At 42.3% G+C, this 123,327-nt stretch overlaps 4 protein-coding genes and 1 long non-coding RNA gene across 12 annotated transcripts; 3 read left to right on the forward strand and 2 right to left on the reverse strand.

Annotated features, from left to right (window-relative positions):
* The first annotated feature begins 11,448 nt into the window (after positions 1 to 11,448).
* LOC117458116 (cell adhesion molecule DSCAML1-like) lies at positions 11,449 to 68,301 on the forward strand. 3 transcript variants are annotated; one of them, XM_034098380.1, is made up of 33 exons: positions 11,449 to 11,671; positions 21,656 to 21,976; positions 25,043 to 25,189; positions 43,155 to 43,301; positions 43,382 to 43,660; positions 45,123 to 45,398; positions 45,697 to 45,993; positions 47,285 to 47,557; positions 48,734 to 49,018; positions 49,176 to 49,295; positions 49,380 to 49,556; positions 50,083 to 50,282; positions 51,020 to 51,116; positions 51,255 to 51,383; positions 51,467 to 51,634; positions 51,759 to 51,829; positions 52,548 to 52,788; positions 53,934 to 54,119; positions 55,209 to 55,364; positions 57,023 to 57,162; positions 59,672 to 59,825; positions 60,432 to 60,549; positions 60,654 to 60,817; positions 60,919 to 61,017; positions 61,568 to 61,756; positions 62,407 to 62,694; positions 62,775 to 62,930; positions 63,041 to 63,071; positions 63,188 to 63,306; positions 63,400 to 63,552; positions 64,270 to 64,470; positions 65,139 to 65,450; positions 66,473 to 68,301. In XM_034098380.1, the coding sequence occupies exons 1-33, from the start codon at positions 11,449 to 11,451 to the stop codon at positions 66,895 to 66,897; spliced, it is 6,342 nt and encodes a 2,113-aa protein (XP_033954271.1). In that variant the 3' UTR covers positions 66,898 to 68,301. The 3 variants fall into 3 exon arrangements, with proteins under 3 accessions (XP_033954271.1, XP_033954273.1, XP_033954272.1); XM_034098382.1 differs by having other exon boundaries at positions 11,560 to 11,671; positions 53,934 to 54,080; XM_034098381.1 differs by having other exon boundaries at positions 11,560 to 11,671; positions 49,176 to 49,556; positions 53,934 to 54,080.
* An 8,055-nt stretch (positions 68,302 to 76,356) lies between these two features.
* arhgap35b (Rho GTPase activating protein 35b) lies at positions 76,357 to 86,792 on the reverse strand. Of its 2 annotated transcripts, XM_034098826.2 has the most exons (8): positions 86,285 to 86,792; positions 86,106 to 86,169; positions 80,435 to 84,342; positions 79,961 to 80,102; positions 79,568 to 79,645; positions 79,269 to 79,400; positions 78,938 to 79,043; positions 76,357 to 78,824 (listed from the first exon to the last, which is right to left on the reverse strand). In XM_034098826.2, the coding sequence occupies exons 3-8, from the start codon at positions 84,149 to 84,151 to the stop codon at positions 78,419 to 78,421; spliced, it is 4,581 nt and encodes a 1,526-aa protein (XP_033954717.1). In that variant the 5' UTR covers positions 84,152 to 84,342; positions 86,106 to 86,169; positions 86,285 to 86,792; the 3' UTR covers positions 76,357 to 78,418. The 2 variants fall into 2 exon arrangements, with proteins under 2 accessions (XP_033954717.1, XP_033954718.1); XM_034098827.2 differs by lacking the exon at positions 86,106 to 86,169.
* Positions 86,793 to 102,233: 15,441 nt separating this feature from the next.
* myo1ca (myosin Ic, paralog a) lies at positions 102,234 to 116,662 on the forward strand. 5 transcript variants are annotated; one of them, XM_071205420.1, is made up of 33 exons: positions 102,234 to 102,252; positions 102,591 to 102,795; positions 106,168 to 106,326; positions 106,417 to 106,532; positions 107,472 to 107,670; positions 107,860 to 107,940; positions 108,086 to 108,265; positions 108,359 to 108,457; positions 109,132 to 109,245; positions 109,338 to 109,409; positions 109,508 to 109,627; positions 110,053 to 110,135; positions 110,270 to 110,375; positions 110,465 to 110,545; positions 110,629 to 110,720; positions 110,839 to 110,933; positions 111,055 to 111,101; positions 111,240 to 111,320; positions 111,482 to 111,587; positions 112,204 to 112,321; positions 112,425 to 112,538; positions 112,676 to 112,752; positions 113,324 to 113,392; positions 113,784 to 113,868; positions 113,967 to 114,126; positions 114,213 to 114,296; positions 114,398 to 114,491; positions 114,906 to 114,961; positions 115,059 to 115,194; positions 115,721 to 115,791; positions 115,865 to 115,962; positions 116,054 to 116,153; positions 116,258 to 116,662. In XM_071205420.1, the coding sequence occupies exons 2-33, from the start codon at positions 102,778 to 102,780 to the stop codon at positions 116,282 to 116,284; spliced, it is 3,138 nt and encodes a 1,045-aa protein (XP_071061521.1). In that variant the 5' UTR covers positions 102,234 to 102,252; positions 102,591 to 102,777; the 3' UTR covers positions 116,285 to 116,662. The 5 variants fall into 5 exon arrangements, with proteins under 5 accessions (XP_071061521.1, XP_033954721.1, XP_033954720.1 ...); XM_034098830.1 differs by lacking the exon at positions 102,234 to 102,252 and adding an exon at positions 102,289 to 102,418; XM_034098829.2 differs by lacking the exon at positions 102,234 to 102,252 and adding an exon at positions 102,409 to 102,498.
* A 91-nt stretch (positions 116,663 to 116,753) lies between these two features.
* LOC117458390 (uncharacterized) lies at positions 116,754 to 119,002 on the reverse strand. Its single transcript, XM_034098833.2, has 5 exons — positions 118,834 to 119,002; positions 117,869 to 118,024; positions 117,673 to 117,774; positions 117,256 to 117,447; positions 116,754 to 117,147 (listed from the first exon to the last, which is right to left on the reverse strand). The coding sequence occupies exons 2-5, from the start codon at positions 118,022 to 118,024 to the stop codon at positions 116,968 to 116,970; spliced, it is 630 nt and encodes a 209-aa protein (XP_033954724.1). The 5' UTR covers positions 118,834 to 119,002; the 3' UTR covers positions 116,754 to 116,967.
* Positions 118,031 to 119,606, forward strand: LOC117458391 (uncharacterized). Its single transcript, XR_004553432.2, has 3 exons — positions 118,031 to 118,420; positions 119,011 to 119,040; positions 119,320 to 119,606. It is a non-coding gene; the product is annotated as an uncharacterized lncRNA (long non-coding RNA).
* The last annotated feature ends 3,721 nt before the right edge of the window (positions 119,607 to 123,327 follow it).

A 123,327-nucleotide genomic window follows, 5' to 3' on the forward strand; every position in this document is an offset into this window, starting at 1 on the left:
CACGTCTGCGTCCACCTTCAGTTAGCTTGATGCTCCAAGCAGATCAGTCATGTTTTAATTTGCCCTCCATCAGTTCTGGTATATTTTCTAGTTAGCCCTAAAGTAATCTATATTATTTTATTTCGTAATGGTAATGTTAATGAACCCTCCGTTTAGCTTCTTTCTGTAAGTAACTTGTAGTTCTGATGTTAAAACCGAACTTTTCAGGAATAGTAGCTAACTAGCTGTGGGCTAGCTGGTTTCAGTTGTTAGCCAGGGTTTGGCGGGCTAGTGTCAGCTATGTGGAAAATGACGGTGTCGTTTTGGATGTAATCCAATAGATATTTATTCATGTGGATTATTTCTATTTTATTTTGTAATTTGTAGCGTGTGGAAAGATTTAAAACTGTGATGTGAGACAACTATGGAATACCAAAGGTGCCAGAATTAATTAAATAATAAATATTCTACAATTATTATGAAATAGTATTTCATAATCGTCAGAAGCATTTAAAAGATACTCACACGCAGGAGGTTTGCAGTGTGCATCATAGCTTGTGCTGGGTTTAGAACGCTCAGAATTGCTAATAAACATGTTTAATGATCTTATATCCAGCGCTGCTGACCCGTATTCATCACATCAGCAACTGCAGATCGCCGAGGTCAAGCTGTAAGCATGAGCAAGAGGAAGGGTGGCAGTGACATTAGACAGTTTTTTGGGCAGCCTCAGAAAAGAAAAAAAGTAAGTTAAGAGCAGTGAGAAAGTGAGTATTGTTTCCAGTCAGATAGCTTGTTTACTGATAATATTTCTTCCATGTTCACTCTGGTGTGTTCAGAGTAAAGAGAGAGAGGGAGAGAGAGAATGTGAGCATGGCGACCAGACAGGGAGAGTGTGCGCTGGTGACATGGAGGTAAGTCAGAAAGGAGCTATATTGATGGTTAAGACAGAATAATGACAACATAGCAGTCTAATGTTAAAGGGGACCTATCATGCAAAATGCACCTTTGTACGTCTTTTAAACATGAATATGTGTCCCCGGTGCGTCAGGGAACTCACCAAGAGTCAGAAAACACAACCTTCTCTATTTTCCTCTGTGCCCAAATCTCTAAAAAAGGGGTTGCAACAACGGATCTGAAAAAAACGGATCCAGATTGAGCACTGTCCTGATGTCAGGACGGTGGCGCTACGGCTATTGGGCCAACTCCACCAATCAGGAGGAGACAGCCACGTGCTTTGCCGTTCTAAAGCGCTGGAGAAGCTGTAGAAGCTGTAGTACATTTAAAAGGCCAAAAGATGGTGCTGTTCTCACTGAATCCAAAATGTCAGGCTCAGTGTTAATTTGAGCGAAATGAGGAATGGCTAAAATGCATGATCTGTTTGGTATTTTGAGAAAAAAAAAGTATAAATATGCCTTATATAGGTATGGTCCTACACTATATTATTCAAATATAGCATGATAGGTCCACTTTAATGTACAGACTCCTGTGTCCCCCCATATGTATAATGTGTATCAACAGTCTTTCTAGTCAATAGTTTACTGATATTTCTTCCATGTTCACTCTGGTGTGTTCAGAGTAAAGAGAGAGAGGGAGAGAGAGAATGTGAGCATGGCGACCAGACAGGGAGAGTGTGCGCTGGTGACATGGAGGTAAGTCAGAAAGGAGCTATATTGATGGTTAAGACAGAATAATGACAACATAGCAGTCTAATGTTAATGTTAATTTAAGATGAGATCATCCTCATATGTATTTCAGATAATACCATCAAGCAGGGAGAGTGAGTTTGACAATGAGAGAGAGAGCAGCCAGGCAGGCGAAAATGAAGGTACAGGAAAGGAAGGGGAGGAGCTTGGACTTTGCCCAAATCATCCAAATGTGAAAGTCATACCCAGTCAAACCCTATCAAATAGAATACTCTACTTTCAGGAGAAGTGGTTTGAAGATCATACATGGCTCCATTACAGCCCCTCTGTAAAAGGGGTCCTCTGTTTCTATTGTGCTAAATACTTTGCAGCACAAAAGTCTAAGCTTGCGTCAAAAGCAGATTCAGCGTTTGTCAAGACTGGTTTTAACAATTGGAAGAAGGCACTGGAGAAATGTAGTGTGCATAAACACAGCCAGTGTCACAAATTAGCTGTGATGACTAGGATTCAGGAGCCAGAGCCTGTTAATGTGCAACTTTCACGTGAGCTTGAAAGACGGCAGCAACAAGCAAGAAGAAATCTGATGAAGATTGTTGAGGGTGTGAGGTACTTGGCGCGGCAAGGTCTAGCTTTTCGAGGTGATCAGAAGGAGAGTGGGAATCTAAGCCAGCTTCTAAAGTACAAGGCAACGGGCGATGCAGAGCTGACCTCCTGGCTAAAAGGTCCCCTCGATTTCACCAGTCCGGAATTGCATAACGAACTGTTGAAGGTGATGGCCAATACAATCGTCAAAGAAATTGTGTCGGAAATAACATCAATGCCAGTGGTCCAGTTCGCAATTATCATTGATGGCACCCAAGATATATCAGGAGTTGAGCAGGAGTCAATATGTGTGCGCTCTGTAGATGCAGATCTACAACCAAAGGAAGAATTCCTGGGAATCTACCAAGTGTCATCAACAACAGGGCAAAATATAGCCAAGATGGCATGTGATGTGATGACGCGCCTACAGCTTCCTCTGTCTCAACTCCGAGGACAAACTTATGATGGTGCCGCAAACATGGCTGGACGATTGCAGGGAGTACAAGCCATTTTAAGGAAAGAACAACCGCTGGCTGTGTATTGTCACTGTGGTCCCCACTGCGTGAACTTAATTACGCAGGCTGCCTGTGGAGCCTCTCCACTAGTAAGAGATGCAATGGGTCTGGTCCATGAATTGGGGGGCTTCTTTAATCAATCTGGCAAGTTCAAGTTGATTTTCCAGAATATCGCAAAATCAGAGCATGGTTCAACTTTCACCCCATTGAAGCCTCTCTGTCCCACCAGGTGGACTGTACGTACCCCTGCCATCCGCTCAGTTCTCAAGCAGTATGAGTCAGTGCTGATGGCCCTTGAAGAAATGGCATCATGCAGCTCACCTGAAACTTCAGCCAAGGCCAATGGTCTTCATGGAACATTTCTTAAAGGGAACACTGTGCTCGGCCTTTTAATGGCTGAAGACCTGATGGGGGATTTGGAGTGCCTGAACACCTCCCTGCAGCTTAGGAAACAGACCGTTTCAGGCATGTTGGAGGCTGTAGACCATGTCAAAACAAGCATGCAGGTCAAACGAACGGAGGAGCATTTTGATGTATTGTTCTCGAAAGCAACTGCTGTGTCAACAAAGTTGGACCTACAACCAATTCAGATCCCTCATGTCCGCAAACCTACAAAGCGTTACACGGGTCAGGCTGCAGCCCATATCCATCCCGATGCCCAGTCCTTGTACAGAGTCCAATTCTACAATGCCTTGGACACAGTGAATACTCAATTCATAGAGAGGTTTGAACAAGCTGGATTCCACAAGCTGCAGCAGCTTGAAAATGTGCTGCTACACGGAGACATGGACAAGGTGGTAGAAGAGTATCCTGAATTGAATTCAAGACTACTGCAGGTGCAGCTGGCCATGTTTGAGGCTAATTACACCTATGAAACAAGCTCAGATGTTGCTAGCATTATTCGGGAAATGGTGCCAGAGGTGAGAGGTCTCTTCGGTCAGGTGGAAGCTTTAGTAAGGCTTCTGTTGGTCGTCCCTGCCTCTTCTGCAGAGGCTGAGAGGAGTTTTAGTGCCCTGAGGAGGCTTAAGACATGGCTTAGATCATCGATGAGTCAAACAAGGCTGAATAATGTGGCCATATGTCATGTGCACCAGAAGAAACTGGACAGACTGGACCTTGAAGGAATATGCCAGTCTTTTATCAGTGCCAACGATAAGCGCAAAAAGGCTTTTGGGTCCTTTACTTGAGGGTTGGGCTTTTTGGGCGGGTGTCTGGGAGGAAGTTGGGGGTCTTTTTGATTTTGAATGAGCGGCAAGCAGCTAGTGCGAGTCGTGGCTGTAAAACAAAAGGGCAATAAAGTGTTCCTGTTTCTATTGAAATTGCGTGGCACAGACCTTTCTATGGATTGAAATGCTTTAATGTGATTATGGTTATAGTTGTACTTTATTCATCCCTAATCTCTGCCATTACAAACAACAAAACAAGAAAAGCTAAACTAGATAAAATAGGGCGATGTAATACAATGCACAATTAGACATTATGGTAAAACATTTTAACCAGTTAAGCCCCAAGCCTGTTTTTCAGGTCTCAGGTTTGAAAATGACATTCCCAGAACAATTGACTATATCTTCACTTCTAAAATGGTTAAACTAATAATCTTTTTTCTCAAAGCAATGATAAACCTGTGAGTTGGATGTAGAACAAGTCAGAATCAATATAGATGTTTTTAAAGTAAATTCAGATTGAAAATAGTAAAAAAATGTAAATGATAGTGTCCGTGCAAAAAATAAACCATTACTTATTGTGAAAACCACTCTTGAATGATGGGATAGTAGACTAAAAGCTTTAGGAATCCAAAGTACAACATATAATAAGTACCCTGTATCAAGATTGATGCAAAACAAGTATTTACAAGGCACACCTTTATATGATCATTATAGTTATACAAAATAAGAGAATAACAGAATAACGAAATCATTCCAACTCATACTACAGTTTAAAAAGGGAGTGATTTGTAAAATATGCATAAAGAAAAAGTAAATCTGTTCAGTTCTGTTTCAAATGGGTGTTGTTGAGATGTATCCATAGATTTAGTCCCTAATGTTGCTCTCAAAGTGCACCAGATTGATGCTTTTAACTTCAACATTTAAAAAAAAAATCTTACCGGGGGAGCATGCCCCCAGACCCCCCTAGAGGAGGTTAGGCTACTTGTAGTTTGTTTAAATCTTTTTCAGCAGCACTAGACCATATAACCAAACAATAATCAAGCTGCGACAGAACCAAAGCATCCAAAACTTGTCTACTGACATCCATAGGCAAATATTTTACAATTATTTTTACAAGTGACACACCCCTTCCCATTTTACATACAACATTATCAATTTGTTTAGACCAAGATAATTTATGATCCAGGGTTATACCTAGCAATTTTGTCTCCTTGACCTGTTCAATTTCAATATGGTTTAAATGTAGTTGCAATTTTGGTTCACCTTTTAACTGATGATTTGATCCTATTAATAACGATTTTGTTTTTCCGGCATTAAGTACCAACTTATTATTTATGACCCACTCTGATATCAGTAGTAGATCTTTATTCATAACATTTGTCAACTCTCTTGTAGTTGATGCTGCATAATATATTGTTGAGTCATCTGCATACATTACAATTTTAGCTTTTTCTAACACTAATGGTAGGTCATTTGTAAAAATAGAAAATAAAAGTGGTCCCAAACAACTACCCTGAGGTACTCCACAGGTGACTGTTTTCATCTTTGAGAGACTTCCATTAAAAAAAACAGTTTGACTTCGATTTGTCAGGTAACTTTCTAACCACTTCAGCGTTTCCAAATGAAAACCATATTGTTCCAGCTTGTGTAACAACAAAGAATGGTCAATGACATCAAAAGCAGAACTAAAATCGAGTAGTACTGCACCCACTAACTTCCTATTATCTAGTTCACCCTTCCAGTCATCTGTCATTTGTGTTAAAGCGGTGCATGTGGAATGGCCAGGTCTATAAGCATGTTGATACACAGTATTAAGGTTGTTACCTTCAAAGTATTTTTGTATTTGATTGAAAATTATTCTCTCCATTATCTTTGCTAATGCTGGTAATAAACTTATTGGACGGCTATTTGTACCAGAAAATGGTCCAGCTGGATTTTTTGCAAGTGTAATCATTTTTGCTATTTTCCATGCCTGTGGGCAAATACATTTATCAATACTCAAATTTATAATATGACAGATAGGCTCTGCAACAAAATTAGCAACATATCTAAGAAATGTACCAACTAAATTATCCACTCCTGGTGGTTTATCATTACATTTACCTAGTAGACATTCAACATCTGTAATTGTCACTTTTTCTATTTTAAATGTACACTTCTTATTTTTCATAATTAAATCCTGTATTAGAAATGTGGAGTTACTATTTATAGTTTGATTCATATTTCTCCTCAAATGTTTTACTTTATCAAGAAAATAATCATTCAGATGATTAGCAATTTGTACTGGTTTTGTCAAAAATGTCCCATCCACCTCAAGATATGTTGAGGTGGATTTCGGCTTACGGCCCATCATGCCATTCAATAAGCTCCACAGTTTTTTCTTGTCATCCTTTATCTCTTTAATTTTATTTCCATAATACAACTGTTTTTTCTTTTTATTTAATGCTGTAACATAATTCCTTAACCTTCTATAAATTTGCCCATCTGACTCATAACTTGATGAGAGAGCTACATTTTTTTGCATCATCTCTTTGTTTCATTAGATCCCTTAATTCCTCATCTAACCAGGGTGCTCTAAAGTTCCTTACAGTCTGTTTTCTAAGTGGAGCATGTTTATCAATCACCTGCATGAATAACAAATTAAAGACATCAAGAGCATCATCTGGATCGACTTTCTCAAAAACATGTTTCCAACATATCATTTGAACATCCTGGATAAATGACTCTTCACTAAAATATTTCATTGATCTCCTCACAATGACTTTTGGTCCAGCTTTTGGCACCTTTGTCTTTCTCACGATAATTATTCAATTATGATCAGAACACCCTACTGGAATTGATATTGCCTGAGAACATACATGGCTAAAATTAGTAAATATATGATCAATACAAGTTGCACTTTTTGACCCATCTTTCTTTATGCATATCCTAGTAGGTTTAGTCACCATTTGTACCAAGTTCCATGTATTAATTATTGTCTGCGGCTTGTTTTTAAGGGCACAGTGCAACATATTCCAGTCAATATTTAAATCTCTGATAAAATAAATCTCTCTGTCAAGATCACAAACTTTGTCTAACATTTCACATAATTTGTCTAAATAAATTAAGTTTGCATTTGGAGGTCTGTAACAACATCCTACCAACAAAGGTTTCAAGTGAGGTAAGTTAATTTGCAACCAAAGTACTTCAATATCAGCAGACATCAAATCATATCTCACTTTAGCTGGTATTTGCTTTTGAATGTATACTGCCACCCCACCTCCATATGCATTCCTGTCCTTTCTAAATATTCTATATCCATCAATATCCACAGCGGCGTCATTAAATGTGTCATCTAAGTGAGTTTCAGATATTGCTAACAAATGAATACCACATGATAATATTTCCTCTATCTCAGACACTTTATTTCTTAAACTACATATATTTATGTGAGCCAATTTAAACCCTTTACTTGGTAACTTATTCAACATTAAGATGGCAATTTAAATGTTATCTCTTTTTCACTTCCTATCAAAATGAGAGCTGAACTAAAACATACATGTAACACAATTTCAACCACACACACCATCACATACATAACCCAACATTTATCTGCACATAGATTGCTATAAATGTGCATACTCACTCGCTCAATTAGACGAGCTTCACGGTAGCTCCCAAACATTTTTAAATAATAGTATGAAATATATTCATGGTAATGTCTCGCAACACTAGATCTAATCAATACATCACAATTACATTTTAGGAAGAATAAACAACAATAGAGACAAGTTGAAATTTGTCTCTATTCAAAATCTAATAAACATAAATTCATACTCGTAGATGATGAAGTAAATAACTTCAAATAAATGAGTAGATAACTCATAGACCAGTGAATATTGGCCCACAAGAAAAATACAACAATTGTGGAGATCACCAAAACTGCAACAATTTTCATTTTCATAATACAATTAATTTCTTCTCTTATATGTATAATCATACCATCTATCTGGTCATGTCAATCAGTCATTTCCCACCTTCATTTCTGGTTTGAATTGAAACCGGGCTTATCACTGTTTTATAGAAATGCTCAGCTTCACTACAGTCCCGATAAAGTTTGGTTTGTCCATTGAAGGTTACGATGAGCGTTGCGGGGAACAATAGTCCATGCCTCACCTCAGCCTTGCGCAGCTTCATCCTGACGTCATTGAATAGGGCTCTCTTCCTGGCAACATCCGGAGTAATATCAGGAAATATCTTCACTCGCATGTCACGGAAAAGAATCTCTCCCTTGCTTCTTGCCAGCTTCAAGATAGCTTCCTTAGCTTGATATCTCTGCATAGTGACAATCATAGGTCTGGGTCTCAAATCAGTCCCCTGCCCAATCCTGTATGCAATCTCGACTGCCGGTTCACATGAGAGCTCACTTCCGAACACCTCCTTTAAAAAGTTTGTCACAAAGGCAATGGGATCGCTCTTCTCAATGTCCGTTTTCAGTCCAATCACACGTAGATTAAACTTTCTGCTTTGAATCTCCATCCTCTCTATTTTGTCTTTGAACTCTTTGCTTTCCTTCATTAGATTGCCATTTGCGGTTTCGAGTATAGCAACCCTACAATCCATGTCGGTTATCCCCTCCTTGGCCATTTCGGGCCACGGGATGTCTAGCCTGGACGCAGCGCGCTGACACGCGGCCTGCAGGTCCATGCACAGACAGGGCGAAGCTGGTGTGCTATCGCCCGGGAGAGCAGCCATCGCTCCTGGCTTTGCCGTTTGAGCCGATGACATGAAGATATCTTCTTCTTGCTCATCCGAATCAGACAGGAGGGACTCAGAGGTGTCCTCTTCGTCCTCCATGTAGTCTAATTCCAGGACATCCTCCGCGGACGAGACCATGGTGAGGTCTCGCCGGGAGCTCCCGCCTGGTGAGGGGTGGGGCTCCATTCCCGCGTCTCTTGCCGCCACCGGGTCCCGGCCTGACACGGTGTGGGATCTGCTGTTAGTGAGCCCCAGACCGACACAGTGAGGGGCTCAGTCTCTGCGGCGGACGCCCCCGTCCGTGTCTTGATTGCCAAACGGCGAATCAGTGGACATGAGGGAGTCCTGTTCCAACAAGCTAGCTTGGTGTGCTAGCCGTCGGTGGAGGCTCTTTCGAGTGAAACGGGCACAATGCCCGCACGAGCTGGGGTTGTAGATAGCCTCCTGGGCGTGTTCCAGGCCGAGGCAGGACGAGCAGACCTGGTGTGAGTCTGTGCCTGCTATCTTCAACCCGCAGCCGCATGACCGAGCCTCCGAGTCCCTGACTCCTCTGGTGTGAGGGGGAGAGGCGTCCATCTTGTTCGCCTCGTGGCGTGGAGAGGACCCGCTCGTAACAGGTACGTCGTTAAAAGAAAAGTGTTACCAACCCGTCCTTAATCCGGAGAAAAAGGGACGGTGTGGGTCCTTTGTTCTCAAAGAATATTGACTGGTGTGTCAATATACTTCTAATCCTTTTCTCCTCCGTGAGAGAGAAAAAGAAAAGCGTCCTCGCTACCGTGGTGACGGTAGTAAGGGGAAGCTAGCTAGCAACAGGTGTGTTGCTAGCTTGAAAAAATCGGGCCTACCTTACTTTCCGGGGAAGAGAAGGGCGAGGTCGATTTCAATACTAACTGGCGTTAGTATTACCGTCTTCCTGCAAAGCAGAAGGAGTAGCCGGCGAGCGCCCGTCGACCGAAATGGTTATATTTGGGTTCAGTCTGTGGACCGTTAAGCTTGTCCGGCTACTATAGAGATGTGCTCTGAAGCGAGAAGAGGTGTTTGAATGACGCATGCGTCGTGGCACAAGCTACTTATAGGGGGTGATTCCCTGACGTTGACGTCAAGATCACCATGCCAATCAGGATTGGCGTAATGAGATTGATGCTTCTGTTTGCTCCGCGATGCGCATCCCATAGTGAGACATCGAACGGAGTGTTATGAATGAGAATTGATCTTTCAATCCCGTTTGAATTGTGCCATGAATTCTAAGCTCCAAAAGTTCTTAGCTCCAAAAGTAGTGACTTTTCTATAGCTTTCCTACACTCTGGTAGCCTACTTCTACTTGTACCTAAGTACTGCTTTCACCTCTGGTACAAATTTCCCCCAAGTTACTGAAAGTGCCACAATCATAATCATATCTGAAGGTAATTTCAAACTAGATAATTGTGCAGATTGTGGGCCCATGCACTTGCAAGTGTATCCAGCAGGTGTCAGCAGAGACTCGCATTAATTTGGAGACAGAGGCTTGAATCTCAGGTCAGATCATCAGAACGCAGCGCCGAGAGAAAGTGATGCTGACCTTTTCTTGAAGTTGTTTAAATCTGTAGACAACCACGTTTACAATGAGAGACGTCATACACACAGGCGTCAAATACACATGGGTAGATGTTATTGATTGCTATACAGACTTATGTTGTTATTTACACAATCTGTACAAAAGAGTCTGATATTTGATCTGTGAACAAAAACGTTATTTAAATGATCTTCATTAGAGGATTAAGGCTATTTCACAGATTCACAGATTTTAATGTGTGATATAGTTGAGTGAAACATTTGAATTACACACATATTTTATTATCTTTTAAACCCTCTCCAAACCATCTGATTCAGATCCTGTTGCGTGGAGAAGTGAAATGTCTGTGCGTTTGTGTAGGCCCACTAAAATGTCAATAGGGCCTACTGCATAATGCCAAATACTTTTTATTGAAGACGCAGCAACATGTTCAGTCAATCCTCTGTAAAGTGAGCTACCAGACAAGCTTCCGCCCCAAATCACACTGAATTAACCTTAAGTTCTCTTTAAAAAACATTTCACTGTTCTTTCCATGCCTATGCTGTCTGTTGCAGCAGGCGATCACTTCTCAGATCCAGCACTGGCGCTCACATTGACTTTAAATATTATATGAACTGGGAGTGTCCTGCAATTGATGCCATCCTAATTTATGGTGATGCAGTTCACATGTGGCGCAACAGAGAGCAGGGGAACATGGGAAAATGGCAATGTGGAAAGTTGCTCGCTATGCTTTAAGGATTCGCTGAAGCCTTTGATAATTGTTTACCTGCTGTGTTATTCACCTGCTGTGTGTGGAAGTGTCATGCCCCACACCCCGCTATACTCTCTCTCTCTCTCTCTTTCTCTCTCTCTCCCTCCTCTCTATCTGCAGTGCATATCTGTGCGCAAATGTCTACGCACGTTTCATGGCTCCGAAAGACAAAGAAAAACAGTCATTAGTCTGTCGTGTAGCTCCACGTCCTTGTGATTAAGGCCCAATCTGCAGAGAAAAAGGCGTTTACGCATTTTAAGATTCTTTGCAGCAGCCTTAGCGGCTTTTTTAGATCCATATTGCGCCAATCACCGCGGTCATCAGGGGCGCACAGGTGGCTCTCCAAGGTGCCGACACATCTGTCTGCGCAGCTCAAACTAACTGGACATTTGGACACAACTGGACCCCAAAAAAAACCTCACAACAACCCTGGGCTTTGCTGAGCCTCTTCGCTCCGCGGTGTTTGATTAGTGTAGGGAGGATGGATTTGCATGCACAGTAGTGTTGGGAGGAGAGGAGGGACATGGGCGGGGCCGAGGCGCCTCTCATTTCCCCTCCATGCTTAGCGGGGCAGCAGGGCTGGAGAGACCTCCGGGGAGCACAGTCGCCAGTCCAGCACGGAGACCCGCCTGGCCAAAAGACCGCGCCTCACACTTGCCAGGATTGCCAAATATTCCTGAAAAATATACCTGCTATTTATGGCATGTGGCTTGTAACTTTACTCCTGCTGTACTCTCTCCAAGAAGGTAAGAGGGGAAAAAAGGAATGCTCGAAATATTTCAAATCGTGTGCACAAGGAGTGTTGGGAGTGTTTAAGTTGAATGAAAAGTGAAAATGAATGGAAAGCTTAATTGAATTGCGGTGTGTTGAATGATGTGTGTGGCTTGTGCTTTGATGTCGGAAGCCTTGTGCATGAGGAATTGATTTAAAATGATTCTTTAAATCCAAATGTTTAAACTGCTGGTGCTGAACTACATTTTGAGAAAGTAAAATGCGTGAAGTTATTTGTTTTACCTGGCTGTTTTGGTGTTTTTACGTAGCGGCCTCAGGTGGTGCTGATAGCACGGATTGTTTTCGCATTACCAACTCCAGTTATGAATATGTAAAATGGCTGAATAGGGAGAATGAGGTGCGAATTCAGAGGGAGGGTGAGAGGCAAATGAAAACATGTATCGGCCTGCAATTATAGCAATTGATTACCAATTTTAGAACAAATTCGCTCAAAATGTGCCAGTCCTGTAAAGTTTTGATGGGAATTCTTGAGATTTGTGTTAACTGGATGCTCTCATTGTGTAGCCCTTGCTAATTGCAGCTGTTTTCGTGGACTATATTTGGCACAAGCGCTCCATTGCACAGAGATGCTCTTGTTTTTAGGATGACATTTATTTTAGGCTTTTAAATATTTTTTCTCTGTGATAACAAATTATTGCCGTTTTTAAATTGGATGACTAATAAAAGGCTCGCCCCCCCCCCCCCCCCCCCCCCCCCAAAGGCCTTATAGTTTAATAGATGTTCTCACACATAAAGGCCACTACTTGGTGCATTAAGATTGGTCCGCCTTATCAAATTAATTTGGACTACTCAGTTTCTTTTGTTTAATTTTCTATGCATATAAAAGGCATGCTATTTGTTTAAACAGATTTTTTCTTGCTCGGTGCATGCAGTAAATCCCTGACCCTACTGCAAAGTTGATCTTCTGCATTATAATAATCCTGCACAAATCTGCGTCGAAAATAACAGAAATTCAACACCATCTCCACATGAGAGCATTTGCTTAGGCCTTTGTGTAGCCTGTTTGTTTGGATACATGTTTACATATTGTTTCGTCCTATAGGGTGTACAATAATTTAGCATAAAGTCTTGTAGGAGGATTGGCTGGAAGGAGGCATATGGCTGTTAAAATGGGCCATTTTAAATCTTGGCATTTTCCCCATTTTATTTTATTTTTGAAATATCTGCTAATGAATTAGCAATTGGTCACATATGTGCTATGTTTGTTGTCCATGTTGTGTTTTCCTCAACTCGCTTAAATTCACTACAATTTCCTCAAAACAACTATTGCAAGTATTCAACTTGAAAGATGTGGTTTCAGAGCTTTGCAGAATCATATTAATATGCGCAAATGTATTTCCCCAAATGAGAAACTCCAGGGGCGTGGGTGCAGATTATAGACTTGCCCGGTCATGTTCCTCACTAATAGCGCACCTGGACCCCGCGGACGTGTTCGCGCGTGTGCCAGCGCGTGCGTCACGGTTCGTGTGTGAGTGTGAGTGTGAGTGTGAGTGTTGGCGGGCACGCGGAGGAGGGGAGGTGACGGGGACACCCCTCTTTGGTTTTGTTGATAAATGTTGGACACTTTGGATTGGATTTTATTTCTGCCTTGAGCTTGACTGGAAGTTTACTTATTTATTTATGAGGTGTTTGAAATATATGTACAAAAAAATCACACCGCTATTGATACAAAATGGTGCTAAATTATGTCAGAGACATAAAGTGGCAATCAGGTTGCAGGGTAATTAACGGATTTTTGAAAAAAGAGCTTGAAGGGCCTATTAGAGCACAATGCCTATAATTTTTCTTCAGTGATTTTAAATATCATACCTAATTAAAGTGATTGTATTTGTTCTTTAAACAATCAGTGAAAATGAAATTCAAAGACTGAATTTACTGTAATTGTAAATTAATTAGCAGTGAATATAATCCACCTTAACATATTCTTTAACATACAGGCCTACTGAAGGCCTATTCTGAACCTTGAATTGAAAATCCAATTTATTAAACAAAATAAAAAAAGGATTTGTTTGACATTTAAACTTAATTTGAGATGTGTCAAGCAATAAGGTGATCCCTCACCCTGGCACACTTCGTCCTCTCCACTGCTCACCCACTACGAATAGAAATATGCAAACCCCCCCCCCCTCCCCCCCCCTACCCAGTCCAATTGCCTGTGCTTCCTTTGCAAGGCTGCACAATTAAAGCTGCAATCTGAGCTATAGGCAGCACTCTATGACAAAGCTGTGTGGTCGACACAGGGGTGCCAATCATTACTCAGGCAGGGCACAGGCCTACATTTTTACCAGCTGAAACATGGCATTATTTAATTTTTCAAAAACACCCATCTTAAAGAGGGTTAAAGGAGTAATAGTGAGTTCTCGGTGTGATTTTTGTTGCAATTTGCTTTTTTCAGGGGTCATACACAACTCTGATTTATTTTAAAATGAGTGAACTATGCTCCAACCAATAAACACAAATATCTTATAAAGAGGCTTTTTTGGCTATTTCCTTTTAAAGAAAATAATTTATAAAAATCTATTTTAATGAGTACTCCAACAACTTGCCTTGCATCTTTTATACTTTCACCCGAAAAACCAGCAATTAAATTGAAAGAAAATGTAAGTTATTCTTCTCAAATTAACACGGATAAAATATCCGCACACACATCTCCATCAATGTTGTTGCCTAACGGTGGGCAAAGTGTGCTGGTGTAAGACCGTCAGCAGAGGAACGGAGCTCATTGCACTTCCCAGCTCTCCAATAGGATGCCACAGCTCTGTCACTGGCATCCCTGCTCTCCCATTCGTCCTCAAGTCTATCATAAATCCCAACGAGATTATGAATAAGAACTAATCATTTAAAACGACGACAACAAAAAGACATAAATGAACACCGTCAACGGTTAAAAAAAAATGTTTTTCCCAACCAGAACTGCTAAATTGAACCAAACCCCCTCCAAATTGTATTGGATGCTTGGGCTGCACATTTTCAGAAGGAGGGCTTGTTCAGCAAATGTCAAATCTCTGAAGCAAGTAGTTGTTTTTGTTGGATATCTCTCCCTCTATCTCCATCTCTCTCTCCATCTCTCCCTCCCTCCATCGCTTCCTCTCGCAGTAACTCCCCTCCCTCTCTCTCCCTCATCACTAGGCAGAATTAAAGGCTGGGGGAGGGGCAGTTTATGCAGACTGTGCTGGGACTTGTGATCCACAGATTTGATATTCACATTAAGAGAGAAACTGGCTGCTTTGATGTGAGGGGGAGCAGGTCCCAGGGGATTGCTGAAGTAGCACACTTTTTTTTTTTTACTGACACAGCACAGGCCGGGGGGGTGTTGGTGGGTGGGGTGGGGAGCAGATTGTTGGGGACAGGGTGTACAGAAAGACAGTAGGTGGGGAGCGGCGATACCCCTTCGTTGATTAGATGTAACCCTGACAACCTTCCCCCCTACTCACCACCTACTTATGCCAGACCCCTGAGGATTATCCATAAGCTTACACCTATCTTCAGCCCCTTGCATCCAACCAATATTCAATTTACACCCCTCCTCCCACTTCCTCCTCCTCTGCTGCTGTACGTTTCCACAATCATCTTATCAGAAACGCAACTTTCTGTCCCAGAAACACCTGAAGAGTGAACAGGAGTTACAGACTTGGTGGAACTGAATAGCAAGGGCTCGAGGAGAGAAGGCAGAGACTATTCTCATGTGCTTATGGCCAGAAGTTGAATCCCACTTGTGACCTTTACCACACTTACTGCACTGAATCCAATACAGATGAAATGCTGTTAAGGTTTTATTTTACCGTGGAAAAGAATTAGATGGACTGAGAGAGGTGAGAGAAGAAGAGCAGGAACATGTGGAGGTATTGTGCCTCTGGGTGAGAATGTGTGTATGTGAAACAGTGAGGGGCTTATGGTGTTTGTTTACCTCCTCATCACAATACAGTTGTGAGCGTCAAGGGTTTGTGTGTGTGTGTGTGTGTGTGTGTGTGTGTGTGTGTGTGTGTGTGTGTGTGTGTGTGTGTGTGTGTGTGTGTGTGTGTGTGTGTGTGTGTGTGTGTGTGTGTGTGTGTGTGTGTGTGTGTGTGTGTGTGTGTGTGTGTGTGTGTGTGTGTGTGTGTGTGTGTGTGTGTGTGTGCGTGTGTGTGTGCACTCCTGGGCGTAGATCAGCTGCATTATGCATGATGAAACCTTGCATAGGTTATGACTTCTGCCTCGCCGACATACATATTCATGCGCGGCTCTCTGGCAGGATGTATAAAATAGTGGCTGCGAATCTGACAGCCTAAGCAGCGCCGTCAGGGCTCCAACACCCTTTTCTCTCCGGGGCTGTGTCTGAAAGAAAAAGAAAAGCCCACTGGGTGCAGGTGATCTGCTGCATCAGCAATATCAACGCAGGGGCCCTCATGACTTTGGTCAATACTGCCATCAGGGCCCCGACCGTCCAACCGCTGCTGGTGTTCGATCTTTATGAATATGAGAAAGGTGACACCATGGGTTTGGGATGTTGTTGCTGAAATAGTTTAAACCTACTTGCATATTGTGTTGTAAATAAGTCAATCAGCTGAGATCAAAGTGGACCTGGAACGATCTGTTAATTATTAATCGCCTATTAATAACTGCCGATTTAACGATTGTTTAATTGTTTTTAATCCTCAGTCTCAGTTTCTAAATTCCCCCTCTTGAGAGGATTTGACACTTTTCTTAGCTTTTGAATAATTTTAAACAGAATATCTTTGTATTTTGGACTGTTTATTTGACCAAACAAGACATGAAGATTTAGAGTCTGGGAATTTTCCTTTAGCTTTGCCATTTTGTGAATTGAAAGGAAATTGATGGAACTTAAAGTTGTGGATAATAAGGAAGGGACCATTCAAGAGTGAGTAAGCACTCACTGTATAACTGTCAAGCAATGTCTGTAATATGTTGAATTCCAAGAGGTGTTTAAAAAGGTTACTTGCTGTGTGTTGAGTGTAGTGGCTAGTCTGCAATCATGATTGGTTTGACAGAATGAAAACCTTACAACAGGGTTTTGTGGCATTTCTCTATCAAAACTGTAATCCATTACGCCAAAGATCCCTATCCAGTAAAGGTTCTGTAAAAAAATGGCCCGTGGAAATTAAACTCCATTATGCCACAGTTCAATATAATGGCTGAAAGATTTAGAATCGTTTTAAGATCTATTTGTGTTTAAATTAATCTGTTGGTAAATTGCAAAACTAAACTATTAACTTGACATATAGTTGATTTGTCGATTGGTTAAACCTTACCTAAGCTGGGGAGTACTTCCCTGTTCTGATGCACTTAAGGTCATAATGGCAACATTTGATCATGGTGATGTGTTTAAGGTAACATATCATAGTTAGATAGTTAGATAGATAGTTTCAACCTAATGAAAATGTTGAAAAGCTGTGCATTAGGGTGATGCAACTGGCCCAACTTGAAATCCATTTTTAACGTTTGGATTCAGCCATGACAAAGATGTGTTTACCATGCAGTGTCGGTCGTTTATCTCACTGTTTCTGCATGTGGCCTTTTCATGTCTTGCCACAAAATCCGTCTGTGCAGGTTGGCACAGGCGGCATGTAATGTTTCGACCGTTGGTTTTAAATGGAGTGGAAAGTCTGCAAGTCTGGCACAAACCAGGACGTTGCCAGTTGAGTTTTGGAGCGTGTAACCACACCTAACCTAAACATCAGTTTGTAATCCTCTTGCTGACTGTCTTTGGTATGTCAGGCATTTACACACTATATTCTACCAGTGGTGGACGAAGTACTGACATATGTGACATATTTTACTTTTCTTCAATAAAAGAACACAACCATTAAAATACTCAAGTACAACAAATCCTGTATTCAAAATCCTGCTAAATATAAAGAATATTGGCACAAATACATACCAAAAAGGCTAAAAGTAAAAGTACTTATTTTACGAAACGGCCCATTTTAGAACATAAAAAATGCAATGTTTGTGTTATAATTATCAAAGTATCCTGATTCCATCACTGACTTTAAGCAATCTATTGGTATTTACTCTAAAATAAACACTTTTTGCATAAGTTCATCCAACTTTATGCCATTTAAAACATACCTGCTCACTTTTATCGCAACACAAAATATTTGAGCCACTGACAAAATTTGGTGACTTGAAATGTCTACATTTAGAATGTTCAGTGGGTCAGTGTTGTTGGGTTAAATTGTTGCATTGTTCTTTATCCATTGACAGCTTTCAAGTGCCAGCGCCACCATGGCAACCCGCTTTGTCTCCTCCCAGTGTGAGTGCTTTTGGAGTGTGTATGTGTTTATGTGTGTCTGTATGCGTGTGTGTTCGGGGTGAGTTTCACCTGGTTTTGACAGTAGTGGTTTGCTCTGATCCCTTTTCTATTCTACTTCCCGCTCCATCAGTCCCAGTGCTCCCCAGCCCCCCAGTGCCCGGGCCCCCAGGCCATATAATCTACTGTATGAGAGGTTCTCCTGCTGCCCAGCCCCCCTGGGCGCTCAGGGTGACCCCCTCACTCCTCCACTTTAGTCCTGTCCCCCCATTGGGAGATTATAGATATTGCAATCTTTAATATGGGATTTATGCTCAGGGGCCATTATCAGTAATCTGCAGAGGGGAGGGAGTCTGACCTGGTTTTTGCAGCCCACCACTGGACTGCCAGACACATTTTCATATACCATCTGTAACATTCTGCACAGCTTTATCAATCTCTAGGGAAAGTAGCACTTCTTTGAAAGGAGACTGGAATGATCACCAAACCCTCCTGGATGGGAGAGGTCACTGGGTCTGCTGTGACCTGCTGCTCTGGGACACTGTTGATGGTGGTCATTCATTCTGTTGCGATGTATGCATTTGTCACCCAATGCTATAAGCCACACTTCATTAATGACATGTCCTTAACAAAGATTATATGTTTGGTGACACGATATTTGCTCTCACTCCTGATTACTTGTGTCTGGTGTTAGTGCTCCAGAAGGTCACATCTGCTGGACTTTGTTAAGTTTGGAATATTGATGCAGAATCGCTGCTCTCACTGATTTTTTCGATTTGAACCCCTTCGGATATTCTGCTTTGTGATCTTGTGATATTCTCCTAACATTGTGAAAACAGGGATATTTGATACTTTCTAAATGATGTAAACAAGACCAACAGTTGGCTGGTAAAGCACAAGTACCATCATAAAGAGGATGCTGATAATGACACATATTCTGTTAATCCATCCGAGTATTTACACCTCTACCTGCAGACCTTTCAGATGTCTGACTGACTCCTTACCTCTGAGTAACAGAAGGTTATAATGTTTCTATTTACAGAGCAAACAACTGTGATTGGTGATACTGCTTTGGTGAAGTCGGAAAACAGATCAGCTGGACCATGGGGGGTGAACACCTTGGTGTGAGAAAAACAATTAGTCAATTTTCAATTACTCAATTGACAAAAGTAAAACTACCACCACTTTGATGATCAATTCATCATTTTAAGTAACATTGTTGTTATAGCCTCTTAATTTCATTGAGTGTTGGTCGAACAAAAACAATGATTTGATAGTCTCTCCCTTTGTTCATCTCATAGACCAAAATGATTCATGGATTTATGAAAATGTAAACAAATAATCATATGATGCAACAATTTATTTTTGTAAAAATAATACATTTGGTATTAAGTTATTCAATGTCATATTTCTAGGTAAATATTTCATGAGATTTTAGTGACATTCTGTGCTGAACTGTGACATGTTGGACGTATTATATTTACAAAATGTTTCCAGGATAGAATAAATGATCAGAACTGTTTTGAAACCGCAATAAACTGTTTTCAAAAAGATACAGAGTAAGCCTTAAATATAAAAATCCAAAAGACCACTTTAAAGAACCTATATGTCACCACCACTGAAGTTTGGTCTAAAGCAGGGGTTCCCAAACTTTTTCTGTCAGGCCCCCCCATTGGAGAAAAAAATAAGTCGGGCCCCCCCAACACAAATAGTCAGTCTCAGTGGCGGCGCCAGATATTTATTTTGGGGTGCTGTGGGGTAGCTTGACGTTTCATAGAGGGTGCTCAAACATTTAGGGTCTCCCATTAATGTACCGGGCGCTACAGTGGAATGTTCTACTGCAACAATCCCCACGCAAATACACAGGGAGACAATGAAGGCTCGAGGCATATAGGTATAAGCAGGGGTAAAGTACTATTTTTATAGGTGGTGTGTGGACCTCACATACTGTAGGGGGGTCCGGGGGCAAGCTCCCCCGGGAAGATTTATTTTTAAATATTGAAGTTAAAAGCATCAATCTGGTGCACTTTGAGAGCAACATGAGAGATCTATGGATACATCTCTCAACACCCATTTGAAACAGAACTGGAAACAGATTTACTTTTTCTTTATGGATATTTTACAAATCACCCTTTTAAACTGTATTCTTTTTTTAATGTCATATAGTATTTCATACCTGTTTTTCATGTATATATAATGTGTGCCTCGGAAATAATTGTTTACATTAATGGTGACCAAAAAGTTTGAGACCCACTGAGATAACACTGAGAGAGTCCTTTAGTTCACTGAGTCTCTCAGTCTGACAGGAGAGGACTCTCCTCCACTTTGTTGTTGAAAAAACTCTTTATATCCGTTAGCGTAGCTCGCTAGCACCAGAAGCTAACAACTACGATATCCGGTACCGGTGTGCTCTCTCTCTCTCTCACTCGCGCACACATAATGGCTCGTTCCACACACACACAGAGCCGAGCTTTAATGAAACACAGAGACCCAGACGTAATAGTACTGTACTGTATCATATTATTTATTTTTTTATAACCATTTTTCCTCCTGGTCTCTCGCGCCCCCCCTGTCATGCCTCTGTGCCCCCCAGACCACTGGTCTAAAGTATGTTTTTGCACCATGTCAATGAAAACAATTAAATCATTACATTTAATTAAACTCAATCAGTTAAATATATAATAGCAACATATCCAAACTTGTAGATTCTACTGACATTTTTCATCTATATAAATCTATATATAAATATTGACTTTAAAAACAATTCAGCTCTTTTAACAAACATTATTTAATAGCCAACACAAATATATTTGACCCTTCTTTACAAAAAGAAGAAATAAACACACTCAGTCATGATTTAACCACAGTAAACCGACGGCTAATTTCATCCAATTTGGATCCAAACCATGGCTCCTTCAGTATCTGTGTGTATCCTCCCTGATGTGTCTGACATTCCGGGCTGAACTGAACATTAACAGTGTGACCATGTGTTGCAGTGGTGTTGTATTAGTTATCATTTAGAATCAGTGGTGGTTAACGTCCACATCTGTCCATCAGCAGTGTCCCCCCCACACTTCTTTCTCTTCTAATCTTTTCTAATATGACCCCACATTTGAGAGTGTCTCCCCTCCTCCTTCCCTTTTCTCACTCTCCTTCTCTACTGGAGCTGTATGTGTTTAATCTGAGTGCCAATGAAGAACATTCCTGCATGTGAGTGTGTTCGTGCATGTGTGTGTTTGTGTGTGTGTGTGTTAAATATGTAAGGAGATTAAATAGACTTAAATCTCTGCGTCTGGCATAGAAATTCCAATCACATAACCTATCATGGAGTTGCCTCTCTGTGTCTTTGTTTGTGTACATACACGCTGTACGGAGGTAACAGGCTCCTCCTCCTCCTCCCTCCGATCCATCTAAACCGTCACAGGCTTTAGCCCAAATCCCTGGCCTTCTGGATCACATGACTGATGTTTGCAGCTGGACATTTGACATATATTTGTTATGATTATTTTGCAACACATTTGAAGGACATCCCACTCTGTCTATTTTATTGTCCATTAATGTGATGCCGATCGCTTCAATTGTGAATCCTGTTTGTTGGTGTATATATATGTGTGTGTACAGCACATGCCTCTCACCTTCACCTTGGCCTGTTATTGAGTTGTGTTCTGCTGTCTGTTTGCCCCCACAGTACACAGTGAGGATGTGGGCTCCACCAGGCTGTACTTTGTGAATGCCTCCCTGCAGAGGGTTACCTACTCCAGCTCGGTGGGGGTGTCCCTGCCCTGTCCAGCAGGCGGCACCCCCAGTGCCATACTGCGCTGGTACCTGGCCACCGGCGACGACATCTACGACGTGCCCCACATCCGACACGTGCACGCCAATGGAACCCTGCAGCTGTACCCCTTCTCGCCCTCCGCCTACAACAGCTACATCCACGACAACGACTACTTCTGCACGGCCGAGAACCAAGCCGGCAAGATCCGCAGTCCCAACATCCGCATCAAAGCTGGTGAGTTGGGACTGTGGTCGGGAAGCAGAATGAGCATGGGTTTTCTCACCTTTGTTGTCAAAGTAATCCCATTCACACAAGCACTGTTTTAAAAAGAAAAGTCTCTGTCCAGATGAAAACACAAATGGTTAGGTTGCCCCCACACACACCAGTGGAAGTCTGACCACTTTGCTTTTCATAGGCCAATTAAAAGCAATGGTACAGTTGTGTGTAAACATATAAAAAGTCCATCAGAATACTTTATTCATCCCCGTCGAGAAATTAGACTTTGGAATAGATGCTCAATTTTGTAATAAAATACAAAAATGGACATTGTACTATAATATATAACAACAATGGATATGTATATTATCCATATGTATATTTGCCGTCAACAAATGTTGCTTCGTTTGTGTTGCCTTACAAAAGAGATACGGGTGCACACCCAGATGTTTCAAGCTAAAACCATTTATGCATCAACTCTGACATGTGGGGACTCTGGGATGTCCACCATGGCTTGAGTTTTCCAAAAGATTCCTTTTAGGGATCTTCTATGCTGATTGGGTGTGGACAAAAGACCATCGCGCGTTTTAAAAAAGAAACCTTCACAAAGATACTCATGTACTTGAGGACTAGGTCTAAGTGAGACCTGTTATTGAGATGAAAAAGTGATGTTGAAGATCACAAGGCCAAATTGAGACACAACATGATGAAGAAGTGAGAAAAACAACATAGTTGTGAAAGCATGAGCAGATGTGATTGGCAGCTTCAAAAGAAAGCCCCGCCCACACGGAGTCACCTGGCCTAAAATAGTGCGTCTCCACCTGGACACAGATTGACCCAGAACACAGTCTTCAGAGGAAACATCTGCATCAGATACACCAGGCCTCGACTCCGCTCACACCTTTTTGACTGAGCTGGTGATGAACCGCTGAACTTTATATCAACATAACCCCTTCAGCTCCATCTACAGCATGGCACCATCTGTTAGGACGAAATCCAGAGCACAACCCCTACAGCACTTAGAGTTAAGTGGCAACTTCGATGTGATTTTAGATGATATAATCACATCAGATGAGGAGGGAGAAAGGGTGACAATAAGTTGGATCACATCACCGCATCATCCTCATTAACACACTTCCACTTTTTAAAAGGTCAGTACAAGTAAGTATAACCAGGAACTTGACGGCCACTGGGATATTTTTTTCGAGGAATGTTTTTTAAAGCTTTGAAAGGTGAAAAAAGTAACTCCACAGTCCACACCTAGTGATAAGGAGATGTGTTTTGTGTGAGGGACCCTTTTTACAGCTAATGGAATCTCAATTTGTTAACTCGTAATTTAACTCGTTAACTGTCACCATACATAAACATATATCTCAGACATTTGTTTCTGACATAAAAGAGAAAACAATTATTATTTGAAGGTGTCCTTAGAGAACATAAAGAATCAATTAATTAACACTAGCAGCTATAATAGGTAGGCTATTTTTAGACTTTTTGACCAAAAGCTGCCTCTGTTGCCATCATATTCTCTTTTCTGTCCTCCTCCTTCTCCCTGCTCCATCGTTCTTCAAACTGTCCTCTTGTGCCAGACTAAAAATAGCCACAGCACACTTTAATTATCTCTCATTAACCAACCTAATTGGCGCTTTCCGTTGATTGGACCGCGCGAGGCTGCTTTAATAAGCCAGACCTCATCTAGAGTAAAGCGGTACGTCTGGGGGTCTGGGTTCCTGCAGCAGATACTTCACCAAACAGTTACATCAAACCGCAGCTGGAACAAAAGCTGCAGCTGGATTTTTAGTTACACTGCATCTATTGTCCCGCCCCCTCCTCCATCCCATCATTCGCTCAGGCCGGTCGGTCCCTCCCCCCCTTCCCTCCTGCCATCAACATCTGTTTTCATATTCTGCCTCCCAACACCGACCTGAACTAATACTCATATTCATTCTAATACTAATACAAGCGCCAAGTATAGGATTTGAGCCAGGGCCCTGAGCTGCATGCCAGCCGGTTGCTGCCTTCATTCCCACATGACCCAAAAGCCCGGCCTCGGGAGACGAGGGATTAGCATGAACCAAACATCCTGCAGCCAGCGGCCTCTGTCGGGCCGCGGCAGTGCTGGTGCACAGGTTACAGGCCAGACAGGATGCGGCCGCTCTATCTCGGGGTTCAGTCCCGTGGTCGTGGTGTTGAATAATTGACAGGCGTCTCATTTAAATCCCCTTCACGGCCAACAATCAATTTTCAAACGCATTCATTGGTTGTTTCATTCCATGTTATTCCAGGAGAACCCGACAGATCTGCATTATTCCGCTCATTTGTTCAAAGAAGATGTAAATTTCCGTGCACTTGCATGTGTTTCCCCCTCGCAGCGGGCATGTATGCATGCTGCCATCGTGTCTGTTACCAGGGAAGGGATTCCGAACCAGTTTCTTAGCAACCTTCGGATACGTCCTAGCTTTCATGTGATTTTGCTAATGAGTCCCTGCTCATTCACCAGAGTGTAAAATATTGCATGAACCTGCATAAACTGAGCCCCAAAAAAGCCTTTAGTTTACTTTGAATGTGTGGCTCACTCCGTCGCATCCTTATGAAGTTCTGTGTTAAAAAAACTGAAAAAAGAAAGACAATTGTGTTTTTGAGATGACGCCGTGCCACAGCTAGGAAATCATTTCCATGATTATCCCGCTTAATGGCGGCTTGCACCATTTATGGTGAGAGCGGAGGCAACATTTGAAGAGTTCAAACGACGAAGAGTAGGCCAGTAATTTCCAATGAATAAATGTGGAGTACTGTGGTAATTGATGAAAGCGCGTTTTGTCTCTGGAGTGTTAATGTGTTGTTTTTGATCATGTAAACACGAGTAGATTATTATTTCTGTCAAAACAAAATGGCTTACATTGTCGTCATGATCATCCGTCGCCAATATATCTTCTGGATAGGTGATGGAGAATATTTGTGTAGATATCTTCAAATAGTGACAATATGTTAACAAAAATCCTGGCTGGTAAGAATTAACACCATCATTTACACCTAAAATATTGATCTTGAGATACCTGAATGTGATTTGTGTGTCTTCTGTAGTTTTCAGGGAGCCCTACACGGTGCGGGTGGCGGACCAGCGCTCTATGCGGGGAAACGTAGCCGTGTTCAAGTGCCTCATCCCCGTGGCTGTGCAGGAGTACGTCAGCGTCGTGTCCTGGGAAAGGGACACGGTTTCCATCGTACCAGGTAGGTCATCACATGAGTGACTCTGGATTATCCTGGGGGTGGGCAGATTGATTCATTTCATAGGATTTAGGTGTGTGTGTGTGTGTGTGTGTGTGTGTGTGTGTGTGTGTGTGTGTGTGTGTGTGTGTGTGTGTGTGTGTGTGTGTGTGTGTGTGGTGTGTGTGTGTGTGTGTGTGTGTGTGTGTGTGTGTGTGTGTGTGTGTGTGTGTGTGTGTGTGTGTGTGTGTGTGTGTGTGTGTGTGTGTGTGTGTGTGTGTGTGTGTGTGTGTGTGTGTGTGAGCTTTTGTGTGAGCGGATGCACCACTGTGCTCCATGTTTGACCGAACTCTTAACTCGTGTCTTCTGTCTGCTCACTGTTCTGGATCACTGAACTGGTCCTCCTCCTCCTCCCTCACTATCCTTCGTCTTCCTCCACTTTTCACACACATTTCCCACTGCTTTACATCTCATCACATACATTTCTCCCCCTAATGTCACATCCTGCCTTTAATTGTGATTGACACTGCATTAGATCTCTTCTAAGTCGCATGACTATTCCATAGTTTCTCCTCATCATAGCTATTCCTGTCCTCTTCCTGCTTTTTTCTTAACACCATGTCCTTGAAGAACAGGGCCACAATTATAGAGACATAGGATGTCAATAGGACTGTGCCCCCACATTCATCTTCATTAACCTCATTTGTGTGTGTGTGTGTGTGTGTGTGTGTGTGTGTGTGTGTGTGTGTGTGTGTGTGTGTGTGTGTGTGTGTGTGTGTGTGTGTGTGTGTGTGTGTGTGTGTGTGTGTGTGTGTGTGTGTGTGTGTGTGTGTGTGTGTGTGTGTGTGTGTGTGTGTGTGTGTGTGTGTGTGTGTGTGTGTGTGTGTGTGTGTGTGTGTGTGTGTGTGTGTGTGTGTGTGTGTGTGTGTGTGTTTCAGTCTCATCTGTTTTAGTTGTTTGTGAATCCATTATAAGTGTTTTATAATGTGAGTATATATTGTGTGTAATGTATGTTTGAAATGTTTATTTTCTGCGTAAAGTATGCTCACAATAACAATAGGAGAGAGGGATGAGAGGGATGAGAGGTAGAGGAGGAAATCCACCAAAGGAGGAGAAGCAAGGAGGGTAGTAGGGCAAGAACGGCCTCAGGTCCTGCCAGATGGCGTTTTATATTATATGTATGCAAAACACACCCAGTGTCACACATTCACATGCACCAAGGATGCAGTAGTTTGTTATTGTCAGACATTTGTTCAACCTTTTCAGTTTCACTTACAGAATAGTGTTTTACTGTACTTTTTATCAAATGATGTCTTCAGTTGTCCTGGCAGATCAATAAACACATTTCAACACAAAAAACACCAAAACATTGTATCAAATGAATTACATTTCTGATCAATGTATAACATCAATTTGAGTTTTTTAACACATTCTCCTGTGTTTCCACATATAACAATTTTATTTTAGAAAAACCCAGACACCAACCAGCTACTTTATGTTACAATTAAAATAGATTGTAGTGTTTGTATTCTAATGCCTTTTTAAATATACACATGTTTTATTTATTTTTTGATCTGCTGTTTTCACTTTAAACATCATCAGTAACAGTTCTCTATTCCCTCTGCAGTCACTGTCATGGTTCACAGTGCCCTCCTATACGTTCCCTCAACATAAACACTGCTTTGGATGTGCCAGTCCTGTGTGTGTATATGTATTTTTATGCATGGGGTGTTGCTGTGTGGGCTGTCATGAGGCTGCTGTGTGTAATTAGGGGTATATAGGTCAGTTGATGAGCAGTGAGTGTGAGGATCAGATGTTGAACATGATGAGCTGCTCACTGAACTTTCGTTTCCCTGCGACAGCGGCGCACACAAACGCAACTCGCGATATGGTCATGTTCAACCTTGACCCGCGACCTCCGCGCTAATCAACACAGCAACCTCGTCGTCCTCTCAGCCAATCACTGCAGTTGCTTATCTGCAGCATAACCTCTAAAACACAACACGTCTGCAGAACGGTTCATAATCTGAATAATGTGAGTGCACTCTCACATGGATGCACAGCAACTACACACATACAGTGAATATCAGTGTTCAGTGGGTACATTTGGTTATATAAACATTATTGATGCTGATATCCAACTTCTCAGTTAGCCCTCTCTTCGAGTAGCTCAAACATCAGCCGTCAAACTCTCTTTTCTACCTCGACAATCTACTTGGCCAGCAAAGGACTGTCTGGACAGGTCTAATGAAGATGTCAAAAATTAAAATGGATTTTTTTTTTGAGTGAGAGGGTGTTGGCTTGCTGTCCCTTTTATTTGCTGAAGAAACACAGCGGGAAGAGTTGCAGTTTATTTTGAGTGAGTAAATCCATACATGTTATGGTTGTGCACACCTGTCTTTTCTAATCAAAGACTTTCATTCCATCATTTTCCATACATGCTTGTTCCTTTTCCTGGGCTTTTCCCAGGAGAGAGAGACAATCACATTCACTTCACTGACTTGCATGTCTGTCTCTGTGGTGACAAATACTCTGCCTGGGATATTGCCTGGTTTTGTATTGATAAAAAGGGACATTGTCTGCTGAAATCCACTGCAAACAGCAAGTCAAAGCACTCAACCATCACTGAATGAAATGGGATGGTTTCTATTTTCCAGCTGCAAGTGTGTGCACAAAGGATTAGTGCTGGAGATTTCATTAGTTTCCAAACATAGATTTTGTTTACGGACGTGTTTGTTTACATTTCAGGTGCCTTCTATGAGAGGTATTGATGGCTTAATGTCATCTACCTTTTTAGAGGGACATTCAAACCATCACAGTTCCTTCCTCTGTGTCTCCTCACTGATTCCTCACCCTCAGAATTCAAAAATTAAAAGATCAGAAAAGGGGCTAGGGGTGTAAATCACAAATGTCATCACGATACAGAATAGTTTGACAACGATACAATATTTTACAATATTAAAATATAGCTGCCACAATATGATTTGGTTTTGGTTTAGATCAAGGGTCACTGGTTGGTATCAGAGGATATCTTATGGCCATTTAACAAAATCAATTACAATTAAATCAACACGCAAAACTTGCAACTAAAATATGATTCAACATTTGTATTACTCTGCTTTTCCAGACATTTAAATGAAAGACAACCTATTCCTTTCTCACGTTTAGGCACAGTTTGAATATTTAGTAAGAAGATGTGCTTGGATGTAAATGATGACTCAGACTTGCAGTTTCAAAATAAATGCATCAAGGATTTCGCTTTGCAGATGATAATGGATTGTTGATCTTTAAATCAACGTATCAATCCAAATCTATGTATTGTTACACCCGACTCGTAAAACGTAATTTTCTACGCCACCCTCACCACATACCTGTGCCTTTACACGGAGGAATCGCTGTGTCTCAGCAGCCTGATCACATACCAGAAGGTTGAGTTGATGACATAACATAACGCAGCCATGCCCTCTGAACCCCAACAGGTTCCATTTATTCAAACACACGTCACCCATCTGGAGCCGTGTGTGTGTGTTTTTATATGTGTGTCCCCTTCCCTGTCCCACTTTCCTGTCCAGCCAGGACAGTGAGAGGCTCTAGGAGGGGAGGGGTGCAGGCAGACTGACCTATTTCCCTCTCACTTCCCCGTCCCATACCATCTCTGTAGTTAAGCTTTGTGTGGGTGTGTGACCCTCATGAGACAATGGAAGCCTGCGAGTCTGAGCAGTGATCTGAAGGAGGAGAGCTGGAGCGCAGACAGAGAGATGGAGGGTCTATGGACAGGAATGAAAATCAACAGTGGGACACGGGGAGGGTTCAGCCGGCAGATCGAAGCGTCAGTCTAACCAGCAGAAAGCTTATGAGAGGCTCCGATGAATAAAGACTGGACCAGCAGATGGCTGCGGCCACATGGTGGTCCATAGAAGATGCCCAACCATGCTCCATCTCATCCACCTGCCACACAGTTTGGCCTTGTGTTTGCACAGTCATTTAATAGATGAAAAGGAGTAATAGAAGGAAACAATAGCAATGTATAGATAGTCTGCACAATAAATGAACATTATATCAAAATGTCAATATTGGCTAGTGCAATATTCAAACTGCAGGAAGCAAACTATTTGTTAAAAGGAAACCATGTGTTAAGATACAATATTATTGTGGAGCTGAGGAGATATACCAGCCTATAGATCGCCTTAACAAAACATATTTCCAGGTTTTGTACAGATAGTTTAAAAAAATAAATCACACCATATGATTTAAATACATTGTCAGTGATAATGACAATTATGATGCAAAAATGATCAATCCCGAAATATCCTGAATCAAATTGATATGCACCTATCTTCTCAATTTCTCCCCATACTGCCACTCCATCTTTTTTTGTTCCCTTGAGGTCAAATTACATAATGCACACGAGTGTTTTGCATGCATATAGTCCATTAACAGAATCTGGGAGGGAAGCTGTATTCGATCTACTTAGTCTAGTTAAATCCCTGTTGTATTGAAAGTAAGGCCGGGTGAACCTGTGTTTAACCTGTCAGTGTGTAAGTGCTGAGTTATCAGGCCTTATTGTGAACTTGGATCCTAATGGGCGTCACCGGGTGGTGAGGTCACTTACAGGCTACATTACAGATCAATCTTCTGCCCCTGGGGTCCCTGCTAGAAGTCAAGCGGTTCAACAGACACACACGCATACACACAAATGGCTTTAATTGGAAACACCTGGAGAGTTGAGGTTATATATTTTGTAGGATAGGAACGTTACAATAGCTAAACTGATTAGTTTGCAGTCACTTGAGCCACTCAAGAACATGATGAATTGAGTGGTGCGCCGTCCCTCCACTTTTGGTTTGAAGGACTTCATCACTGTGTAGCTACTTTTTGAATTGATTAATGCTGATTGTTTTCTTGCTTTGGTATTGTCTAAAAGAAATGTCTGCAAAATGTCTGTTAAAATGACCACATTGCGAAAGGGACTCCAGAGAAAAATATAAAATCATCACAAACCAAAAGACGGAACTAGCCAGAAAAAAATCCAAATATGAGGAATAGATTATCAAAAATAGTTGGCAATCTATTTTCTAATGACTGATTTTAGAGAATATATACTTTAGTTATCCCCGTAACGAAATTGCGAAAGTGTCATAGCAGCAAGAGCAATAACGGTTAAACAGAATTGGTCAAGTATTTATGAATTAATTGAATATTTGCATTTCGTAAGCACATTTTTTTAATCAAGGATTAGGACGATTTAGTTTTATTTTTTATCAAGAAAATAGTTGGCCAAATACCTAATTAAAAAAAATATATATGTTGAGATATTCAAAGCTACTGGCAATTGTCTTCTTCTTAATGAAGTGTATAATAAAGTGCTCCCCATAAAACTGGTTTGATAGAAAGACAGCTCAAGTCTACTAGATTTTAGGTAAAAGAACTAGGTTGCTGATTGGGCCTTTTTAATTATACAATATATAAAGATATAAATATAAAATATATTTTATGTTTACATACAAGTTCACCTTGATAAATAGTAAACAAATATATAATTCTGAATGTTTATATACTTATATATTATTTACTTAGACACTCCAATTTGTATATAACGATTCTGACACTATTGTAGATATAACCCGTTCCCACAAGCACTTATACTGCAGCTTTTCCTCTGTGATTAAAAAGTTGCTGCCATCATAAGGCTCCAGCCAGGTGCAGTGAGGAGAGAGGTGACAAAGGCGGAGGGACCTCATGGAGAGCGGCGGTGTGTAAGGACACGACTTCTGTTTGTAAATCTGTGCTTTTGCACTCAGAGCAGGAATACATTAATAGATACACTTGTCTGGGACACAGCAGACTCTTGTAAACACCGGGCTGACACACACACTTACTCCTGCAAAGTACAAATGTACAAGCCTGCCCCTTACACACGCACACACACATCTTCCTCAAAAGGAACACAATAAAGCCATTTTCAGGTTTTGCATGAGGCTGCCTGAATATGGAGCGCTCATTAAACATTAACTCGGGATACATTAAGGCTCCGCGCTGCTGTGGGACGGCTGTGTGTTGTTGTGCAGCAGGACGTGGTGTGACAGCGGAGGACAGCGAGCACGTGGCGTCCCCGGGGCTCATTGAACACAACCCCATCGACTGCTGCCCTCTGTCACCCCCACCCTCCAGTCTCACACAATCCCTCCCTCACCTCTCCCCCCCCCTCTGCTGCTGCCTCTGTCCCACATGGCACACAGCATGGCCATGGGGGTGAGTGGGGGACATTAAAGACTGAATCACGCAGATGACGGTGCCGCCATTACGTTCAGACACATGCAAACATTTGGCGGTAACACCACAACCTAACAATGAGCAGCTCCTTGTAAAATCTTAATGAAAAAACAACATGGAAATGTATTCATTTTTGAATCCAGTTTCCAATGGGACTAGATAAGTCACTTGTTCTGCAGTTTCTTCACCTCTGTCCACTCTTTTTATTTTTTTTACTTTCTCTGAATATTTTTGCCCCTGCCCCAGTGTGCTGACGGCGACTGAGAGCCGGACAGGAACAGATGGGATGCTGGCAGCCATCTTTTACTCAGTTGGTTGAGTAGGCACGTGGGTGGGTGTGTGAATTAGCACAAACAAGAGTGTGTGTGTCTGTGTGTGTGTGTGTGTGTTCAAGGGGCACAATAGGCATAATTATCTCTGCTTGAGAGGCCCAGTTTTGGGGGGGGTGGGGGTGGCCGGCGTGGAGAGGCGGAGTTCAACAATGGCTCAACCACGGGCTTTGTGTGTACAGAGCAGAGGGCTGACAAGTGTCGGCTATTATTGACTATTTACACACTACTACACACGCCTGCTCACGTGCACGTAACACAGGAACGTACACACTCTTATCGCCGCCGTCGCTCTCTCGTGCCTCTTTTTCTCTTTGTGACTCCATCAAACACACTCAGGCTGGCACACACATGCAGCATGAGCATGTTTACAGTGCATCAGTGTATCAGTGTCAATCTGTGTAAGAGGGAGAGATGGGGAAGCCCCTGCGAGCGCATCACTGACAGAAATCTGGCCACTATCTCACCCTTTAAGCTAGCCTGTGTTAGAAATATTCAACTGAGAGAGAAGGAGAGTCTAGGAAGTCTGATGTGGTGCACTTCTTAACGTGTGCCTTACTATGTTATAATAGTTTCATATTTTCAGCTTTTGACATTATTTATGAAAACGTCACTTTTTGGACTTGCAGGGACAAAACTGCTGAAATATGAACGAGTTAAAATAAATGAGGATGAGAAAAGAAAGATTGTTGGGTACGTTTTAATTGACACGGAACTTTACTTTGTATTTCTTTTACGATTCTTGGAAAGCACCTTGTTATTTTGAAAAGAAAGGTGCAATACAAATAGAGTTTATCATTATTATTGCACAAATCAGAATGTCATCAGAAGCTTGACCGTAATTCAAACGTATTATCAACACTACATGTTCAATTGTGAGTATATCATGTTCATTTAATAATAATATCATACACTTATGTACAAAAGTGTATTATCAAGGTATCATGTGTCTTCTTAAAGATCTCTGGTCACATTTCTCTCCCCATATTATTGTGAAATGTTTTAGTATATAATCAGAAGAAAGAAACCAACATATTTCTTACTACTCTGTAAAGGATAGATGTTAATCTGCACCACGTCCTCAGGAAAAGTGAAAGCATGCCGGCTTGTGTCAAGGCTTAGAGTAAAGAGTCGGAGGGTTTATGTGGCCAGGATTGGGTTAAGAAATAGGATTTCACTAAGGAGGTTTTACCACTTTCCTCCCGCTTTCTTCTACTCTTTTGTTTAGGCTAGCGAACGAAGGATTAGCGCAAGGAGATTACAGCAGGCTCTACTAAGAAATAGTATTTAAGGAAATGCTTCTTTACAGCAGCGGTAAGGAGTTGGGTTCTAATTTCCCCTTTAGTTTCCATTTCTCAGTAGGAAAGATTTTCTCTCAAATCCTGTCAGAACTTCTTGTGTGGTTGCACACATTTCCATCCGATTTCATGGGATTATGAAAAATGTTCTTACGTATATCTATATGATTACATTTAGATACCTATAATGGAGATATGGAAAGAAAGGTGTGTCAGAGCCTAATATTTGGCCCAAAATAGATATTTTCTATTGTGAGTCATTATTTTCTAGAGTGATATATTTGCATTTCAGTGACCCTGATGGGCAGATTTCTTTTTACCATGTTTCTGTGAAAGCATCTGGTCGCCGGGGACCATGAGAAGACATGATCAGGGATCAAATGGGATCCCCGGTGGTCATCCAAGTGCCATGTTCCTACATGACCTCTCAATCAGACCTATTGATCCACCTCACTATTAGCTGTCCAAACACACATAAAGGTCAGATCAGCACTGCGGGCCGTGATTGACGGCAGCGGAGCGGAAAGGTGAGGGAGGTTAGCGGCGCTGCGACGCTGCTTTAAGGTTCAGAAAAGTGTAAGGAAGAGGTTGTGATGTTTCTCAGCTGCTTTTCTTTGTGTGTCTGTATGTACATAGTGAATATCATGTGTAAGCAAGTCAATAATTCAGCATGGTCACAGCATGGGAGTTGTTTGCTCTCTCTGTTTCTCTCTTCAGTGGAACTCAGTTAAATTCAGCGTGTTGGATGTACAATAGGGATGACACAGAGCAGATAGCAGGCATTACTTTTTGTGGATCAATAACATAAAAGAACAGGGTCAGTCGCATTTTAAAGCAGGGTCTTTTTCACTCCAAAATGTACGTTTATTATTGGGCAGGAGTGAAATAAGGATGTTTTCCTGCGAATAATTGGTGTGAATATGAATGTACAGTAGTGTGTGGTCAGTAACAAATGTAATGGTACAGTACCAACATGTAAAATATAAACACTTTGCCAGGTTTTTGAAAGTGCTGGAGTCAATTATTATTTTACTCACAGTGAGTGCTGTACATTTCCTCAAACACAATTTTGTTTATTTTAGTATTTTCTTCCTCTATACAGTATACTGGGGCATTCTACCGAATTGATGCAAAGTGCCACAACAAGAAAAACTATTTAACAAAACAATTAAGTATTCAGACATAAATATTTACTAAGAATATGTTATGGTCTATTTAAACATAAGGCATTCAATTAGATAGTGATTATATACAAAAACATCATTTATAGGGTAGGCTACTTTCTATTGGGAAGTAGCTGTCCCCAACCCTGACATCTACATGTCATGTTCTGTAAATAACACTTGAAACATTTTATTTTATTTTGTTCAATGGTGTATTTAGAAGATCTTTATGATTACATTCAAACAGAAGTCAGAATATTTAGATGTATTGTGGGTTTAATATTTTAATAAAAAAACTATACTCAAAAAATCATGTCCCCAGTTTTCATGTCACTACCGAAATACAAGGGGTTTTAGTCCAATGGCTGAGTTTGGTTTTTAGCCACACCCCTGCATTTTTGACTAGGCAGTGACACTGCATGCCTGTCCCTCGTGGCTGAATGGCAAGTAGTTATATCTCATACTTTTGATATACATCTGTTCCAAAATCTGAAAATCGGCGTGTAACCTTAAGAATTGTCACTACCGAACACATATTATCTTCAATTAAGTAAACATTTTCAGTTTTATGCAAAGTATTATGTTTTTATGTGTGTAAACCTCTTCAAAAACGTGTATGCTAGCCATGTAGTTGCTAGCATTCTTTAGTTATGCTCAATTTAAGCTAGAATCGTCACAGTCACTACCGAAACAGTCACTACCGAAACATATGGTTACGTTTCGGTAATTGACATGATCGTTTCGGTAGTGACAAAATGGAATGATAAACTGGTAAATCCCATAGTTTTGAAATAAATGTGTTTTAAAGTCTTAAAATCAGTGTTACTTTAAAGGTCTCCTATTATACTATTTGTTGGCATATATTATAGGTCTCAGATATATATATAAAAACATGTCTATGAAGTGTTTTGCTCAAAATACCCATTCTAGCCTCATCCCCCTCTATTTCAGCCTGTTACTAAAGTGCTGATTCTGAGTCAGTAGCTTCAAACATTCACACTTCAACATAATTGAATGTTATGAGTTAAGATTAAGCAATATGGTTGAGGGAATATGATACAACCTTGAGAACAAAATACTGTGGTCACTAACGGAACACTGGATGTTTTGTAAAAAATAAAGTATATTGACTTATAAATAAAATGATATGATACTGATTGGTTTATGTTCAATTTCAACAATCATCAACTCTGGAATCAATATGATCAGTATTATGCATTTTACAAAGAAAAATTGCATTGTGATTTTTATGAATTGTATAAATTGAACTTTGAAATTTGATTAAAAATTAAATTGCATTGATTTAATTGTGAAAACCCTCAAGAAATATTTGTTAAAATACTATTTAGAGAAGGGAAGGTAAAACAATCTTAACAGGTTCATATAATACTTTTTTACTATTGTGTATGTACTATGTTTCGGTAGTGACCATTTTTGGTAGAGGAAGAACATTCCAATACAGTCTGAAAATACGATATAAAAATGTACGGTTCTTTTACTAGATATGTGTAATTTAGATATGGGGCAAAATATATATGGACAAAGTTTTGAGAAAAAAACATACAACATTTCAAAACTGTTCCAACCTGACTTTGCATCAATTTGGTAGAATGGCCGAATACTCCACCACATTTCAGAAGACAGTATTGTTCCGTTAACTCCACTGCTTTTTTGGACACTTTGCATATTCAGACACATACATTTTACATTATTATTATTATTATTATTATTATTATAGATTAAACTACCCAACAGTGTATATAGTGGTTAAAATGAACTTCCTATTGACTAATCACACTCATGCTGTCTTTATGTTAAGAAATCAGTAGTAATTTTGATACAGTAAATATTGCTGATAAAACATACTTTTTATTAAGTAAGGTTTTTATTACAGGACTTGTGTTTCTTATTTTAGTGTAAATAATTACTTTTTTCACCGCATGTACACACTGTATGTTTGTGTTTGCATAAACTTAAAAAAAAACTACTTTAAATCGGAAGAACTTTGCCCACCACTTTTATTGTGTATGTTACAGTTAATATCTCTGTTGTTGTTATTGGTCGATGACGATCACGTCTGCGCTTGAATTTAAGGCAATGGGAGATTGTGACGTTTGATACTGTTATTCTGAGTGCATTTATAGTCAGTTGGCGTGCTGTGAGGAATTTCAACCGTGGTAAACAATGTAAACGTGTGTGTGTGTGTGTGTGTGTGTGTGTGTGTGTGTGTGTGTGTGTGTGTGTGTGTGTGTGTGTGTGTGTGTGTGTGTGTGTGTGTGTGTGTGTGTGTGTGTGTGTGTGTGTGTGTGTGTGTGTGTGTGTGTGTGTGTGTGTGTGTGTGTGTGTGTGTGTGTGTGTGTGTGTGTGTGTGTGTGTGTGTGTGTGTGTGTGTGTGTGTGTGTGTGTGTGTGTGTGTGTGGCAGCAGTTAAGCTCTCTCTCTCTCTCTATGCTGGACAGTGACAGTCCTCTGCCACCAGCACTCTAATAGGGAGGGACCAGGCCGCTCACTCAGTCCCGCTAATGCAGCTCACTGCCCCGGGCCATGGACTAAGCCTGAGTGTGTACACACACACACACACACACACACACACACACACACACACAGGATGGCAGACACACACCGTATCTCCAACACCGTCTCTTATCTCGAGTTGAATCAAAACAAGGTGGAGGAGGTTTTTGGTGCCGGATGTTGACTTTGACATGTCACCTTTTTAAAAGAACAGTTACTTCTGCCTCATGCTAATAACAGTTCAATAAGAGATTATGGGATATCCAGTTGAAGGTGTTTGGACCATCGGTGGCACACTTATGTTGCGGTGCATTGGGGTGTGTGTGTTTGTGTGTGTGGTTTCTCTCTCCCGGGACTCTCATTATCACTGCTGTCCCAGATGTCACCAAGCACATGAAACACACGTCATGAATAATGGAGTCCTATTTCTACATCTCTCCCCATTTCTCTCCTATCCTCCCACCCTCTTCCCCTCCATCCCTCGTTTCCTCTGATGCTCCTACTGATGCTTAATCTCCTCGGCGCTCCCTCTATCTGAGATGGTCCATTTAGCTTTATGCAGTGTCGTCGGCCTGTCTGCTTAGGACGGCTTTATGGGGGGGAACATGGCGTCTCCGCGGGATTGCGTTGAGTTATATCCACGCAAACGACGTCTTTTGCATACGATCACTTTTTATGTCTGTCCTCCACTGGCCGTTCAGCAGATAGGTCGCCAGCCATTTCCCCCCCCCACCCCCCACCCTCAATGCATCATCCCCTCCCCCCAGTGTTTACTGTTTAAAGTCACACAGGGGCAAATTGGGACAGAGCAGTCAAGTGAAGCAGAAGAGACGTGGTCCCATCACACCGGACTCTGTCTCTCTCCCTCTCTCTCCCCCCCACCTCTACCTCCACCTTTTTCTCTGCTCCTCACCTCTGTCCCATCAACTTTTCCCTCCTCTCGGGGTGAGTGGGTGCACAACAGAGTGGCGAAGAGTGATTGAGGCACGAGGTAAGCAGTCAGAATTGGTTAGGAAAGAGGACAGCAGTTAGGATTAGACAGTGAAGCGTGGCTTTTTAATGAAAACATGACAGAGCTGCGCGGCTCCTTCTCCGTCCTCGTCCCCCCTTCCAGAAACACGAACACGCGGCCAGATAAGAAGCGAGAGTGAATCGAGTGCTGAGATTCAGATATTGCTCATGCAGTGTGAGTCTTAACTGGCAGCGCGTCTCGTGCTCCGTCTGAACCGTTTGGTCGTGTTAACAAAGTCTCTTTTATGGAGGAGATGCAGAGGGGTGGGCTCCCGTTGCACAATTAGTTGTTACACATCAGTTGTGCCAATAAAACCTGCTTTGAATGTGAATTGAAGGGAGTTAAGAGGGCGCCATTCATAGATGTTAAGTAAGTGTGCGGCGGAATAAAAGCCAGGAAAGTGTATATATTTAATTGGCTGACACCTGCTTCTACTTGAGCTTTTTAATGTACACAGCAGCGAGAGGGGAGAGAGCAATGGGAGGGTGGAGTGGGCACGCGCTTTGAATACAGATGCAACACCCCTTTTTTTGCATAAAGGTCTAAAAGGAGGGGAGAACACAGACGTGAACTGTTATGTCCTCCACAGTTTGCCCTCCATCTTTCCCTTTGCCTTCCTCCCATACTGTCTTTTCTTCCCTCTCATTCCTCTCTAAATCCACTCATTCAGCACGACAGCACTGCTTTTCATGCTTTAACACATTCCTCTACTGCAAAACTGGACCACTGCCATTCCCTGACTCCACTGGGCTAATTTTATAACGTAGTTTATTATTTTTCACTCCAGCCGGGGAATATTTGTTGTCCTATTTCGAGCCCGGTAGGTGTTTCTGTGTGTGTTTGTGCCTGGCGTGTCTGCATTTGTGAGCACAATCCAGCCCCGCAGAGAGAGAATATCTCCTGAATATATGCAGCCTTTTTTGTTCTTTTCCTCTTTCTTCTTCTTTCTGTGACAGTCACAAGTCTTTGATCCGCTCCTCCTCCACTGTCTCTGCTCACCTTCGTTCAAATTCCCTGCTACTTGCCGTTGAGAGCAGGGGTGTCAGGCAAAGAATACATAGTTTTTTCAGATTAGTCCGAATATCGCCCACTTTTCACATCACAACGTTCAAAGGATTGTGATTTATATACAACATTATTATGACTTACTTAACTTTGACGTCTCTGTGCCATGTGTTCATTTGTGTTTGTGTGTATCAAAGTTTTGTGGGATTATTTTTTTATAGGAAAGATTTATTTTGTATCATTTAAGTAACATCTTCAAAGCATTTTTGCGATGTATGACTGTTTAGGGTTTATTGCTGAAAGTAAAGTTAAAAAGACTTCATCACAGGAATGTTTTTTGAATCAAAATGTAATGTACCTGCTTTTTTTGGGAACACATTTCAGGAGAGGAAAACACCCTTAATTTTAGAACCACTCTCCAATGATCCCTGTGACTTATGAGTATAAGAACATGTGAGTGTGTTTGTCTCTTTTTAGAGTGAAAATGTAAGCTCACATTTCAGCATAAACAGAGAAAACCCCTCCCTGTCTCTCTTTCGCATCATAATCGTAAAGGTAACAAAGTTATTAAAGTCAATTTCCTTTTTTTCCCTTCTTACCTCTTCTTTAATGGATACAAATGTTGTGCTGCAGGCATCTATCTGAGGATTTGTACTGTTGCTGTTGTGCTGGAGGAGTGGAGCCTCTGACCCTCTGCTGCTACATGTTCTCCTTGTGCTAGCGTATAGTCACCATAATGAGCAGTGAAGATACTTCATTTAACAGGGAAAGCCCTTCAAGGCAAGGAACCGCTGCCTTTGACCGTCAACAGTGTTGGGTAAGACGGAGACTCCAGGGATCAGATGGTAGTGCTCTGCCAGGAGGAGAACAGGGATGTGAGTTCGATAGCTCATTAGCCTTTTCCAAACTGATTAGATATGGGGTCCATACCGGGAAACCCCACCGGAATACCAGTGATTTTACTCAGAGCTGTGAGTGCTGCACAATCTCACACTCCATTTGTTCTTTATTGTTGTTCCTTTATACACAGGAAACTCTGTATTTCAGACGGGTAAGTGTCATTAGATCATTCGTGCTAAGAGACGAAAAATGCTGTCTCTTAAAATAGACTAGTCTAGTTATAATATGGAAGTGTGCCCCTCTGAAGCATGTAGGTCAGATTCACTTCCAAGAGCTAAATTAGTTTCCTGTTGAGAAGTCCATACAGTTTGCATAAGGAACTGCCAAACGAACAGGCCGAAAGACATCTTCTAGCTACATTCTGAGAGTCTGGAGGGTTCCAAAGTTATAAGTTCCTGTTACTATCCTTAATTGAAGGCACAGCATTGAAAGCTGCATTGAAAACCAGCAAACTCTGTGTTGTGTTGTATGTGTTTGGAGAATATTTGTGATTGGTTGCAAAGCTTCTTGCATGTGACGAGCTATATTTAGAAACTTCATACTGAGGCGATTTATTTCCAATTCATTACACTGACTTCTTCCACCGTTCTGATTTTCCCATTTACACAACACAGAGGGTTTCACTGATTCGTCCTCGGTGATTGCAAACACGTTGTGCTTTAATAATTGCTGAAAGTACACCGACATCGTAACAGGATGGCAGTGAGAAGACCCTAGCAACAGGGAGAGGAGGAAGAAAGCGTGAGAGTGGGAGGGAGGGGGAAAGATGCAGAACATCAATAAATAATGGCCCCACTGAGGAGGTGGAAATATGGGCCTCGTTATCTTTGCGCCGACGCCTTCATTTGCATGTGAGAAAATGAGGCTGCTACTAACTCTCACACACACACACGGTGCACTCACACACACATCTTTTGGACCCACACAAGCTACAGTATGTATCCTATTTATAGACTCTATCATTTCCCATTCTCTCTCTCGCACATTTATACTCCATTATTTTCTTTTTCTCCTCTTTGGAATTTGTCATAGCAGCAGGTCGGCCTGTTGTGTGACTGCGAGGTCGCTGGCATGTTGTTGGATTGAGAAAATAAAGCGGAAGAAACCCTTTATTGCACAAAAGGTTCGCTAAGGACATACAGTACGATTCATTTGAGTAATGGCACTGACATTTGATACAAACAAACATGGCGTACAGCTCTACCACTTAGATGTCATAATAGCAGTTTTTCTCATATAAATCCACCTTTATAAAAAGTGGTTGTTCTCGATATAGACTTAAAAAAATACTTTTTTTTTTCTAAAAACATATAAAAAAATAAATGGGAAAATATCTTGATTTTGATAAAAAATAAGTCAATATTAGATTATTTTATATATTTTCTTTAACTGAGAATGACATTTATTTTCCTGTCATGAACATATCTCACCTGACCCAGATATTACAAACTAAGATGATAAAAGTTCCCCTCTGGACCCCATCTGCATCAGGATACACAAACAGCTTTGCACAATTTCCTCCATGAATGCATCTCATTGAGACTCTGACCAAACTCATACAAAATCCAACAATGTTGACATCCTCTAGGCAACACAGCTTCTTTCAGAGAGCTTATTTCTGGCTGAAAGAACTCTTAAAAGAGCCATTTATACTTGATGGAAAATACTTAAACCTCTTTTGGTTTCCATGAGTGAGTCCATTATTTACCCAGTGGGGAAACCTTTATTGTTTCCTAGTTTTTGGTGTTGCAAAAGAAAATGAACCATGATGGATTAGAACAATTGAAAACACATTGTCAATGGATCAACAAAGCTCTGACGTAAAAATCCTGTCATGTGAAGTACAATTACACAGCAACAGGAAAAAGGGTCCAAACCAGGGAGTTTCTGTCTTCAAGTATGTTGGAAAACTTAAATGTGAGGAAAAACTAAGTGTTTGTGTAAAAATGTTTGATACTTGCAAAGAAAACTGCCAGACTCCCTGGAAAAAGTATACAACACGAACAACTGTGACCGTTTTCTCTCGACATCATCTGCATGTTGTGCTGCAGCTGTGCGTCCCTGTCTATAGTATGTGTGTGTAAAATGCACATTGGCTCAGTTTCTCGTTATCTAGTCAAGTCAGCGTGAATAAAAGCTGAGGGAGCACAGTGGTTTAGTAATTAATATTTGACTCTGTCTGCCACTCTGCTTCGAGACTGAGAGAGAGGGAAACGATGAGAGCGTTCACACAAACGGAGATGGAGAGAGTCGACTAAAGAAACACTGATATTCGGATTCCTTGTACGAGCCACGCTCTTAACATGACCAGATAATAATGGAAATAATGTTGTGTGATAGGTTTTAATCAGTGTTGCTTCAGAGGGATGCTGCTGAAGACAGAAAGTGTGGCTTTGTCAGATCCAGCTGACTCTCTCCCTCTCTCCCTCTCTCCCTCTCTCCCCCCTGCCTATGTCAGAGTGTTGTGACAGGCGAGTCGTCGGTGTTGTGGGAATAGCAGTCTTAAAGTGCTCATTATCCTGTAAGGCTTCATTCTAGGGGGGCAAACAAAGGCTGCTGTGAAATTGCAGACTGTGCCTCCCTCTCGGGTCATGCGGTATATTCCATGCAAACACATGCACAGTCCATAACTGCTGCCTTCAGTGTTGCTGCTCAAGCACCTCGGCAAGAGCCCCGACAAACACAGAGCTTGTAGATGAAATATTGATGCTGATAAACACACAGGTGCACCTGAACGAGGCCAGTCCAGCTGCTGGCCTGGAGCTAAGATGCTAAAAGACAGATGCTAAAAAGACACTAGTGATGCTTGCAAACCGAAATGTACCTTATTGTAAACCATGCTGCAACCATTTGAAATATGTCACGTTTACAGTGATCTGGCTGATCGCTCAATGTGTAGGAATACATCAGAAGAGCAGTTGTATGAGGATACAGAGAGCAGTCAAACATATTTCTGCAATATGTTATGTTTGAAATAGTACGTCTTCATTAAAGTGCCTCTGGTTTTCCTCCAATCACTGCACACAGCATAAACATTGGTTTATATGCAAACCTTAGGTTCTCTAAGTAGCATAACATGCTGGAAAGAGAACAAGCAGCTCTCATTGCATAACACACTTAATCTTCCACTTTAGACACCACCACACTTGAAAGACAGAACATTTCAGTTTTTTTATGAAGAGCTTCATTCATTCATTGTGTGTATAGGGTTGCCGTAAATCTGCCTCTGCGCTGTGTATGGGTGGTGCGAGTGACCGCTGTGTGTCCTCCAGGCCTTGAAAGAGTGCCAGGTTTTGGTAGGCAACATTATCAGCCAGGTACTGCCAACTGTTCAGGCAGCTGTTTGTTCTTAGCACAATACGGTTTTGCAATGAGCACAATGCATTTGTAGCAGAGCGATCATCTTGCTGCAGGTTTTTTACTGCGTGTTTCTGTCTGTCAGCACTTTTCCTTTGGGGGTATTAATGTAAGTCTTTAATGGATGTGTCTTCCGCAGGTAACAGGTTCTCGCTGACCTCCTTCGGGGCTCTTTACATCTCCGATGTTCAGAAGGAGGACGCCCTCTCCACATACCGGTGCATCACCAGACATAAGTACAGCGGCGAGACGCGCCAAAGCAACGGAGTCAGGCTCTCTGTAATGGGTGAGCAGCCTGTCAGTTTACTCATGATGGACTCACTCTTTGTCTTGAACCAACACATGACCCCACCTCTTTCCTTCCAGACCCAAACGAGTCCTCCCCTACCATCCTGGACAGTTTCCAAGCAGGCGAGGTGAACGCAGGCCAGAGTATCGAGCTCCCCTGCACAGCAGGAGGGTATCCCACCCCCACGGTGCGCTGGCTAAAAGACGGTCGCCCACTCCCCTCGGACGCCCGCTGGACACGGCGTTTGACGGGGCTGACCATCAGCGACCTGAGGCAGGAGGACAGCGGCAGCTATGCATGCGAGGTCACCAACAGCTTTGGCTCAAAGGAGGTGTCTGGACTGCTTCACGTTATAGGTGTGTGAGCACAACCACACACACACACACATACACACACACACACACACACACACACACACACACACACACACACACACACACACACACACACACACACACTGCTAAAAGACTCCCACGCTGTCTTTTCGGTGAATCAGCCTGGCAGACGGACACATTCTCAAACTCCTCTCCTTTTGGTTGGAGGCACACATACAAGTCGCACCTCGAGTGTGTCTGTAACAAACATGTGTGTGAGCTGTATGATTGCCCCGTCATATCAGCTCTCAAAAAGAGAGGCAGGGCAGTAATTCACTGAGACTGGATCCGTAACACAGCTGCCAGCACCATTCACCATCAGGGAGGAGGGTGAGGAGGAAGGACGGGGATAAATACGAGGGGGTCACGGGAGGGACGATCAGACATCCAGACAGTTCCGGAATGACATTATCCACCATGTAATAACAAGATAATAAGAGAGGCGGAGATAAATGTACATTGTGTGAAGTATACAAAGAAACAAAAGAGCGGGAGAAGGCGAGACAGAGGGGGAGAATAGAGAGGCGGTAGGCTTTGCCAGTGGGCACATCATGGCAGCACACTCTGTGACTCTGACAGGGTAAGGAGGGGGGGGCACAGCAATGCCCCCCAGCACACACCACCAGCTGCCTTATTGCTCACTGACATTTGCACACACACATACATACACTCTCTCTCACACACACACATAAGTGGACAGAGATGTGAAGAGATATCTCCAGCTGCTTTTTTAATGAGTGCGTCCATCTGATTGAGTCACCGCCGCTGATTGTGCTATCTCTCGTCCTCCCCAGCTCTCGTAACACTAACGCCTATAGTATGTATGAGTCCATGTGAAGCACTGTAAATCACGCTGAAAGATTAAAGAGCAATTGGTACTTGACAATAAAACATACTAAATAAAGTATTTAAAATGTTTATGGATCAATTCAATTGTTAATGTTTTGCAAAGGAGGTATAACTTTATATAATGTCTAAATACAGGAAGTTAAATTAGCAGAGTATAACTACACATTTACTCTGAAATATAAAATGTATTTATTGGATGATAACTGGTTTGTGAAGCCTTAATACCCAAGATATTAACAAATGATAAATGAACAATGGACAACTAATACGCTATTTATGTTTATGAAACACTTCACAGGGATACCACAGAATTGTATAACTTTTTTAATTCATCTTTGAACAAAAACAACAATTATTTTATAAAGTTGCCGGTGTAAAAGGTCTAAGTAATACTAAATTGAATATAAAAGGGGAGTCAAGCAAAATGTATACACACTCGTGCTTAACTTAACTTATTTATATAGCTTTTTTACAAACAGTTTTCTGCGAAACACAACATAAAAAATGGAAATCCGAACAATGTAAAAGGTTTTTTATTTGGTTTTTTTGTGTTTTCAATTATTGCTCTAACAAACAATCTGCGTTTTTCTCCCAGATCCCCTACGAGTCACCCTGTCCCCTAAGAACCTGAAGACTGGCATCAGCAGCACGCTGTTCTTCACCTGCACTGTGGAGGGCTCTCCAGAATACACCATCAGCTGGTACAGCAACACGGAGCCCATCGTCCCCGACCAGCACATCTCCATCCAGGGGCAGCACAACGACACCTTGCAGATCACTGCGGCTCAGAAGTTCCACTCCGGGGCCTACCAGTGCTTCGCCTCCCGAAAGGGCCACACCGCTCAGGACTTTTCCATTATTCTGCTAGAGGGTATGTGGACAGAGACTGGCGGGGAAATAAACAAGTGTACATTCTGTTTTGATGGGTCTGTAGGAGTTTAAGGAGAGCAAAATGACAGATGACTTTGATTCCTCTTCTTTTGCAGATTACGTTTATTCTTTATCTAAATACTTGTGCATAAATTGCAAATGTCATTGATAGAGGCATAAATAGGACATCACACAGCAGTGTCATTGAGCAGACACATAAATCAGTTTGCTTTAGACATAAACAGATCTAAATCCTGCTTTCTGACCATTATGTGTCTTGTTTTTCTCTCTTCCCTCAGATGGTACTCCTCGTATTGTGTCTTCCTTCAGCGAGCGCGTGGTGAACCCCGGCGAGCCTTTCTCCCTCATGTGTGGCGCCAAAGGAGCCCCGCCCCCCTCCATCACCTGGACGCTGGATGACGAACCCGTGGTGCTAGACTCCACCTACAAGACCAGCCAGTACACGCTGTCGGACGGCCTGACCGTGTCGCACGTCAACGTCAGCAGCCCGCTCATCCGGAATGGGGGAGTGTATCGTTGCGTCGCACGCAACTCGGCCGGTAGCGCCGAGTACCAAGCGCGCATAAACGTAAGAGGTGCCTGTCTGCTTTTCAATATAACTGCACCCTACACCTGACTGAAAACAAACACACGAGGGCTAGTTAGTGTCAAATATCACTTTGCATTTCACACAGTATGTATGTATCTATCTGTCTATCTATCTATCTTTCTATCTAAAGCTCTATCTATCTATCTATATATATATATATCCATCTCTCTATCTACAGCTCTATCTATCTCTCTATCAATCTATCTACAGATCTATCTATCAATCTATCAATCCATCTATCTATCAACAGATCTATCAATCTATCGGTCTATCTATCTATATATATATCTCTCTATCTATCTATCTATCTATCTATCTATATATATATATCTATATATCTATCTATCTACAGCTCTATCTATCTCTCTATCAATCTATCTACAGATCTATCTATCAATCTATTAATCCATCTATCTATCAACAGATCTATCAATCTATAAATCTATCTGTCTATCTATCTATCTATATATCTCTCTATCTATCTATCTATATATACCTATATATCTATCTCTCTCTCTATATATATATATATATATATATATATCTCTATCTACAGCTCTATCTATCTGTCTATCTCTTTATCTACAGCTCTATCTATCTATCCATCTATCAATCTATCTATCTCTCTATCAATCAATCAATCTATCTATCCATCTATCTATCTCTCTATCAATCAATCTTCCTATCTATCTATCTATCAATCTATCTATCTATCTGTCTATCTATCTATCTATCCATCTATCTATCTCTCTATCAATCAATCTTCCTATCCATCTATCTATCTATCTATCTATCAATCTATCTATCTGTCTATCTATCTATCCATCTATCTATCTATCTATCTATCTATCAATCTATCTATCTGTCTATCTATCCATCTATCTATCTCTCTATCAATCAATCTTCCTATCTATCTATCTATCTATCTATCTGTCTATCTATCTATCTATCTATCTATCTATCTGTCTATCTAGATGAGGGTCAGATAGAAAAATACACAGAATTACTTGGCTACACAGACTATTTAATTAGATTACAATCAACAAATATCCTCAATCCGACTTTAGTAAAGGGAGCATAACTAACCTCCCTCTCCACCTGTCAACTTGCCCCAATCACTCTATCCCTCAAACTTTATCTCCTCACCTCCTCTCGTCTCCGTGGCTGCTCCCTGACTCTGCCATGGCCTCCCTCACCTCATCTGCCCCTCTCCCCGACCTCTGCCTCTCTCTCTGTCTCCTCCCTCCATCCCCTCCCTCTCTTCCCTGTGTCTCCAGGTCCACCCCGAATCAGACCCATGCGGGACATCACCGCTGTGGCGGGCAGGAACACCTACATAACGTGTCGGGTGATTGGCTACCCGTATTACTCAATCAAGTGGCTGAAGGAAGGCATGCAGCTGCCCGATAATCATCGTCAAGTGGTGTTTGAGAACGGCACGCTGAGGCTGACGGACGTGCAGAAGGGCGCGGACGAGGGCACCTACTTGTGTAGCGTTCTGATCCAGCCCCAGGTGTCAATCAACCAGACAGTTCACGTCACTGTCAAAGGTGAGAAGACAAGAATGGACTCAAAGGGATAAAAAACGCACAGGGCAATGTTTTCCGGTCAAATACACCCAATCAGTTCAGATAGAGCGACCCACCAAGGACGTCTTGCTAGGGATTGACTGTAGCTTTGGCCTCTTTCCCCAAAAGAGGTCATCTTGCTTGTTGTGGGCATCACTGTATACGAAACGTCCCTAAAAACAGTAGTGAGGAATAAGCCTGTCACAATAACTTTTACTTTATCAGATTATTGTACTATTTATATATATATGCACAACCTCGAGCCAACATGATGGCAGAATAAACAGCAGGCTTTACCCTACCATCAAGACCATTCAATACAGACATTGCCCCCTTTGTAAGATAGTCCATTTTATTCACAATTTCTCGCTGTTTAGTTTTATTCAATTGTTACCTTAAACAGTAACAATATGTTTAGTACTTGCATTGTTATGCTATTATTTTATCAATATGTCAGTTGAATTAAATAGTCTTAAAACAACTCATATTGTTATCGAGTTAGGTCTGTGTAATTATCGTGACAGACCCAGTGGGAATGAAATCAAAGCCAACACAGTAAACATTAGTTCTCTGCCTTTCCTTTTAAAAATAATAAAAACAGACTGGTCTAATGCAGTTTCCAGATGTTAGTATAGAGGTGTCTGGATATCAGAGTACTTAAACCCTACCACCATGATACAGCAGTGTTCAAAGTTGTTTACAGAGGTAGATGGTGTTTAGGACAGATTTATGTCTCGTGTGCGCCTGCATTTTGTTTAGTCGGCGAGCGGGTGATGATGGTAGCGGGGCAGCTGCAGAGGTGTGTAAGTGTGTGTAAGTGTGCGTGCGTGTGAGTGTGTCTCTGATTTAATTAGATGAATAATAATGAAGCCTAGATTAAATCCCCCAGATGTCTCAGCTGTAGTACCCCCACCCCAACCTCCATTACTATGGCAACGGGATGACTTCCTCCTGCCAATTGGACTCTAACCAGAGCAGCTATTATGGGCTTCAGGAGCTGGGGGCTGAAGAGTGGTGGGGGGGGAGAGGAAGAGGGGCCCACTGGCCAATGACCTTCCCTCTCTCTCAGCATTGCTCCAGATGGCCACACTGCCACTCTTCCTCGTCTATCGCTACCTTCATCTCGCTGACTCTCCGCACTCTTCCTCTCTCCCCCAGTGCCGCCGCTCATCCAGCCCTTCGACATCCCCTCTACCTCAGTGGGGAAGCTCATGTACATCGCCTGTGTGGTGTCATCTGGGGACATGCCCATACGCATCGCCTGGCACAAAGACGGCCAGCTCATCGTGCCAGGCTCCGCCTCTGGCGTCGCTATAGAGACCAAAGAGTTCATGAGCTCCCTGCAAATATCCAAGGTGACACTGAAGCACAACGGAAACTACACCTGCATCGCCAGCAACGCCGCCGCCACCGTCAGCTGGGAGAGGCAGCTGATAGTAACTGGTGAGGGATTGAGCAAGGAGAGAATGATGATGAATTAGGTCAGATCAGATATCTAATGTGCACTGGAAGCTTAGAAATGTCACATCAACACTTACATGTTCTACCTTTTTACTGTAAGACCTTCCATTGAGGTTAATCTCATCTTTTTGTTTCTCAGTGCCTCCACGCTTCACGGTGCAGCCCAACAATCAAGACTGCATCTACGGCAAAGCTGGAGTTCTCAACTGCTCTGTGGAGGGTTACCCACCTCCAAAAGTCATGTGGAAGCATGCAAAAGGTAACATCATCACTGCCTACAACATAACAGAAACAGAAAACAAGAAAAGAACCAGCACTAACACGCGTGTTCTTTGTGGTGCAGGTGTAGGAAACCCTCAGCAGTACCACCCAGTCCCTCTCACTGGCCGAATCCAGATCATGTCAAACGGCTCTCTGCTCATCCGACACGTGCTGGAGGACGACCGAGGCTACTACCTCTGCCAAGCCTCTAACGGCGTGGGCTCAGACATCAGTAAGAGCATGATCCTCACCGTCAAAAGTAAGGGCCAATATACTCTCTTTCACTTTCATAACCACATCTCCTGGATTGCACATATACTGTACACAGAGACAAGGTTTAGCTTTTTGGAGGGAAGGATGCACTTTTGCCCCAGGCTAGTGTGGCCTGCACTGAACCTCACTAAACCCTGTCTCCGTCCTGCGCATCACTAACTGAGGGTATCTTTGCTATCGATTTATGTGTTCCGGCTGCCGGTCTGTGTGCTTCTCAATGTTTTTTGGTGGGGAAAGGGGCTGATGAATTAGTGATGAAAACAAAACCGCAGGAACCCCTTCAATCAATAATCTATGTCTGCGGAAAGGAGAAGAGTAGAAGGAGAAGGCAGGGAGACAGCGAGCAGGGCTTGAAGCGTGAAATGAAAATGGGGAACGCAGCGCAGAAATAGAGATGTCTATACATCTGTAATATATCCTCGCTTTCCAATACCACATCCCCGTGTTTCCTCGTCTCATTACTCCATATAATACCATCCGTCACACTGACATACGTGTGCCATTCTGCTCAGTTCCCGCCATGATCACCAGCCACCCCAACACCACCATGGCGAGGAAGGGCCAGACCAAGGAGCTGAACTGCACGGCGCGCGGAGAGCAACCCATAATCATCCGCTGGGAGAGAGGGGACACAGTCATCGACGCCGAGAGAAACCCCCGCTACTCCATAACCATCAACAAGAAGGGGGACGAAGTCATCTCCACGCTTAAGGTGAACAGACAGTGAACACAACACAGAGCAGACCCTGAACGCAGCTTATTGTAATCACAACATCAGTTATGATACTGTTCAAAAACAATTAAATGATCATTAATAATGATTACTCTCGCTATAAATAATATTATTTTAACTTTGTATTGTTGCACACATTATAAAAACGTAATAGCCATATTACGTTTTTGTTAGTTATTACCAAATGATTTGTATACGATATTTGACACGCTTTGTTAATGGTTCATAATTGGGTTGTTAACCGTTCATAAACATGATTTGAATGGCTTGTCTAAAGCGGCAACTGATGATTATAATACCTTTTGAAAATGGTTAATAAATACTATGTAATCCATGTTTAAAATGTTATTTAGATGTTGTCAATGGTTTATAAATGGCTTCTGGTCCATGGTTTAACAATATCTTAAAGGTGTACACATTTTACAAAAAAAAAAAAAAAAGAATTACAAATGAATAATACGTTTTACAAATAAACTGTAAATAAGCTAATGTAAACTAATGTTATTAAAATAATTATTGCCACACATCAGCTATAATACAGTATATCATTTATGTTATATAACACAAATGTATAATAAAGTTGGAATAACTATAAATGCACCATTCATTAATAGTGGTTATTCTCAGCTCCTAACTTTGGGGGAAATGTGCAGAATTTACCATTATGGTTGGATGATCGATCTGGCACATTGTAACGTTTGTGTTGATGCTCACAGCTGAACCCGGCCGAGCGAGGGGATTCTGTCTTCTTCTCCTGCCACGCCATCAACTCCTATGGAGAGGGTCGAGGGCTCATCCAACTCACTGTGCAAGGTATTTCCACCACATACTCGCCTGAAGACGTACTGAACATTAGGCTCTATAACGCAGTTCATGTATAACATTTTGGAATCAGATCTCCAGTGAAATACTGCAGGTGAAGAGTGCTCACCTCCTCTGTCTCTCACACAGAACCACCAGACCCCCCTGAACTGGAGGTGAGGGAGGTGAAGGACAGGAGCATGAACCTGCGCTGGATCCAAAGGTTCGATGGAAACAGCATCATCACCAGCTATGACATCGAGTACAAGAACAAGTCAGGTTGGTATTCCTAAATCAAATTGTTTGTCAAATGTCTTTAAGATACATTTGCTTACATCTCAAATCTTGTTTGTATTTCATAGACACCTGGGATCACATGTACACAACCAGGAACATCTCCCCCACCAACAACCAGGCCAACATCGTGGAGCTGCACCCGGCCTGCGTTTACAGCATCCGCATGTACTCCTACAACAAGATAGGCCGCAGCCTCCCCAGCAAAGAGCTCACCATCAGTACTGAGGAAGCACGTGAGTGATTGTTTTCGTTCTCTAGAAATAACTCTTTCTCTATGTGTGCCTAACATTTATTTCTGTATGGAGGAGCGATAGGAATATTCATAGTAACACTTTATTTGACATCTTCCATTAACAGCTCCTGATGGGCCGCCGATGGAAGTCATCCTCACACCGATGACATCTCAGAGCATACGTGTTACATGGAGGGTAAAGTCACTGCTATACATGTTATTACACCCAGAGAACCCATACACCTGCCTGCACCTCACTTCATTTCAATGTTAACCCTTGTGCCTTCTGATTTGTAAAGGGTTCTTCTTTGTTCAACCTCAGCTCCTTTAATAGGTAAATTATAAACTGAGTGAACAAAAAGCAAACAATCTTAAGTGTTAACAAGAACCCCTTAAGAAGCCCATAGCATAAAAGCATACATTATTGCATGTTGTATCAGACTTTCTATCTAAAATTTTACTATTTTGCACCAGATTATGCAATTTTTCTCATGTTTGAAAAGTGCAAGCCATTTTCCTTGTTTTCTATAATAATGATAATAATATTTGACATATCTCATACTGTGACATCCCCCCAGCATTTAGTATACTGAATTAATTCGTTTTTCATTTATTTAGTTTGCCTTTTTTTATTTTTTTTAATAAAAAACTAGTGGCATTACATGAACAAACAGACAATAATGACCAGGACTGAACTTGGTGAAAAGATTTAACTCAAAGAAAGTGAAAAAATATATGTAAATCATAGGATATAATTGTTTTCATGCTGACAATTGTACTATTTTAAGACATCAGAACATGTTTTGATGTGTGCTGTTAATACTGGACATCTTACACTCACCAGTGATTTGAATGCAGCTAATCAGGGTTATAGTTTGACATTTCATTGTTAACTTATATTATGTTTGTTTCAGGCTCCAAAGAAGGAGTTGCAGAACGGGGTGATCCGAGGCTACCAGATCGGTTACAGAGAGAACGGTCCGGGCAGCAACGGCCAGTACAGCATCGTGGAGATGAAAGCTACGGGGGACAGTGAAGTGTACACCTTGGACAACCTGAAGAAGTATGCCCAGTATGGGGTAGTGGTCCAGGCCTTCAACAGGGCCGGGACAGGTCCATCCAGTACTGAGATCAACGCCACCACGCTGGAAGATGGTAAGAGGAGGGAGAAGGATGGGGAAAACTACAGTAGATAGAAAGAAGAAGCTAAATTAGACACAACACGAGAGAAAGTGGAAGCATGTAAAACGCCTCAAATGTTAATTTGTCAAAAAGAATGGAAAACAAAGTAAAATGCAGCAACAGGATGACAGACAAATATGATATAGATTGAAATCACTGAAAAAGGGAAAGGTAAAACTGAATTTGCAGCACATCCCCCATTCTCCCTTTGTCTTTAATTAGCACCCTCATTAGGCTGGTAGAGAGCGAGAGAGGAATCAGGAACCCCATTTCTCTCTAAATGTCTGCCCACTCTGCCTCTCTCCTTCTTCCTCCTCATCCTCCCTCTGTCTATTTCACATCTTTTGATTTAATATATTTTTCAAACACTGCAGATAGAAATATATGTACCACTTCCTGTCTGTGTGGACAGTAATGATACACACAGTAGTAATAATAATAGTGTCAGTGATTTTAGACGAACATAGATTCCCTTCAGATTGTATCCTCCACCTCTCAGCTCACCCTCATCTGCATTTAACCCCTTAAGATGTGACTGTTTTTCTTTTCACGTACATTGCTCTCTCTCTTCCTCCCCTTCTCCGACCCCCTCCTCTCTGTGCTCTAAAAGCTAGCGCTGAACAAGGAGCCATTGAGATCTAATTTGAGATTATTTGACTGATTTGTTTCAGCAGAGATTGCCTGTGGGTTGTTGGTGTTGAGTAGTCATTCATTATATGTGCTTCAGCCGCCATGCTGGATCAGTCAGTTCTTCTTAGCAACAGCAAGGATATTTTAGTACAAATAAGTAGAAACAAGTAGAAATGGTTAAAACAGACTCACGACTGTTTTGTATATAAGGTATAAGCTAGTTTTATCCAGAATTCCACACACATGCTGCCATAAGGTCTGTGTGTGTGAAAAAGTTTAAATAAAAAGAAGCTGCAATATTGTATGACTGAAAAATGTGGGAATTCCATTGTTGTTACAACCACAAAAACTGATGCATTACATTACTTAGCACATTCCGGACATAAATTGCTACAAATGTGAACTATTAATAATGAAATGGGGAAGAAAATAAAATGTAATGTACTTTTAAACCCTGTATCTCTAACCCTCTCTCCCTTTCTCTCCAGTTCCCAGCGAGCCTCCTCAGAACGTGCGAGCCATCTCCGTGACGTCGGACGAGGCGGTGATCACGTGGTCAGAGCCTCCACGGCTGACGCTGCACGGTGTGCTGAAAGGCTACCGCGTTGTGTTTTGGTCCCTCTTCCCCGACGGAGGTGGGTGCTGTGGGGGCCAGGCCCAGTGGCCATTGCAGAGTAATTATCACCTATCTCATTCTAAATGTCACCAAAAATAAAAAACCCACCCACCCACCCACCTGCCTCTGTGTCAGTGTCGTGCGTCACAACGTGGTAATGTGTGTCCACACCTTCCGCATAAAGCACTTCCTGTTCCTGTGTGTCGTTGAATTTATTCCCATTGTTTCAGTCCCAGTTGTTTTTAGCATCATCCATATTAAAGGGATGAGATTTCAGTTACAGTAGTGTGTGTGTGTGTGTGTGTGTGTGTGTGTGTGTGTGTGTGTGTGTGTGTGTGTGTGTGTGTGTGTGTGTGTGCGTGCGTGCGTGCGTGCGTGCGTGCGTGCGTGCGTGCGTGCGTGCGTGCGTGCGTGCGTGCGTGCGTGTGTGTCTTTGTCTGTGACATACAGTACCAGTCAAAAGTTTGGACACACCTTCTCATTCGAAGTTTTTTATTTGAATTGACACAAGTGTGTGTGTGTGTGTGTGTGTGTGTGTGTGTGTGTGTGTGTGTGTGTGTGTGTGTGTGTGTGTGTGTGTGTGTGTGTGTGTGTGTGTGTGTGTGTGTGTGTGTGTGTGTGTGTGTGTGTGTGTGTGTGTGTGTGTGTGTGTGTGTGTGTGTGTGTGTGTGTGTGTGTTTGCTCCTTTTGTGTGTTAAACCTTGAGTCCTTAAAAAAGGTTTATATTCAACTAATTTGCAATAGAGAATATGTTTTGGGCATATGACGGTAAAGCGCAACAAAACGCATAACAAATACCTTTCCATGGTTATGTGCAGGCTTCTGAAACACTAAGGTTAGGGAATAATTGTGTGTTGACTTTTTCATTATTGAACCAAAACCTTAATCTTTTCTTAACCACAAACAAATTACGCAACACAGCCTGCAAATCTGACACTTTAATGCTGCTTTAATGTTTTAAACTTTAAACAGCCACTAATCTACCCTTCATATCTTCGCTGAAACTGCTGCTTTGTAATCCAGGCAGTCCTCATATATTCAAAACATATTTAGCAAAGCAAGTTGGTAGAATATAAATACATTTTATAGAAGATGGAGTTAGTTATCGTTCCATCAGATAACCTTCCTGTTCTCATCCCGTCCTCAGAATGGGGGGAGATGCAGAACATCACCACCACACGGGAACAGGTGGAGCTGCGAGGGCTCGAGAAGTTCACCAACTACAGCGTCCAGGTGCTGGCCTACACACAGGCGGGGGACGGGGTCCGCAGCAACGTCCTGTACATCCAGACCAGCGAGGACCGTGAGTACTCACAGAAGTAGAAACTATAAAGAAAATGTCAGCCTTTAACTTGTTTTTAAATATATTTTAGTGTGGAAAAAACGCTGAAGGTATACATGTGCAGAATATGGGGTGAGGGTAAGGGGGGTGGGAGATAGGAGGGGGATATATAAAAAAGAGTGCTGGGCTGTATCTCAAACCCATGACAAAAGCTCATTTATGCTGCGAAGCTCCATTAGTGGTGCTAATGAGAATTAAGAGGCTTTGGGTCTCGGCTCAGGACTGAGGGGGGGCAGGCGGTAGACACTGGGGGTAGAGGGGGGGTGCCCCCTCGGAGCATATACCATGCAGGAGTCAGCCATCAGCCCGGGCCCCGCATCCTCTCCACCAGCCTCTTGCCATAGGCAGAGGGATTAACTCCTCTTGGATTAGAGAGAATTAATGTTCTGCTTACACCATTGGAGGCGGGATTACAGACGGATCCATGTCTCTTTATAAAGGAGGGGGAGGAGGAGGGGCCTCAGGGTGGAAGATGGAAAGATAGAAAGGTGATCACACGGACTGAAAAAAAAAAATGAATAAGCCATCCTCCAAAAAAAAAAAGATAATAGAAATGTCAAAGCCGAGGATTTCATTTTCTCAGCCAATTTAAATTAGACTGCAGCGCTCTCTGGTATTTAGCTGAGCGATTCCTCCCTTTCCTGTGACACACCCTCCTCTGATTGGCCCAGCAGTGAATTATGAATTCATGTAGATGGGGATTTTTGCTCAGCATCGTGCCTCGCTCCCTCGTCATCACCGGGCCGTGCTGGCTGTGTGTCTGTCTGGAGGCCTGGGCAGATTTTGGGCACCAGATGGGACTTAACTCTCCCCCCTCCCACTGCCACTCCTACTTTGACATAGAGGGCCAGATATGATAATGATGACTGCCTACCCTGCCCCTCCCCAACACCACCACGACCGCCATCATCACTCCCCCAGGAGCTGCACCTATCACTCTCGCCATTCTCTCCTCCACGCCTCCCTCTTTTAAAACCTCCCTCACTACATCTTGTCTTTTTTTGTTTTCATCCCTTTTATCTCATGTAAGGTGCAAGATAAAGGAGTCCTGTGTGAATGACCCGGGGCCTCACGTGTAAGAAAAGAGGGATAGGGGGTGGAATTTACAGAGTTTTGACGTCGCTTCTTTAGGCCCCAGATGAGGCCCACTGTCAAGTGAAAGTCATATTTATGGAGGTGGGTGAATAGTCCTCTCACTGAGAACCAAATAGTGTAAAGCCAATGCAACAAAAGCCTCATTGTTCACCTTCAACAGTATCCAGCGTCCCGATGTGTCTTTCTTCATCCGTTTTAAACCCTTCTTACGCCTTTAGACTGCAATGAGAGTATTAAGTGGTGTCCAGTGTCCAGCTTAAGTGGCTAGCGGAGGATCAGGCGCTAAGTGTCTAATCTGTTTGCGAGTTAAGAGAAAGCTGGGTGTCACAGAGTCAGAAGTGCTGACCAGTGTCTGAGCGAACATATGTCACCACCGTCCACCCAAAGGGAGTTCATCCAAGTCCTCCCAGAGCGGCTTAGTGCGGGATAAGACTAGCAATCTGCAAACAAGCCTGCTCACTTTAATGGGCACCCGACACAAAAACAGATGCATTTGCTGATGTTCCCTTATGTGTTCTCTACAGTTCCTGGTCCACCGGCGGGCATCAAGGCGGTCCCCTCCTCTCCGAACAGTGTGGTCGTATCCTGGTTGCCGCCACTCAAACCAAACGGTGTTATCCGCAAGTACACCATCTACTGCTCCAGCCCGGGGTCTCTGCAGCCGGTGAGTCCTTCCTCTGTGGGCGTGTCTTGTAAGGGGCCACTCGGAAAAAAAATGCTCCATGAGATTGAGAGGCTAGCAATCCTTGAACTTGATAAAAATCCACTAGTGGAAATTAATAATTTGTAACCACTTCTGTTAATTGGGCCTGTACGTGTGTGTGTGTGTGTGTGTGTGTGTGTGTGTGTGTGTGTGTGTGTGTGTGTGTGTGTGTGTGTGTGTGTGTGTGTGTGTGTGTGTGTGTGTGTGTGTGTGTGTGTGCGTGCGTGCGTGCGTGCGTGCGTGCGTGCGTGCGTGTGTGTGTGTGTGCGTGCGTGCGTATCTTTACGAATATCTCCTTTTCACTGTGTTTGCACCATCGCTTTATTTCCTGCCCTCCCAGATGAACAGATGAGGTTGTCTTGGCAACGTGATGAGACGTAGATATGCAAATGAAGCGGAGAGCAAGCTCACACATGCACACTGCCGCATCAGAAACACACACACACACACACAGACATCACATTTCAAAATGTTTCTATTTATACACGTGTGTGCGGCATTTCACTTGTGTTGAGATCTCATGCGCACACAAACACCCGCACAAACAAGAAGAGTGAAATCTGATATGAGGATAGAATCTCACTTTCTTATTATTCACAAATACTCCTCCCTCTCTGTGCATGAGTGCCATGTAAATGAGGACAGGCAGGGAGGAGAGCGGAAGGGAGGGAGGAGGGGGGGAGGAAGGAGGTTGAGAGAGGGAAAGAGAAACACCATTAGAGGTAGGGAGAGACTGGGGGGGGGAATGGGAGGAAAACAGGGAGATGAGGGAGAGAGGGAAAGGAGGAGCAGAGGAGGGTATCAGTCACATCGAGATGAGAGTGCTTTTGTCCGTCTTTTCATTATCTCCCTGTATCACTCCCTGGATCACCACAACACCTCCGCTATGCTGGTGGAATGTTCGAACGCACCCCCTACACACACACACACACACACACACATCCTCCCTCCCTCCCTCCTTCCTCCCTCCATCCTCTTCACTGAGCTAGACAGAGGGGGGTCGAGGGAGAGGGGGAAAGCAAATGGTGAAGAAACTGAAGATGAGCACTGAGAGATGAACAGATTAAAGAGATAGAACAGAGGATCGACTTGAGAGAGAACCGTGTTTTTGTGAGCGTGTTGGCATGTGTGTGTTTTCGTGCCTGCAGGTGTGTGTGCGTGCGTGAATGTTTTCTCAAAGATGAGTTTGTAGGGAAAATATCTACAGGAACACATCATTTAATCCAGCACTGAGTCCTAAAATGACGGGGTTTTTTGTGTATGCGAGGGGAAATCATTTCATTTGTTTCCAATTCATTTAGACCAGTGGCGTGATCTGCTCTATTCTGTTTTGTTTAAAAAAAAAAGGGGAAACCCAATAACCCATCTTAACACATTTTGTTATTTGTCAATGTATTTATCCTACAGTTCTTCGTCACAACTGTTACATTTAGATTACCATATGTATAGATACATTGTGGTTTTACATCTAAAACGTTAAAGAACATTGTCACTCACTTAAAACATTTAACTTGGGTGTCGAAGGTAAATAAATTCATCAATGAGTGAATCACTACAATCTAAATGACATTTCCATTTATCATCCTTTTAATCAATAGAGTCCATCGAGAGGTCATTCCAGGCTGAGAGGCCGTCTCCATTCAGAACCTGCAGATACTGTACACGCAGCAGAAATACAAACATTGGACAAATTAAACATCTAAATGCTTAAAATAAATAAAGCAAAAGGGAATTACATACATTTCAGTTACACATAAAGTGTTTACGGTATATCAAAGACGGCTAAATCATTCTTAAACAAATACAAGGCTTTGTTAATCTAAGACTTTAATATTATTTAATATATCTAATTAAACATAAATTAAACACTCAGAGATCTCACAGGCAAGGTAAAACGTCATTTATTTTTGGTTTATTGTGAACTGTAAACTAAAAATATTAAATCTGATTATTTAATTTGTATTTGTTTCATAAAACGTGTTGATCTATAGAATTAAAATGAACCTGAAAGCTGTGAGAAAGACTTATGGGCAGATCTTTCAATTATTTGTCTCTCTGTCTATTGGCGGATCGCAAGCCAATATAAAAAAAAGAAGGACACTGCTGGAACAGATACAGCTACTACACACACACACACACACACACACACACACACACACGCACACACACACAGTAGCCCTTAGACAGGAAAGCACAGTTATTATAATGTGGGAGCATATAATGTACAAAACCAAACACCTTGAACATTGCCAATTCTACTGCTACTACTTGCTATGTTTTCTAATGGGATGACACATTATCACAAAAAGGTTGATATTAAATGTGTCATACCCACTTGAAAAGGTTGAAAGTATAACCTGTAATGCATCTTTAAGCTGCTAGAGTTCCCAGTACAGGAGCTGCCCCCCCGCTGTCCTCTCCCTGTCTCATCATACTTCTCTAACATGATATTGCGTGCCCTCTGTCCCAGGCACCCAGCGAGTACGAGGCCAACCCGGAGATGCTCTTCTACCGCATCACGCACCTTACCCGCGGTAAACAATACCACATCTGGTCTGCAGCCGTGACAACCGCCGGCCGTGGCAACATCAGCTCAAAGGTCACAGTGGAGCCTGCTGGGAAAGGTGAGTCCTCCGGGCGAGCCTGTAGTGGAGGAGAAGGGTAAAGAGATCTCTGTAAAGGTTATGAGGCAGCGCGCTCTTAAGATGGCTATGAAACGGCAACATGATCTCCCGTTAACACAGATCACTTTCATCACTCGCGCTCCTCCTCGCACTCTGTCCCGCTCTCCGTTATTGATTGACAGCCGTATTATTGATTGAGTGGCGGCTGTGTTGCAAGAGACGCTGTTGTTAATTATGTGGTGATGAACAGGGCCTATCCAGTCAAATGACCCTTGGGGAGAGAGATAGCCAGAGAGAATCAATAGAGGGGAGGATCTATGGAGAAAAGATAGACTGACACTGAGAGGTCAGGGGAGGGGCTACGCTAAACCAGCTCTCTATTCCCTCAGCAGTGAGTTAAGGCCTTTAGGCAAACTGGGCCACTCATTCGGCGCTGACTGGCAGATACACATCAGAACGTACAAAGACGAACTTCTTGTTGAGACACTTGCTGAAGCACATTCTTTTAATGTCTTGATTTTATTGTATGTTGATGTATTTTATTAGATCTATCACTTTCTGTGTGTCAAAGATTGATTATTTGTGTGTGTGTGTGTGTGTGTACAGTCCCGGGTAAGATCTTGTCCTTCGGCGGCACGGTGACCACACCCTGGATGAAGGAAGTGCGTCTTCCCTGCGGCTCCGTAGGAGAACCCGCCCCCACAATTAAATGGACCAAAGACAGGTCAGAGATCAACTTCTACCTCTTATATGTCAGCGCCACGACTCACCGAGAACTTTCCTCTGGGATGAGATCAATAACATCTGTATCTATTTTGTCTCCTTCAGTGACGACACTGCCATCCCGGTGACGGCGGACAGTCAGCGGCAGATCCTATCCAACGGCACACTGGTGCTGCGTTCGGTCAAAGCGGAGGATTCTGGGTACTACACCTGCACGGCCACTAACACTCTGGGCTTTGACACCATCATAGTCAACCTGGTGGTGCAAGGTGAGGAGAGAGATGTGTTTAAGGGGAACTCCAGTGGAGGATGTGTTTGTTTCGTGGTGTTTCCGCTCTGTTGCTGAGTCCCTCTCTCTCTTTACTCCCAGTTCCTCCAGATCAGCCTCGCTTGACCGTCTCCACCACCTCCACCTCCTCCATCACCCTTGCTTGGATCCCTGGGGACAACGGGGGAAGCTCCATCAGAGGTGAGATTTTCTGTGAACAGAGGAACACCTGCCCTCCAACGAAAGATCTATCTGATTTTGTGACAGATATTTTTCAATGTGCTTCACCCTCGTTATATCATTTATACAAATGAGATAAAAAATAAGAGTTACTTTATTGATCCAAATTTGGGAAATGTTTTCATCACAGCAGCGTGTTAAAAGTAATACATAAACAACTACAAAATAGAAATATATCAAAATAGAAAAGAAAAGCAGAACTAAGAAGTAAAATAATGTTGACAGTGAAAGATACAAATCTGTCAGAGGCCAAATTACAGCTAACAAAATGTAGGATATTATTTACATTTTAAAAGTAGGATATTGTTTACATAATTACATCAACACATTTATAATGCACATAACAGTGTAAACACTATTTCTAGGCATTAAGTAGACAAACTAAAAGTGATTGTAGCTGATGGTTGCCCCCTGGTGTCCAACAGATGCAGCAGCAGGGAGAATGCTCCACGTTTTAATTCCCTGAATGTGCAGTACTTGTTCTAAATGACTTGTGTTGGTGTTTCTGCAGGATTTGTGCTGCAGTACTCGGTGGACAACACGGAGGAGTGGAGGGACGTGTTCATCAGCTCCAGTGAGCGCTCCTTCAGGCTGGACAACCTGCGCTGTGGAACCTGGTACAAGGTCAAGTTGGCCGCCAAGAACAGCGTGGGCTCAGGACGCATCAGTGAGATCATCGAGGCCAAGACACATGGAAGAGGTGAGGGGGGGTACGGGACGTGTTGAAGACATGCATGAAGCAGGAGACCAGAGATATCAATCTGGGGACATCAAAAGGAATATAGTTGTATATATTGCTGTTCAGTCCTGTTTAGTGTTTTAAAGGGGAACGCCACCTAAAATAGGAATTCCAATATTTTATTTCCATGGCCTAATACAGTCCAATCAAAATGTGTGAACATAAGAACAGAAAATGTGCTCATATACCGAGAAAAATCCCCTTGGATATTATTTTTCCATCTTTCCTAATTCTTTGTAAATTTAGCATTTAGCTCATTTGAGGTTTTAGCACTATAGTTTGTGGATTTGGGTGAGAGTAGTTCATGTTTGCTAATATTTTCCGACAATCCTATACTTAAGAAATAACATATATGAATTATGGAAATGGACTTAGTTCCACTTTAAAGCGTTGTGATTTGCCTTTAAGATGCTTTATGCCGATCATGAGCATATACATCAGTCCAATAATAATCCTGTGGTTGCTCTTTTCCACCTACTTTTTATATACTATTTAAATAAATACAAATAGCTGTATTTTTCCAGGTGTTCATTGAAATATCACAAATAAAATCAGACATATGATGTTGCCAGTTTCATTCTAACATGTGTATTTTCCTCTCTTGTGAACAGAACCGGTATTCAACAAGGACCAGCCGCTGCTCACACACATCAACTCCACCCACGCGGGGATCAACCTGCAGGGCTGGACCAGCGGCGGCTGCCCCATCACCGACATGATGCTGGACTTCAGACCCAAAGGCACCTGGGCGTGGCAGAGCCTCAAAGCCAACTCCACCTCTCAGCTGTTCCTCAGCGAGCTGCGTGAGGCCACCTGGTACGAGCTGAAGATGAAAGCCTGCAACAGCGCCGGCTGCGGAAACCAGAGCTCCCAGTTTGCCACCACCGACTACGACGGCAGTGAGTGTCCGACATATGTTTATTTTTCAGTGCCTCTCTCACTGAATGTTCTGTTCTAAAGGTTGTCTTCCTTTCCGCAGGTACAATCCCTCCCATTAGATCTGCTCGTGGAGAAGGGGATGACGTGAAGAAGCTGTTCTCCATCGGCTCTCCCGTCATCCTGGTCACTCTGGGCGTCGCTTTGCTTTTTATTATCCGCAAGAAACGCAAGGAGAAGAGGCTCAAACGACTTAGAGGTGAGAGGGAGGGAAAAGGAGTAGTTCAGACAGAGATCGGTGTTATTGTGTGTAATGAAGTGTATCTTCACAGCCAAACAATCTCTAACTAATATCTTGTCTTCCTATAGATGCTAAGAGCCTTGCGGAGATGCTTATCAGGTAAGAGAGTTTTTTTTGGTGCTATTGTTAATGCCTGCTGTGAAGAGGAAGTCATATATCTTGTAGGCGCAACCCCAAAAATAATCTGACCAAATGTGTCTTTTCCATGTGTGTAGCAAGAACAATCGCAGTATAGACACTCCGGTGAAGGGCCCTCCTCAAGGGCCGAGGCTCCACATTGACATCCCACGTATCCAGCTACTCATCGAGGACAAGGAAGGAATCAAACAAATAGGCATGTGGCAGCAACACAAACTTCTTCTAGCTTGTGTTAATTGTGTGTTTTTTTTTGTCTTGACTGTTTATCTTCATGTTTTGCCTGCAACAGGAGAGGACAAGGCAGCAGTGCCTGTGACAGACACTGAGTTCAGCCAATCAGTGAATCCGCAGAACTTCTGCACAGGCGTGTCTCTGCACCACCAGGCCCTCATCCAGAACTCAGGGCCTTTGATCGACATGTCCGACATCCGCCCAGGCACGAGTGAGTTTGTATTTCTAAGCAAAAATGTAACAGTACACTAAATAAATAGAGCAGGTAAATCCAAAGAGAGCTTTATCTGCAAATATTGGGAATTGAATATAATGATGTATTCCTGATGCATTAATGCTATTAACTGCATGTAAATACGAAGCAAAATGGCTTTCTTTAACGTGACAAACGCAGCGTCTACAAACCTTTTTTATAAAGTTAGTTTGTAAACCGCCTATTAACACAGAGAAGACGGACACAAAAAACCAGAGTTGCTGCTGTGGATGTTTTTCACAGAGAGACAACACAAGTTTTTTGATGTACTTGAGGAAAAAAAATAGATAAACAAACATGTTCTTTGTTTTTGTTAATTAACGACAATCAGGAAGGTTTGGTTATTTCCGAGCTAAGTAATAATAAATCATCCGTCTTTGCTCGCTGCATCTTAACCTTTCTTACCCTCAGGTGTGCATAAACTACAGGTTATGAAGTCATTTGTTTTATATATTTATGTGATGGAGGTTATCTTATCAGTATCGACCATGACAAAACTGGTAATTAGCGGTTATAGCTTTCAAATGAAATAAATCGATAATCTCTAACTCTAATCTCATATTGAATTCTACTTCATCCACTAGAGTCAGTAAAGTCAGTATCTAGCTTTCTTCTCGCTCCATACATGGATACACAGTGTTTGTAATACCGAGCTGTCCTCTGATCCCCTCTCAGACCCTGTGTCCAGGAAGAGTATAAAGTCCGCCCACAGCTCCAGGAACAGATACTCCAGCCAATGGACGCTGAGCCGGCCGAGTCAGAGCCAATCGACGGCCTCCGCCCGAACTCTGACCTCCGACTGGCGGACCATGGGCTCTCACGGCATCACCGCCACGGAGAGCGACAGCTACAGCGCCAGCCTGTCGCAGGACACAGGTGGGTCATCACAGCCAGGAACCATCGCTCGACGACATTGATAACATTATTTGATACTAATGTCTTTTAAAAATAATGTATAGCAAATGGCAGTTCTTCAATAAAAATCTACTGCAAATATTTTAGTTCTCTATAAGAAAAATGCACTTTTCTAAATATTTTCTATTTAAATCATGCACGGGCAAATCTATTCCACACGTGATGTAATATACACCTATGTAGTATCATAAAAGAATATTTTAGAAAGGGTTTTCAAAGGGTGGTCAAATGTTAATCCATCCATCCAGCATCTTCAAATTACTAAATGAAAGACTGGCGAACATATATTCCATCTTTAACCTCCCTAACTACACTGCACTGAAAAAAGGGGGAATAAATAACAGATAATAAAGTGACTAAATACAAATAGTGTCATTGCAATAAGCATCAAAGTTACACATCAAAATAAATAAGGATATAGTTGCCCACTCACATAAATTCATAAACCATAAATGAACTCAACAGTTTCAGTTTCTCCAAAGGGTCTGTATCTGGTCATCCTACTTTTCTCAACACAAAATATCAAATTACAAAATAATAAGTAATGTTATTTTATCAGTCAAACAGAAATTGTTTCCACTTTAAATTAAATATTTGTTTAATACATTTACAATACGTATGTGTTCCAGATAAGGGTCGGAACAGCATGGTGTCCACAGAGAGCGCCTCCTCCACCTACGAGGAGCTGGCGCGGGCGTACGAGCACGCCAAGCTGGAGGAGCACCTGCAGCACGCCAAGTTCACCATCACCGAGTGCTTCATCTCCGACAGCTCGTCCGACCAGATGACCACCGGCACCAACGACCCTGCGGACAGCATGACCTCGCTCAGCACGCCCTCTGAACCCGGCATCTGTCGCTTCACCGCCTCGCCGCCCAAACCGCAGGACTACGACCGCCGGCAGAATGTGGCGGTGCCCATTCCCCACCGCGCTAATAAAAGTAAGTTCCAAAGGAGGCAGGAAAATCAAACTTTTCCTTGATGAGGCACCGAGGATACTCAATGTGGAGACAGATTCTTGCTTCTACTACGTTTTATTTGGACCAGCCCTACCCTGACACACACGACTGAGAGTAATGGGAAGCAAGAGACTAAATCCAAAGTAGGAAATATATAACTACAAATAATAAATACAATAGGGCTTGAATAGATATTTCTCCAAACAAATACAAATATGAAGTGGGGATTAACTAGAATCTGTGGGGAAAGGTATTACCTGCACACAGTTGACCAGGCCACCTAAAGCTACACAGAGAAGCAAGGAGTAACACTGATATTTAAAGTGTCTCTACTGTAGGCTATTTTTATTATATGTACAGCACTTTGGCTCGACCAAAAATCGTTTATAAATGTGCTATATAAATAAAACTTGATTTGATTTGATTTCATATCACACGCAAAGGCTTGATTTCTTTTCACACATATTAAGAATCTACTTAAAACCAGCGAGACATGTGTTAGTACGATGGTTAGTATATCGGTATAAAAGCATGAATAAAGAAGAAAAGAAGAAACCAGTGATATTGTCCTCTTACGGCAGCTGTGGACAGTCAAAACGCACACGGAAAAAACACATACTAAAATAAAACAAAAATGTGAAAATAGTATATCTATAAACATATATATGCTTTGCACTTATGTATTTATATATGATCATAGATCATTTCACAGATGGTTGTTATAGAAACGACATTGCAATAGAAAAATAAAGAATAAAGTATTAATTCAAATAATTGCATATGATGCAAGCTTTAAAATGTTATAAATATATAAAATTATACAGGATGGTCATGTTGTAGGTGTGGGGTGATGGTGACAGTGTTCATAATGTGACTCTCGTGTTAAACAGTCTGTCTGCTGTTAAGAAGGCCCTGCTGTGTGACACAGGCGCTGTTGCAGTCTGTAACTGCATTAAAACAGGAAACCATGAATGACTTTAATCTTAACCTCTCGCCTCTCTCAGGTGAATTCTGCAACCTCCCCCTCTACATGAAGACAGACCCATTCTTCCGTAAGCAAGGGGAGCTGCACGACCCCTGTCCAGTGGTGCCGCCGCGGGAAGCCTCCATCCGCAGCCTGACGCAGCGGGCGTACCACACCCAGGGCCGCCACAAGACTCTAGACCCCAGCAAGCAGCAGGTCCTGACGCTGGGCCACTCCGGGCTGAGCAGCCTGGGCGCCAGCTCGGGCACCTCCACCCTCCCCCAGAGGACTCTCACCATGCCCAGCTCCAACACCGCGGCCACGGCCTCCACCTCCAGCACGAGCAGCAACTGCAACAAGGTGGGCGGCTCCAGAGACTCGCTGCTGGAGAGCAGCTCCTCCGCTCTGGGGAGACTGCAGAAACAGAGCGCGGGGGCGTACTCCAAGTCGTACACGCTGGTGTAGCCTCCGCCCCGCACAGACTCGCTGCCCCGTTGCTTCAGTCTGGCTCAGAAAGGGCATGCCACCATCTTTCTATAAAACCTGACTAACGGTGAACTGCCCAGCGGTCGCTCTGATTTTCCTCGGGACAGGTTCCTCCCAGACAGAGACCCAGATAACCCTACGTTAATGTTCACCTGGGACTCTTTAAAAGAATTACTAACTCCAACTAACAGATCCAGCCGGCTGGTGCTCGGCTCCGCTCGCAGGAGTAGCACAGCTATAAAAAAAAACAGGACGTGATTCTGTGGTCATTTGGATATATTGACTTTAATTGAGGAGCTGAAGCTCTTTGTTTATGACGATGAAGACTACGATAGCCAGTATGAAGCTGTGTGGCCATCCTGTCTCTCATGCACACACACACATACTCCTCCATAGTTTCAGTATTATTGTCAATTTGCAGGACTTCCAGTTAAGTTCCCTATTCTTACTGTTTCTCTCACCCTCTGTGTGTCTCCTAAAGTCCCATAAAGCTATTGGCATATTTTCTCTTTACGGTGAATCCAAAAGAACAGATTCAGGTTCTCCTCCAGGAAAGATCTATCCCATAAACGCCCTGCACACGTCTCTCTCCAGCTGAACCGTGTCTCACTTTTTAAACAAATCACGACAACCCAAATAAACCCGCCATAAGTTCTCACATCACAAATAGAGAATATTTGGTATTATAAAGAATTTACATATATATTTCTATGTAGGTATATTATTGACATTTAAATGAAATTATGACAAAGTATAAATTGTATGTACTACCATAGTGTAGTAGTATATACAGCAATTTAATGTTAATGTCAAATTTAAGAATGAGACAATCGCTCAATCATGGAATTTAAAGAAGAGACATTTAAAAAAAGGTTGGACTAAAGAAAGGAAATTAAAGTATGTATACGGGGTGCTCTGTATGTTACTGTATGTAGAGCGCCTAAGAGAAGAGTGTTTCCTGTATGGACACAGAGCTGCCCTTTACAAGCCCAATGTTGAGAGGGGAAAATACTTTTTAAATTATATTTTAGTTTCAGTTTCTGAAAGGCAGGCTGGCTGGGTTAACCAAACACAATCCCCCTGGTTTAAACTCTGCTATGTGTTTATGATGGAAACAATCATGTCATATTTAAAAGATCCATGAATGAGGTTTATGTTATTTACAGTATTAATGCTTCGGTGACCACTTCCCGCCTGCCTTGGTGACACTCAGCCGAACATCAGAAAGAATCCCAGTGATGATGTGAATGAAGTCAAAATAATATAATAATGAGCGATGTTATATGTCAGGGAGTTCCGCTTTGAAAAATGATATAATGTTCACACAATTGATATCTTTGTTGTTGCCCTGTCTGAAGTACTGTACATGTCCCGCCTTCTTTATCCCCCCCCCCCCCCTCCATTTTGTACATTCACACGTTACCTATTGGAATGTCTTTTTGAAGCATCTCCATGATAGCGTTTTGTGCTTTATATTTATTTATCCATTTTGCTTTGTTTGTTTGTTTATGGGACGGGGTGTGTGTTGGTTTTCATTCATCATATTTGTTTTTATTTTTATTTTAGTTTTTGGGTTTTTGTCAAATGTTTTGGTTCCAGAGGCCGAACAGTACTAAGGCCGGTGGGTAGATCCAAGTGAAATCAGGGACTCGTAGCTATTCGTCACACAAACTGCTGTTGTGTAAATACTGGACTGGAGTCGGTCCGCAAACCTGAAGCATTCTGACTCCTGTCCCCCCCCCCCCGCTCAGATAAATTAAAGGTTAAAGTTCACCACCCTAAACATACTAGATCCATCATCTCCACCTGTCAGTGTTGTTTATAGATTAAGTCTTGTACATAAAACACAGTTTTGTATGAAGAGCTATTTTCGTCAGAATAAATCAGGGGACACATCAGGGTCGAATGCCCCACTTTCAAAATTGAAATAGTATCAAAAATAAAAATATTTTACTTCTGAAATGGGCACAAAAACAACATTTTTCTTTCCCTTTATGTTTTTGATACTAATTTTTATTCTTTTTTTAAAGGTTGTTTGATGTCGTCATTTGTCCTATTTACTTTTTTTATTCTCATTATTTTGTATTTTGTTCATCCTCAAAAAATCATTGCATGCTTGCTAAAAGGGAAAAATTGAAGGAAAAAACGTATGAAAAACAAAACAAACAAAAAAATAATGGTGAGAGTATCCCAAACATTTGGTTGAGTTGCTTGTTATAGCAATTGCTTGTGTTCAAAAGTACATTTTCTATGAAAAGAAAGCAAAAACTAAAAAGATCATTCTAACACCTTGTGCAATAAAGCTATCTTTCATACGTCACGGCTTCTGTCATTCTCAACAGGTTTGTTTGCATCTGAAATGTTTTTATTGGCATTTGTTTTTAATTAGCAGAGGCCCATGACATGAGATGGGGGAAGTGCTATACATGGAGAATACTATCTGCTGTTGATGCTCAGCTTAATAGTTACATTATATGAACATATAAATAGATATCCAGTATGAAATTGGCCAAAGCATGATGAAAATGTGAATCAAATTAATGCAAATGTAACAATGGATAGTGTACATGTGTCATTTATACTGACTTTAGGGTGCACCAGCAATTTATTATTACAACATTAATGCCTCAATAACTGCCATGTCTTTAAAAACTCCACATCAACACTTTGTAACAAAGGCTTTCTGTTGTGTATTTTAAGTATCCGGCCAAAACTACACTTTCCCTGATGATTATGTTGGTTTGTTCAGACTCTGAAAAAGGCTTCTTCACATACACAGAAGTCCTTATACTGTTGCATTTGTTTTCCTAATGACAGGTAAGTTGGAAAATGCACCTTTAAACAATCTGAAGGTAAGTCCATACACTGTATACAGATTGTGTATTTACTGTGTGTAAGGTCCTGATGTGTACAAGTACAAATGGCTAAAGTGAAACAGCATATTCCCAATTTATAGTGTCACTTGGTGTATCAGTACTTATACACATATTCAGTTACAAGGAGATAATGGGGTAGCAATTTGGGATTACAAAAATAGCATGGGTTACAGTAGCACCATAAATGAGCAACAAAACTGGAAATGTGGGTTTATAAAGGGGGGACGAGTTGCCCGAATGCATCTCTTGTGTTTCAAATAACTGAAATTATTACTTTTTCTTTGTTTTAAAGTGAACTGAATAACTATAGGACACATGGGGAACACATGAAAGAACCACCTGTGGAATAATCAGGTTATAGATTGAACACTATTAATATTAATAAAAATCGTGAACAGCCTCTCTGAAGAACCAGAACCTTACCGTGGTAGAGAGGTTTGTGTGCCCTGATGAACCTGGGGGCTGTGTTGTCTGGAACCTTGTGTTCCTGGTAGGGTCTCCCATGGCAAATTGGTCTCAGGCAAGGGGCCAGACTAAGATTGGTTCAAAAGACCTCATGAAAGACGACACAGGAAGTGAGGATACCCGGCCCGGAGGAAGCCCGGGGTCCCCTTCTGGAGCCAGGCCCAGAAGGAGGACTCGTCGGCGAGCGTCTGGTGGCCGGGCTTGCCACGGAGCCCGGCCGGGCCCAGCCCGAAAAGGCAACGTGGGCAACACCTCCGCTTCTCCGTCCCGCGGACCCACCACCTACGGGAAACATCGATGGGGTCGGGTGCGCTGCCAGAAGGGTGGCAGTGAAAGCGGAGGGTCTCGACGGACCAGACCCGGGCGACAGAAGCTGGCTTTGGGGACGTGGAACATCACCTCTCTGGGGGGGAAGGAGCCGGAGCTTGTGCGGGAGGTGGAGCGGTACCAGTTGGATCTGGTTGGGCTCACCTCTACGCACAGCGTCGGCTCTGGAACCTTACTTCTGGATAGGGGTTGGACTCTATTCTTCTCCGGAGTTGCTCAAGGTGTGAGGCGCCGGGCGGGTGTGGGGATACTCACAAGTCCCCGGTTAGGTGCTTCGTTGTTGGAGTTTACCCCAGTGGACGAGAGGGTCGCCTCCCTACGCCTGCGGGTTATGGGGAGGAAAACTCTGACTGTTGTGTGTGCTTATGCACCCAACAGCAGTTCAGAGTATTCGGCCTTCTTGGAGACCCTGGAAAGAGTCCTGTATGGGGCTCCTGAAGGGGACTCCTTAGTCTTGCTGGGAGACTTCAACGCACATGTGGGCAATGATGGAGACACTTGGAGGGGCGTGATTGGGAGGAATGGCCCCCCTGATCTGAACCGGAGTGGTGGTTTGTTACTGGACTTCTGTGCTAGTCATGGATTGGCCATAACAAACACCATGTTCGAACATAAGGATGCTCATAAGTGTACGTGGTACCAGAGCACCCTAGGCAGAAGGTCCATGATCGATTTCGTTATCGTATCATCGGACCTGAGGCCGTATGTTTTGGACACTCGGGTAAAGAGAGGGGCGGAGTTGTCAACTGATCACCATCTGGTGGTGAGTTGGGTCGAGTGGCAGGGGAAGCCTCTGGATAGACCTGGTAAGCCCAAACGTGTAGTTCGGGTGAACTGGGAACGTCTGGAGGAGGCCCAAGTTCAGGAGGCCTTCAACTCGCACCTCCGGCGGAGCTTTTCGGGCATTCCTGTGGAGGTTGGGGACATTGAACCAGAGTGGTCGGTGTTCAAAGCCTCTATTGCCGAAGCCTCTATTGCCGAAGCCGCGGTGGGGAGCTGTGGTCTCAAGGTCCTAGGTGCCTCAAGGGGTGGTAACCCTCGAACCTCCTGGTGGACACCGGTGGTCAGGGAAGCCGTCCGACTGAAGAAGGAGGCCTTCAGGGATTTGTTATCCCGGGGGACTCCCGAGGCAGTTGCAAGGTACCGACAGGCCCGAAGGGCAGCAGCCTCATCCGTGGCCGAGGCAAAGCAGCGGGTGTGGGAGAAGTTCGGAGAAGACATGGAGAAGGACTTTCGGGCGGCACCAAAGTTGTTCTGGAAAACTGTCCGACACCTCAGGAGGGGGAAGCAGGGAACCATCCAAGCTGTGTACAGTAAGGATGGGACGTTGTTGACCTCAACTGATGGAGTGTTGGGACGTTGGAAGGAACACTTTGAGGAACTCCTGAACCCGACAACTCCGCCCTCTATGTTAGAGGCAGAGCTGGAGTATGACGGGGGATCGACACCAATCTCCCGGGGGGAGGTCACTGAGGTCGTCAAACAACTCCACAGTGGCAAAGCCCCGGGGGTGGATGAGATCCGCCCGGAAATGCTGAAGGCTCTGGGTGTTGAGGGACTGTCATGGTTGACACGTCTCATCAACGTTGCGTGGAAGTCGGAAACAGTACCGAAGGAGTGGCAGACCGGGGTGGTGGTCCCCCTTTTCAAAAAGGGGGATCAGAGGGTGTGTGCCAATTACAGAGGCATCACACTACTCAGCCTCCCCGGGAAAGTTTACTCCAAGGTACTCGAAAGGAGGGTCAGGCCGATTGTCGAACCTCAGATTGAGGAGGAACAATGCGGATTCCGTCCTGGTCGTGGAACGACGGATCAGCTTTTTACTCTCGCAAGGATCCTGGAGGGGGCCTGGGAGTACGCTTATCCGGTCTCCATGTGTTTTGTAGACTTGGAGAAGGCGTATGACCGGGTTCCCAGGGAGTTACTGTGGGAGGTGCTGCGGGAGTATGGGGTGAGGGGGTCTCTACTCAGGGCCATCCAATCTCTGTACTCCCAAAGCGAGAGCTGTGTCCGGGTCCTCGGCAGTAAGTCGGACCCATTTCCGGTGAGGGTTGGCCTCCGCCAGGGCTGCGCTTTGTCACCAATCCTGTTTGTAATATACATGGATCGGATTTCGAGGCGTAGTCGTGGGGGGGGGGGTCTGCAGTTCGGTGGACTAAGGATTGCACCACTGCTTTTTGCAGATGATGTGGTTCTGATGGCTTCATCGGTCTGCGACCTTCAGCACTCACTGGATCGGTTCGCAACCGAGTGTGAAGCGGCTGGGATGAGGATCAGCACCTCCAAATCTGAGGCCATGGTTCTCAGCAGGAAACCGATGGACTGTCCACTCCAAGTAGGGAATGAGTCCTTACCCCAAGTGAAGGAGTTCAAGTATCTCGGGGTCTTGTTCTCGAGTGAGGGAACAATGGAGCGTGAGATGGGCCGGAGAATCGGAGCAGCGGGAGCGGTATTGCAGTCGCTTTACCGCACCGTTGTGACGAAAAGGGAGCTGAGCCAGAAGGCAAAGCTCTCTGTCTACCGGGCCATTTTCGTTCCTACCCTCACCTATGGTCATGAAGGATGGGTCATGACCGAAAGAACGAGATCGCGGATACAAGCGGCCGAGATGGGTTTCCTCCGCCGGGTGGCTGGTGTCTCCCTTAGAGATAAGGTGAGAAGTTCGGTCATCAGGGAGGGACTCGGAGTTGAGCCGCTCCTCCTTCGCGTCGAAAGAAGCCAGTTGAGGTGGTTCGGGCACCTAGTTAGGATGCCACCTGGGCGCCTCCCTAGGGAGGTGTTCCAGGCACGTCCAGCTGGGAAGAGACCAAGGGGTAGACCTAGGACCAGGTGGAGGGATTATATCTCTTCGCTGGCCTGGGAGCGCCTTGGGATCCCCCAGTCAGAGCTGGTTGATGTCGCCAGGGAAAAGAAAGTTTGGGGCTCTCTGCTGGAACTGCTACCCCCGCGACCCGACCACGGATAAGCGGGAGAAGATGGATGGATGGATGGATGGATGGTGAACAGCCTATCACTCAGCAGTGGAGCAAGGTAGTGACAGGCCTCAGTGCTGCAGCTCACAGAGAGCACATTCAGGTCAGGAATGGATTTACTCTTGTAAGCGCTTAATGTGCCAATAGCAATGAAAAGGATACACTCAAACCGTGTGATAGGCCTCATTCAGTGAATTGTATATAGGCATATATAACATATAAAACACTTGAACGCGCTGTCTTTAGACAACTCTCCTGTTATCTCCATCAGAACAACCTTCTGGATCCGCACCAGTCTGGTTTCAAGGCAGGCCACTCCACAGAAACTGCCCTCATTGCTGTCACTGAGGAACTGCACACTGCTAAAGCAGCCTCCCTCTCCTCTGTCATCATCCTGTTGGACCTGTCTGCTGCATTCGACACGGTGAATCATCAGATCCTCCTTCGCACTCTCCAAGAACTTGGAGTTTCAGGCTCTGCACTTTCCCTCCTCACCTCATACTTCAAAGACCGTACCTACAGGGTAACTTGGAGAGGGTCCGAGTCCGACCCTTGTCAATTAACTACAGGGGTCCCTCAGGGCTCTGTTCTTGGTCCCCTCCTCTTCTCCCTGTACACAAACTCGCTCGGATCTGTCATTAGCCCGCATGGTTTTTCATACCACTGCTACGCTGACGACACCCAATTAATTATGTCCTTTCCCCGCTCAGAGACCCAGGTCGTCGCACGCATCTCTGCTTGTTTAGCTGACATCTCTCAGTGGATGTCCGCTCATCATCTCAAGCTCAACCTTGACAAAACTGAAGTGCTTTTCCTTCCGGGAAAAGATTGTCCCACTCTTGACCTGACTATCAACATCGGCACCTCTGTTGTTTCCCCGACCCAGACTGCAAGGAATCTGGGTGCGATCCTAGATAACAACCTGTCCTTCACTGCAAACATCGCTGCTACAACCCGTTGCTGCAGATACACGCTTTACAACATCAGGAAGATACGTCCCCAGCTGACCCAGAAAGCGACGCAGGTTCTGGTCCAGGCTCTCGTCACCTCACGCCTAGACTACTGCAACTCCCTCCTGGCTGCTCTACCTGCATGTGCCATCCGACCTCTGGGGCTCATCCAGAATGCAGCGGCTCGTCTGGTCTTCAACCTTCCTAAATTTTCCCACACCACGCCGCTCCTCCGCTCCCTCCACTGGCTTCCGGTAACTGCTAGAATCCACTTCAAGACAATGGTACTTGCGTACCATGCTGCGAATGGATCTGGCCCGTCCTACATCCAGGACATGGTTAAACTGTACACCCCAGCGCGTGCTCTATGCTCTGCATCAGCCAAACGACTCGCGGCACCCTCACTGCGAGGGGGACCCAAGTTCCCATCAGCAAAAACACGTGGGTTTGCTATCCTGGCTCCAAAATGGTGGAATGAGCTCCCCATTGAAATCAGGACTGCAGAAAGCTTACACATCTTCCGGCGCAGACTGAAAACTCATCTCTTTCGACTCCACCTCGAGCGACAGAATTACTAACAAAGAACTGCTAACAGAGCACTTATATACTAATAAAGGACTGGCTTATCTATAGCTAGTTGAGTAGCACTTGAAATACTTGGCTCTATGAAACCTGATGTACTTATATGATTCTGTTTTCTTCAAAGTTGTGTCTTCCTGGTCGAATGTACTTATTGTAAGTCGCTTTGGATAAAAGCGTCAGCTAAATGCAATGTAATGTAATGTAATATATCTTTAGGAAACATCCGAAAATCAATTCCTCAGAATGTGCTCAATTGGATCTTTCCCATAAACCACAGCATTTATAATCTCAGGCTGCAGAGTTCCTCAAATTAACCTATATACAAAAAACATACAGTACTATACATGTACAGAAGACATATTGGACTTTTCAGTCAGATGTGCGATTTTATGTGTGGAATTGTGCAGGAGGAAATGGACTGTATAATAGCAAATCGTGTCAACATAGATATTACAGGTCAATTAGTGACTGATACTTCTACTTTTTAATCAAATGTAACATGATAACCAGGGTATCACGTGACATGCAGACGCCCACCTCTTCTCCCTACTGTAACTCTATTCAACCACAAGAGGACGCCATAGCATTACACTGTCCAGTCGCTCTGCATGGGTCAACAGATACTGTGTGTGTGTGTGTGTGTGTGTGTGTGTGTGTGTGTGTGTGTGTGTGTGTGTGTGTGTGTGTGTGTGTGTGTGTTGGTGTGTTTGCGCGTGTGTGTATTCTACTAAAACTGCAGTCACTCATGAAGGATATGCTGTAAATAATTGATGTTTTTCAGAGTCACCTGCACAGTGGCAGAGGTCTTTCTGCAGGTACAATTTGTTGTGTAGAATCAAGCTTCTTTACTATGCTTCATTTAGAGCTTTAAACAATCATATTAACTTAGCTTAGCCCCTATCTTTAGGTAGCATTTATACATTGTTTAACAAGTTGTCAATCAGTATTTTAACCACTAGTGAGAACTGTGAATAATAAATTAATAGCCTGTGTGATATTTTGTCAGATCTGTCATGAGCCCGCCCCTCCTATTTTACAAAATACTGACATTTTTGCACAACCAAATTATATGCTTTTTATTCTTGATTTCCCCGGGCTCCTTTGTTGTGACAATATTGATCTAACTGCTAGCATGTGGCTTTTTAAATTAGAATCAGACAATGTATTTTTACAAATGAAGTACGGAATGAAAATGCAGAATTAATGGATTGAGATGTCTGTGGATTTGTTCAAAAGGCTCAATGAAAGACACAAGGGAGCTTAGGACAATTTTACAAGATTTAATTTATTAACTATTATACAGTTCACATAAGGCCTTCATCTTCAAACACTGGTCTCAGTCAGACAAATTCCATGGTTTGCTCTTGGTGCACAGTACATAAACTTTTCACGTTTCAGCTATTTCACTTCAGCATTTTGTTTTCGCACTAATTTTCATGTTTTAAAACCGGGAGAGGCTTTCTCCCTTTGTGTTTTTTTTTTTTGCTTTTTTTAAATCATGCACTAAACTTAAGTGGCCTTGAACCAGTCACAACAATTGTAAAAATGGACTTTCAATCATTGAAATACACACTAGAAATGTTTTCTACCATTGACTAACGGGTGGTGTTCCCCAACATACAAATAAACAACCATTATAGAGTAGTATGCACTCACTTTTTGCTCATTGAACAGCACATTTTGCCAAAGGTTGTGTCAGAAGTGGTAAGATTATATACTCCCGGGAGTCGTGTTATAGTGGGGAAAGTGCCGGTCTTAATGTTACAGCTCTGAGCGGTTTGAGAAGAGCCCAACAACGCGTAAAATGACTGACTTCCTAACAGCATTCCCAACAGTACCAGTTGGTGGTGATCCCCAATACTACAAAGCCAAACTACTCTGACATTGTTGCAACCAAGAACCGCCATGATCATACAGAACCTCAATGTCTGGTGGTCCATTTTTAATAAGATAGAACTCCCTCCTCCTGAATGCTTCCCATCCACCATTTTTTTTTTTTACTTCTACTGGTCGTTGTATTGTGTAGCAGGACTAGCGGTAACAGTGCGTTGAAAATACTAAACCTTCCGAGTCGAAGGTCCTTAATATTAGATGAGTACAAAGAGCTTTAGATAGACAGCCACAGCAACACGTCCAGCATCCTATCATGTTTCAAGCGTTTGGTTTCAATAGACACCAGATGGCAATTGTGTTGTGTTATGGTACAATTAGGTTACACATTCAAAAATGGCAAAATGTTCTCCTTCACTTGACTGAAAGCAGGTAGATTCTTCTGATATTATATTGGTGTAATTAAACCAAACTTCCCTAAACGTCCACTCTGATCAACCGACAGCTAGAAAGAGGACAAACTCTGACAGAAAACGATTCTTTCACATGGCTGGGTGATTATGAGTAAATTCAGATTTCCCATCAACCTCAAATGGGACTTCTGGATCCACTTAAAGAGAACGTACGTTTTTACAAAAAGGACTTTGTTTTACAAGCCTGCACTGATGCCACATTCAGCCACTAAAAACAAACAATATGGACAATTAATAAACGTGGCATTTCTTCAGATTTAATACTACACTATCAAAAAAGTGCTTCAGGTACGTTTGTGGATACAAAAAACTAGTTTGATGTAAACAAAGTTTGATCTACCAGAGCTCTGTAGAGGCAATGGGTATGGCTGTTTGAGCTGTGAAATTAAAAACACACAAGAAAACAGTATGTCAACAAAACAAAAAACCCTTTTGAGGGGAAAAACAACAGTGATCATTAAAGTGCATCCCTGGATGTGTATCCCCCCCTCACTTCCTTTCCCTCCCCATGCTGAGCGCTCAAGTAGAGCCGATGAGAAAACCCGAAGGTAGACCTCAGACCGCGGCCCAAAGGACCTACAGAGGAGCAGTCTAAAAATCCAGTGGCAGTACTTTCAGGATGAACAAAAAAACAGTTTTACACGGATAAAAACACGATGGCCACAAATCAATTCTTCCAGCTTGGCTTTAAGGTTTCTATTTCTTGATAATGTAGGATAAGTGGAAGCTGTAGACAGATGAGAGGCTATGACGGACACCTCTGACCGGATGTTAAACTCCAGGTGAACGGGGGCTCAGAGGAGGAGTCACTGATAATGGCCGCCTCACGCCCTGATGCACACGAGTATGGACACAAATGGCAGGTTAGGGAAGTTTCTCGCACACTTCCTCATCTCCTCTCTTCATGCCCTCAGTTGTCCAGGATGGAAGATGTGCAAGTGCACTTCTCTTTTTTTATTTTTTTATTTTAGTGTATAGGTGATAAGGTCCAGCATCATCATGGGCACATGTGGCGTCAGCGTCTCTCACAGCGTCTCTTGTTCGGCAGGGGAGTGGTGAGAGTGGGGGTGCTGGTGGAGGGGAGGGAGCAGGGACTGCAGGGGAGACTGGGGGGTGGTGGGCGGAGACTGCTGCAGGGGGCTGAAGTGTGCAGCGTTGTGGGGCGGAGACGAGCGGTAACAAGAGTAGGCAGAGCTGAGGGTGGTGGTGGGGGAGGCGGGGAGGCCCGCGAGGCCCGTGGGGGAATCGAGGAGGGGCTGGTTGTAGAAGAAGAATGTACACTGGTGGATGAAGCTCTCGATGATTGTCTGGTAGGTGCGCGTGGCCGTCAGGGCGTCCATAGTGGTGAAGTCCGGCCGCATGAGGGTGGGCCAGAAGCAGATGGACAAGTTCTCGCTGGTCATCAAGTTCAGCCGGTGCAGCTGACTCACCCTGAGGAGAAAAACAAAACGCACCACAAATTACTCATCATATGCTGAAAAAAAAAAATGGGAGTCTTCCACAAGAAAACAAATCCATTACAGTGATTTAAACAGTGGTCTTACTTGTGCAAGTGGCTCACTACATATTTGAACACATCATAATTCTCCCTGGGGAACCTCCTCAGGACATCCTTCATGGTGTAGAGCCTCTGTTCTCGGTCATTGATTTCTGCACACACGCACACACACAGAGAGAGAAGCTACCATTAATACTCATCGTTGCCCACAGCCATTTGAATGTCACCGTACTACCATGAAAATTATTCTAGTGAACACTAAGGCAGAGCAAAACAGATCTGCAAAAACCTTCCCAGCACCCTCCCCTCCCTCCTAAAGAAATAATCATTTTGTATGTTCTTGTGAAGACCCTCCCTGCCCAGCGGTGTTTGCTTACTGTAAGCCTCCAGTAGGTCCACCTGCAGAGGACAAGGCACCAGGGGGTCAGGCAGCTCAGAGAAGAAGCTTTTGAGGCCTCCAGCCACAGTGTTTATGGCGTAGTCTTTCTCCACCAGGTCCAATCCGTGGTCTATACGAGGAGAAAGAGAGCGTTAGAAGGATCATAGGAAATAAGCAGTAGCTGCCATCAGGAGCAAACATTCAGCTGCATGTCACTTTCCTTTAGTAACTCTCTGTTTATGTTTGGATTAGGCAGACACATCATTACATGTCAAACAAGTCTGATGATGGGCTCACCCTGTTCGAACTGCCTCTGCATGCCTTCCATCTCTGACTTGTTGCCGCTTACTCGGTACAACCCCTCTGTATTCAGGCCTGAGGAAAAGAGAGCGCAGCAGAGAATACGTGGGGGGGGCACAGTGGGAAACAAGCACAAACACTTCATTAGCCCCCTTGGAAACACACATGACGAAACATACAGTACTAGCAGCGCCTACAGGGATAACTGAATAAATCAATGTATTACTTTCACATAAGATTGTGGTCAACGATAATCATTCTAAGGTATCTAATCAACAACATTAGAATTATTACGCTCAGTAAAGAAATACAATTCATAAATGTCCCTTCTTAAATCTGATTTTGGACACATCACATGCCGAGCAGCAGCACGTGTAAAAGACAACGCACCTGTGGTCTCAATGTAGCGGACACACTTCTCGATGAACAGTGGGATGGGTCTGTCTGGGGAAACCACATTCACTAGAGGGACCCCAAAGTAAGTGCTCTCCGGGGGCTTGGGAATTGCTGGACGGGGCTTTGTTCTTGTTTTCTGCAGAAAAAAGAAAGACGGAGCACTCCATTAGTCTCGAACACGGATAATTGTGTTGTTTCTAAGTGGCACTTGTTGAATTCAGTCACAAACTTTATGTGTGGACCCTCCCAAACACATTATAAACAGATTAAACATGCTCACTTAACAGTGACCCCCCCCACACATTTCATACCATCTGTAAACCTGCCATCATCATACCTATAGAACAACATTTACGAAAACTGTTTAAAAAATAAGTAATGCAAATTTTATTTCTGTTAATGCACATAAAATTACAATTAGCTACTTTTTTTTAAGGATTAAAAGAGAAAAGTTGGCTTAATACACACCTTGGCTGTTCGTCGGAGGCTCTTCAGAATGTTCCTCTTTTTTGGGTCTTCAGTCTCCTCGGTCAGAGTTTCGCTTTTCAGGGTCCCGAAATCATCCTCCTTGGTCTTTGGAAGAGCTCCCATCTCATCGTCGCTGCCTATGAAGCTTGTGCGGAAGCTGCTGAACTTGCCGAGCCTCTTGGAGCGGTCGCGGTAAAGACGAGGCTTCACCCCCGCTGCAGAGAACTTCCTCCTTCGCTCCAGGGAGCTGCTGTCTGCCTCACTGTCGGAGCCGTTTCCGTTGGAGTGCATCCTATTGGAGTTGCGGATGGTGATGATTTTGCCTTGCGTGCTGTCATGTGGCACCGAGTAGATTATCTCTTCATTGCTGGGGCGGGGTTTTGAAACGGCGTCGATGGGTTCGGCGTAGTCTGAGGGATCGTAGCCCACATCACCACCGGGAACCCAGGTAACCGCAGAGGGGAGGGAGCGACGGTGACCCATTGTATCCATATACGGGTTACGGCTCACTTTCCGGAAGTCAAAGGTGACGCCTGGTTTAACTCTTACTTGCGGGGGTATTTTGTTGTTGAGTTTGTTCTCAAAGTCTCTGATTTCAGAGATGACGGATATGTCACTGGAATCGAGGTCAGGCAGGTTGAAGCCCCCACCATGAGAAGTGAGTGTGCCATCGTAGTATGGCGGGGAAGGCTCTACGTCGTCCTCTGAATCCAGGAACATGGTGACGGGACTGGGAGAACTGCAGCGTGGGGAGTATACGTTTTCATTGGTGCATGCTTCAGCCACATTATCGTACATGTGCGTTGCCTCCACGATGTTGCGTTTCTCTACCACCTCCATCAGAAAAGAATGGAACATTTCGATCCTATGCAGACCTCCCACAACCCCCCCGGATCCACAAACCACACTATTGAAGCGACCCTCGATCTCATGTGCTAGCTCCTCGCCCTGCATCTGCTGCTCACAGGCGTAGTCGCTGTCAGTGAGCTCTGCCTGGCTATCTCCCACTGCCAGCAGCTGAACCGGGATGATGTCCTGAACTTCACACAGGAATGCACAAAGCGTCTCCAGGGAGGCTTTTCGGGAGACCGAGTACACAGCAATGTAGCCGTGCACTAACCTGCTCTTGCGCAAAGTGAAGGAGGCGTGGTATGAGAGCAGAGAGAGCTCTATCGCCAGCTTGTGTCCGCCAACTGTCTGCTCCAACAGCACAGAGGTGCCACAATTAGACATGGGCCTGCAGTGCTGATGCATCAGAAAAGGGGATAGGAGCTGCTCAACATCATAGTTGTCCCCACACATTAGGCACATGACAATTCGAAGGTCTGCCTCTTGCGCTGGCTGGTGAGGGGAGTCTCTGAGCCCTGGAGGCTCAGGGAGGAGGGGCGGGGAGCTGCTACTAAAGGATGTGCTCCTCCTAATATCCAGGAGGCCCCTCAGCACCTGGTTGATTTGGGACTCATTGACGTTATGGCCATAGCCCACACCAGGGGAGGCAGGGTCTAAAAAGCTACACTGCAACCTCCTTGCAGTCTGCTGTCCCTGTGTTATTAGGTGTAAGGCAGTTTCTCCACCAATTTCCACATATGATCCCACACCTCTTTTAGTGACTAAGAGCAGTGAGGTTGGCAGCTGCGCTAGCTGGCTGTCTCTTCGTCCTAGAGTTGATTCCCTAAGTCTCTCAAGACTTTCAATCACATAGGAGAGGGACTCTTTTGAGTTGTACAGACACAGACATCCGTGAGGGGTGAAAGTGGGGGTGTTGAATGAATTTACTGGAAGACGTACATTTCCCTCAATCGGCCGCAGCGTCAGTTCATACATCTTCCCATCCAACACGTACCAGTCATCATTTGTGCAGAGAGCTCTAATCTCATTGGCAAATTCTCTTGCCAGTCCATCCTTCCCTAGTATGACAAGGTTGATTCTATCAGCTTTGGTGTCCCCAAAGTGAGCTTTCACATCGAAAAAGGGGTAACACGTGGGGAAACGTGAAACTAAAAGTTGTTCAATCTTAAAGTCTCCGCAGTGAGGACTGCTAGGGCAGGTCTCCTTTGTAGGATGATAGACAAAGTGGATATGCTTCAACACCAGAGCATCTCTTTCAGCTGGAAGTTTTTGAAGCGCCTTGAACCTCTGTTCTTCACCCAAAACCTCCTGAATTGCCCCCATCTTCTCCTTGCTTGGCTTGGCATCCACCTCAAGCTCGTAAAAAAGCTCAGAGTACTCCAGTAGGAGCTCTTGGAAGTCTTCTTTAGCACGGTCAATGATTTCCTTTTGATGGCGGTTGTACAGTTCCAAGTACTCTGTCTCCTCGAGCCACTGGTAGAACTCTTCATTCATGATAAAGCTGCGGGCCTCCTCCCACGGCCTACCAGGTGTGACAAAGGGAGAGGAAGACAACTTTTTTTTGAACTGCAGCCTCATCTCTGCCCGCCTGCACTCATTACGCAGATGTTCAAGGTGGGCATTAAATAGGTCCTCTGCTTCACCTGTCTCCAGTAGGTCTGAAGGGATTCTCTCATCTTCCATGTTGTCGATGTGAGATGTATCCTCCCATGGTGAGTCCTCCAGAACAACAAACCAATGGGCAAAGTGCTGCTTGGACTCGAGGACCTTCTGTACCCCAGACCAGCTTAGCTGATCTATCTCATCAAGGTCAGGCACTAAAGAACTAAGTGCTAAAGGAAGAGTGCTTAAGTATATTTTGCGACGCCTCTCAATGTGCTCCTGTTTCAGACGGTAGACATGCTGTTGGAAAAGCTTCTTGCACTTAGCTGTTCCCTCCAAGAAAACATATTCTTTGAACTCTGGGGAGGTGTTCATGCGACGACTGGTGTTTAACCAGGTTTCATTATGATTCTTGACTATGCGGTTGATAAGCCATTCATAGCGATCCTTTGCAGAAGCTATCTGCTGACTCTGGAGCTTTAGGGCTTCAAAGTAAGGTATGATCTTGGGTTTACCCCTGCCCTTATCAATAAGCTGAACCAACGTGAGGAAGGCAAGGTCCACATTTATATTTGAGCGTGCAGATGTCTCAACTACGGGTAGACTCTTTTTTGTAATACCAAAGGTATGTGCATCTTTGATGTAACGTTCAACTCCTTCATCACATTTGGTGAGGACCAGCACAATGGGCTTCTTAGTCTTGCTAATATGACCATACAAATTTGTGACAAATTTCAGCTGGTCATCAAAGTTGCGGTTCATGCCCCGGCTGACATCCATACAAAGCAGGAAGCCATCCACCTGCAGCTTTCCCTCAGGCATTTGTTTTTGCTCGAAGTCTTGCTCCAGGCCCAGCTGATCTGTACAGAAGTACATGAGCTTCTCTGCTGAAGACAGCTTGGTTCCTGCTGCCCGTTTGATATAGGGCTGCATAGCAGTGCTACGATGTGGCTGAAATGTCTGGTCATCAATGAATTCAGTTTGCTCTACAACGTGCATCCTGCACTCCGGCCCCTCTTCGAAAACCCGGGCTACCTCGCCCCAAAACAAAAAGTGATCATTGTTAACCACTCGACCCCCAAAGTCACTGGTGCTCAACACCGATGTGTGGTCCAGGTAGAAGTCATCAGCGCTTGGCCGCACATACCTATTACAAAAGCAGGATTTGCCAACCCCACATTGCCCTTTCTCTTTCTCAGTTCCTGACAAACCCACCACAATGAGGTTGTAAATGGGTGCCCGGGCATCTTGCTTTTTTGCCATCATAGCCTGCTGACTCTCATCCTGCCACAAACAGGCACTGTATAAAGGAGTTCACTCTAATGTTTGTCCATACAATTGCTGATCCAGAGGAGATCAGATTTCACTTTCTTCTGCTGGTCTTCAACTTTAAACAAGGGCCATGCAGTGATATGAGCAGATGGTTCTTTTATTCACTTCTTCTGTGACATCAGATCCTGTAAAAAACAGAAATAAAAAAAGAATCAAACAAACTGGGTTATGAACTGAACAACATTTAGAATAAAACATGCTTTATTCATGTGATAATGGTCTTTACAATTTTGTATTATGTTCCTTACAGTATTTTTATACCGTGATATATTCCACATAACCATTGCAAAATGTCAACTTGCATAAGGTCTTTTCCCTTCACAGTAATCGAGTATAACCTATATCTGAGAATGATGAGAGGACCATTATATTGTATTTTGTGCCCATTTCCTTTGTATACCAACATATATTGAAGGAGTGAACCTTGTCAGTGGTGATTGTAAGGCAGAATGTTTAAGGGGAACTAATGCTGGTTCAACGTTTTACTGCGCTCTGAGAATTGTCCATGATCACAACTATGGCCTTGAATGTGTTTCAATGTAAACATTTGTCAAAATCAATACATTGTGGTTTATGACATATCTAGTCACCATCCAAATCATAATAAAGATGATAGCAGTCAATATATCTCCAATAAGGGGTCACACTATAACATCAAGTAAACTCAATTCCAAATGGGGAATTCACTGAAGACAGGATTTTTCCAAATATCATTACATTTTAGGCTGATTTGTTGCTGATTGTGACTGACTTACAACTTTTATTATCAAAGTAGAATTAATCTGATGAATATTTAGTCCAAAAAAATCACATCATATTCCCCCTGAGATGCAAGAGACAAACCTATTCTGTCTCACCAACAGTCCAAATTATCCAAGTATTTTATTTAATATCATAGAAAACTAAAATAAATATGTCATTACACACATGTCAGACATAGCCTTATCAAGGTGTATCCATGAAAAATGATCACTCATTAATCCTACCAAAAAACACATTGGGAGTGGTGCTATTTAAATGACAATGTCAGCTGATCAGTGAGTGGGGTGACAGCATGAAAATGAATATGATGTAGAGTCCTCAGTCTGTCAACCTAACTGAAACAGCAGCTATCAGCCCAATCTCCACAGACAAATCGGTGACTGAATAAAGAACTTATTAACAATTACTGCCAAAGACACTGAATTTCCTCAAACCATTAGGACACTTAATGCTAAAAGACCAACTTCTATTATCATAGCATTGATAAATGCCTCCATCATAATAGCACTGATGCATTTCTGATGTGCTCACAATTTCAATAGAAGGCAAATATGACATATTGCAGAATTTCACTTTTGTCTGATTTTATTCACTTGAGTGAAACATCATGACAAATGAAAATATGGGGAAATGAACAACATGTAACATGAGGTGTCCACACATTAGAAATAAACCGCTCCGGCAGGGTCAAAAGCAACCATGGGCAGTCCACACCGCTCAGCTGAGCTAGGCCGGATACCAAAATGCAGACAAGTTCTTTACGAAGAAAAACAACCACACTGATCAGTCTATCGGAAATAAAAACATAGTTTACTAAAAGTACACATTAAACCAATCCAATTTACATAACCAACTTACTTAGATAAGATCTAGTAACGTTATATTTGTTGCGAAGGATTACCAGTTAACATGGGCTTTGGGTGCACACAGAGGGGCTGACCACGCCAGGCCTGTCTACATAATGAAATTGCAGACTATGCAGAGCCGAAATTTGGGATAGCCTACCTTCTCCACACCGACAATGTTTAAAGGGAATTTATTTACCCAGCTGGCTGCAGGGTGCAGCCCTCGACAGCTTCTGGAGGAAATAGCCGATACAGAATAGCATAGAGAGTAGGGTACATACCATCGCATTTCTCCCTTTCTCCTCCTGCATCTGTCAGGCCAGCCCTTGCCGCAGCCCTCGCCGCCTGATGTGCATAAGCATAAAGCCGCAGAATACACTATGGGTCCTCTCAATTCACATATAATACTGATTAAACAAAAACTTGTGCGATGGCGTACTTATATTTAAATATCCATTACCCATGCCTGGATCCTCTTGACCAGCATCACTCTTAGCGTTGCAATTAAACACGGGGAATGAAGAAATAAATATCTCGAATGCTAGAACAATCCGATTTGTTCTTGCAATGCGGTTTCCTGTAGCGAAATCCAGGCGTATAAAAATCTGCTTAGCCGTCTTCCTCTCGGTTCACCACGTTGCTTTTTCAATAATTATTCTGTCCATTGTTGTTCCCACATAATGCTGGGCCGGCCGCGCACACGAGACAACGGTGAGTTTGTTGCAATCGCCGTGGTATATTGTCTCAAATAATGTTTCTACTGCAACAGAAACTGTTCATGTCCTGGTCAATTCATGGGCAGATTGCGTGTGTGAAAGTGCTATTTCTGCCAGCTTTCCGATAATGGCGGCGGCCCTCCTCCCCGGACCTAGTTCTCCTCTTCTTTTCTTTAGGAAAAGGGAGCTGTTAGAGACGAGCAGCGGAGAGACTCACCCAGCGGCGCCCTGACACAACTGCAGCAGGTCGCTGCTCTATGCGGGGCTCGTTACTCCAAAGTAATCTATTTCTCACAATTCAGACTGTATTTATAATGTGTTACCACACTTAATGTTCCGTAATTGTTACTGACTGTCACATGCCTACCCATAGAAAGTAGCCTACGTGTTTCAGGGCTACATTAGTACAGTTGTATGGGGTTAAACCAGTCTATGGGTTAAACAAACCAAAAGTAGGGATTTATGTGGCATAACCATAACGTTAGCGTTACTAATGTAATGATAACTTACGTAGCTAACGTAGGCCTACTAGATATTTTGCAGTAACTAATTTGCATGTTTTGTGTGGTTTTATCGTAAACTAATGTAATTGTAACATTACTCCACAGTGTTAAAAATTCAATTGAATATATATTGTTTTAATTGTTAAAAAAGGCTGCAGTGCTGTCAACAACGGTTTAAAGAGGTAAGGAACGTTGGCCTTTTTGTATGCTAACAAGCCAGCATAGCATGACACCAAAAACAGGCAGGCTAGAAAAGTTGGCTGATATGTGTCAAACGATAATGTTTATTCAAACTTATTTAAGACCAAACAAAGCTTTGGAACAACACTTTTTTTTTTAATACTGACAATCATCAAAAAAAAATGATAGTGTAGCCTAGGCCCACTGCAGCACTAGCTTTAGCTTAGATGTACGGTGGCCCTGAAGTGCAAGACACCACAGCATTTCACAAAACACAACAGCATTTCACAAAATGCCGCAGCGTTTCACAAAACGCCGCAGCGTTTCACAAAACGCAGCAGCGTTTCACAAAACGCAGCAGCGTTTCACAAAACGCCACAGCGTTTCACAAAACGCCGCAGCGTTTCAGAAAACGCAACAGCGTTTCACAAAACACCACAGAATTTCACATTGGACGGAAAGGGAGAACACTTCTTGTTTGTGATTGGACAGAGCAGCCAGAGAAGCACTGCTGTGATTGGTTGTTTTTGCTGCCAGTCAAGAAATGACGCTTCGTGATTAGCCCAACACATCAGCCGTTAGCTGTTAGCACACACTCAGAGCTCACAGCTCCTCATATCTGTTCAGAAACTGGACAAAAGTTAAACATGTACAAACCACAGACTGTCTATGTCATGGTGAATACAGTCGCTGCTTTATTTATGTCTGTATGACGTTGTTGTGAGTGTGGACGGAGCAGCTACAGGTTAGTTTAGCCTGATGGATCCGATTCCGATAGGATTTACATGGAGATACGGCCCGCCCCCTCTCCAGCGTCTTGTTTGAATGACAGGAGTAAACACAGAATTAATGCTTTATTAACTCATGGTTTTTAAGGGGATTATCTCCATGTAAATACTATGGTAGACCACCCAATATTCGCATCGCTCTAATCGCTCGAGTTTCACTGCGGCTGTCAGCTGTGTTTGCTCCTGTCAATGCTGTCATTCAAACAAGAGGCGCTGGAGAGGGGACGGGGCGTATCTCCATGTAAATCCTACAACAAAATGAACATATTTGACCGTGATTTAATTGTAATACACGTTTCAAAGTGATGCCGAAGTAACTACATACTGATAACAGTTAGTAAAAACCATGAATTAATGCTTTGACAAGTCTGCAGACAAGACGGCAGGCGAAAAGCTTTTAAAATGCGTGTTTTCTGAATCGGATTCATCAGGCTAAACCAGTGGTTCTCAAACTTTTTCTGGCATTCCCCACTTTGAACAGGTGGGCCTTTTCAAGCCCCACCTGTTCCTCATCGCTCCAATAAAATGGTAGGCCAAGCTTAAAATTGTCAAATGTATCGTTCTATAACAGGGGTCTCCAACTTTTTTTAGGATGAGGGTTACTTTCAAAAAATAAAACAAGTCGTGAGCTACTTTTACTCCGCTTTTTAGTTTTTTTTGCAGTGTATATATTTAGCACATTTGAACATTATTATATGCTACCTTTAACCTTTGAGTGCTATTTGGGTCTGTGGGACCCGTTTTCAGTGTTTACTAAAATAAAATGTATGCAATTTAATTATTTTAACCTGCTTTATTTGGTGGTGGACGTCACATCCTCTAGGAGGGTCCAGGGGCATGCACCCCCAGGAAGATTTTTTTAAATGTTGAAGTTGAATGCATCAATCTGGTGCACTTTGAGCTAGGGCTGCTCAATTAAATCGTATTTTAATCGCAATTACGATTTTGGCTTGCAACGATTATGAAAACAACATAATCGAAATAAAACGATTTTATTTATTTTTTAAATAGGTTTTTCAGTTGAATTATACTTAAAGTTCAGGGTAATCAACTGTTAAAAACATACTTTTCAAATTATTTTCTTCAATAAATTGATGTTTTTCAAAGTAAATGGTTAATCGTTTTTAATAATCGTGATATCAATTATTGACCCAAATAATCGAGATTATGATTTTCGCCATAATCGAGCAGCCCTACTTTGAGCCCAACATGAATGTATGGATACAGCTCTCAACACTCAGATGAAATGGAGCTGTATACTTTTCAATAATCCAAACATCTTTAGAATATGATCACAACAAATCATTTAAACATGTTTATTCTTATCTTATGTTACCTAGTTAGCATTCTTTCTTTTTACTTATACATATTTGACTAATCACTCCCCTTTTAAACTTTTTACTGTCCTATAGTACACATTGGAATGACTTCTTACTTTATTTTGTACAACTTTATTAAATAGATAAAGGTGTGCTCTCTCGCTCTCTCGCTCCACATTGCTTTTCTTCCCGACTGCAACGCTGTTGTGTGTGTCTGTGAGAGCCTTTCACACGTGTGTATGAGAGATTTTTACTAGTGGCGAGCCTGTCTCTGAGGGCCTAAGATATTCTACAAAATAATATTTAAAAACATTAAAACAAATTATATTTTTCTTTATATATTTTTTTTAAATATGTTTTTAGTAATATTTGTCAATAGTTTTACCAAAAATAACTTGATTAAATTGTATTTAAAATAACATTTCCAAAGAAATAAATCCTTTGAATCTGCCTATTCAGTTTCTGTTTGAATGTGAAGGGTTAAATGAAAGAAGCTCCTCTCTGCGAGGTGAAGACAGGAGCTGATTGGACATCCAGCTATGAATTCACAGAGGGCCAGCTATAGTAACTGAACGAGAGTAATGTCAAATGACAGTACAATTGACCAATCATATCTTCCCTCTAAATGGGTATAGGCTTTATTATCGCGGACTTTATGACAAGTTCCGCCCGCTGTGAAACGTTTCTTATTTCCATAGCAACAACAACTGTCAACAGCGTAAACTTGCCTTCAAAATAAAAGCATGCCAAATTACACTTAAGACATACAACTGCAACGAAAGTAACAAACACAATGCAATATCCTTTTCAATTTCAAAGAACACAAATTGGGTTATCTACAGGTATTGTTTTGTGTGGTAGAGGGTCGCTTTTCATTGATACGTTTTGCACCCCGGGCGTGCCGTTGTTTTGATATTCCACCAGTGTATAAATAATAAATAAATGTGAAAAAAAAATAAAAAATTCGCGACCCACCTATCACATCTCTGCGCCCCACCAGTGGGGCGCGCCCCACACTTTGAGAAACGCTGGGCTAAACTAACCTGTAGCTGCTCCGTCCACACTCACAACAATATCATACAGACATAAATAAAGCAGCGACTGTATTCGCCATGACATAGACAGTCTGTGGTTTGTACATGTTTAACTTTTGTCCAGTTTCTGAACAGATATGAGGAGCTGTGAGATCTGAGTGTGTGCTAACGGCTGATGTGTTGGGACCATACGTTGTGGGACCATGGTTGGGACATATTTCGCTGTCGGGTGTTGACCAATCACGAGGCGTCATTTCTTGACTGGCAGCAAAAACAACCAATCACAGCAGTGCTTCTCTGGCTGGCTCTGTCCAATCACAAACAAGAAGTCTTCTCCCTAAAGGAATACCCTTTCCGTCCAATGTGAAATGCTGTGGTGTTTTCTGAAATGCTGTGGTGTTTTCTGAAATGCTGCAGCGTTTTCTAAAATGCTGTGGTGTTTTGTGAAATGCTGTAGTGTTTTGTGAAATGCTGTGGTGTTTTCTGAAATGCTGTGGTTTTTTCTGAAATGCTGTAGTGTTTTGTGAAATGCTGTGGCGTTTTCTGAAATGCTGTGGTGTTTTCTGAAATGCTGTAGTGTTTTGTGAAATGCTATGGTGTTTTTTGAAATGCTGTGGTGTCTTGCACTTCAGGGCCACCGTATGGATGCTATAAGCAATACAGATCATTCATTTTGAGTAGTGAAAATGCTTAAAACACAACATGATATCATATGACAGATATTAACAAATACATTCCGTAAAACAACTCTAAAGTAAACAGACAAACAGTTTAGGGGGGAAATATAAATAGGTATAGTAAATAATAATAATAAACAAATTAAATGGAAATGAGACAGACAGGGTGCATTCACACCTATGATTCACACCTAATAGTCCGCTTCTCTGGTGCGCACCAGACCACAGTTTGTTACATTGTTTCATTTTTCAGAAGGTTCGGTTTGCGGTTCATTGTTGGTGTGTGAACGCAGTCCGCACCAAAACATAGGAAGCGTAGTATTTACGTGTCACAATCGCGGATATCTTCAAAATCTTTAGCGAAAGAGACTTTCAAGACATCCGCGGTTGTTTAGTTAAAAAGTGAAGCAGAATCAAGTGTTGAACAGTGTCGTGTAAAGTAAAAATTCTCCGTCAGCTACATAAAAGTAAGAACTCCTGTCGTCGGTGAAACGCCCCTCCTTACTGCAGAACGTCTCTCATTATATGTGTAATGTTTTTTAACGGACGTTGTCTGATTATATAATCATAATGCGCGGGCCGGTAGTGTCCGGCCGTTTCTCAATCTCGAGGATACTGGCTTCCAAGCCAATATTTCAAGGATGCTACGTCATCGAGTGCCGCCGAAGTACTGTTCCAATCTCCAGCATACTTGGAATTCCACCGAGGCCGGGTCCTTACGCCCCGTCCACACACAGGCATGAAAAAAATCTTTCAAAGCTTCGCCCATTCACTTGAATGGGGTGACGTAGAAGATTTTGAATCTTCGCCGAACTGCATTGTGGGGAGCGGAGCATGGCTTTGGAAGCATCGTGAGTATCAAAAGTTGAGCAATGTTCAACTTTTGATGCTCCCGATTCTTTCGAAGCTGGCATCAGCCAATCAAATCCCATTTATGCAAATCCCGCCAGTACAAGCTCTAGCCAATCAAACCGCGTGCAAGCTGGGAGAGCCAGACCGTAGTTCATTTCCTCATATTCCAAACGAGAAATTACGGTAGCAAATCACCCGGTTCTTTACAACCAGAACTATTTACCGGGATACAAACCGGAGGAACCAGGCATGGAGGGAGGTGGCAGAGACAGTGGGTGAAACTGGTAGGTTTTCGCCTGTTTGGGGAGTTTATATCCAGTTTACTTCGTTTTAACATTGCTATTGCTTTGTATGTCGGGGGCGGGAGATTCATGTGATTGGTTGTTGGTCGCGTTGCTCGCAAAAAATCGCCAAGCTTCAGACACGCCCAGCATCAAGATCTTTCAAGATTGTTTTCATGCCTGTGTGTGGACGGGGCGCAAGGCGCATTCACACCGCAGTACTTTTCCCACAAAGGTTCATGAGAACTTAGTTCATGAGAACTCTTTTGTCGCCTTCACACCAAAAAGAGCCGGTACTAAAATTAGTTCATGAGAACCTTTTTACCCCCTTTTCAGTCCCTGCTAGAGAGCAGGGACTTTCGTGGGAGAAAAAGGTTCCTATTTCTGATTGGCTGGGCGGATTGCAAACCACGCCCCGTAAAACTCCCAAAAAGTTTTTTGAAGCCGCCATTTTATTATCCTCGCATTAGCATTATTAGCATTAGCCCAGCGCAGAAACGCAGAGAGACTAACTTATGGCAACACAAAATAAAACATGGGAGCGGTGGAGATGAGGAGGTGTCGGCGTTCTGGTGATTTACTCGGAAGGCCAAGGTCCCCAACTCCGGGGACTTCCGGCCGGGGACTTTGGGCGGCAGTATACGCCGTGAAGTGGTTTGCGGCCTGCCAGTAAACCCAAAGCAGAAGAAGAAGAAGTGACGTGAGCGGCTTCATTTGCCTAATCCACCCCCAGGGACTTATTCCGGTGTGAACACGATCTGTACTTAGTTCATGAGAACTAAAGAGTTCTCATGAACTAAGTTCTCATGAACCTTTGTGGGACAAGTACTGTGGTGTGAATGCGCCTCTTGGTTTGGGGGAAATTTCGAGGCTGCACATGGGTAGACTTCGCCCGTCCTTAAAATCCCCACAATGCTTTGCGCAAGAATCAATTTCAAAAACCCTTGCGGAGAATGGCTGAACTGACGCAGCACACATTTAAATGTAAGTATGTAGTTGGTAAATATGTTACTTTGTTACATTTGTTTTCACCAAAAATGTGTTCCGTGTAGGGCTGTCAGTCGATTAAAATATCTAATCGCGATTAATCGCATGATTGTCCATAGTTAATCGCAAATTAATCGCACATTTTTTATCTGTTCTAAATGTACCTTAGAGGAATATTTTTCAAGTTTTTAATACTCTTATCAACATATGAGTGGACAAATATGCTTTATGCTAATGTTATTATCATTTGAACAATGACACATATTCTCATGAATATTAAACACAACAACCTCTGAACATTACAAATATTCGCCTCAATTCAATCTGGAACCTCTCTCATACAATAATACAATACAAAGTGTGTGTGTGTGTGTGTGTGTGTGTGTGTGTGTGTGTGTGTGTGTGTGTGTGTGTGTGTGTGTGTGTGTGTGTGTGTGGTGTGTGTGTGTGTGTGTGTGTGTGTGTGTGTGTGTGTGTGTGTGTGTGTGTGTGTGTGTGTGTGTGTGTGTGTGTGTGTGTGTGTGTGTGTGTGTGTGTGTGTGTGTGTGTGTGATGGATTGTTGGAGCTATGTGCAACTCAAGGTATGCTCGAACGGGAGCTGCCTACGCTGCAATCATGTTGCGCACACTATCCGTGCTGAGTGTGCTGACTTTTCGTACTTTTTCTGGCTTCCTGCATCAAGTCAAGTGCTCGGCGCAGTTGTCGGCGAAATGTCGCTCCTCTGTTTTCATTTAAACAGCTCCTTATATCCGTTAGCGCTGCTAGCTAGCACCAGATGCTAACAACAACAACAATACACGTAAGGTCTCTCTCGCGCCACACATACACACACCCTCCCGGTCCTGCCGGTGAGCATGGAAGTGTGGTCGGCCACAAGCGGACGGCAGGAGCGGGGCTGTCAGCATCAGCTTGTAGATGGTATTTTAAATTCGATGCGCTCTGAAACTACGGGGCAAAAATACATATGCGTTAATCGCGTTAAAATAATTAGTGGCGTTAATTTTGTTTGCGTTAACGCGTTATTAACGCGTTAACTTGACAGCCCTAGTTCCGTGAAAGTAAAGCAAGTTCATAATTAGATAGACATCTTGAGGTATTTATTTTCGGTACAGTTTATGTTGAAACCGTTAGAGAGAGTGGCACACTTGTTAGCCTGTTCCATTCTTCTTCGTTTTCCGAAGCCGTGGCTTGGAAGCATACTTGCTTCGTATCTGAAGGAAGTGACTTGGAAGTACGCGACTACCAAGCCAGCATCCTCGAGATTGAGAAACGGCCTCAGTTTCACTCTCAGTAGCGGCAGCTCGATTCTGATTGGCTTGAAGGGCGGTCGTGTGATTTAAAAACAAAAAAAGAAAATATTAATAAAAAGAAAATATTGAAAGATTGGCATCAAAGGACACATAGATTGATATATATATATAGAGTTATTAATAACATACATTTTACTTTAAAATAAGAAAGAAATTCCCATTCAACCTGTTTTTTTCTCACTAAACTGTGTCTCAGGCACTGGCGTCGCCTGGCCTGGGCATATGATTATATAATCAGACAACGTCCGTTGAAAAACATTATAACATAATGAGAGACGTTCTGCAGTAAGGAGGGGGTTTCACCGACGACAGGTGTTCTTACTTTTATGACGGAGCATTTTTACTTTACACGACACTGTTCAACACATAATTCTGCTTCACTCTTTAAATTAACAACCGCGGATGTCTTGAAAGACTCTTTCGCTAAAGATTTTGGTTCGTTTGGTTCACTTCAGAGATCTCGGACTGCGTTCACACCGACCCAAATGATCCGCACCAAGCGGTGAAACGCACCAGGGTTAGATTCAACCGGACTATAAAAGGCTGGTGTGAATTCGCCGTTATCTCAGTGGGTCTCAAACGGTTTGGTCACAAATTATTCAAAAGATTATTTTCGCGGCACACCTTCATATGATCATTATAATCTATATGGCAGTAAAACAAGAATAGAGTTTAAAAGGGGAGTGATTTGTAAAATATCCATAAAGAAAAAGAAAATCTGTTTACAGGTCTGTTTCATATGGGTGTTGAGAGATGTATCCATAGATCTCTTAATGTTGCTCTCAAAGTGCACCAGAATGATGCTTTTAACTTCAATATTTAAAAAAAAATCTTCCCGGGGGAGCATCCCCCCGGACCCCCCTAGAGGAGGTGAGGTCCGCTCCCCACTCATAAAAAAATAGCACTTTACCCCTGCCTAACAGTCACGGGTGTACTGTATGTGTGCGTGTGGGGAGTGTTGCAGTAGAAAATTCCACTGTAGCGCCACGGCCACCGCCACTGTGGGCTAAGCCCCGAATGTTTTCAGGTCCAGGCGATGCCCCTGGTCTCAGGGCTTCTTAAAATGTAATAAACTATTCATGTGTCCTGCTCATTTAACAGGAAGAAACTCAGCTAACTGATGATATGAACCATGTTTACCGAAACAAAACACAAGTCTCACAAGAAGCGTCTAAATGAGCCCTGAGCGAAAAAATGCTAACGCACTCTAGGTATAAATCAATCGATATACTTTTCGGATATGCACAAACAAGCTTAGCTAACAAGCTGAGATTCCACAGATTCTAGAAATATAAGTATCATCACTGAGCGATCAGAACTCGCGACAGAGGAAGCAAATACAGACATCACACGATGTAGCTTTAGGTAGCAAAGCACGGAGATATGCTCACCTTTTGCTGTTATTCTGATCAAAAACGAGAAAAACGCGGCTGAAGGTTAATCCATAGGTTAATCCAATGTGTCTGTCAATTTGAAAAAACTATTGATAATCCATAATTCCATTTTTATGTCAAAAACGGAGTTTTCATTAGCTGCTAATGATAGCTTCCAGAGTGAATGACAGCTTCCTGTTTTGTCTCCTTGGATACAAGTCCAAACAACTCACAGACTGCACCGGGCGCTGACGTAGGCGCCCTGTGACCATCAGATTTGACAACGCTGATTGGCTGAAATTATGTTTTGGCAGCATAGTTTAAAGATAGCAACAGTTGGCTTCTGCTGCACTTGCTGCACTCTCGTCTGGGCGCTGTGCATAGCGCCCTAGAGAGGGTAATGATACACGGGCAAGGCCAGGCAGGAAACATGTGACTTATCAGTAACTTTAGACATCGTAACATTTTAAACGAGATTTTATTGTAGATTATACATTTTACTGATACCAATTATATAATATTTACCTTGTTTATTAAAAATAAAAAAATATATTTTTTTTTTTTAAATATATATTATTTTATTTTTTTAATGTGGGAAGAGGGGGGGCCGGCCGCCACTGCACAGGGACCATGACAGTCCAGGCGTTATAGATACAGAAAAACAATACAATAGATATGCAAAATCCCCTGACAGACTGATGCAATAAATGCAACCATGAGTAGTCTAATTGTACTCATAAGTTTGCCTGTGTAATATCACAGTACACTACCATTCAGCACCTCCACCTTTAACAGAGGCTGTCATCAGTATCATATCTGATTACTTTTTGATTAAATTTAGCGTTGCCGCCTCCTAGCGGATGTGTGGGCTATAAACTGCATGAAATGTTTTATCACCCTTTGCAGTGAAGGCTTAATGCGGTCTCATTTACTTTCTATGAAGTTTAGTTTTGTGCGTTTTTTGTGTTGTAATTCTATCCATCTGGATTGAGCGGTTCAGTGTTCAGAGTGCATTTGGTCCAGGCTGCTGGGAAAAGAAAAACAGACAGGCAATGGAGTGTGTGGCCAATAATACCACCAGACTGCTACTGGAGAAGGATATGGGAGAAAGTGTTTGCTGGTCAACTTCAATAAGGATGTTCGTGCACTCTGACGATTAAGGAGCACCAGGTAGGCTTATTTGCATGTGTTTATGGTATATTACTGTATATTACAGATATGCATGTGCATTATATTACTACATGTGTCATGTGTGAATATTTTTAGGATGTGCAAGATGCATGCTATTGTAGAATAAGTATTGAGATGATATGCTTAAATGAAACAAGAATTGATATATTGTGAAAAAAATACTATTACGGAGAAATCCTGCATACAGTTAGTCAGTGTGAAATTTCATCTGTGAGACAAGATGAAAAGTTTAGCAGTCATCAAACTCATGAGGAATTCATTCTGGGCTCCAAATGTAATGGCAATCCACCCCTTTCATAAAATATAGAGGCATATAATCATTTCAGTGTCATAAATATTACTACCACTAGGCAGAGCCCTAAGCCTTTCTATAATTCAGAACAACATGAGGAGTTAGTGATAAGCTCATGCTTGCTATTATCTGAGTGATCATGCAGAGGAAGTGACACTATTGCCCTTAAACATCTTCCTCATTGTGTGTTTATTATTATTATTATTATTATTAATAATGGAAAACACACATAAGATATCATTCCTAAATAGATATTTATTCCCCATTTGTTTTTGTTTCTAAATTCCTGCAACATTTAAAAGTATTTCCACAGCTTGTAGATTCAACAGGTTTTGTTTTACATCTTGATCAATTTAGTAGCCCTTGTGGTGTAACAGGGATCTGAGGGATGAGAGGCTGCAGAGGTGAGAACGGGGTCAGCAGATGGGTGCTGACACTGCTGAGCGAGCGCAGTGCAGATGGACGATAGGTGACACTAAAGGCGTCTCTTCCAAGGACATACCAGAAAGTAAGAAGAGCTAGGTTAAGTTACCCAAATAATGTTTGAATTGCCTTTTATTTTCAAGTTATCTTCCAAATAGTTCTACACTGAATCATAAATAATGCAACAAAACAAGTCAACGACAGTGGCGGAGCTGGGGGGTGGCTGGGAGTGGCCACCCCCAGCTGAATCCTGGCCACCCTCACCACGGGGGCCCAAACAATTTTAGAACATTAAGAAACAAATGTTTAAGTAACCTTTCGTCATTCATCAAGAATTAACATTAATAGGACGTTATATCGATAATGTACTCACTAAACTTACAATTCATTTAACTTATTTTCTTCCAAAAGTTAATTATCCAAAGCCTCTGTACACCCCCTTCTATTTACATGTAATGGTTTGGTCCTGCCTCCAAACGCGGTGCAGCACAGCCAGCACTTTCTAGCAGAGAGTGAGAGCATGTTAGGAGCAGGGATGCTAGTACTTACGTGTGAACCATGTCTCAACGACTCACAAAGAAAAGAAAGGACAGAAAGACAAGAGAGAGGGACTAAAGGGCGACAGTATGTCACCCAGTTTTTCAAGAGAAAAGGTGGGTGTGGTCTGAGTTAGCTAAGCTTAGTCCATTGTAAATAATAATTGTTATGTTTTTTTTTTACTAAGCTGACATTAAGTACTGTTAATATCTATACAGGTTTTTAATTTCACTCCTCTTTTAGCTGACATTTAGTAAATGCAGGTACATTTTTAGCAGCTATTCATACTAAATCAGTTGTCCCTCCCCCTGGTACCAGGACCAACAGATCCATCTCTAGGCTCAGCAGCCCTGTCCCCCCATAAGTGTTATATTTTCACAGCTCAGTGTCAGTAAACATTGTGCGGTTAGCATTGGACTACAAGATAGATGCAAGCCTGTACAGGTAGAGTTATTTAAAGCAATAAGCATACATGAGTGGGTTGGGTTCTGGAGATGTGGTTACAGAAATTGTGCTTGGTTGGCGTGGCCTGAGCCTGGTGGTGGGGCCCAATGTGATATATTTACATGGGGCCCAAAATCCCTGGCGTGTATGGCCAGAGGGCAGGACCTATAACACATTTACTACCCAATAGCATTGTGAGGCTGAACAAATTGACCTTTTGACTATGTAAATGTGGTCTTTTAAAAAACCAAAAAATGTACTGACTTTTGTAGGATAGCTTAAAGTAATGTTGTAAAATTACAACCGGGGGCCTTACAGGGTTAAAGGCTATTGTTTATTGTTATTTACTTTAAGATGTTTATTCTTAACCTATCATTTAATTTAAAAACTCTTCTTTAAATTATGTGTGTGTGTCTCTGTATTCCTGATGATACACTGAGAGAATGAGCTCATAGGGCTGCTGATCACCATAAGCTAAACAGTCTGTACAGTATATTGCATTACATTTGTATAATGTAAGCTTCGTTGATACTTTGCCTGCGAGAATACGAAAAAAAAATAGTTAGATATACTGAATATCATTTGATCTATTCCACCGCTAGCTTAATCCCAAATAATGAAGAGGTGTGTTGTAGGTGCCTTAAATAACCCCTTGTTTTCTAGTGAGATGTATTTTTATGTTCATATAATAGTGATTTCAATGCCACCCCAAAATGATCACTGGTTCCCTCCTGGCCACCCCACTGAAAATGTCCTGGCTCCGCCACTGGACTCAACGAAAGGAAAAAAGAGATACATTTGATGATGTAAATGCTAGCATGAGGAGATTCAGATTAGCTCTATATGTGTGCCTTTTTATCTGATATCCACTATCTCATTTATTCATATACGTTGTCTATGAGTGTGTGAGAGACAGAGGGAGAGAGAATTTGAAAAAAGTGAAGAGAGAAAAAACGATTTTCCTACCACATTCCTCAATGACTCATTGTTATATTGAATCGGAAAACCTTTGCAATTTAAATACAAAATGAGGGAAATAATAGCTGTTCCTCAAACTCAAATAATGTCACAGGCAGCCAGTTTAAGGAGGGCGGAGGGTAGGATTCTTTGGATTGGTTCCATATTATGTCAGATGTTCAGAATTAGTTTTGAGTTTTTAATTATCTAAAATTGAAGTCAGGTTCAGGGTTGCCTCTTTAAAAAATTTGTATTTCTGTTATTCAGTTCTCTGGAAAGGAAACAATTATAAACAGCTAGATTTAGGCATGCAGTAGATATAACTAAACAATAAAATGCATAGTTCACATCAGAACTGTGCTAATGGTCATGGAGGAAGCCCCTGAACATCAGGAAACAGCTAGGAAGGAAATCCTTCTTACAGGAACTGCTAAACAAAGATAGGAACACTTATTGAAAAAAATTCAGATGGAAAATAACGCAGGAGGATACATCAGAAACGTAGGTGGTTAAAGTGCTGTCTACCGTGGAACTGTAGTTTTCTCACTGGCTGTAGGAAGTGATTTTTAAAATTTCATTAGCAGAAAGGTCGTGCCAGATGCAGAGTAGACACGCCAGATGTGTTAGGTGAACCCTCATGTGTTCCACATGCATGTGGTTACATATGCTATTTCTTGGACGCCCTTCAAAAGTAAGTTAAAAAAAGCTGCCAGCAATCTATCTGCCGTATATTCTGTCTGAGATGTCTTTGCACAGTTCTGACCTCAAAATCTTCAAGTTGACTTTTTTAATAGTTTGAGCAATAACCACACATGCTCAAACATTACATTCTGAACAGATCTGAGAAATAGATGCATCGTCTATTTCAAATGGCAATTGCTGTGTTCTGTATAAATAATGGCTGCCTGCAGTAATCTTCACCTATAGTCCGGGGCACCGTAAGGGGGTGAAAAGTTAGGACGATTCTAAGGGCCCGTGACTGACAAGGGCCCAAACTATTTTAGAACATTAAGAAAAAATAATGTAAGTAACCAATGTGATATATTTTCATGGGGCCCAAAATCCCTGGCGGCTCCCCTGCTTACAATATAGAGGCGCTTTTTTCCCCATGTGACCCCGAAAGCTTAGTCAAGTTGCGTTCAGGATCCGCTGCGGCTGTCTGATTGATTATTTTTTGTGTGACCGGTAAGGACATTGTTAGACAAGCCTACTGCATTTGGAATTATTCCAGGCCTATATGACATATGACACTCAGCTGAGGAAACAGGGCCCTGAAGCTTAGCCTGAAAGAGGAGCTCGTTGAGGCCAGGCATGGATGCATGGTGCTCCTGTGAACATAAACTCCTTTTTAACATACTGTACTCATATTTCAAAATAACATTGGTCCCAACAATAGGCACACTAATTCAGCGTGTATTATTTTTCAAAAGAGGAGCATTTGAAACCAAACATACAGTGCATCCTGAATTACACCATGTTAACGTCTTGTGCAGAATATTTCACAACAATAACTACCATTCTGCTGTAGTCATTGTGTCTGTGACAATTCAATGACCAACTATTATCTAATTCCTTTGATGTTTTGGGTTTATTGACAGTTGACCCGCAGATCATTTGAGGTAAGGACTGTGTGAATATAGCACATACAATTCTGGAGGAATGCAGTTAGGCAAAGTAAAGTTTCCTCAAGGAAATCTGTTAGGAAATGTGACTGCAACAGTTGAAGTGAGGAAACATAGGGTAAAGCCCCTTTGGGCAAATTTGTGATTTATGATATCTATAAAATTGACTTGACAAGGGCAGACCTGGCAGGAGTGTTTATATTAAAAGAGGTAAGGCATCGTAATGGGGTGTTAGATGACTCCAAGTGGAACAAGATCTTTAAACAGTTTAATAAACGCGGCAGTGTCAATTCTCCCTTAGTTGTGTGAATGTTCGAGAGGTAGCAGCATGAAGATTTTTTCCATCTTACTTTAGACAGCCTGGGATTTAGGGAAAGAGCGAGAGGCTTTCTCCATCTGGGTAACATTATTCAGATTCCTCAGCGTTGGATATTTGATGATGCCGGCAAAGGGAAGGGAGTGGGGCGTGAAAGCAGAGTGAGGGAAAATGGGGTGAGAGCACCAAGACAGGGGGGAGGGAAACCAGAGGGGGGCGCTGTTCTCTCTCAGAGACAATGTGGCCTTGATAGCACTCTCCAAAAATGTCAAAAATGTAAGTGACACACCTAGCGACCCTGCAAACAGCACTATCACTATATAATTCATATTAGGTTGTATTTTGAATGGGGCTTGGACAACATTACACACATTTGGGATTATGGAGGACCAGACTATTATCAGAATAATAACAGCCTTTTTCATATCTGCAGGGTGATGTTATGATGATGGTGAAAGTTATTTCATCAGCGGTGAAAGACTGTCACTAGGAGACCGTCAGTGTTGCTGGTGAAACACTTCCATAGCTCACATCCCATGTCTCTGTCTCAGCTTGTGGGAGAAAAGGGAGGGAGCCAACTAAACAGGGAGGGAATGAAAGAAAGAATGTAGTGAGATCTCCTCATGTGAGTTGTGTTTTTTCCCCTTTTTATATAGCTGCACAGTGATTACATGTTTTTAGTTTGGAGCTCTTAGCACATTTTTCCAAACCCTCTCAGCTCTGATTCACTGGCTCTCACCAGCAGCTTACTTTCCCTTTACTTTTTTTTTTTTTGTGTGTGTGTGTGACGTGTGAGTGGAGTTCCTGCCCTTGTTTCATGCAATGTAATTTAGAGGGAAGGAGACGGACTTATGGAGAGGCAGCCATTTACGTGAGCTGTCAAAGGAGGGAAGATGAAGTGAATGTATAAACAAGAGGAGCTGTTTGTGTTTTGGCCTAAGTGCGTCTGCTCTGTCCTCACAGGGGAGCCAAACGGAGAGGGGGAAAGACGTGGAGACCAAAGCTGAGAGGGAGTGAGAAAGTGACCGACGTGGGGGAGAAAAGAGAAGATAAGTTGAAGTCTGTTGAGGATTCTGCCTGACACAGGAGGAGGAGCGCCAGCCTGGGGGGGACCACCAGATCAGAGGTCTTCCAACAACAACAGGACAGGATGAGGTACCAAGGCAGGGTAAGATCCTGACTACCATGATGCTCCTTGTTATGTTTTTTCATGTTGAGGGCTGCACACTGGATTTTGTTCCGGTGTGCTTAGACAGTGAACCACAAGATCCGATCCACCAATTCACTTTGTCTCTCATGGAGGGAAAAGCAAAACAGAACAATGAGTCACTTAGAGATTTGTTTTCCTTTTCTTTTTTTTAGTGCATGAGTCATTGCGTATTTTGGTTTTTGTTTAAGATATAACCCAAGCAACCTAAAGAGGGTAAACTTGGTATTTTTCCACCATTAGCATTACTGGCACATCAGTGGTAGAGAGCCAGCTGTGGTATCAGAGCAGCTCGCCCTGGGACAGAGTGGAGGCGCAGGCCTTATAAGGAAGACAATCCGAATGTAGTCGGCCCAGCAGAGCTTAGTCATGGGGCCTGGAGCCAAGTCCCACAGAGGGTGAGCCTCCTCTCTGGATGTCACTGCTGCTGCAGCCACAAACCTGCATTTCACTGAAGCTCACCACCACTCTGAGTCAAATCCCCTGTAAAGCGCCGTAAAGTTAGATCAGACCCCCACTCTGTAACAACAGGGCCTCGGGTCAGTTCTCTGACAACAGAGCTGCAAGGATGACTTTATATCCTGCTTATATCTCCATCCCAGACCTGTAGTAATGTAGGTGATGTGTCTCCAGTTCCATTATGAACTTCCTTTAAGATGTAAACATGTTTTGGACGAGGCTTCTCCACATTAAAAATGAATTGGTTCCACATGTGATGGTGATAACATCGCGATTAAAAAATATAACCCATGACTGCTGAGGGGTAGATTATTGAAAACAATGTTTGCTGTGTTTTTTAGTCCTAAAAGAAAACAGTGTTCGGGAGGTCTGATGTTAGTTCACATTTAATTAGAAAAATAAGAGCAAACTAAGATTATTACACAAATCTGGATGTTTCAGACATTGGAAGGTGCGGCGTTGCACAGACAGTGCCAGCACAGAAGCTACTGTACATCTTAATGATTATAATAATCACAGATGATCATACAAGCAATGAGATCTGAGGAGGTGGAATGAACGTTTCATGCCAAAGCAACCTGTCACAGTTCAGAGGCATGCATTACTGTTCAGCGTCAACCACTGTGAGGGTTGATGTGTCTGCTGAACACATGGAGGACTTTCTTTATAAGATCCATAATACTGTACCAGCCCACATTGAGCTTTGTGACATGTTGTGTGATAAGCAGCAATCACATGAATCAATAAAGGTTTCATTTAAGAAAGTTAGTATTCTTGTGGAAGCCAAGAGAAAAAATAAACTTTTACCAACAATACAATCAAAAGGGGAGGAGGGGGTACAGAATACAACTTCACACATTTTTATGTTAGCTGACATTTTTAAATTTAAAATGTAACAGTTGATCATTTTCTCCATCAATCAATTAATTGCTTTGGTCTGTAAAATGCAAGACATTTGTGAAAAAAGTAAATCCAAGCTTCTCAAAGTCCAAGTTGATGTCTTTAAATGTGTCATTTTGTTAGTACAAAACCAAAATAAATTCTGTTTGATATGACATTAAACATAAAAAAACTGAAAATCTTGAAGTTAAAGAGGCGGAACATTTTTATTTTCTGCCATTTTGGCATGAAAAAAGAACTTTAACAATAAACAAATGTCAAAATAGTTGGTGATTATGTTGATCGAGTAATAGTTGTGATTGACCACAGCTTCATTTCATCCTCGGCACCTGAAGTTGAGTGAGGACACATTCAAATGTCTTCCTGGCTATGAATGCAGAAACACAGTACGGTATCTTCAGTGTTTGTTATAAAAGCACAGCTGGCGACACACAACACAGAAACATTTAGTGGCATCCACTGTGCGCTGCCCTAAACATGACCCTCACATTCCTTCGTTGTATCCTTTGGAAAATATGTGAGCTTTAATTACTATCTGTAGGAAGACCACCTGCAGGAGTGGGAGAACAATACTCCAAGGTGAAGCAGAGAGGAGGGGCCGCAGTGGAAGACTTTCCTTTGCTCTCGCGCTTTGGCTGTGTTCCACTGTTGTCCTCTTGTTTTGAAAAGGGTTTTCCTGCATCCAGTTCTCAGAGATAATGACCTTTTACCGGCATTAAGCTGCCAAATGAGACCCTTGAGAGGCTCGTGCATTCAAGAAAAACAGAAGTCCTGTGGAAGTCTAGCCCCTTTGTTCCACTTCTGCTTGTTTTTTTTTCAAATGTGTAAAGGAAAACGGCAGGGCTTCTCTCATAAATGTACCTTTGATACTGGAGTAGAGTGCAGCTGGTTTGCTGGGGTGTAGTGCATTGATTACACACTGGACTGTTTGTCTGGATTATTATCATCAGTGAGTATTAACTGCTGACAGTTTTATCTCTTTGCATGAATGTGGATGCGGTTAATATCTTACCTTAGGGCATATCTGAGAATTCCTCTCTGCTTAAAGGGTTATTATTTCCTGTCTGCGCTATAATGTTGGCCATCACATTGTGGTTGACATGTAAACATACTTTCCTTAAATCCCAACTGGTGATATAAAGCTGTGTGTACTGTACATACATGACTATCTCACTATTGTATAATAGTGGAGTCTACCCTGTATGTTTATCATTTGGATTCCTTAAATGTCTTCATTGTTTAATCTTGGCATGGTTTAGAGCTGTTCTTCTTTGGAGTGTAGTTTGGTGATGAGGCCAGTAAGTCTGGAGACATTTGCCCTGATATTTTGAAGCTGATATTCATACACGGATTCTATCTTGTAATATAATTATGTGGCAATTATTGTTATGAGCACTGCGCCAGATGTAAAACCTTTCAAAACTGGGTGAATGTATCATGCCTCAGAATAAATGGGATGAGGCCTGTTCTGCCCCCTGCTGATCTACAGTAGTTATTGCATCTATTGGAAGAGTTCACAGCTTTATACAGGCAGTATATGGTTAACAGTAAGAACAGTCATATTTTCTCTGCAGTACTGCGAAACATTTTATTTAATAAATCTCTTGATTATTTAGTACAATAAGAAAAACCAAATAAGAAAGAGATACAAGCGTTTAACTAAAACCGGTGTTTTATAATGTTTACCTGCTACCAGAAAGATCTGTAGGAGGTGGGAATCATCTTTACAAGAGTGTAAGCTTTGTAAAAATAACGTCAATGAAAAACCAAAAAAGCTACTTCTTTTCATTTTGCCCCAAAAAATTATAATTCCTACAGGCCTAATAGTTGTCTTGTTGAAAATAATTAGTTATCAGTGAACATTTTCTGTTGCTCTTGGCAGATTCCCTATAAAAGTGTTGAAAATGCATGTTCTGGAAAGTGTGACTGAGGTGCTTCATGTCTGTCATGTTCCTCTTGTCGCTCTTCCTGCAGGAGGTGGATATTGAAGGCAGAGTGCGCCTGGTGATGGAGAGCGCTTTGACGGCCCGGGACAGGGTGGGGGTGCAGGACTTTGTCTTGCTGGAAAACTACAACAGTGAGGCGGCCTTCATTGAGAACCTACGGAGACGCTTTGGGGAAAACCTCATCTATGTAATGAAGCCAATTTTCCTTCACATGTTCCAAAACACTTCAGCTGGTGTGGTGAAACATTTTAAAATGTGATCTAATGTTTTGCCGCAGACGTATATTGGCTCGGTTTTGGTGTCGGTGAACCCTTACAAAGAGCTGGAGATTTACTCCAAGCAGCAGATGGAGCGCTACAGAGGAGTCAGCTTCTACGAGATATCGCCGCACATGTGAGTCCCCTCATGGTCCTCACACATTAATGATTAAGGCCTCTGCTGGAAACTGCCCAGCTAATAATCACACAGTATGCTGAGAAAAATATATTGCTAAATGTATTCTCAAACAGGATTTATTGAGGCATGCATGAGATGTTTCTTTAGTAATTAAACCTCCACATGTAGCTCAATAATTTTAGGGACGCAACTATTTCCATATCAAATGATCTACTGTTTGCTTGTCAGTCCCTTGGCAATATATATTGTTTCGACTCTAAATGCCTTAATATTATTAACAGAATAAATGTCCAAACATTCTGAATGTAATGCATTTGCCTCTTAAACATGTTTAAATCTATCATGTTGTTACAATTCGTAAGAAAATATTGTCTTACAAATATATTTAAAATAACAAGCATGTAAACTACTGACTTTACATTTTGAATCTGTCATTACAGAAACATTTAATTTGACGGATGTATTCAACTTCAAATTCAGTTTAACATCAAATTTTAGTTTATTTTCAGTAGACGTTATCCAGAATCTCTCAGAAAAGAAAAGACACACTATTGCGTACAAGAGTAATCACTCACTCACCTCATAATATTAATATGTCAGCAAGGTTAAGATTGAATATCTTCTTCTTCAGCGATCATATAATCACAACAGGATTGTTTGGCTTATCAACACACAGCGATTTGGATGACCCAGCTGACGGTATTAGAGAGATCATATTAAACAGAAAAACCTATTTATTTTCAGCGTTGATTTAAGAGCTTGCCTCCGAGATGGCAGTCAGAGATTATTCCAGAGAAATAGAGCTCAGTGGGCAAAGGCTCCACCACTAAATATTTCTTATCAAATCAAGAAATGGTTAAGTAACAGGCAAGTGTGTGTGTGACTTTATTCCACAAAGCTTCAGCTTATTGATCTGTTGTTGTTTTCCCCCCTCAGCTATGCTTTGTCTGACAACACTTACCGGGCCATGCGGACCGAGAGGAAGGACCAGTGTATTCTGATATCAGGTGAGAGTGGAGCGGGTAAAACAGAGGCGTCCAAGAAGATCCTCCTGTACTACGCCGTCACCTGCCCCACCAACGATCAGATGCCTGCCCTCGGTGAACGCCTGCTGCAGTCCAACCCCGTCCTGGAGGTATTTCTTCTGTTAACTCGACAAACAACATTACAGTTGAAAGCCCAGTGTACTTAGACTTTTAGCTTTTTCTGATACTATCCGGACATTTGCTTGTTCTTTATTTGTAAATATTGTTTGATTTTGTTCTATTGTTGCTTTTAATTGCCCTTCCTCCCTCTAATTTCCTGGCTTGCTTGCTTTGCTCAGGCATTTGGGAACGCCAAAACATTTAGGAACGACAACTCCAGCCGCTTCGGAAAATACATGGATGTCCAGTTTGACTTTAGGGTAAACACTCCCTCATTTCTCAAACTTTTATAGAAATCATATGTGCTTAAATCATACTGATAACACCAGTTAGTTATACCATTAATAGAAGCTCAGACTTTTGAACCTGCTTTTAATAGTTGTTTTTCTGTAACTTCTCCTATAGGGGGCACCAGTAGGCGGTCACATCCTGAACTACCTGCTGGAGAAGTCCCGTGTGATTCACCAGAACCACGGCGAGAGGAACTTCCACATCTTCTACCAGCTGCTGGACGGAGGGGAGGACGACCTGCTCACCACGCTGGGCCTGGAGAGAAACCCTCAGAGCTACCAATATCTGGTAAAGGTGTGTGTGGCGCGGGTTATTTGCTTGTTTCCAAAATCAGGTCAATGCAATTGTTCCATCAGTTGTGCTGTAATGTTTAATCGTCTTGTTCAGGGAAACTGTCCAAGACTCAGCTCCGTCAGTGACAAGAATAATTGGAAAGTCGTGATGAAGGCGCTGTCCGTTATTGGCTTCACAGAGGAAGAGGTGCAGGTGAGAAGCAGTCACCGCCTGGAATGAGTTTGACCTGAATGCACGCTACAAAATAACTGTTTTGTTTTTAACTAATAATCTCTGGTTTAACACGCCAAGTGGAACACTTTAAATGACAACTTTTAGGGGGGGTTTTTTCACATAAAGGCAGTTGGTTAGAGGGGAAGTATCCATTTTTAAACTATATTTTTCATATAGTCATACATAAAAATTCAGTCAAATTATGTAGAACACATTGATGGATTGGATTTAATACATTCAATGTTCTTATAATATAAAGTCAATATGTGTGCTGTTTAATATCCTTCATTCTTTCCCTTGGCCTCATCACATCACATTTCCCATCATCATAAACACATTCAAAACTGTTTAAACCACAGGACTCTGTGCAGTTTAAATGGTGAAAACCTTTTTTACAAATAATTTGTATACTCAACATTCTTTTTTAGTATGCAACATTTTGAATATTTGTATTGTTCAAGTAAACTTGCTTACTGACTATTTAATATGAGAGTGGTTTGAAAAATACATTTTTGTACGTAAAGCACTCTTTCTCTGGTTCTGATGGATGTTATTAATATTCTCAGTGACCTTCCAGACATTGATTTGAGTTAAAGAACAGATCGTTCATCTGTGAGGTTTTTGTTAACTGTCCTTCCTGTGTCTGACCTCAGCAATTGCTGAACATCATCGCAAGTGTTCTCCACCTGGGAAACACTCAGTTTGGAGAAGGCGAGGAGGGAGAAACTTACATCACCACCGAGACTAAGATAACAAACCTCACAAAGGTCAGAGCAGTCTCACTGGTATTATCAGATGTTCAAATATGCAAAAACATTCGCAGAAAGTCCGAGCTGAGAGCAGATGTGTTGTTTTCCAGCTGCTGGGTGTCGATGGCTCGGCCCTCGGGGAGGCACTCACTCACAAGAAACTCACTGCCAAAGGAGAGGAGGTGACGTCATCGTGTCCTTGATCGTCGTGTTTTCTCTTATTCAGTGTATGTTGTGTTGTTTTATAAATGTGTCTTGTGCTTGCATCCGTGCTTTACAGATGATCACCCCACTCAGTTTTGAGCAGGCGGTGTCTGCCCGCGATGCCTTAGCCAAGGCCGTGTACGGTCGGACCTTCACCTGGTTGGTGGAGAAGATCAACCAGTCGCTGGCTCTGAAGGTGCAGTAACTCAAATTCCCCATCATGTTGTGAGGCTGTCCGTACGGAAGCCCTTAGGGGACTTTTTAAATGATAATGTGGACTTGAAATGTAATATCTAATTCCACAATATAACATTTTTCACACATGTATGTGCTATTTGATTTAAAATAAAAATGCAATAATTCACTTTTCATAAGAACATGCACATACTCGAATGTTATTGTAAAAGTTACACTCCGATTTGACAATATTCAAATGTTTCTTCAAATCTGACATTGGAGGTGCAATATATAACCTGATTTTACAGTTTTGCAAGCAATATTGAAGTCCAAATAAAAATGCAAGTTTATACCTATTTGAACAATATTTACATGAAGTCAGTTATGGGCTACCAAACTGTTATTTTGTTTACCATTGCATGTTCTGTAATGTACATTATACAGGAGGAAATCTACCACAGCGGTAAGGGCTGCTCTGTCATAGGGCTTCTAGATATCTACGGCTTTGAGGTCCTACAGCACAATAGGTATGCACTTTATTCATTTCCATTCTCTGTTACACCTTAATCTGCTTCACAGTCTCTTATTGTCCCGATTGCACAAAGCTTATACATAACTCTAGCATGCAAGTGGCTTCACTCCCTTCCATTTCTCCTCTCAGCTTTGAGCAGTTCTGCATCAACTACTGCAACGAGAAGCTCCAGCAGCTGTTCATTGAGCTCACCCTGAGATCTGAGCAGGAGGAGTACGAGACAGAGGGAATTGCAGTGAGTTGAGTGGTCAAGACAAATAAAATGTGATATATTTTGATATACATTACTATGCTTACACTACGTTGTTCTACCTTTAATGTCAGTGGGAGACGGTGCAATACTTTGACAACAAGATCATTTGTGACCTGATCGAGGAGAAGCACAAAGGCATCATCTCCATTCTGGTACATATAACAACTTTATAGGTTTGTCTGTATACGATGTTGTCTCTGTCACTGTGGGTGAAGTTAAATACTTTTTTTTTTAGGATGAGGAGTGTCTGAGACCTGGAGAGGCCTGCGATGTCTCCTTTCTCGAGAAGTTGGAAGACACACTGGGCGGCCATCCCCATTTCGTCACGTGAGCATCATCTTGTATCAAATATCATCAAGACATACAGTACAAATACTTTAATACCCACAGCTTCTTGTACCAGCAGTCCTGTGCATGTTAAAACTCCTACATGTGTGTCTTTCAGTCACAAGTTGGCAAACGGAAAGACTCGCAGGGTGATGAGCAGGGAGGAGTTCAGGCTGCTGCATTACGCTGGAGAGGTCAACTACAATGTCAATGGTGAGATGGGCTTTTCAATAACCAGATGATATTGATATTTGTATTCATGCATTTATTCCAGTCTTATAAACCCGCTGATTCCTTATTGACAAATGTCTGTGTTTTTCTATATCTGGTATAGGTTTCCTAGACAAGAACAATGATTTGCTGAACAGGAACCTGAAAGAGGTGAGAATAATGAAAGGTAGAGTCTCACCACAGCCTTTCGAAATCCTCGGTCTCCTGAGTGAAGAGGAAGAGGAGGTGGGGGGTGGGGGGGGGGAGTGCCATGTTGACATGTGGTTGTGTGGTTTGGTCTCTGTTCAGGTCATGTGTCAGTCAGACAACCAGATCCTGAGTCACTGCTTCCGCAAGGAGGAAGCGATAGACCAGAAACGCCCGGAGATGGTGAGAATCTCTCTTTCTCTCTCTATCTCTGACAACATTGTTAATGAAGACGCCAATGAACCCTCTCTCTCCTTGAAAAAACCCAAGCACATGCCCACGAATATACAGAGAATTCCCCGTAGTTTAATGCTGTTGTTTTGTCTTTTTGTTTTGTTTCTTAGGCCGCCACTCAGTTTAAAAACAGCCTGACGAAACTTATGGAGATCCTCATGTCTAAAGAGCCGTCCTATGTGCGCTGTATCAAACCAAATGATGCCAAGCAGCCAGGTAGATATTTACATCTTGTAATCATATTGTCTTCAAAGGCTGACTCTGAAAAACACAAAAATCTGGGCTGTAAAGGCTTAACTGGTTAATTTCCACATAGTTATCACTACAACATAGTTTTACTCAAACCCAACAATCACTGCAGATTTCACAATAAAAGCCCGCTGGGAGGGGAATAAGCGATACCTTCTGAGGCATTTTAATTCCAAAGAGATGGAGGAGGGGTTGTGATTAACACAGGAAATACAATCAGAAAACAAGAAGGTTTATCCCTAAAATTGAAAAATAACCCAAAAGGCCAAAATAGAGAAAACACGGCCGATCCTTCAAAACACATACAAAATATTTGAGGTATATAAATTATTGACTTAAGACATATAATATCTCCACAATGGCTAAACTGCTTTTTACCATTTCAAATGGATGTAAAACTACCATATTCCTTCCTTCTATTGATATTTCAACTGCGTAGTTAACCCTCAAAAATCTCTTAGGGATGATCCCAATAAAGTAATAATTTTGAGGACTTATGTAATCATTCGTATAGTATATAATGAGTACCATCAGATTTGCCAATCTTGTATGAGTCAGAGGTTAATGATATCTCCCCCTGCAGGAAGGTTTGATGAAGTTCTGGTCCGACACCAGGTGAAGTACCTGGGTCTGATGGAGAACCTGAGGGTCAGGAGAGCTGGCTTTGCCTATCGCCGTCGCTTTGAAGCCTTCCTGCAGAGGTGACTGACATCTCTCTAACTCACTGCCTCGATGACTGTTCATTATGTCTGTACTCTATGTTCAGCCTACTGTCATTTTAATGGTTTGTTTAAATGACTTTAGGTATAAGCCCCTCTGTCCCGAGACGTGGCCCAACTGGCATGGCAGACTGTCTGACGGTGTCTCCACACTGGTCAACCACCTGGGATATAAAGCAGAGGAGTACAAACTGGGCAGGTAATGTGTTGCCAGGGGGAAGCTTAGTGGATACAACCCACACTTAATACATTCATTCAACACTTTATATTGTAGTGTTCATCAAGGGAAATGGTACAGCTGTGTTGATAATAAATGTCTTTGGCTATGATCTGCAGGTCAAAAATCTTCATCCGCTTCCCAAAAACTCTCTTCAACACAGAGGATGCACTGGAAGCAAGAAAGCCAGATATTGGTGAGTAAGCAAGGACAGCGAGTTGAGAATTAAAAAGATAAAAAAATGACTTTAATAACATTAAACGGCAACATGTCACCTCACTGTAATCATCATTTTGGATAAATAATGAATAAACAACTTGGCCTGATAATGCTTAACTAGGGATTCGAACGTCTCATACCGATACTCCATCCATATATCTGCCAGTACCAATCCACAATCATCTTTTCCTTAAACAACTGAGCTGTTAACAATACATTTGTATACGCTACACTTTGCCTGACCTAGCCATCCCAAATCCTGCTCAAAATGAAACACAGGAAGGAACACAACGTGACCTGTGCAATATTGCGGCTGCTTTTTATTTCCATTCTTTTTACATAGAACTTCTGGCAGCCTTTTTGATCTGTCAGCATTATTCCAATACCCACGTTTTCATGTGACATATGCTTATCTGTGTTCCCCATGACATATCACTTTGTTATTTTACGGTTTGTCACTGTTATAGTTAAGCCCAAGGGAACAATGCATTATACTTTAAGTATCTGTCATATATATGTCCGACTCTCTTACATGTGTTTTATCCCAGCTTTGACCCTGCAGACGTCTTGGAGAGGCTACAGGGAGAGAGCCAAGTACCAACGCATCAGACGAGCAGGTCAGACCGCCCCCTGCTGCTGACTCCTCTCCCTTACAGAACAGTGTCACTATGCTCATTTATAAAGAAATATAACTACTCACATCAGGTTTATTACGTATTTATTTCGCCTTCCAAACTTTAGTTTGATGGGGGTTTATTGACATTTTTACTTCTTTATATGTTTGTTTTGGGTTTTTTCAATTGTCATTTTGGGCCTTTGAGCTTTGTTAAATGTATGTACACAAACATAAAGATACCTTTTTAAAAAAATGTATAGGCCTACATTTCAGTTCATGTATTTAGATTTATATGTTTTTTTTTGTCTGTAACTTGTTAATGTTTGATGTTTTCTTTGACTGAGAAGACAAGTTGTCCCGGGGTTAATACATGCATGTATTTGTACTTATAGTGATTGTGATCCAGTCAGGGTGGCGGGGGATGAAAGCACGCAGGAGGGCTAAGAGGCGTCGCCAGGCTGCTGAGTTAATACGCAGGTGCCTCACTGATACTTTGTTAATGTTTGTTTCTCTAAATATTTGTTACACATTTTGCATGTACAGCTAATTTCTTTCTCTATCTGTCTTAATTTCAGGCTAATAAAGGGCTTCATCTACCGCCATGAGGAATTCTGCCCTGAGAACGAGTATTTCCATGATCACGTGCGCTACTCCTTCCTCAAGAACCTGCGGAAAAACCTGTCCAAGAGCGTTTTGGACAAAAGCTGGCCGACACCTCCTCCCTCTCTCATCGAGGTGCACCCACTATTACATACTTATAAAATAATTAATAAGTAGTAATAATGCAAATTCTATATTGTAATTCCCTTGGTTCTCTACAGGCCTCTGACCACCTGCGGAAGCTTCACATGAGAAACATGGTCGCGAAGTATTGCCATAGAGTCCAGCCTGAATGGAAGAAGCAGGTAGGCTTACTGCAGAAGGCATGGCCTAACTTGTTTTGAACAAAGAGAACAAATCTGCTCATTTTCTTTTCTCTTGCTTGTTTTTTCTTTCGTTTCTCAAGATGATGCAGAAGGTTGTCGCCAGTGAGATCTTTAAGGATGAGAAAGACAGCTACCCTCAGGGTGTTGGAAGGCTGTTTCTGGACTCCAGGCTGGGTACGTGTCGATACACGCATCATTTAGCTCTGTATTTACTATCTGCGGCAGCGTATTAGGTCCATTGTAGGTTTAAACAAAAGAAAAACATGACAGAGCCAGGGGAGAAGAGAAATACTGCAAGACAAATCTCAGCCTTTTCTAAGATTAATCATTTATCACGAGGTTCCTTGACAAAAAACAAGAATCTTCTGAGTTGTTGTCTCATTCAAATATGACTTTAATGTCAAGGAATAATATATATAGTAAACTTGTGAGTTTTTTCTTGTTTTATTATTTCTGAGTTTCCTTCTTCCCATGGTTGCTCTGTAACACCTTGTCAACCTACATTGGCTCTAATGTGGCTAAATTAACACCATACAGAAGATGCTAAGATAGGCTTTCTAAAAGATACTTTTCCATTGCTTTCTATAGAACGTGAGCAGATGAATCTGAAAGTTGTCCAGACCCTCGGCAGTGACAAAGTGCAGGTGGGATTAACCTTTATTTATCCTGTGCGATTATTCTAAAAGCGCTGCATAACTTTTCCGCCGGCTCTTACAAATGCGCCTTTCTTGTGCTTCTCAGTACGGCGTTACGGTTGTAAAGTACGACAGGAGGGGTTTCAAGCCCCGCCCTCGCCAGCTGCTCCTCACTAACACTTTCGCTGTGCTGGTGGACAGGACCAAGATCAAACAGAGGATCGACTACGCTGCTCTGAGAGGTAAAGAGGGGGGACATTTGATAGATTATATATGATAAAATATAGAGCGATGTCCTTTAATCCATGATCACTACTGAGCTCATTTGAATTCCTCTTGCATTGTTCTTGCTTAGAGGGGGATTGAGATGAGCTACTTATCCATAGACGCTTTACAGGAAATGGATGTTTTAATGCACACAGTTTAGAGAAGCAGCCAGGAGTACCACCCCTAAAGCTGTAGTTTGGTTAGTCTAGTTTCACCACAGTCACACAATTACACATACAAGTGACTGAGGCGGCGGAAGACGAGCAGCTCCTGTGTTCTGCAATGTAAAACTATGGATTTGGTCAACGGATCAGGTGGCTTTGATTAGAGGCAAGCCGTTTCAGATAAAGAAAACAAGATAAAGCAGTGAAACTATTAGAGTTTAATGATCTTGTAAAATAAGCCTTTCCAGCTTACTGACTAAAGAACGTGTCTCAAACGTAATTCAGTGTGATTGTGTTCTTTGGTTCAATAAGTCTAAGCCAGGTTTTCTCTTATCAGGTATCTCTGTGAGCTCTCTCAGCGACGGGATGTTTGTGCTGCACATGCCCAACGAGGACAATAAGCAGAAGGTAAAGTAGGACCCTCAGAAGTGACTGTTTTACCAGTGACAAACGACTCTAAATCCAGCTGTGTGTTCCTCAGGGCGATGTGGTGCTGCACTGCCACCATGTGATCGAGGTGGTGACTAAACTATCAATGATGGCCAGCAAAGTCAACTACGTCAACATCAGCCCGGGCAGGTGAGGCTTCCCTGCCTGCTTCTCTATGGTTATTTGTTGGAAACCCATTATAACTCATCTCTTCCTCCTGTGTTTTATTTGTCCACCGCAGCATAAGGTTTGTCGTGGCTCGAGGCAAAGAGGGATTCATTGATTTCGTCAGGGGGTCGGAGCTGAAGGTGGCCAAAGGCAAGCGAGGACATCTGCTGGTGGTGAGTCAGCGACTGATCTGGAGTCATGTGTTTTGAAAGGGGATTTTCTTTTAATTAAAAAACATTTTGGGGAGCTAACTGTTCAATCCGATTTCCCTCCACAGACCGCCCCTCAGATCAACACTGCATGAAGAAACCTAAAACAGCATCCAGTCAAACGGTAATCCTTTTAGCTAACGGGAGGATTGCCGCTTTAGAAGTTGTCCTTGTTAGTTTGTTTCTTGACACAATGCAGCACAAGCACATGCTCACACAGAAGGAAGTTCCCTTATTAATTAATATGCAGCATCTTTAGTACGAATGTCTTCAATGTTGCAAAAATGACTGATCTTTTTTTATAATAAGAAAACCACAACATGAAGTCTTCACTGTTTTTCAAATGCTCTTTATTGTCAGTCATACATAAATACATTTCCATTCTATCAATATAAAATATAATAATGTTTTAACACTGTATCTCTATTGTAAGAGAAATACAAATACTTTGAAATAAATATCATGTTAATAAATATGTCAATAAATAATTAAATATATTTTTGGAAAGTCCAGTACAGTGAGGGCAAAAACAGGATGTTGGGAAGTGTTGTCTGTTCTGGGAGCTTATTGCTAACTGTAAGTTAGAGAGGATACAGAAACTGTGGGAAATACCCAAGAAAACCCTTAGACATACAGTAAAACATCATGTAAAAAATGTGACTAGCAAAAATAAGATCTCCTAAAGTACTAACTTGGGTATTATTCCCAATAAGTGCTCATTGCTTTCTCTTAGTTTTGCTGTTTTGTGTCATCACGGTTCTGTTTCAGCACTGAGTCATCAGTGTGTTTTCGAAGCCAGAAACAGGAAGTCTCTTGCCAGCCTGGTGAGGTAAAGGTCTAGATCCCGCAGAATGATGTAACCCTCCACACTGCTGTCCCAAACCGTTTGGGATCCGTTTTGAGGGTTTAATGGTGTAGGAAAGGTTGGCTTTGTCCAAGAACTCCTCATGTAACTCATCTGGAGAAGAACACAAAAGTGTTATCAAAACCATGGCGTCATTCCTCCAAAATTCTTAATGTGGGGGTTAACAATTCGAGTATGTTTCAGTAAAGAGCTTGTGGATACCTGGCTGCTGACTTGGCTCATCAGGTCCCTCAGGTCATGCTGAACGTGCCTGATGTTCTGAGGTAGGTTGGTGCCGACCGCCCGAGACACCATCTGCTCTTTCTCCTCCCCCTCCAGCTGTTTTCTCTTCCGGTCCAGCCTATTCCAATAGGCCCGCATGTCCACAAACGCACTGTGCAGTCGTTCCCAGTCCTGAACAAGGGAATGCCACATTATTACATCATAATAATAATGTTGCGCTTAAAGTTGTTAAAGGGGAATTCCACTCAAAGTTTTACAAGTTTTATATTCTGCAAGAGCAGACTTGACTATGTCTCATGATTGCGGGGGAGATATGGTCAAAACAATGAAACTTGAGAATGTGTTTACCAGAAATACATCACAGTGATTTTCTATTTGTTTTTAATAAATACTAACCGTGAGCTTTAGCCAGCTGTAGAAATCTGTAGAAAGCAATGGCAGGTCATTTAACTGCCGGCTTCTGTCCTCGAAGTGCTTATTCCCCAACTGCTGCTCCTTCTATTAAAGTAAAAACATAGAAATATCTGTTTAGTAAGAGAACGCTAGTACTGTCTATATAACTATAGAGCAGGGAGTGGTGTGCAGTACTCACGTATTTCTTCTGCAGCTGCTGGACACGCGTTCGGGTTGACCTTGTGAGGCTAAAGGAGTCATTGTATTTACTCTGGAGGACTGGAGATGGAGAAAAGGACTGCACACAGCTTAGGACACAGCAAAGGAGGAAGAGAGCTCGCCAGCAAAGAGTCATCTGAAACAGAGATAATGGTTATAGATCATCTGATGTTCACACCTCATTATCTTTAACAAATATCAAATAGCTAAAGATTTAACAACACACAAACAAGGGGGACCCACAGTATCACTTCCAACAACAAATGACAGCGTTCCGGTTAAGCACACTGGTTCTGTTTATGGGAACCTAACTGGCAATTTGCATACTAAGCATTGGAAGGAAGTCCACTAATATTTCTAAAAACAAAACCCATATCCACAACCTCTACCACGAGGCATCCTCATGCTTTCTTTCTTGTGTTATTCAGTGACACTACAGCTGCACGTTCATGGCAACAAAAATGTCCTGATTCCTTAAAAATAGTTTCGGTTTGGAAGTATTCGCTCAGCATTGTCACAGACTTTCTTCCTGGTGAGTCAAGCTCTTTCTCATTCACTGAATGTATGGCAGTGTTCCCTCATGATCTTACTGACAACAAAAGCTAACACAATTCTACACAAATAAACAGCAGAAGTGTCATTAGATGTTATCATGCATATACAGAATCACTGCAGCTGTCTGACAGGCCTAATAACATACATTTTGAAGTGTGTTCAAGAAATAAAAACAGAATGTTACCTACAAATGTTTGCCTATGTTTTGAATACCATAAACACCACTGTGCATCTTTTTAAGGAAATAGCCTGCTGTCGTTTGTTTTAAATGCTCACATGATACACTAACCAAAAATATATACCTTGTGTATATACATACTTATATAGACAAATACACAAACAATTAAACTTTTAATTTCTAAAATATCTATATTTACAAGATGGTCTTACCTTGGAGGAGCAGTGAACAGTAGTAAGATAGATTCATGTTATAGTAAGGCGTGTGTACTGTTTATATATCTTTCATGTCTTAGTTTCAGTTTCTCGCATTACTGGGCTTTTTTATTGTTTTCCTTTCTCTCTCTCTCTCTCTCTCTCTCTCTCTCTCTCTCTCTCTCTCTGTTTCAGCATCCTGTGGCCTGTGATTCATTCAGAAAGGTGAGTTGGGGAAGCGAGTTATACAGAAATGATTCTACTTTGGGAAAAAGTGTTTTTTTGAGCGAGGAATAAATGTTTAGGTAGTGCAATTTGAATTTCTATAATAAACACTTTCACATGTTGTGCTTTTAGTACATAGTGAGGTTGTTTATTCCAGCATATTTAAAGTGAAATGTCACAGTGACAATCAGATAAGGATGGAACATAAATCTTAATTTGATCTAATTGGCACTTTTGTATTCCCCTGCATGCTTATATTCTGTTTTTCTTCTCTTTAAGGGACACATTTTCTTCACAATGACAGCAATGAGTATTACTGCACACTCAAACAATGACAACACACACAGATAAATGGCCGCCTTCCTGTGGAGTGTCATCACATGGTCATGATGGTGAAAGTGGGTTGTCTGAAATCTGAAACATTTTTTCAACGGAATCGTAAGACTGCACATCTTAAGGGAATATTTGAGGAGTCTCATGATGGACATTAGTAATGAATCTCATCTCATCACTGAATCTCACTAAACAAAAAAAAGTTTTAAAGTTTCCTCTTATCGCAACTGTTATCATCCCTGACTGTCATTATTGGAAGTAGGTGTTTTTTCTTCTTTTGTTTGTTTGTTCTTGACATGAAGGCAATTATTATCCCCCTGTTTTTTACGTATGCATCTATTTATTTCCAATCCAACTTTATTTATAGCACAACATAGTTGTACATCAATAAATATATAAAAAGCAGCATACATACATTTAGACAAAACCACTCGGACAAAAAATAAATGCAAAAACACAAGACAATAAAACCATACTTATGGCCACAGACTGAAAAAACTCTCATACATGATGTAAAAACAATATAAAATACAAGAAACTAAAAAAAAACAATTTAAAAGTCTTATACGTAGTCTGCAAAAGCACGGGAGTATAAGTGAGTCTTTAAACGAGATTTAAAAACAGGCAAAGTGGGAGCAAGTCTGATCGGGGTTCCAGAGCCTGGGAGCTGCTACAGCAAAGGCCCCGTGGACCACAAGGAGGAATCTGTCAGCAGACCTTAGTGACCGTGAGGATGTATAAGGTTGTAGGAGTTCTGCCAGGTAAGGTGGGGCCAAACCATTAAGGGCTTTGTAGGCAAACAATAAAAAAATGTAAATCGACTCGACTTTATTGGAAGCCAGTGTAGAGATGCCAGTACAGGTGTAATGTGCTCGTGCTTGCGTGCTCTTGTGAAAAGGCGAGCAGCAGCATTTTGAACTAGCTGTAAGTGGGAGATGGAAGCCTGGCTAACTCCAACGTAGAGCGCATTACAATTGTCAAGTTTAGTTGTGATAAAACAATGTATCACCCTCTCAAAGTCATTAAAAGAAAGGAAAGGCTTGACCTTTGGTAAAATTTGCAGCTGACAAAAGCTGGATTTTACAACAGAATTAATCTGTTTATCCAATTTCAAATCCCGATCAATCTGTACACCAAGATTTGTAACATTGGGTTTTATATATGGGACCAGAGAATCAAGCACAAGCGGGGCATTTTGGCCACCAGTGGGTCCAAACACTATCACTTCTGTCTTATTTTCATAACAATTTGAAAAGTTCAAGGCCATCCAGGCTCTTTATTTAACCAAAGTCAACATGTTCTAGACTAGTTTTACTCTTGATTTCAAATGAATTATACAATCTTAAAACCAGATGGGAGAGAGCATCTTAATAGAAGATTTAACTATAGCCCTTCTCCTGATTTAGGTTGTTGCTGATTAGCTGGCACTTGTTTCTAATGTCTTTATTTACCAAATTATTTTTGCTTTTATTGATGTTCTCTTTATTTGCTCTATGTGGAGCACTATTTAACTTGTTTGTTAAAAGTTATGTTCAAATAAAGATGATGATAATGATGATGATATTATCAGTGTGTTTTCTGGATCTGGGGCAAAAGAAAGGAATCCATCTACTTGTGCTATGCAGGGTAAATAATAAAAAATAAATGGTATTAATCCGTTTTCATGCCATATTCCAACCAAACAAGCTTGAAAATGTGTTGCTTTAATATCCTGTTTTTTGTGTGGACTACAGGAAAAGTAGTTTGCAATAACTAACCTTTGTTTCTTTTTTTCGAGTTTGAATCAAGTGTTTTTAATTTGAGTTTGCATGATCTGCCGCCTGATATTTTCATGGTCTTCTGGTTTTTATGCTTTTGGTCCCTAAATGAAGTGATACTGAATTGTTCTGTTTCATAAATTGTTTCTGTGTAAGCTACCTCTACATTTACTGTACTATTCCTGATAGTATAATGGAAAGTGTTATTGAAAGTAACACATCTTCATGGCTTAGGAGTTTCCTTAGCCATGAAAAAAATCGAAGATGCATTATACTTTCAATACTTCTATACTTCCAGAAAATTGTGCAACCACAAGGAGGTTGACCAATATTTGAAGGTGAATTCCCAACCAGAGATAAAGCTAAAGCGTGCTACATTGGAAGTCACCCAACATTCAAAATGATTACTACTGGGGGGATATCCTGTCGTCGTCATCATGAAAATAGAATTATGCTCATTAAAATGTGTGTTCATGGATCAATTAACTTTGAAGAAGTATAGTTCAAAATGTGGATAATTAGTATTTTTACTCATCTGGTGTAAGTTTAATCACTGTTCAAAAAACATGTCCTCTTTAACCTAGCTGCATTATTGATAATATTTGAATGCTCTTGCTGGTATTTACATTCCAGCGCTTTGATTCCATGTATTTGAGTGATTTAGTGAACAAAATCAAGCTTGTTGTAAGAGCTTACATTAGGATCAGGTGACAAATAAAGAGGATTACTTATTTTCATTTAACAGGTTTTACATAATATGCATATCTTATTGTGGTGAGAAAAGTTACAGTGTGACTGAAACAAACAAAACAAGATGAGATCTTTTGTCAAATTTCCTCTGAGATAAACCTTATGCAATCCGGTTCATAATATCAAAAAATCTGCATAAATTCCTCTTCACCCAAAAGCTGGTGGTTTGCACCTACCTCTTTGTGGTGTGGGTGATCGTTTCACTTTGGCATATCAGTGGGCAGCAGGAGAGTGTAGACGGTTCTTTGTACGGTTAATTTGCACAGCTGAGGCCAGAGGTTGTCAGTTTTACAATAAGTTAAGCAGGGTTCAAAGCTCACTGTCATGCAATACTATAATGTATCTCCGTCATACAGTTTCTTACTGCAGTTAACCTATATCCCCCTATATTTGTCAGCCAATCTGTTCAAATAAACTGCAGTTGCTTTTTACTTATAGTTTTATCAATGATATAGTATTCAAAAGTACGGAATTATTAGTGTTAACAATGTATTGCGCCAAATTGTTATGCATAGTTGAAATGAAAAGCTTCTTTTAAACATCATTGCTGTGAAGAAGCAACCACATGTCATGTATGTTAATATTACATCGATTTCAATCACTTATTAATTTAGATTACAATAATGCATTTTTACACTACACAAACATACTGGGTTTTGGCTGAAAACTGTGAAGGAGGGGAAAAGAATAAAAGTTCTTAAAGGTGTTCCACAGGGATCTGTATTAGTCCCCTTTTGACTTGTGCTTTAACCATTATTTATTTTCTACCTGAACATTGTAATGTCAGTCTTTAAGTTCACAACAAATACTTGTATGTGTGCCACCATAAGACAAATCTTCTTCAGGTTACAGACTGTTTATGAGGACCTCCAAACGTCTTATCCAAAAAAAAATTGCATTTCAATACCCTTTATCCACAGATGTCAATGCCATAAATGTGAACAAATACTGTGCATGCAGAAGACATCAGCACATACCTGTGTTTTCCTTTATAAGGCATTGCTAGCTGCTACCTTGCATGTTTGCTAACTGCTTTTTTGACTGGATTGATATTTTCTGATGTTGTATATACGCACTTTATTTTCAGGTCTCTGAAATAAATAAAGGTTATACAAAAAAGTGTTTTGCTTATAATAAAATGCTGCCATAATTAGTCAATCAAGATACAAAAAAACACACCGACACACACTTGGAGGAGTTAGGACTTATAGAAACTGCAAAATAACACACTTAGGGTCAATGGGTGAGTCATGGTTTTATGAACAAGCTGACTTCCTCTCAGAGAAAATGCTGAGTGCTTCTTGAGCTGTCATAATACATCAGAAAATGAGGAAGGCTTGTATAAGGGGAAGGGCTTCCCTAATCTTCTCAACCCCCTCCCCCTCGTGTATTTCCCTCATACAGTCATTTTAAATTTCCATTGTGACGTGTACGGTTTACTCTCAGT

The sequence above is a fragment of the Pseudochaenichthys georgianus genome, chromosome 14 (genome assembly GCF_902827115.2).
Source record: "Pseudochaenichthys georgianus chromosome 14, fPseGeo1.2, whole genome shotgun sequence".
NCBI classification, from domain to species: domain Eukaryota; kingdom Metazoa; phylum Chordata; class Actinopteri; order Perciformes; family Channichthyidae; genus Pseudochaenichthys; species Pseudochaenichthys georgianus.

Excerpts from the sequence above, each read along its gene's own strand:
- LOC117458116 (XM_034098380.1), top strand. The coding sequence starts at position 11,449 with ATGGGCGGGGCCGAGGCGCCTCTCATTTCCCCTCCATGCTTAGCGGGG. Across the intron at positions 59,826-60,431 it reads AGTGGAGCCTGCTGGGAAAG|TCCCGGGTAAGATCTTGTCC; the intron begins GTGAGTCCTCCG and ends GTGTGTGTACAG. Across the intron at positions 62,695-62,774 it reads CACCACCGACTACGACGGCA|GTACAATCCCTCCCATTAGA; the intron begins GTGAGTGTCCGA and ends TCCTTTCCGCAG.
- arhgap35b (XM_034098827.2), bottom strand. The coding sequence starts at position 84,151 with ATGATGGCAAAAAAGCAAGATGCCCGGGCACCCATTTACAACCTCATT. Across the intron at positions 79,401-79,567 it reads GCAGAGGCAGTTCGAACAGG|ACCACGGATTGGACCTGGTG; the intron begins GTGAGCCCATCA and ends CTCCTCGTATAG. Across the intron at positions 79,044-79,268 it reads GGACCTACTGGAGGCTTACA|AAATCAATGACCGAGAACAG; the intron begins GTAAGCAAACAC and ends GCGTGTGTGCAG.
- myo1ca (XM_071205420.1), top strand. Across the intron at positions 114,297-114,397 it reads AGCCTGAATGGAAGAAGCAG|ATGATGCAGAAGGTTGTCGC; the intron begins GTAGGCTTACTG and ends TCGTTTCTCAAG. Across the intron at positions 115,792-115,864 it reads ACGAGGACAATAAGCAGAAG|GGCGATGTGGTGCTGCACTG; the intron begins GTAAAGTAGGAC and ends TGTGTTCCTCAG.
- LOC117458390 (XM_034098833.2), bottom strand. The coding sequence starts at position 118,024 with ATGACTCTTTGCTGGCGAGCTCTCTTCCTCCTTTGCTGTGTCCTAAGC. Across the intron at positions 117,448-117,672 it reads ACAGCTGGCTAAAGCTCACG|GACTGGGAACGACTGCACAG; the intron begins GTTAGTATTTAT and ends TCCCTTGTTCAG. Across the intron at positions 117,148-117,255 it reads TGAGCCAAGTCAGCAGCCAG|ATGAGTTACATGAGGAGTTC; the intron begins GTATCCACAAGC and ends GTTCTTCTCCAG.